General features: G+C 41.0%; 1 protein-coding gene across 1 annotated transcript; it reads left to right on the top strand.

The window, feature by feature from the left end:
• Positions 1–27,233: 27,233 nt before the first annotated feature.
• On the top strand, positions 27,234–125,437 carry TGFBR3 (transforming growth factor beta receptor 3; the record flags this gene model as incomplete). Its single annotated transcript, XM_080349246.1, has 16 exons — positions 27,234–27,294; positions 61,190–61,374; positions 79,806–79,943; positions 91,921–92,104; positions 97,674–97,842; positions 99,306–99,453; positions 104,177–104,366; positions 105,557–105,882; positions 106,559–106,708; positions 108,510–108,641; positions 108,902–109,069; positions 111,709–112,008; positions 112,814–112,934; positions 116,890–116,925; positions 118,970–119,077; positions 125,319–125,437. 16 exons carry the CDS (start codon positions 27,234–27,236, stop codon positions 125,435–125,437), a joined length of 2,535 nt encoding a protein of 844 aa, XP_080205372.1.
• Positions 125,438–144,179: the final 18,742 nt, after the last annotated feature.

The following is a 144,179-nucleotide window of genomic DNA, read 5'->3' as shown; positions in this document are numbered from 1 at the left end:
TGCAAAATTCCTTGAAGTTTTATGAAATGGCTGTGGCCAAGGACAAAACTCCCGCATTGCTGGTGAGGAGCAGGAGCTTCCATTCCTGCTGCCAGAAGGTCTGTGCCGCTCCAAATGGGGCCCGGTACCTCTTGCCATAACCTGCTTAGGGCTGGGGAAAGGGAGTATTGGGCCACCTTCTGCCACCCTCCACCATGGGGGTCTGTGGGACTCCAGGGCTGCCTTTTCTCTCCTATCGGCTCCCCTTCCAGCAGATCTTCATGGCAGACACAGTTGATGCTTCCAGGCACAGTCTTTTTGCTGGTAACAATGCTGATTGGAATCCTAATGAAAATGTAATTGATGCAATTAGATTGTCTCTTGTTGATCCCGAAGTACCTGTGGTGACAAACCTCCTTTCTGGTGACACACGCTGTAAACAATTTATTTTCATGCGTAAAGGAAACATGTCACCTCCAATGTGCCCTTTCTTTACATCAAAGATACACTGTTAAGAGTTTTATCTGATAATTAAGACCTAGCATGAAGGTCAAATGTTGTATTTAATTTATACAAATAATTGCTATTAAACAGCTTCTATGAATGAGACTATCTGAAATGGAAGCCTTGAAAGTGTTTTATAGTAAATAAAGCATTCAGCATCTTAGTATTTACTGCTGAAATATGATTAATTATATATTATGCTGTTTACTGTGAAAGCTGGTTGCACTTAAACATAAACTCTCCTAGATCTATATAAGCTGCCCAACTTGGATGCTTTTTCATTCTCTTTTTGGCAGTGAATTTCATATATTCTAAGTGAAAACTCCAATCTTTTCTCATTACTGCTGCATGTCTAAATGAAAATCTCTCTTGTAATGTTGGGTGTGGTTTTACTTGCTTTATCATTGGTGTTTCCAATAGTTTTGTGGTGTAACCTAAATACTGGAGACATCCCATCTCTAAAGTAATGGTAAGACCATAAGAAAAACTGAGTGTTATGCTACAAAATTAGGCCCCTTCTACCCCCTTCACCCCTCCCTGCCCCAAAGGCTGAAGTTGGCTGAGCCACAAATAGTTTAGTCGAGGAGGTTGTTTACACTCTTATGCAAAGGGCTTTTATTCTGCATATGTTACAAATAATAGCTTTGGACTAATAGGAAGATCCTAGAATGTTACTCTGACATCTGTAAGTCGTTATTGGAAGTTACATTCCAGGTCTAAGGACTGTTCTGACACCCCCTCCTCCCACATCTCTGCTGGAAAAAAAAAGCCAGCCCCTCTGTGTTTGAAAAAACTGGTTCTGCTATCTCTTATAGTAACTATGCAGATAATCCTTAGAGTCAAAGTCCAGTCTCTCTCCTGTGGATCAACAGTGGCTTAAATTCGTGACAGTGACTGCGATAATAGGAAAAAACCCCTAACTGTTGGGAGAACAAATTGTCTGGTGAACATATGTCTAAATGCTGAAGTTCACAGGCTCTTTAATCTGAAGTGGCCTGATTCAGCCACTCTTACTTGTGTCAAATCATGTTTGAATTTTCCCAATGAGCAGAGCTAATGGGACTGTAGCCTCAGCTGAGTAGTGCAGGATCCCACCAGGAACAAAATGCAGCATCCTACAAAATAGTATGTACTTTTTTGTTGGCTTATTTTGGCCTGAGTCTCATCTTTCTTTGAGTCTTGATCTTTGGCTGGTATTTGTTCACTAGTACCACTAGGAGATCTGAACTTGCGTAAACTGGAACAGTGAGGGATTCCAACTTGCTGTTCTCCAGGCAGATGACCTCGTTACAGCTCTAGTCAACACAACTTAAATGCCTAAGCAATTTCATTAACTCTGAGGGGGACAACTTATTAACTTATTTGTAAATACATCAGTAACTGGTTGAACTGGGGCTTGATGAAGGTGTGCATTACGGATAAAGCCCCCTAAAAGCTTCACTGGCAATGGTAGGTAAGATGATACCCTGAATCAGAGTGCCACAATAACCCAGGCACTGTTCTGGCATGCAGAACAAACAGAAGTTAATGCTAAAAGTAGTAAAGTAAAACCACTTTGTAAAAGTTGGGTGGGTTTTTTTATGTGTAATATACAGAAAGGGGAGAGAGCAATGTAATTGGAGATTGTCATGAAAATGTTTTGTGAAATTTCTCAAATTAGCCAACCATTATTTTAAGCTCTTTCGTGAGAATCTTTAATCTGATAAAACTGACTTTTGCCATTTTTTTAAATTGAAAGGAAAAATATTTAAGTTTAATCTGACTAGTTTTGACGTATGCGGAAAACATATGGTAGAGAAGTGTGAAAAACTTGCAGACAATTTGTATATGCAATTGACTGCTTCTCTTTTCCTACATGCTAACATAAAAATCAAAATGCTAGCACATTTCTACATTATATAGTTGGTAAAAATATAATTTGTAAAAATATAATTTAAAAAAATACAAATAATTTTGAAAGCTTTCATAATAATGCTTATTCTTTTAAACGTGTCACAAAGGCTGCAAGAAAGCAGAAAAAGTGGCCAACTAAAAAAAGATTGCTCACATTTACGTAGCTTAAATTAACAGTGGGCTTGTATAACGCTTTCCTTTCTAGAGTGTGATAAACCCCATGTGCAATATCTGTATTTGTTGGCAGATGGAAGATGGGAGCAGAGAGAGGTGTTTCTCATTTTAATGGATCTGCTTGCTTTCTTTTAATAATAACCAAGAAACAAGGTATCCTTTTACTGTGCTTGGCTATATGTACTTCATTGCCTAAAATTGCCCTGAGCATATTAATGGTATAGTACAACATTCAAATATCATTTGTGGTGGGTGTGGGAGTCAAGGCCTCATAGCTGGGCTTGGGAATATCTACCATGGGAAATGTCTTATGAAATAGCTGTTACTTCGTGCAGTGTGGTCCATTCCAAACGCTAACCATTTACTCCTCAGATATTTTTCATAAGCCTTGCAGATAAGATATCTCTGTGGGGACTGATTTAGCTGAGTTCAGAAAACTAAGCTCTCACCAGAGATGGGGAAATCACCCCACCTCTCTTTCAGTTTGGTGGTAGAATATTAATGAGGGGAGCAATAGTCTCTGGAGCTTCTCCCCACCCTTTAAGACATCATATTCATATTAGCAATATTTATTATCTAGAAGGGTGACCCAATGTCAGCTGGTTTCCATTTTTGCTTATAGCACCCTGGAGAAAAATGTATATCTAAGTAACAATTTACATTTTCATTTCTATATTTTATTGCAGCAGAGCTGGTTGCAATACCATAGTAACAGTTGCTTTGCAGATTAACTTTTCACAGCATTTAAGTCTTTGCCAGAGTGGAGGTGGTTAAAAGGCTTGTGGTAAGAACTGGTAAACCCACAATTCTGAGTAATTAAGTGCTATTGTTTTTTTGAAAGAACTTAAGTAGGAAACGCTTGTCTGTCTTTAAAGAAAAGCAAATATTTACAAAAATAAGTAAAAAGAATTTTTCAGTGTATTATTTTGCTGCAGGACTTGCTTCGTATTTAATGGGTATGCATATCATATTCAACAGCATGTGCAATGTGTAAAGACAATTTTACAACTTCTACAGCTGTTCACCACATGTGTGGCTGCATGGGGAAAACAAGTATGAGCTACAAATGCTCCCCAGCTTATGCGCCTATGAGAGATGTATATGGTTACAGTAAAAAAATGTACATATAGGCGTTGTTAATAAAATGCTGATAGTTACCAAGGACTAAGTTTTGAGTAGCACAGCAAACCCTCATTTCAAAAACTACATGGAGAAAAGAAAATTCAACAAAACTGCTGAATACGTTGGTTTGGACCTTTTTTACCCACAGAAATTCAACAAATACACAAAACCCAATCTGGGCTTTAGTTTTACTACTTAGTGTAGGAATTACTGTCAAACATTAACTGTATTTCTTGTAATAGAAAAGAGAGGAGCCCCTCATAGGTTTCATCTGTCTTTTGCTAACTTGACGTAACAGATACTAACTTGGCCTTTCTGCTGGATGGATGATTCCATTTGTTGCCATCACACTTGTTTAGAGAAAAGGTAAAGGAAGGTATGTTCCATCATAGAAACCATGCCTGGTTTTGGTTTGAAAAGAAAAAAGTGTTCTCATACCTATGCTCTAAGTCTGTTTTACCATTAATGTATGTGGGATTTAATTTGCTAACTTTTGTTTCAAACACCAAAACTTTGGACCCAAATAATTCAGCTGCCGTCTCTTCAGGATCTGAATTCCATCCCATGCAATTAAATAGGACTGTGGCTAAATACTTTGAAGAAGTAAAAACATTTAAGAAATAAAGGTAAGCACAAGACAGTATCTCCTCTGGTATGTGTGTGTCACACGTAGAGGTATGGATATGCAAGGTTAGAGGTGTAATGGAAGAGTCATGTGTGTTTTGTTTGAGAAGAGAAAGAGGTCCGGAGAGAAGGATTCTACGGTCCCTTTGTGGACCGTCAGTGAAGCTCTCTCTCCCTAGCAGAGGGCCAGCACCATGCCTGGACACCACATGGAGTCAAAATAGGAACAAAGAAGAGCAGAGCAGTACGTGAAAGCTGTTTGTCTGCCTTGGCATAGATTTCAACCTGAAAAGCAGAGATCTAAAAATGTTTTGTGGATGTGAATTCACTTTGAGTGTGAACATCTTAGAATAGTACCAGACGCATCCATTTGGCAGGCAGTAAGGGTTAGTGCTGTCAGTGCCCTGCAGTATCTTGTCTATAAGTTTTTCTGGCCGTTGTGGGTCCCTGCAGAGCAGTCGGACTACACTTGAGTCCTGTGAGGTATTTGAGATGCTGCAGCATTTCAGGTTGGATCAGGAGTGGGCTTTGGAATGAACCTCCTGGTCATTCCCACCTATGGGATGTTGGTTTGCAAGAATGTTTGCAGACTCAGAGTGTACAAATGGAATTCCTCCTGGGTGAAATTGAACTGTGACCCACTTCCTAAAATGCTGCAACAACTAATGGACGTGCAGCCCACACTGGAGTTGATTGGAAATAACTCCCCATAAACTGTGTGTTCTGTCAACATCAGACCCTCAACACATACAGCTTTATTCTATAGACCCCTTCCTATTGTACTGCACTAGCTGTTAATAGATACCCACAGTCCGATCATTAACACATCTTACTCTTTAAAAAAATGATTATGGGAGCCTGTTCTTTTGTCTCTTCTTACTTCTGGTATTAATTACTGTTCATTAACTAAGTGGTTGGTCTATTTCATGGAAGAAACAGGCTGAGATGGATGGACACCAGCCAGTGTTCCTTAGCATGAGGCCTTTCTCACTCTCATAGTTATAGTTTTGTGGCTGACACATTAGGAACAATTTCCAATGTAGTTAACTATTCTGCTTCTGTTGCATCTTGATGTCAAAATATCTTGGTGCCTAAATATCTCTATATTTAAGTAATGTGAAAAAATATGTTCTCTTTATGTGTGAGATAACAAATGGCTCTCTGGTTTATAGGTCTTCCTGTCTATCTGTGTGTACTGAGATGTATCACTATATTTTCTAGAGTAGGTAAATGCTACCTTTCATGTTTTAAAAAGTGTATGTTGTGTAGAAATGTGTTTTGGTTTTGTTTTGTTTTTTCTCCCGAAGAGCAATTAAATGAAACAAATGAACTGTCAAAAAGAAAATGCAAGCACATGGTGTTTCCTTCATGGTAATTTTGGTCTCTTGCACCCTATGCAAGTTGAATTTTTTAGGCATATTTTGGCTAGTTCAGAAAAGCATAAAATTTTCAGTGTGACCTTTAAAAACTCCTGCAGATTTCTATTGCTATGGCAGATGTCTGTAAATACCTCAGAAAAAAGATCTTGGTGCAGATGAAACTCCCAGTCCTTGAGATTAAATTAATACTTAAGGCAACAGTAAAATTGAAAGACCTGAATAGATTTACTGGACACATAAATTTATGATCTCTGCTAAAAGTATAACTCGCCTTTGATTGTTTCCTTTTGTCCATAGTTTTCAACAGCGCCGAGTGTGGAATTTTGTTTATCTGATAAACTTCAGATGGTTCAACAGATGCACAGCTCACACATGGTGAGTGTAAGCAACCTGTTTTGTACAAAAGGTTCTTGGCCCTGTGATATAGCAGGGCCTGGATTGTCCCTGCTTTTAAGCAATTTCCACATGATAACATTGAGGGCACTGGCTCTGACGTACTTAGTTTGCTGATGTCCTTCACCTCATTATCACCTTCATCTTTCACGTTGCCAGTTATGTGGAACAAATAATTCAGAAATACAAAGAATTCTTGTTAAATTGTGCAAGGCAGGGAATGTTGGTGGGTTATGAGAAGCAGCTGTGAGATTTACCAAGTCTCGTGTTTGAGCCCTTAGTGAGGAATATTAATGAAAACACAGCTAGCTGAATATACTCTGGACCGTGTGTGAGCTGGTATTTCACATTTTTTGTCTTTGAATCGGTGCTATGATTGGTGCTGTTGGTCAGTTTGTTTCAAGGTGCTTTCAGCTACTTATCTGCATGGACTTCTATGTTAAAGATTGTCTTCCTCTGCAAGCCCCATTCTCGCTAGGGTAATCGAGAGACCCAATAACTTTTCTCTCAGGGTTTGGTAAAGGAGTAGATAGGAGGTTGGTCTATCTACTTCTCTCTCTCTTGTGCTCAAGACTTCTCTTGATCTCTTATGTGTAAGCAAAGCAAAAAGAAACTTGCATTTGGCTTTTTAATTTGTGAATGGCAACAAAGAATGGATTTTGATAGCTATTCACAGACATCTACACTTAATAATTGATACTTTATGAATCAATTTATGACATGATAGTATTCCAGCAGCAAATTATGTGTCAAATTTAAGTGTAAACCCTTCAAATATTATATGTATGCACTTGTCTTATATCTCCACTCAGACTCAATGAAGGACAGTGAAGACTAATAGGTCACATTCCCTGGCACATGTGTTATTGCAATTCCAAGGACGATGAACTAACACATGGGAAAAACAAATAAATATCCAATATAAGGCATTAATCAGTAGCAGCTGAAAGCAAAATAAGGAATGTAATGTATTACAGACCACTTTGGAGGCATGGGATTGAGATCCAATGCTTGCAAAAAGACTAATTCTTAGATGTATACACAAAGACAAAATAATATGTCCTCTGAAATAGTTAACACTGCACAGTGTATGTGAAGGAAAAACTTTTGTGCTAATCTGTAATTCCAGACAGATCTGAACTGTAACTCATGTAGGAAAGTATAAAGTTAAGCAGTTTTACACGTTTATTTTGTAGTAATATTGGTATTATCCATTGCAAAAGAAAACAGTGAGCTCTGCAGCAGCAGTTCTACACCTGAGCACGGAGCAGCAGTGCAGAATTCCTTCCTCAGACTTCTGGAGTTCAAACAAGAAATAAATGGGAGCCTGGGGAATACATCACTCAGTGATTCCCAAGTCCAGAAGCTTTGCCACAGGTTGGTATTTCAGTTTGTATAGCTAGTAGGGCTAAATGAGTGACTTCCTTGTGGGGGAGCAATTTTGGAAACAAACTGTATACTAAAGAGAGACTCATTTTATGGTTCTGCTTTAAAATTGGGCTCCAGAAATATCAAACTGTATCACCTTATAAACATCTTGTGACCTCTCCATTCTCAAGCCCCTTTACAAACAGACTGATAACAAAACAGTAGCTTTATTTAGTAAAATAAGGACTTGTGACTTCTGGATTTTGTGCGTGTGTGTTGTTTCATTTTTTTTTAACACTTCACATGATTTTTTTTTCCTTATTTTACTGGGATGTATAGCTAGATTCTGAACATCTAGCCAATTTATTTATTTTGGGACAGAAATACAGCTTAAGCAGACTTATTTCAGGTATTTTTGATGTGCTGGATTAAGTTTACTTCATGAAAGATAACGACTTCATATCTGGATGCTTGACTTTTGACTCTGCTTCATGTGCGAGGCAGACTGTATTTGAATCTCCTTCCATTTCTGTGTCACGACCCAGGGAATTGTGTCCTTGCAATCAAATCAGATTGAGAAGGGAAGAAAAAAGCAGGGGCGGGAAGAACAGAAGATCAGAAGCGCTAGAAGAAAATATCCAAGCCACATAACTGATACAGTGTGTTAAACTTCAGTGGTCAATTACGTTGTCCTGCATTCCTTTCTTCCACTCACCTTTGCTAACTCAAGGTGTTACCTCCCTATGCAGCTTTGTCTTGATGTTTTTTACTAAAAGATTTGGATGCCTGTGGATATTATATAAATACAAATAAGAAAGTAATTAGGCCATTGTATACATGAGAATATTTTTGCCTGTGATATTTACATCTTGGCTGCAAAGAATTTCAACCCATAATATGGTCTTGAAACCACAAGCATGCAGTATAAAGTTCAAAACAGAATACAGCAGTTTGGGACCCAATCCTGCAAACCACAAGTGCAGTTTTAGGCAAATATATAATTCCTTATTTTAAGTATTAACAGGAGTGAAGATAAGTTATTTAATATGTGGGCTTGAACCTGAAACTCTGTGCATGTTATTTATTAATTGTTTTATATGACTAAGTTCTAGGTGTGTCACGATCAAATGTAAAGGGGATTATCCAGAACTGAAAAGTTTTAAGTCACCTATGGACTCCTGCCTATTTGATTAGATTTTGGATTGGGCTTTAAACAGAGAGCATGCAACATGAGGAATGGCATCCAGCCAGAAAGAAGTGATTGAGCAGGGAAGGTATGCTACTTTCCCATTTTTCTTGTTTGATCTTTTGTTGATTCCTCCCCCCTCCTTCTCTCGTGTAGTCTCTTTCCTCCCTCTTCTGGTCTGTTGTGTTTGCACTTGTTAGGTTGAGGGCCTATAAACATCTTATCAGAAAAATGTTGGAAGGAGGGTAAGGGGCATATCAGAGTCAGTAAAAGGGGGGTGCTGGGTACAGGGGAGCCTGGGAGGCACAAAGGGGATGGCTGGTCACACTGGAGGGGTTTGGTTTTTTGTTTTTGGTTTGTGGTTGGTTGTTTTTTGGGTTTTTTTTTTAAACCTGAAATCTTTAAGAATGTGCTGTTTGAATTGGATCTGTAGCATCAGTTTTGAGTTCAAAACCCATGGTACCGACAAGGATTGGGTTGTGTATAACTTGTCTGTGTTTGGAATCATTCCAGATTTGCTGCTGCCCTTGAAATTCAGCCCCTGCCTTAATCCTAAGTAACTTTCAAGTGTAGACAAGCCTAGCAGTTAAACTCTAACATGTCCTTACCTTTGGCAAAAGTTCTAGGTGTTCAAGGAATGCAGGATCATTCAGTAAGGAACGGAGAATTTTACCTCATTAGTTTGTATTAATGAATTATTTCCTAAGCAGCTTTTAATGGCGTAAATTTTATTAACAGAACCTTCATATTAAAGGTTGTGTGGGGAGAAGCGTATAACTGTAACAATGGAGTCACTGCAGCTTAACTAGTCCTTTTCTTCCGCTGCCTCCAGTTGCACAATGAAACTCTTCAGCTTAAATCGCAAAGTTAATTTTAAATAATGGCATTTTACCTCAGAGAGGGACAGACTGGGTGACCTGGGCAATAACTGCAATCGCCTGAACATACTTCTTGTGCTTGATCCCAATTCCAAATCAGTCTTATGTACAAGATATCCTTATAAGATGCCTATTCATCCACTCCTTTTTCTAAAGTCAGCAAAGTAGGATATTTACTTCTTTCTAGACTTTCAAAACTGCTTCTTTGGCATTTCAAGAGTATGGCTGCTGGCCTGTTTTCTGGATCCTGAGTTACAGACCCTTGTGTTGACTTAATGTAGAATGTGATCTGTAAAGCAGTCAAACTGTTCTTAGAACAGCGTGGTTTTCCCTATTGCTTATATATACATACACATATAATGCTATAGTGGCTCGGACAGTCTTTTAGCTTTGAAAATATTCTGGACACTGTATGAAGTAAGAGTTCTGTGAGAATTAGCCTTTACTAATGTCTGAGAATAATTTCTTTGATCTTAAAATATTTTGTGACAAGCAAATATTTTAATATTAAGTTGCTCATTTATGGAAGCCTCTGCTTTCAGGATCAGAATTTCCAAGTCAAATTGAGAATAAATATTTTGTAGAGCTATTATACCCTCTGTTTCTTTTGGTGGGTCAAGTACTTTTAAATACCACTATAAATAGGCAAGTGATCATCAGACGCCTACATCCTGCAGCAACTATTTAAAGCCTACTTCTACTTGTGGCAGTGGATTCATCATAAGAATATGTCCATTAGCAGGAAGTATATTCAATGTCGTACCAACTACCGCACATAGTCTCTAGCTCTGTGTTTAGTCCCAAAGCCCCAGTGTAGCATCATTATGTAAGGCAGAGAGGATTCTGTGTTTCTTAAAGCTGTGGAAATTACCCAGGCAATAATGGCTTTAGTATGGTAAGGTGTTGAGAAAAAATGAACTTTAATTCTATTGTTAAACTCCAGTGTATGAAATTTGATTGCTGTAAAGATATAAAATAGTTAATTAAATTAAATAAATTAATAAGCTCTGACCTGAGAGGGATTAGTTAGGTCAGGTCAGATTGCATTTTCATGGATTGATACTGCTTCTATCTTGGGTGGTGTGAACTCAGCTCACTCTTCAGCACATGTTAGAGCTTTATGAGCATAATGTGAAATTAGTAGTTGATGCTGGCCCTTAATTTTATGTGAGTAGTAATTGAGTAGTTGTTATCCATGGAAGTATCCTTACTGAACTTTATGGGCCTGTGTGAATAAAAGCATTGACTCAGAATTTATACTGTTTGAAAACAAACAAAACACCACCACACAACAAAAACAAAAAACCCCCAAACCCAAAAAACAACCAAAAAACTAGGGAAGGAAAAATTAAGACATTAAAACTGATGTTAATAGTAGTTTTAACTCTGTAGCGCTCTGAAAACCTCTAAACTTCTTGCAAAAGTCAACTGTCATTGCATTCGTACCGCTTAGTGAGGCTAACACATTACATTGCTGGATTAGGCCGATGCCTGCTAAGTGAAATAATCCTGCCCTGGACAAGAAGTTAATCACTAGATCAGCAAATACTTTAAAAGTATGTAAACATGTAATTTATATATAGAATTGTGTTCCACAGCTGTGAAAATTGAACGTTGCAGTTAAGATGGCAGTAATTTTCCTTGATTTTAATAGGAAATTAGGTGTTTTCTGCTTATTTTACCATGAAATGTAAAATATATATATATATATATATATATATAAAATTAAAAAAGAAATTATCCAAGCCAGCTGTATATCACAATGTTACTGGGTGAGCCAACTCGTCCACCTGATTGTGCTTCTGTGTGGCAATTTTTTACATCTTCAGTCCGTGAACTTTCTATACATCTGCTCTCATCTGAGTTACACATTATAACTAAAAATTAGTTCTGAGTATGGTTTGGAAATTCTTGAACTTTTTCAGACACCAGGGCAAGCATTGTGAAGTCTGAACTATGGCCGAGGCTGCTCAGTACCTGACAGAACTGGCTCCAGGGACAACGATCAGATCTTAACCCATGTCAGGGAAAATGGTGAAAATACTTTGGCTGGGGTCAGACCCGTGTACAAAGAATTTGATTTTGCCAAGGCTTGTGCTCACATTTGACTTCACACACTTGAACAGCTCTCATGGCTGCTCATTTGAGTGAACCTAATCTGTTTAAATTAATCTTTGTGGGATTGGGACCTAAATGAGTATTTACGACAAAAATAATTGGTTTGCTTAAGTTTCAATCCCATTTTTAATCAGCACTCTGGAATTTCAGCTAGCGGAAATGTAGTAGACACACAATATGTATTGAAATACATACGTTGCATTTACTGCTGTAGAATATTAATTTTGTGCTTTGTTGAAGGGACTTCCCCCACCTCCACATCTCTCTTGCAAAGATTTTTGCATCTTAGATATAGACTGAGAGTGATAAGAGGAGTATGTCATGCTCCAACATGCACAACTTTTCAAACACACTATTTCTTATTTATTTTTAGGAAGTGGGCTTTGGCTGCCGACAAGCAGCCTGAACTTGTATTTTTCTTGTTTCTGCAGGTTTTATAAGCCTGTTCACTGAAATATTTAATGTAGACTAGATGCTTTGAAATAGTTGCTAGAGGTCTCTCAGATATCAATAATGTAGAAGTTTTGAGGGGTAGTTTTTTGGAGTGGTCAGCACTTCCCAGGACCCAGCCGTTTACTGGTGTATGGTACGTGCAGAGGAACTGCAAACAGGTAGACATCAAAATTAATTACATGTGGCACTATATTATTTTAGGTTGCAAAATGGCCTTTCAATAGTGGCTAAATTGAGTCTGAACTCCTCTGGGGTAGATGTAGGAACTCAGTATTGGTGATTCAGGGACAAATGGGCCTGATTGTTAATGAAGTTAAACAGCACCATAAAAAAATAAATCTACTTTCCGCCCCCTTAAGAAAGCAGATTAAAATAGTAAAATTTTGTTGAAACATTCTGGAACTCCTCTGCATTTTTCTGCATCTCTGCATGGTCTTCATGCCTATACAGGAATATTTGCTTATATGGATAATAGGATTAGGGTTCGATTTTGTGATGGGAGCTGTGCTGTATTGATGTTTGCAAAGTACCCGCAGTGCTAAGAATTAGTATGACTCCTAGAGGACACCTAGGTGATGAGAGAGTAGAGCAGCACAAACCTGTGCTTGGGAGTCTAAAGAGACTGTGTCAGAAGCTAATTCTCTGCTCACCCTTGCTGGAGGAGCAGATTATTGTTGAGCTGGGCTATGGTGAGGGGATGCAGCTCCCTTAATGACAGCTCACCCCAACATTCAGTAGACCTAACATTGTTGGAGTATAGACAAACTTAGGACTGTCTTGCTCAGCGTGTACAGTGCCAGCTGTGCATCCTGGCCTGAAGCTGGCTGCGGGGGAGCTCCGGAGCTCCGTGGGTGGGTTCCCTGTGTGCCAGGGCAGCGTGCTGGGGCAGCCCCGGCCCCACTCCGCCCTGAGCGGCTGCAGCGGCCGGGGGACCGGGCTGAGGGTCCGCACCGCCCGGGCGGGGCGCTGCGCCTCAGCGCGACAGAAGTGCGGGGGTGACCGTTCACACTGCAAGTTGTGTCCAGCGTCCCGTGTTGGGTACGGGTCCAAACGACATTACTTGACGCGGTATGACAACTGCTTAGCGTGATGGTTAACGCGGATAGTTTAAAGCCGTTGCTAACGAAGGCGCGGGGAGCGGGTGCGGGCTCTGTCACTGCGGTGCCCTCGCCCGGCTCGCAGCTCTGCGGGTTCGAGCCCTTGGTGCGGCTGCTCCGCGCTCAGGTGCGGGCCGGGGGCGCGCGGGGCCGGGGCCGCGCGCTGGGCGGGGGCGGGCTGGGGGCCGTCACGAGGCTGGCCCGGCCCCGCCCCGCGCCCAATGGCGTCGCGGCCCCGCCCCTCCGTCCCGCCCGCCTTGTTTCCGCGCGGCCGCGCCATGGGGTTACTGGCGGGCTGGGGGCCGGGCGGCCGCGCCTCCTCCTCCTCCGCCGCCTCCGCGCCGCCTCCTCCGCGCCGCGGGCCGGCAGCAGTGGCCGGCGCTGGGCGGCCTCGGCCAGGGCTGCCCTCTCGCACCGTCCCGTCCCTCCCGGCCGGCGCCGCGCTGCCCATGGCGTAGCCGCGCTGCTGCGCGCCTGCCCCCGCGGGACGCGGCGTGGACTGACCTGCTGCCAGGTACGTGCGGCGGCCGCGACCCCCGCCCCAGCGGCGGGCGGGCGGCCCGGGCCGGGCGGAGGTGCCGGGCGCCCCACGGGGATGCGCGGCCGTTGGGGCGGGCGCGAGGTGTCCGCCCGGGGACGTGTCACCCTGCGCGGGGGCAGCGGCGGCGCTGGGCGCGGCGCGAGGGTCCCGGGGCGGCGGCCGCGGAGCTGCCGGGCTGGGAGTGCGGGACCGCGGGGCCGGGCGGGCAGTGTCCGCGCCTGGCCGGGTCAGCAGCGCTGGAGGCGGCTCCGCGGTGCGCACCGAGCAAGCGTGCGGGCTCCGCGGTGCGCACCGTGCAAGCGTGCGGGCTCCGCGGTGCGCACCGAGCAAGCGTGCGGGCTCCGCGTGAGGATGGAGAGGCAGGAGGTGGGCTTGTGGCGATGGAAGGCTGCAGGTGTCCCAACAGAAATCGTGTGTGTCGGGCTGGTCGGTACGTGCTGGGCGAGTTACTCGCTGGCACCGAGTGGAACCCTTCCTAGATGCTAACACCCCCGTGCCTGTCGTACCCTTAACGCGGCCAGGTGGGAGCTTCGCAGGGTGCTAGCGGAGTGGAAATTCAGTGTTTGTGAGAAAATACAAAGGCCAGTATCATGTAACTTCATTACAATTTCATTGATGAGTTGTTGACCTGTGGGATTTATCGTTGTGTAATTTGCAGGGGATGTGCTGGAGTTGATTCACTGCAACCCTCTGAGTACATATCTCTTAGCAATAACAGTAATATGTCATTAGATGTAAATTAAGTAACTTTTTCAACTTTTCCCACTTTTAGATGCTTTTGTAATTCTGAAGTTATTGCCATTGAAGTCAAACAGTATGTGAGATGATACTTTTGTCTTTTGCAAAACAAAAGATATCAGGTGTACCTGTGTGTGTAATTACGCCTTTTTCACTTGCTGTGGATATAACCAGGTGTAAATCTACTTATCTCAGTCCTATTTAAGCTGTAGCTGTTGTAATCTAATTGCCTTAATTTATTATTTTCTTCTCAAATATGTGATCATCAGCACAGTTCAATTTCAACAGAAACCTCTTGATAGGGTTTGTCACCTATTAGGGAGAGACTTGCTGTGATTTTGTTCAAATAAATAAATTTTTCTGGTTGGGACCATATTTATACCAAACTTAAGTTGTGGGTTGTTTTATTTTTGAATGAGGCCTAACTGGCTGATATTAGACCCCCTCTGGGGAGAAAACCTGAAGTGAGAGAGATGCCTGTTTTTTGATGGCTTGTAGGACCAGCTGGGTTTGATTCACAGTGACCTGGAGTGCCGTTGCTGTTGTGGTCTTACATGCAGAAGACTGTAAAACTATACGTGTAAATACAACTTCTTCCAAAGACAAAATCTATTTGTTTATCACTTTTTGCCGGTAATACTTTATTTCCCTTACAGTCCCAATTTCTTCCATGAATGCCAGGGCCTACATGAGTTGGTAGCTGGGTCTTAATCAGCACTGCACAGGTGTCCTGTCAAAGTGTTTCTAACAAGAGTGCTAGCAAAACGTTAATTGAAGATGCTTATTCATTTGAAGAGCTCCGGTTTAACCCATGAAAGGTTAAGGGCTTGAATTCCAGCTGAGGAGTGTTATTAGGATACAGACCTGGGCCGACACCAGTGGCTGCAGCTGGGGCTCGGTGTTCCCGCAGCCTGGGGGAGGAAGGGAGGGACGGGTTTTGGAGGGGGGGCAGGTTCTTGGCTTCCTTCAGTGAAGAGTCCTTTGCTCTGAAACTTGCTTCCCCCAATTGTTTGCTATAGTCCAACCTTGTTAAGTTTAAAGTGACTCTTCAAATTTTCGTCTTCTACCCTGTTTTCTCTCTCTGGGGAGGTCGTGTTCGGTCGTTGATGTTTTGTGTGCCCAGAGCCCCAGCTAGGCAGAGCATGTAAATTGTATCCACCATGGATGTGACTTCTTTTAGAAAGTAAGTTTCAGGTTTTGTTTCTCTGGTGTGCGAAACATCTTTTAATACCCCAGCATCTTGGTGCTGACCTCTAGGAACAGTGTTTTGAAGTTAATTGCTAAACCAGCAGGGGGAACACAGAACTTTCTCTCTATGAAGTCTCCCCTCTGGCTGCAGCTGCAATTTGTTGAAACTTTGGGCCTACACTTTGATAGTATTTCTTTAGAAGATAAATGTCATTTTACTTGAAAAAAAGCCCCACAACCATACATTGGAATAAACAAATAATTTTTGAATGCTTGTTTATTGGTTTGCTCTAGCAGGCATGTCTCCCACTCTTCTGAATGGAATTTTGGTCATTAGCCAGAAATGAACTTGAAAAAACACTAGAGGTTAAATGAAAATTCTCTTTGAAGATGTTTGAGATGAATTATATTAACCTGAGATACGATATTTTGAGTAATCCCATAAAATTTTAGATAATGAGCTAGACAAAATATTTTCACACTGAAACTATTACAGCATCACACTTATGATTGTATCTAGAAATCTTGAGAGCTGAAGTTGAGTTGTATTCTCACAAGAAACTATTCCTACTATTTAGGGCTTCCATAAGAGATAATACTTTTAGATATTCTCTTAGGTTTTAAGAAGTTATTACTAGATTATTTTTGTAAAGGTCAACTGACAGTTCCACCATGGATCAATAATGATTTGTCTTTTTGATTTGTATTGACGTAACAACTGATTACATTTTTGTGCCAGGAATACTGAATGTGAAGGTTGTTGCCAAAGAAGTTTATGTGGATTACTTGCATTGATTCATTTCTAGTCTGTGAAGTCTGATGCAGCCAAATGGCAAATACTGAAGGTATGGGTATACAGATTTCTGAATGCAAAGTGAAGATGGGAATTTGCAGCATGTCAGCTATTCCCCAGTAAGAGCCAGGGAATGGGCTCTTACCGTGCAGTAAACGTCAGGTATCTGGCTGCTTGTACTTTGGGGTTAAGCTGTCTTTCACTGGCGGTGGGGTAAAAGCACGCCTGAGAGCATTTGCCGTGGAGTAGCCGATTTGCTACTTGTGAACGATAACAATTATATATTCTCCTAGCCTTGGGTCTCGGAGCAAGTGGAGACAAAATACAGTTCAATTGAAATTAACAGTTCCAGGTCAGGTTTAAAGGGAGAGATATGAGCTCCTCGGGTTTTGGAATGACACGGAGTGCATACCGAGGTGCTAAATGAATATGGATATTCTCCCCGTTGTTTCAGTGACCAGGTATATACATATTCCACTGGCCACACGTTGTTCTCTGAGAGCATTATCTGATGTTGCCAGATACTGAAGGTGCAAAAAGATGCATGTTACATTCCATTGATGATCTCTATCTTCTGTCATTTTTGTGGAATCACGTAACTTTCTTCCCTATACAGTTCTCTGAGGTGCTGAAGTAAGTAGTTTGTAAAGGCGGAGTGAGATTTCTGATTTAATGTTATTTGAAAATAACACTAAAGCTTTGCCTAACTTGTGTTACAATTGTTTCATTTGATATCTTCAATAACATTCTGTTAATATTTAAGACATGAATTACCAAGTCTTGGGCAATTTATATAGATCTCAGAAAATAGTCTGTGGGATAGAGATTGAAAATATCTTTACAATCACATTACTTTTGATCTAGTTCCACAAAATATTTGTGTATTATAAATAGGCATTGCTTCTATAGCAGTAATATTTGTGGTGCTTAACAGTGGTTTGCTAGTTTCTAACCACTTCATGAATAGAAGCACGTTTTGCCATGCAAACATACTAGCAAAGAAGTAGTGCAGTTGGGATGGCTTTATCCATAACTGTGGATTCGCATTTTTATGTGCTGGCAGCCGTCCAATAGAGCAGCATTTCTTGTGCTGTTACAGCAACAATTAACTCTATGGTAGCCAAAATGAAACAGATTTACACATCTCTGGAAGTCAATGAAAGAAAGGCTTTAAAGCTGCTGTTTAGTATATATCCCATGTTTTGTATCTCCAGTCTGGCAAAATGGATTTCTTTAAAAGAACATCCTTTATGGCCTTGAGTATCTCAGTAGTCAAAATTGTCAAGTTCAGCAGAGAATATTTTATGTATCGTATTTTAAGTGTTATGTTGTTGAATTGTACTGCTTACAAATAGTTATGTCTGGCAAAATATGCTAGTTTGTGATGCATTTATAATGAAATGAATGAATTTATTCAGGAAAGTGTGAAAATCATTATTTCATATTCATTCTGTAAAAAGTACTTTGAAATGAGCTATATCTGTTTATTTTTAACAAAAGTAATTCCATTATAATTAGCACTTCTCTTTAATAGTGTGTCCAATTTCAATACAATAGTTTGCTAAGTTCAGATTTTATTTATTTATTTTATTTTATTTTTCCTCTGTTACAGCATTTTATGAGATTTTGGAAGTCAGCTGGAATGGGCCCCTCTGTTAAATAAGTTTAGTTGTGACCTTGCAAGAGACCTATTTAGATTGCAGGAGAATAGCTTATCTAGAGGTCGTGAGTCTGAAACAGGTTAATTATAGAGCGAACGTGTATGGCTGGTTTTTCTGCAGAGAAGGCAGTGGGGGTTTCATACGTAATGTTAATGGTTCTGAAGAAGAATGGCAATTCACTTCTACTCTGATTTCCTTGGTAAGCATAGGCATTTTCTGTTGGAAGTCAGTGTAGGTTCATTCTGAGACAGGGGCAATAAAAGAATCCCAAAGCATCCAGTGAGCTTACTGTGTAGTGCAGACCTGCTGAATACATGTGGTTTTTTGCCAAGAAGCTGGAGGTGGATTGAAGACCGATGGGTCCTCTTTTGCCTTAGATTTATAGAAGTCATTTATTAGACTGTAGCTGCATCTGAAACTACATGATTGAGAACTATGGTTGTATTTTCTCACCAATGTAATACTTTGTTTGAGTAAATCAAAATTCTGGTTTGACTTACAAAACAGCTATTGTGGTATTTGAAAAGACAGACCTTTTCTTCTATTAAGACTATTACATTAATGGACTGGGTCACTGCTCCAGAATGTACAGCTTGTGTTATGTGACGGATTAGTGTTTAAAATGACCGGTGTTTCTGAACACCTGTAGATCTGGTGGTTTGGTTCACTCTGGTTGTGAGATGCAGTGATTTCCTTCTGGCATACAGGGTGCACAAATTATTTATATGAATATAGGAACTGATTGTGGTCTTCCATCTCCCTAAACATGTGTTCAAGGCTTTGTGCAGTCTTCATGTATACATTTAATACAAAATATGATAATGAAAGGCAGGAAATTTTATATGGTAAAAATTATATGGGAGCGTATCTCCATTCTGAGTAGAAGATGCCAATGGTCTGTATCTTGATTGAAACAAATCCTCATTGCTGTGCTAAGAAATGGTAATTTTTATGGAAAAGTTTTGCCTTGATCTGAATGTGTTTCTCCACTCAACAAATTAAATTACACTGGTTATTTGGCAGACAAGCAGGGAGAGGGTAGATGACTCCTACACAAAGGGAAGCTTCTTTTGACTCATTCTTTTAACTGTGGCGCTTTCAGGTCTTCCCTATTTATGTGGGAGAAGTTTCCTATCTTACAGATGTGCATCTGAAAACTCAGTGGCTAACAGCTAACTTTTGATATGTTGTGTTCTTGTTTAGCAACCGGAAGAAATCTATTAATTACCTGATTTCCAGAGTATGTCTTATGCTAGAGAGCAAAATTCAATACACACTTCTGCCCCTCCCCCCCCAACAGGATTTTGATAGTGCATGTGGTTAACTTTACATAGTAGTTAATATTTTAAACTGTTAATTTATATCTTGTACTATCTATGGTAGTGGGAGAGCTGATTCCCATCACCTTGTCCCATTCCCCTGTAACAGGAAATGCTGGTTTTCAGTCCTGTTCAATTTGCTGACCACGTTTCCCTGCTGCCCCGCAAGAGGACTGCATCCTTATATAGCAGATTTATACTTAATGCCATAGTCTTGCTTTTCATTACTGCCCCTTCTGGATTTCTCACAATTAACCCAGATAATTTTGGGTATTTATAGGCCATGGTTTCAAAACCACTTTTCCTAAACGTATAGAGGTCATTTCAAGATTTTTAAGTCCAACAGAGATTGATTTAGATTCTAGCTAGAGTGTTTCTAGATACACTCCTAAGGTTTCGTAGTTTAGTCTTGAAAAAATAACAGCATCAAGCGTTGCTTGGCAGAAGAACCTGCTGAAATCTGTTACCCTGAGTGGAAGGAGCCTTGCTGAGCTGTAACTTTGAGTCTGTAACTTTGCATCCTGCTGTGGCTCCTTCTCCACATGGAGGTGCCTTCCCTGGGCTTATCTCTGCCTTGATAGGTGCATTACAGCTGTTATCTGTTTAGTTTAGGTGTGCAATTAGAAACTGAGCCAAGTAAAACTTAAGATAAATGACTTTTGTGTGAGGTTGTTGGCTGCTACTGTGTTTGTAAAGAGTAAGATAGTTCAGTGCCGGGAAACCTATTCTGTTTCCAATTAGAAACCATAAAAAATAAAGTAATTAGGCCAACGAAATTTAACTATGAGAAGGAAAGGTTGTAGAGGTTTGTTTCATGCAGTCTATGATCTTGTCCAGCCTGAAGATTCCTATGCACTGTGTTTTTTGTTTCCTACTAAACTTGTCAGAAGCAGCAAGTCCCGTTTAAAATCATGAGCCTGGTTCCTGTTAGCTGTGGTGGGATATACTGGTTGAGTTAATTGGGAACATGAGTTTTATTTAAATGTAGATTTGAGATTCTTAGATTTCTTGGGCTACCGTGAAAACTTCAACCTAGTCTTTATGTATGAACATTTCTAGAAGTCTCTACTGTTGCCCTCCTTCTGCTACCTGAACGCTCGTTGTACCACTGGTATTCCCTGATAAGAGTAGTGCAAATTTTTCATCCTTCTTCTATCTAGAAGATGGAAGCAGAACTGCCTGAAGTTGCCTTGCCAGGTGGGTGTCATGGGGGGGCTGCTGTGGCCAAGTTGAAGTCCTGTTTGGACTTTTAGGCTTGTGAAAGAATAGACTAACTGAGTTGCACAACAAATGTGTGTCTGAATCTAGTACTGGATTGCAGACTGGTTGAGCTATTATAGTATAAGATCTGTACAGCGTGCCAACATTTTCTTTTCTCCACTCCCTTCAGGCATACTGTGATGTAGGATGTCCCTGAGGACTCTGCGTTGGAGTAGAATAGTTCTGATTCAGTAGTCAACTAATGTATAAGGTGTTGGTCTTGTTAAACTCTGTCTTCAGTGCCCCGTGCACTCCCTGCTATAGAGGCTCTGTAACCTCTAGGAATTTGTGCTGTTGATGAGAAGGAATTTGTTCCAGTGTCCTTGTGGAAGAGTCATGTACTCCTTCCACTGAAAGACTCCCAAATGCACTTCCTTCCCTTCCACCTATTGAAACCTCCCACATCCTGATCCCATACCAGGCTATTCTCTTGTTTACGCTGGGTAAGCAAAACCTTGTCCCTCAGCCCCTGCAGCTTCAGCTGCACACACCTCCCTGTGTTTGGGGGAAGGGAAGCCCTGGGAACGTACAGCAGGATGGTTTTTAGCCTGTTTCTGTAAACTATCTCTAACTCGTGTGCTACATCGTGCAATGATTATTCATCTGAAACTTCCACAGTGTCTGGTGTCATGACTTTATTTTTCTGATCTACGCTAACAGCAATTCAAGTGATGAAAAAAAAGTGTTGGGAAGATGAAGGGAAAGTTGGTTATGAAATGATAGTGAGAATAGACACCCCCATCCAAACTGGAGCTTCTTGCTGGCTCAGCTGTGGGCAAAATATGTCCCAGGTAACAAAACCAACCTCAGTAAACAGTTACTAAAAAGGTGGAATGGTTTCACATCTTTTATGGACTCATTTGTGTAGATTTTGTGGTTTCCTGTAGTTTGGCAGGCTACATTGTAATATATTAATAAGAAAATAAATAAACAAAATGTTAAAACAAAAGTCACATGGAATAGAGGGGCACAATTGCTAAATGGCATAAAACATCTTCCCTTGGCACTTGTCCAGTTCCCATAGCCTTTAACTGGGACTTGTTGAAATGTCCCGTTAGAAGCACAGCAGCATGTGAACCACAGGACATCAGAGTTACTTTATCCCTGGGCTTTTGATATGTCAGGATTTTTAGTTTTATTGCTATTCATGCATTCCCTGAAAATGAAACCACTTTGTTGTTTCTAAAACAGAATCTGTCCCTTTAATAGCTCATGAATAAGTTACTGTTTTGAGTTCTGAATGGTGGAATTTCATGTATATGCCTTGGACATAGGCATTAAAAAACCCACATACAAATTTTCAGTTCCACATTAATATCTGCTAACCTTAATAGTCAGCTTTCCAACCTTTACATGTGCAAATCACGCAGAATTGACAGAGGATAAATGTAATCTAATTAAAAAAAAAAATCTGCTGAAATGTGTATTTAATAGTAGGGTTATAAATAAACTCTTTCAAAACCTGTTCTATTCCTAGGTTTATAGAACTGCTTGTGTAGTTAACCATTTGTGACTTTTTTTTGTTTAATTGAGGTTGGGTTTGCTTGATTACAAATTATTGCCTTTTTTACTAAGGCATGGAATGCATGTATTCAATGCATTTGCACAGGGAACCAACATGGACAAATGGGAGAAAAACTGGTTAAATAAGTTAAATGGTTGCCATGCGTAAAACAAACAAACAAAAAGTGAAAACGCTTTGGCTGTGAAGGCCTTCTGGGATGGCCCAGAAACTTGGGTTCACGTTGCCATGGCAAAACAACACAGAGGGACAGATCCTGCTGGCTTTGCTCAAGTGTCCCCATTCACTTCGGTGGGACTTGCGATGAGACTTAGAGGGGGAGGATTTTTGGCTCGCTTTGGTAGAGAAGTGTTTGTTAGCAGAGTTGCGGAGAGCTGTGCAAGCTCTGGCACCGTGCGTGGAAAGGGGAGGGAAGTACCAGATAAGGAGGAGAGGAAGTGGAAGTTATTCTTCAGGCAGTAAAGGAAAAGGTTAGACAACGAGGAGGATGGAGTTAAGGCAAGGGAAGAACTTGTATGGGAAAGGTATGTACTGATTAAAGAAACAGATGGTGACTATCGGGGAAAAGGCTTAAGGGAACAGAAATAAAAGGGGAGGATAAAGCAATAAGAAACCAATTCAGCAATAAATGTGACAAATGCCAATGCTATAGAAACCTTTAATAGAAAACAGAAACATCCCCAAATCTGTGGCTGTGGCCACCTGCAGGCATATATAATATATTGCTGGGGTGGACTGTGCAGACAAGCTTAGTTTGTAGGCAAAAATAAATTTATCAGGGGAAGAAAAGCGGGTAACAATTAAAGCTAAGGAGACCACTGGTTGCAAGAAGGGTAACATGTAGTAAGTATTTTGCTGGAAGTACAGAAACAGGCTGAGTAGAAAGGTGCTCAAATGTTCTGAAGACAGAGCTTAATCCTAGGGCTTACACTTGGGCATTTTCATTAGTTGTTCTTCAGTTTAGGGCAGAGTCCTGTCCCCTTTTTGGAGACTGGTAAGTAGGCGTGGGGAGGGATGGATGGATGGATGGATGGACACCCTTCTGCTGGTGGCAGAACAGCACAGTGTGTGATTTCTTAGTAGCAAGCCATCCATAGACCACAGATCCTTATGTCCTCGTGGCTCCTGTTGGTGAGGGCTGGGAAATCCTTAGTGGAAAAGTGGTTTTTTAAGAGAAAGCAGCATGCTTCCAACTTCTGAATTCTTTGATCATGTTGTAGTATTAAAAGTTACTTTTTGGTTCAAAGGATAGCTTCAAAATTCCACAAAAGACTGGAATTCTGAGGAAGACAAGTAGCAGATTTTTACCAAGAAGAAATATTTCATTTAATGAAAGGCAGAGAGGTAACAGTAGTGTACTGAAGTGATGTGTGTTTTGTGCTTACTTCTGCTGGCTCTAACAAAGTCAGATTCTTTTGAATACCACTGAGCGATTGTTGTCCTGTAGCTCAGAGCAGCAATGAGATCTGTCCTCCAGTGGCTGGCCATGCTCACAGGCCGGTCAGCCTGTCCTGGGGTCCTCCAAAAGCATCGTATTTTTCACTGGTTTCTGGCTAAGCTTTATGCATTGAATTTCTCATGGCCATTAGAGGCTCTTACTGTAAACCAAGTGATAATAAAACCTCATACTTCCTCCTGTTCTTGTCCTCACCTACTTCAAAATGTGTTTCCCTCTAAAGTGTGTTTTAAAATCTAGCAGTAGTAAGATTCTTCCTGGTGTGTCCAGTTGCACTCATTCCTGATTGCATCTGCAAAACCGTATTTCTCAATGAAATACACTCTTTTTTGCGTTCCAGGCTCTCGCTTTTATCAGACTAGTGGCCTTTACAACAGCAAACGTCAGCGAGAAGGACCCAGCAGGCTGTGCCTGTCAGTTGGGGCTGCAGCGGCTCTGGTTGCACGTGCCCTCTTCTCCCGGCCTCTCCTGCAGCTTGTGGTAGTAAAAAGCATTGGCACAAAAGCAGCATGTTTAGTAAATCCAAAGCTCTCATGTCATCTTCCCTTCCTCTTCCTTGTTGGGATTTTTTGGTTATACTCTTCATATGCCCTTTCTTGACCTCAGTTACAAAAATAGCTACCCAGATATACCCCAAAGGAAAAGAAGATTATTCTGTCGGAAATTTCTTTTGAATTTCAAATTGACTAGCAGTTGTGTTTACTTCTTGGATAAATAGTTTAGGTTCCAGATCTCTTTGCATGGCTTTCTTTTCTTATTTAAAAGGGAATATGTCCTCCTATTCTGTGGACTGCTTCAGATTTTCCTAGTTTGCAGGTTTCACATGTATCTCTAGTGACAGCAGGTTTCACACTAAAGCAAAATCTGGTATGTTTTGCACCACAGATGGATTTTTCTCAGGTATTTTCTTATTAATTTCTCTTTGGCACTCAACTGTCAGATGGTCAGATAATAGCAGCTTCATAGCTGACTTCCATCATAGATGAGCATGATCGCGTTGTCTGAAATACTGACAAATTGCCTGCTTAAGAGGTTTATTCTTAAGTGAGTTATCAGTAGCATTTTCATCTGTGCTTTTTGACTTGAATTGCTGCTGTGTAGCTGGTAATTGAGGTGTTGTCCATCCTAAATTGATGATGCTTGCTGTCAGTTGGTCACTTTTTCAAATTATCTTTCAAGGTTTGAAATTCCCCCTCCTTTTTAAGCTTATGAATGCAAATCTTCAAGCAAGTGAGCCCTTTCTCTAGAAAGCTCTTCCTAATTTTAATGTAAGTCTCTATTATTCACCCTTCAAGACCTGGCAGAGTTGGAGTAGAAGCCTGGGGTTTTTTGATCAGTTACTGCCTGCTCCAAGTTATACCTGATGTATGTTATTGATCTGTGCATGCACTGGAGTTGCTCTTTTTCTGGTTTTTCTTTTGTTCATTGTTGTCCAGATGAAATGGTTATACATCAGTAACTCAAGTTCCAGAATGCTCATTCATTGCCTATTTGCACATATGACATCTTGCAGGATGTTATGATGGTCCTAGAAACCTCATGATTTGCTGTGTTTGATCTTTTTTCTTTATGACAGCATTTAAATTTTGAGTTAGCAACCAAATACTCTCACTGAGTATTAGGTTTCTTTTAATCTAGATAAAGAGCAACAAATGATTCCAGCTTACATTTGACTTCCCAAATGATGGTCAATATCTGTCATAAATTCCTTATGGCTTGCTGTTTTGGCATTGAACCTGTTTGATTTGGATTTTAGTCTTAAAAAACTTCTATGTTAAAGGATTGTCCGACATTCTTGTCAACAATTTATTATTTCTGTTTAATAAAGGTTGGCCTTCATTTACCACAAAGTTCAGTAGCCTTGTGGGTTTGATGGTTTAGCTATATACCCTCAAACTCTAGGGGGAGATGACATATCTAGGAACTCATTGAATGCTGCCAGTAGGTTCAGGATGAGTAATTTTTATAAGCCTGGGATAAGCCTGGAATTGCCCAAGGAAGCCATCGTTTTCTGAGGTTTTCCTGTTTTGAGCTGTGTCTAGCATTGATTTTGTGTGTGTGTGTGTGTGTGTTCATCCTTCTCCAGAATTTTGAAATGTCACAGAAGAAATCTTTAGGTGAATCATTTTTGCTCAGGTTTTAGGTTGGACTATTGCTGCTTTATGAGGCTGTGTTGTCTTACTATTAATGACAGAAATGCAGTGCAGTGTCTTGTTGCCTCAGTCGTGTTGTGTGGTAGTGCCATAATTTCTCCTAATATTTCTGCACAGGAGTTTCTGATGTTTTCTTCATAGCTATTTGCTGGTCTCAGTGCGTGTATTTCCTTGTACAGACTTTTGATCGTGCACAGCACGACACACGCGGTGTAACAGACCCAGCCTTTTGTCTGACTATGTACTTCATTCCAGTTTGATGTCAGCAAGAACCATTTAAATGGTATTCGTGTTGTTGTGGCGCAGATTTTGGTCCTGACTCAACGTTTTGCCATCACTGAGCCACGTGATGGTGGTTTGTAGTTGCTCACATTGCTTTGTGGTGGGTGTTCATGGTTGCTGAGGTGCCCTCTGTTATCTGCTGCTCCTGAAGGCTCATAGTGAAGTAAAGGAGATAAGATTATTATTATTTTTTTAAATTGAATCTGATAGAAGCGTTCTGGTTCCTTACCTACTTGGTCTGTAATATCATTCTAGACATCTAGATGACTGAGAATAGATTGGGAAAAAAAAAAAGGGTGGATGGCATGAGGATATTGTGCATCTAGTAAGCATTTCACCTCTAAAATCTGCAACGTGCATTCTAGGGTCAGAATTTTCAGTGTTTTAATGCTAGCAGGCGTCAGCTGTATCATCATTTATTTGTCTACCACATTTAAGATGTTTTACTGACCTAGTATAATGTGTCTTGAAATCTCTTAAAATAAAGATTCTGAACAGCTTTATATTTATATTTAGTGTCAAGTGGCCTTGAAAAGTTTTCAGAATTCGTGATACTGAGAAATGATGAGTTAAATTTATCACGTTACCCGTAAACCAGCTAGAACAAGTGAAACATTTCTCCGTTGTATAATAAAGGTAGCAGCAGATAAATAAACAAAACAAATGTTTATTTTAAGGATTCAGACTTTCTCTGGGACATATAAACATGTCTGAGGCCACAAGTACCATTGGCACTCTTCAGCAGGACTTCACAATGAGTTATCAAAAAGGACTCTGGGATTTTACTTTAAGTAGATCACAACTTGCACAATGTATAATGTGAAAGAGCAACAGCTGCAGAGAAGTGCTGAAATACAGGGGGGAAGAGTGCTAAGGTATCAGTACCTAGGGCATCTGGCAATATCAAATGCAATACTCCAGTAGTCCTTTAGGAAAAAATTCTGTTTCTTTTGTTATAAGAGAGATAATTTTAAATATATAGTAACATTTCTGTAAGTTACGTTTGTCTTAAAATGTATTTTTACTTATTTCTGTAGGCAATTAAAAGTCTGGAAGATTTGATTTCAAAACATACCGCAAATTTCAAAGGAAGTAAATCTACATGAAGAGCTACAAAGGGAGTTGATTTGAGAAGATACAACATTTGCAAAGATGTCTTCAAGCTGTGTGACTTCAGTGTTTGCTTTGATGATTTTGTGCTTTGCAGCTGCAGGTAGGTGGCATTATGTAAATCATGTATTCAGTGTATCTTATTGTATATATTCAGAATTATTGATCAAAAATACTGTTTCATGCTGGAAGAATGTAGGTCAGCTAAAGCTTATATTTACATCTAGATTTTATATAAAGCTATTGTGGTCGTAACTGCTGGTATGGTGATAGGAGAAACAATGCTAATCCTGTAAGTGTTCTCTTGCACCTATGTTCCCTCTTAAAACCATTGAAGGACTGCAGGAGTAATGTAAATTGGTTTTGTAATTTATTTATTTATTGTAAAAAGGGAATTGCATGGTACAAATCCATGATAAAGGGGAAGGTTGCTATGGAAGCTCTTGGGAGTGGGAGCAGAGTAGCTCTGCCAGCGTGGTGCTGAGGTTGAGCTATGAGCTCTGTGCGGAGCCTGGATTTATTACCTGGGCGCAGGGCTGTGCCGGTGAAGCTGGGCTGGGGTCTCTCCACAGAGCTGGGCTGAAGGGGTGTACCAGCTCGGCTCAGTGTTGCCTTCAAGGTCTGTAATCTGGAATTAAGTCCCAATTACTTTAGTTCAATAAAACTTAATTTCTGACAAAATCTCAGGAAGGTTTGTAAAAGGTCAGAGTCCTTCCAGTCTTCCTTCTCTATTGGGATAAACCCCACCTCGGTCATTCCTTACAATTGTCTAATCTGTTCTAAAGTTAACTGTCAATTACGATGGCAAAGACCTTTTAATAAGCGTTGTCAGAGTTCCTGCAGGTCTCATAGGTTAGGAGGATGCAGTGCCTTTTATGGGGATTGTTCCTATCCCATGTGTTGTCCTAGACAGAGATTTTTGAAACTGTGTTGCAACATCTTGTGACAGAGAAAGGAAAGAGCTGTAGAGTTCAAGTACCTAGCTTTGTACTGTAGTTTCCTCAAGTGCTGAAGTGATTCTTCTCAGTGTGTTTGTTTGTCGAAGTTCTTCCTGCGGTTGCAAGGGGGAAAAGCTTCTTCTCATGTGTCCAGCTTGCACACAGTGTGGGTCGTTGGAGAAGAGGCCAAGGGGATATACAGTCAGTGAAAATGAGGTAGTGGGAAAAGTGGACAGTGGACAGATGGCTTGCTTAATGAGATGTCCTCACTGTGGAAAAGATGAGGGGCTTTGGAAGAGACAGGGCTGAGCAATTAATGTGTTACAACTTGGCTTCCTTTCATCGTCGGCATGGAAAATTATGTTGTTTCAAGCCCTCAAGCCTTATGGGACTTTCTCTGGGGTTGACCTCCTGAAGGAATCCATCCAGCATTAGTAACTTTGATTATTTAATACTGTGTGATGCTAAGATTTTGCAATAGCCTCATTACAGATGAACTTTCAGGAGTACAGGGCGTGTCTGCATGTGTCTGCGGCTTGAGCTGAGGATATAATGCTGGTCTTGGCTGAGAAGAGCGTTTACTTGGAGCAAATCTGAATCGTTATAGATGCATGAAAATCTACTTTAAAAGAAGGTGCCACTGTAGAAAATACAAACTGTTTTAATTGATCACCACCACAATTCCATTTTGCTGCAGAGGAGATTGCTTGCCTCACCTCTTACCGCCAGCTTTAATTAAAACTCACTAATTTAGAAGTGTTATTCCAATGTTGTGCTACTATTAGAAAGTTATTCAGTGTTCAGAAACCTTAGCCCAACCTCTGTCCTAAAGTTTGCTGTGTTGTTTTTGGTTTTACTCCTCAATTCTGTTTTTTCTTCTGGCAGCTATTCTTGAAACAAACTCTTATAAAGCCCTATGGCCTTGGATTTGACCAGATGCTTATTCATAAGTAGAGTCACAGAATGATTTTGGCTGAAAGGGACCTCTGGAAGTCTAGTCCAGCCCCCAGCTCAGAGCAGGCCTGGCTTCAAAGTTACTTCTTTCTTGGAGACTGATTCTTCCCACTATCTGCAAGGGAAGAAGATAGCTGAGGGGAGTAGAAAGGGTCGCAGTTTGTTGGGGGAGGTAAGGAAGCACTAATCATTCTTGTTTCTAGCTGCGCCTGTCCTGTGGGGTTTGAATTTCTTCCTTTTTATTTTTGCAATATATTCGTAATGAGAACAACTAATTAATGTCCTTTACAGAGTATCATGAGCAATAAAGAACTGATGGACTCTGGAAGGAGGAGAGAGATCTTGGGCAGCTGTAGTTACAGCTGAGGAAGGGCAGCTCTCTAAAGGCTCTTTACATAGAACTTTTGCCACGTTTTTCTGTTAGTAGTCACCAAGGCCTGCTAACCCAAACAATTATGCTTTAAATGCAGGGGGTTTGCGGCTGTAGGTGAAATATGGGTGGGAGCAAGCATCGTGTTCTAGTCATGTGTGGAAAAAGCTGTGGCAGATGCCCATGAGCAGCTGTCAGCATGATGGCCCAAGTACCACAGGCTTGGCTCTTAACTGCACATATACAGAACCTGCGCTGCTTCAGGTTTGAACCATTAACATACTAGTACAAATAAAACTCAGAAGTAAAAATAAAATCCCTGCGTGCCTGTGGTGAAGCCTGGGGGGAGGCAGGGGGCAGCATGCCACCTCCCTAGGGTGATGAATTTTATATATTGAGTGTTTTTCCAGCTTACTCTTTGTTTCTGAAATAGCGGGGCTGCTGCAGGGGAGCACACGTTTCTTTTGTTTGCCAGTCCTACACTGACACTGCTAGAATTGGTCTAAGTTTTGCTGCTGACTTTTCAATATCTTCATCATTGTTGTCTTTTCAGATACAGGTGGTCTTCTAGACAGAATCTGCTTTGTTTGTTTTTCTTTCCGTTCTTGCTTTTTATGGTATTAATGTGTTAAATATATCTCAAACCTCCCTGAGTTAGATGACATACAGAGATGCGTATTCAAACCTGAGCCACGTGTTTTTCATGCCAATAGCTTAAAGAATACACCTCACTAACATTGCATTGAAAATGGTTTGTATAAATATTCAAAGAATATTTGTCTATTTCTGTACAATTGTACAGAAAAAAGACTGCAAAGCAAACCTTGATTACTGTGAGATTTTTCTTCCCTGTGGAAAGTCCAAAGCAGGACGGAGAGAATTGCTGGCAAACCACCTGCTTGTCTGGAGGAATTATGTTTTTGAAGTGGGCTTAAACCAAGGTCTGGCAACCTGCAGTAGGAACTCCACACAAACACTCAGAACTGCACACGCTACAGCCTTGGATAACCTCATAAGCAAGTCTGGCTTTGTACTCTCAGGAGCAAAAATATTCTGTCCTAATGTGGCTTAAATCAAAGGCTGAAACTTATTTATTTTACTTGCTGGCAAATGTGTGCAGTTGGGTGCATGATGTATGTCTTGATAAAATGTTTTAGAGGACAGCTGAAATGCGTGCCTCAGGGCCAAACCTTCAAGATATGTCCTTCCATGAAGGAATGGGAAAGATTTTTAAAAATTAAACTATTTTTTTTCCTTTTTCTTTCCTGCCTTACTGTTTGTCTGGAAAGAAGATAGAAGGGTGATACAGCCTGTGGATCTGCAGGAGCCAAGGGTCTCATTCCAGCCTCCTGGGGTAGATCCTCTGGTGCTACAGATCATTCCAGCTGTCAACAAAGCAGCACAGCTGTAGCATCCGATACCAGCCAGATTTGCCCATGCAGCCATGTCCTCTTCCCCGCAACCCTCCTCACATCTGGTGTTGCCTGTGCTTGCCTTGTAGACACCTCTATCCTTGTGACAGAGATTCATGGTTGTGGTCAGGCTGATAGAAGGACTGTAAGAATTGGATATGTTGAAGAATTCACCCATTTTATGTAATGCTGAGCTTACTGGTTCGTCTGCTCATATACGGTCTGTCTCTGGTTTTCTTTCAACAGATCTTTATTTCTGGGTTCTCTACTGCATTGTTATCCTAGCTTCCTCTCCTCTCCCCTCTCCTCCTTATAAGTAATCTGATGTTGTTCATAGCATGTGTGCTTCATTTTCAATAAGGCTGCTGGCTTGTAAGCTCTGTCTTTTGGATCTGTGCCCCACAGAAATGGTGGTGATGGGTGCCACGTTAATAAGCGCAACAACAGGAAAAAACAGGCCTTGTAATGACTTTTTTTTTTAAAGAGGAACTTCCCCTGACCTTGAACACCGTGTTTTCAAAAGCAATAGAGGATCCTTCAAAGTATAATAGAAAGTCCTTCCACTGAAAGGTGAAGGATGTGATCTGGGGAAAAAAATAAAAAAGGCAGGAGGCACACAAATTTCCTTCCATTTCAAACAGTGTTTGCTGAGTATTTCCCAGATGTAATTAAGTTGTGAGTTTTATTTTTCCTCAAAATATTTGTTGCCAGAAGTGTGGGGGGGGTTGTTTGTTTAAATTGTGGTTAGAGGATGAGAACCAGGGGACAGAGGTTGGCTCTTGAATTATTAGGACTGAAGTAAAGCACAGACTGGTTGCAACTTCTGAATGGATAGAGATTTCACTCTCCACCTCCCTTTTCCTTCAGTTCTTTCTCATCATCAGCCAACTTCTACCTTCCCTGAAAAACCACCCAGCCCTGTCCCCTTGTGGTCTGGATAGTCAGTCTTTGGAGGATGAGATTAACCAGTACTCAGCACATTTAAGGACTTGCAGGCTCAGGGAAGAGTAAGACGAGCAGAGGGCAGGTCCGAGTGCCGCGTCCTGCTTGTCCCGTGTCTGTGCCGCTGCCAGACGTGGGGTGGTAACGGCTGGGAGCCATGGAATCAGTGTCCTGAGTTGGGAGGAACCCACCAGGATCATCAAGTCCAACTCATGTCCCTGCACAGGACAACCCCACAGTTCACACCATGTGTCTGAGGGTCTTTTCTTGAACACTGTCAGGCTTGGGGCTGTGACCTGTTCCAGTGCTCCAGCACCCTCTGGGGGAAGAACCTTTTCCTCATGTCCAACTTGAACCTTCCCTGGCACATCTTCCTGACATTCCCTTGGGTTCTGTTGTTGGTCGCCAGAGAGAAGAGGCACTGAGGGGGACCGCTGTGCTCCTCCTGTGAGAGCCCATCGTGCTCCCCGTTCTCAGAAACACTGATTGGGAACCACTGACCAGCCTTTAAAGGTGGAAGATGTTGCAGTTTTTTTATCATTTCAACATCCTGATTGTGACTTGAAGCATCTTGAAGTCAGTTATTCATCTGATAGGGAAGCAAATGATGAATTCTGAACTTCATGTCAGTGAGCTTAGTGAGATTACTTTGAGAAGCCAAAATATGCATTAAAAATTATGTTAATCTTAATTTCACACAAAAAGAACTGATACCTTTCAAGCAGTAAACGATGTTTTAAAGTGAGCAATTTAAATACAAAGACCGATCAAACTGGGAAGCTAGACTAAATCTGTAGGTCCTCTGAATTAATGGCTCTTCAGTACTGCTGTTTGGTGGTCTATTCCTGTGTAGAGTAGGTATTTAGTCTGGTCTTCTGTCTCTCAACCAGCTCAATTGAGTCAGATACTGTGCCATTTCTGTGTGGTTTATGGATTAAACTGTATTTTTATCTTCCAAAACCACACACAAAAATCTGAAGAGCTTTGAGTGTCAGGATACAGAGAAAGGTTATGTATTTTAGAAGAGGTAATTGTATTACAGACTTGGAATAGCTTGAACTCAGCAGACTGGATTTTTCCTGTATCAGCAAGGCTCTGAAGCTGAAAACAGTTGAAATTCGGCAGAATTCTGCACCCACGTGGAGCAGTAGGATGTGGGGTTGTGGGTCCTGATTCAGCAAAACAACGGAGTGTATATCTAAGTGCTTTGCTGAACCAGAACATTTATCAGTAAACATGAAAGTCTGGTTCTTTGATTAAAACTGACTCTGGACGATGCCAAAGGAATTCTCCGAAATATCAAGCACATGATGCAGTACTTGAATTATATAGATGCAGGCAAATGGTGGCATTGCTGAGTGTCTCTGGGGGGAAGTACTTGAGTGATGAGAAGTCATTTTGTGGAAAATTTTATGGCATGGAATGGTGAATGGCATTAATCCTTGTCTTTCTAAGGAAATTTGTTGAAGTTTTTTTTTTAAAGAGGACCTTGTCTATAACAAGTCCTAAGCATCACATAATTATTTTATAAATACTGTGCTAAAAATAGTTCTTTTGTTTTCTGAAGGGAATTGGGATTTGGGATTTTGCTTGTGGATCTTTTAATATCCTCTCTGTAATGTAGGCCCTTATTAACTCTTTTTTAGCTTCTGTGTTTGTCATCTATCTTAAAAACAACACAAACTCTTGATGTCTCTAATAAAAAAGTGAGAAGGCCTTATTTAGTTAACTAAAGACGGCATTTTTATCTTGTCTAATGTCAAAGAGAAGTACAGAAGCTTTCAGATCTTGAGGGTCTCCAGAGGAAAGTGGTGGGTACTCTGGGACACACCGACAAAAATTGTCTCCTAACTAATACGTATTTACCCTTCTTTTTCTGTTTTAAAATTGTTCTCCCACCAAACTGACCTCAGCTGTTGATATGTTGATCCTGCTTACCTTGCCCCTACAGAATAATGACTTTATTTTGTGCTTGCTTGTTTCTTTTGCTGCAAAATAAAATCTGTCACTTCAACTAAGCAGGGGATGTGCAAGCACCAAACAGCACAGTTTTATCTGTTGTTGCAGGAAGAATTAAGCTCCAAGGGCTGTAGCACTCCAAACCCAGCATTCCCAAATGTGATCCTGGGGTGTCTCAACAAGAAATGGAGCATCTGCTATTAGAAAAACTGTTGTTACTTTCATGAGAAAAATGTATAGAGTTTCTGCAAGTCTTTTATAAGCTTTTTCTACTGAAATAGATTTGCGTGAATCAACATTGTTTTACTACTGGTTATGTTATAGAGAGAATATAGAAACCAGATATATTCCTTTCCAAAGAAGAGCAATAATTTCATCCTCTATAGCTAATGACAGTAAGAGGAACTGACGTCCCTCAGGCTGTAAGTCACAGGCGAGATGAATTTGGAGTGAAAAAAATATATATTTAGCAGAAAGACCCTGTGCCGTGTTTCATGACCTGAAGGGATTCCTCTTTGGTGTAAACTTGTTTTAAGTCAACGGAATTTCACCTAGGATAAGTTTTGACCCCAAGTGACAAAAGCAAAGATTTTTAATAATTCCATGAAGTGCAGCTGCTTGAAGCACAGTGTGCTTTTCTCCCTGTTTTTAAGCGTACTTTCGAAAAGATGGAGCTATTGTTCCCGTATTTGGCAGCTGCTGCACTGTGAGACTCACTAATAGGCAGTTAATAAAAATGGGATTTTACCTGTCAGGAATGTAAAGAGCTAAACTGAAAATGTCATTACCGCCATTATTGGAAGCAGCGTATAGAAGAAATAACAAACAAAGGAATCCGGTGTTAAACAATGCAAACATTTTTAAGATTTGTTGCTCTTTCACCTTTTCAGCAAAAAGTTTACTTTCCTCTGGAACAGGTTTGGTGTTTCGGTTTTTGTTGTTTTGTTTTACAATTTTTAATGCATTTACTTAATAAGTGGAGGCAAGGGTGGGTGAAGGTATTTTTTTTGTTGTTATCTTCACTTCTTGTCCTCTTTTCTTTCTCTTCACTTCCTAGATCACCAAATTTGCCTTGTGTCTAGAAAGGATGATCGATACCATTTATTTTGGAATAAATGAAATGTTCTTTTACTAATTTCCATTTAAATGGAGCAGTAAAACGTATGCCCTACTAAAGATTCTCCTCAAGATCTTTTGATTGAAGCTACTAAGCTGACATTTTTTCCTTCACAAGATGGTGCGTCTTTTGTTAATGTGTAAAACTCGGTGAGGGTAAATGGCCACTTAGCATCACAGTGTTGTGGCGGTTCCTTAGGCCTCAGCAAGGGGGTGGAAGTGAGGAAAGCAAAAAGGTTATTTGAAAATGTAGCTATTGCTGAAGTAGCTTAACATAGTTCAGCGTGCACATTTGGGATTGCTGTAGGAGTTGAGAAACTTACATAATGTGCTGTAAATATTGAGGTGTGTCGGTTTAGTCCAAGTGGACAATTCCTGGTTACTCTTGGGAAACGTCTGCTCTGAAGCATAAAACCTGCACATGGCTCAGGGCACAGCTGGGCAGATGTGCTGCCTGCTGCACCATGGCTGAGCGCCCCGCTGGGTCTCCCGCCTGCTGACTGATGCGGCCCCATCATGCAGCCAACACGCAGCCGTCCTGTGGGACTCAGTGTGTGTGACATGGTCCTGCGCGATGACGAAATGTGAATGCCTGACCCTGAAGGACCCTTGGGAGAGGGTGGAGCGAGTTACAGGCGGTCAGAGTGATCGTGCTTGGCTGTGGCCTGTCCTCAGCCATGAGCAGGGACTGCTGCAGAAGAGCACAGCGATGGCTGTGCCAGTTCTTCTGGGGAGTCCCTGTGGCATGATGGCCGCAGGTGTATTAAATGCATAGGGCTCACCTGTGAGCCTCGGCTTTGGACTGAAAGATGAAAGGCTGGTTTCTGTATTAGTGACTTGCTGTGTGATCTTACCACGAGTTATTTCATCTCTCAGTCTTGGTCCCTTGATATGTAAAACAGATGCGTTCTGCCCCACCATCTTCCACGCAGGACTGTTTGAAGGGCTTGCTTAATAGCTTTAAAATACTTGGATCACATCGGTGTGAACTGCTGTTATCTCGTTAATTCTTGAAAGCCTCCCCTCCCCTTTATGGAGGGATGAAAATGGCGAAGGTTTATTTAAAGATCTGTCAAACCTTTTGCCTGCCTTGCCTGTGTTTAGACTAATGGCTGCTGAATTGCAGAAGTTCTTTGTGATCTCAGACAAGGAACAAGCTGGTTGAAGTTTTGATAAGTCGTGAATTAGTTATGATGTCCTGAGGAGTGTCTTAGCTGATGGAGCTGCTTCTCTTTTCTCTTTCTTCTCCTGCCACGCCAAGCCTTATTAATAAATAAATAAATAAAACCACTGTTTTTACAGGAAGTAGAAACAGTCATACTCAATGCAACAGGGTGGGAAATGTGAGATCACTCTTACTTTGCTGTAGGCAAAAGGATTTTCAGGTGAAATGTGACTCTTTTTTCTTCCATCATTAGAAGAAAACTTTCATCAGCCAGTAGGACTACGTTACATCCCCTGCGTGGCCTGAGCAACCTGTTAGAAGTTTAATGTATCTTTGGAGATGTGTTAAACCATGTTATTTGCAGAAGTTTTCTGCTTCAAAATGTTACATCAGTCTGGCAAAATTTCCTTTTATAGCACTAATGAATTCGAAGCAGTGATTAATTGTTCTATGGGATATTTTTACCTTCAAGCTGAAAAAGTAATCAGTATTTGAGAAAATTGGCAAGAAAACGGTTCGGAGATTACCTTGGTTATTACCTGTCTCAATTGCTTCATGGAACTAGGCCAGTAGCCGTTGTTTTTCTTACTGATATAGTATTTGTGGCCTTGTTGTTCGCTATATTCACATTCATTCTCGCAGTGCTAATGTTTGATCTCTGTGATAACATGTATCATGGCAGATGGAAGAGAGCTAAAATATGCATCATAGGAAGGATACTTTGAGATTTTTTTAAAAGATTACAGTTGTCTAAACTGTAACATCTAGGCAATGCTTCTCCAGTGTCTCTTATTAAAAGGCCAGTTAAATGATTTTAATAATAGCTTCTATAGCAAGGAAAAAAAGTAACTCAAGTGCTCAGAATAAAGCCAATAGCAGAAAAATAAAAGCAATCATGTAAAAGACCCAGATCTGTTGCTTATGAATTTGCTTGAAACCTCTAGTCTCTTTTATCTTTTGAAATTAGCAAAGCTAGTTTTTTAAGCCATTTCATGCCCAAAGTAAAACAATGTTTAAGACTGTAATGATTGATTTTTGAATAAAAGGATGTTAAACACACAAGTTACTTAATTCTAGGTCTCTGGTACATTTGCTGAATCTCAAAAGTACATTTGCAGCGAGAAGCCTGTAAGTCAGCTCTTATGAATACCAGACCGAACTTCAACTTTATTGATATGATTCAGGAGAAAAGAATTCTAATGAAACAGTTCTGAGTATTGAGCTGCTTAATGGTGTTGTTAAAATCTTCCTGTATGGGGTGAAAGCTGAACCAGCTAATTCTTCTGTTTGTTTCAGCAACACACAAGCAGTATGCTAAGGTATTCCGCAAAAAAATTGTCTGGGGCACTTCAAGTAGAGGTTGCTAACAAAGAACTCCTTTTTATTTCCTGCCTACAGGAGCCCTAGAATGTAGCTTCATTTTTTTTCTCTAGAGAAATAATAATGCACTTCAAGGTGGTTTTAGAGGTCAAGCATTCATGTATCTTTTGACAGGGTTGCTCAAAGGAAAAGTAGAGTGAAATCAGGATTTATTAGGGAGGATTTCTGAGCAATGAATCAATGCCTTTTTGGCCTCATGGACTTAATTAATTTAATGAGAGCAATAAACATTTTTTGTTCTAGTTGACTAAACTGGTTAATTCAGTTCTGACACCCATGTTGTCTCCTTGTTCCAGTTGCTTTCATTGAATCTCTGAAAGGATCAATACTCTGTTGCAGTAGAAGGGACATGGTTTTTCCCTCGTGCTCCTCAGTGCCAGCCTGTGTGCTGGTGTCCCAGTGCTCCCGGGAGGGGGCCTGTGCTGAAATTCTTGTCTGGGGATTCAGTTTGCTGCTTCATGGGCTACAAGTTCCTGCAGCTGGAAAAGGTTCTTCTTTAGACCGCGACTTTCTGCACCAAGTCATTGCATCTTCTGCCCTTTAATCCCATTCTAAACCAGTCAGTAGGTGTCCAGTCCTGATATGGTTGTATAACATTAAGCTTCTATGACAATTTTATGACAGAAATTTTAGAGCAGTGTGGCACAGCTCCTTCCTTAATGGAATTAATCCCAGGGTTTGTGTCTTGTGGTAGTAATACAGGGGTCCTGGTCTCAAGTCTCTTGATGTTCCTCCTCCATCTATGATACGTGAGTTTGTTTGCTTTTGCTTCCTATACACTTCTTTTTGGGTCCTCTGTGCTATTTTGTTAAAAGGCCATGACTGGTACAGTTAGACATTTAATGGGCATGTGCTGTGCAAGGGCTGCGGTGCCATTGATATGGGCCCCTGCAATGACTGGCGCTCTCTGCGCCCCTCTTTCCTTGGGGTACATTCTTCCTCCTATATAATACCTCACTGTAACTGCCTATATCCAAGATGTGGATTAGTATGTTTTCTTAGGGTGATCTGATCACTAATGATTATCTGATGCTTTTGTAATGCTCCTAATATACACACAGAGCAGCCGGCACAGACTTTTTAAACAACCATCCTTGTAATCTCCTGGATAATCTCAAAGAACATTTAAATACAACACTGCAGTTACATTGGAAGTTTTTAATATAAACATTTTTTTTTTTTTTTTTTTAATTACAATGGCTTAACAGTGTGTTGTGGGTTATATATGGGGTCTCTCTTTGCATTTATGGTGAATGAAAACTGCAGGTGACTGTCCTAGGTGGTTGACTAACCAGTTAATCATTATTATATTAAAGGCAGCTAAGGAATTGGTGAATTGCGAGTACGCATCCATGCTTTATTTCTGAATCCATTTGATTTGTCGCCGTAGCCTTGTTACCCAGAGAAAAGGGCGTTTGTTCTCAACAAGCCTTTTGTCCTTTTCCAGGCAAGCCCGTGGCCCTGGTGGGAGGGCTGCGAGCAGCGGGGCTGCTGGGCTGCGCTGCCGCGTTTCTCTCTTTCTATGAGTCAGGGCTGTGTTGACCTTCAGGGGGAGCGTCTGTTTATTCAGTGGTGTGTATCCCATTAGAAAATGTTGGTACCACTCTTCACTTGATCAGTAGAGGGTGGCTTTTCAGAAACAGGGATACAGTCAGGCTTATGCGTAACCAAGTAGCTTCCCTTGCAGAGTAATGTTAAGACTGCCTCTGCGTTGTGCGGCCGGTAAATTATCACTGATCTTTTGAGATAATAGTAAAATAATGGGTCTTACTTTCATTGAGGGGAATGGAAGCTTAACCACTGATCTGCTGATAGGAAGAACCAGTTTCAGCCTGGCTCCCTTGTGCTTACATGAGAGCTTTTGAAGTCCCAGAAGAGCAGTTGGTTTTCCCTGCACCTTCTTGGTTGCTAGAGCAAACACAGGGACCCTTGAAGGTGGGTGGCAGGGTGGCGGAGCCTCCATTTTTGCAGTAGCTCATGTTTGTACTAGATAAAAACTGAACTTCCTCTTACAGAAGTAGTGTGTTGAAGTATCGTTCAAGTACTTTGAGTAACTTGATCTGTGATTCACCTGGTGGCACAGTTGGACATCAACCATCAAGGAAAACGTGTCCTGTCAGAACTGGAGCATGCGGCAGCAAAAGGATTTGATTTACTGGCATAGCTACATCTCCTTGCCCAAAGTACATGAAAAGCTGAGAGAGACACTTTTTTGTTCATGCAGCTGATGTAACTGTACCCATAAGAAGGGTTTACCAGCTTAGTAGAGTTTCAAACAGTGATATACAATACATTATGGCAAGGAAATGCACTATTGTACAGTGCAACATTGAAACTTGCATGCTTTTCCTACTAAAATAGTTAAGCAAACGAGAGGCAACAGTCCTTGTCAGGACTCTGAGCTGGACCCTTCACACTCTGTGCATTGTGCTACAGTGCTTGCAAGTGAAAGCCTGAAACATCTGAGCTTATTTAAACTCTACCAACCAATATGAAAAAAACCCAAACCAAAATCAATTTACAGTCATTTAACCAGGTACTGTATTAGGTTCTTTGTCTGCTTGGTTTTTGTTTGTATTAAAATGCCATTTATTTAATATTCATCTTTAGTCAGCCTGGAAAGACAGTCCCTAGCTCTTGTTTTTCTCCCAAAATCAAAACCTGATGTTACCCATTAATTATGGATATATAGAAATGGGTCGTTTGAATGTTATTTTCTTCTATAATAATAATAATAATAATAGGTATGTGAGGTGCATATCAGTGGCCAGCTTCAGATTGTTATAAATTCCAACAAAACAGATTTTACTGTGCAAACTGCCACCACCAAGTGCTGACTCGATAGCTTTTACATGTACCTCTAATGTTTAGCAGGAAGAGATATTACTCATTTTATTTAATGCCCTTTCTGGGGGACTGTTTCAATGCTTGCAAAGCATGTATGAGGCCCCACAGACTGCTGACTCCACTGCAAAGTTATTTTACATGTAGTAAGTTCCAGGATATTGTGACTGTTTTCTAAATAACACTATCCCCTTTAGTGATTGTACTTGAAAACAAAGTTGTGCTGTTCCAAGTGCTGCCTAGTCATTTTGAAAGTCTCACTGTGAGGTTTGTCTCCGCTCGCTCCATCCGTAGGGCTGGGCCATTGGTTTGTCTTTTTGTTGGACGGGGGAGCCACCCTGTTCCCTGAGGTACCCGCTTCCAGCTAAGTTGTGTGGCGAGGAATCTGCCGTCATCTGACCGCATCAGGCTTTTACATGTAGTTAATATTTTGTGGTTAGTTTTTACAGAATCTACCTGCATTTTTTTTCCGTGAAGTCTTGTTTGTTTGATTGCTCGAGAAGGAGTATCTAGAGTTTTTGTGTACTGGGAAGGACAATGAATTTTGCGCCATTGCCAGGAGTCAGGTTCCCTGTGTGAGTCCCTGTGTCTGTGGTTTCAAGGGGGCTCTTGCTGTCTTCAGACAAGCCCCTAAACAGGAGTTGAACCCTGGCCATACAGGGAGATGGATTTGACACCTGTGGGGTCTCTGTAAGGGAAGTACTTTAGGTGTGCATGAGAGTATTTTATGTTTTTGTGAAACCTGAATCAGCTTTGAGGTTCCCAGAGATTTTTTTCTGGGTAGCAGTGATACTAAGATACGTACCTTATAAAGGCTACATTAGCATTGGGCACAAATGACTTATTTCCCGAGTTAAAACTCTTTTCTCCAACTTCCCTTTAAAAAATAAAACAAAAAGTCAATAAAAGATTATTAGAGCAGAAGAGCCATTGTGATTTCATGTGGAGGCCATCTCAGTTCTCCTTTTATATCTGATTCTCGCCTGGGAGTATACGCTGTACTCGTGTCCTGGGCTTGAATTGTTTCCAGCTTATTAATAGTTTTGAAAATGCGTTTAGCAGCTCACTGCCAATGTGCATGCTCCTTTTGGTTGCAGCTAACAAGCAGCTGGTCAGCACATTAACAAAACGTGGACTCGGTTAACTCTTGTAGAACCACATCTCTGCATTTCTTCAAATGCCTTTGTCAGAACTACATGGGGAGAAATGGGTAGGACAGAGCAAAGGGCACGTGCCTAATACAGGAGGAAGCAAGCGGGAGGCAGGCAAGGAGGAGAAAATCTTGTGTTTTGGAAGGGAAGGAGGAGTGTAATGAGGAGGGCATGAGTTGTTTCCTAGGTGGAAGATGAATGAGTGGCAGCATGTAGTAAGAAACTCCTTAAACAAAACTTTACCTCAAGGAAAATGGGAAGACAGACATTACTTAGTAATTCACTTACAAGCTCTGGCTGATATTGCAGATAGAATTTTCAGAGATATTTCTTAAGTCAGCAGTTTTACTTATTAGCTGAGAATTATTTTGTTTTGGTGTGGGGTTTGTTTAATTTCTGGTGGAGGGTAGAGAAGAACCTCAAGGGTACTAGTTAGTGTTTTATTTTACAATTGAATTTATATTGTTTTATGGTTACTTTAGCAGTTTTGAAAGTCTCATTACTGGACTCATTCTGTCAAAATTTATAGTTTAGATATTGGAAATCATGCCTGTTTAGTTATGAGCCTTTCTCTTTTCAATGAAGAAGAGGCGCAAGTATAGGATATATACGGCCAAATCTTTTTACATGTGGCTGCCATCTGCGTGAGCTAAATTACTCCCTATGAATCAGGCGTACAATATGCGTGCTCTCTGTTCTGTATAAAGATCTTCTCCCAAGTTGTTTAGAATCATCCTTTCTCACTCTCCATTTAGTCCTTTCTCTGGCAAATCTCTCATGGACCTCATCTGGATTCTTGCCTGATTAAGGACTAAGAGCTTGACCCTGTGAGATAATAAAAACCCAGCATCCCCACAAGAATCTGCAGCTTTCAATGGGAGTTGAAGGCGGTATGTGCTGCTAAAGTGTTCAGCATGTATGCTGGGTTTAAGGTAATGATTTCAGGACTTGGCTGTGTTACAGAATACATACTTGCTGGCCCTAACTTGATTAAGCTGCAAGTATATTACCATGATTTGAATCCTCTATGGAAAGGAAAACACATGGACTCTCAGTGGATTTTGTGGCTTATTTAGAATGAATTCTCATTTTCTGAGTGTGTATTTTGAGTTGTTCCTCACCAGAAAATTCCAGTTTATTGGTACTCGTATTCTTTTGGAGCTGTTTTCCTAAAAGCAGAGATCAAAGAGAGCAGATTCCTTTGGGAAGTGGAGGCCACGAAATTGTAAGATCTAGGAAGGGTTGTTACTTTGACTCTTACTGCACACAGCCTTCCAAAATGATTCACAGTTTCCTTACAAGATTCTGGTATCTCCAAGTTTTTATTAAAAAAAAAAAAAAAGAAACACAAAGCTGATTATCACATCATGGAAGAAAACACGTTACAGAATTAGGCCATATAATGAGATAATGAGCGCAGTTGGGTGGTGACCTTCAGCTGTTTGTGCTTTAACAGAGCAGGCTACCCAAACCCATGGCTTCTAATCTGAAAAAGAAAACCACAACTCCCACAGAATCTCACAGTTTAGAAGGGGGAAGAAGTATTGACATTCTTACACAATCCCCAAATTAGCTTTTAATTAAAAAACAGGTAACTATATAGTGCAGTTTAACTTGCAAATAATTTCTGACATAAGAAAAAGTTCTTTGATGTTGTAATACTACTTTAGGTTTCTCTCTGAGTGCTACTGTGCTTAGGCATAAGGAGGCACCTGAAACTCAATTTTAGGTTGAAGGGATAATCCTTAAAAGACAGAAGTTTCTTGATTTGAAGGCTATAGCATCGCTACAGGATTCTTACCAAGAAAATCACTTTGTATTGAAAAGCAAACCACAAACACAGGTAGTATTTAATTAAAGCAACATTTGTTGAAAACATAAATATGTGTCGCCTGAAGAACTAGGTAGCGTTTTGGTGGAAAAGCTCTTTCAGTCTTTCAAGACTGGCATTTCTGTTTTTATAAAAAAGTTTTGTGGTGCCTATAATTTTTTTTTCTCTCCTATAATTGTCTTTATACAAGGTTGATGGGGCTGGTTTACACTGTGATGGGACACGTAGTATCTGGTCAAACAAGATAACACTTGTGTGTTTAAAACACGTCATGCTTGTTGTCTTCCTGCAACATGGACTTCTGCTGTGATGACCCAAGGACACACAGTGTTTATGCAGATAGAAATAGCTGAGCCTGGATGCTTGGGAGCCAAGCAGGATGGATATCCTTTTGCTGCGGCCCAAGTGATGCTGACTTATAAGAGATTATAATGGAAGAAGGTATGAAACGAAGACTGCCAAAGGTGTTCTTGAACAGGCAGCAGGGTGTACGAGATGAGGATAATGACCGTCTAAGTTTTGTTGTAGAGACTTAAGAAAGAAAATATGGGGTTTGGCTGAGAAGTGAGAAGCTGTGAAGAGTGCAAGGCAAAGACTGTGAAGGACAGAATTGGAGGAAATAAAGCTTAATTTCTGTTATCAAATCTGTATTGTTCAGTTCATGGATATCACTGATACATGAGAGCAGCAAGGAGGAGGCATAAGGTCTTCCCCGTTACCTGTAAATGCGTTTGGCCGGTGTCAGCCAGGGAAGTCCTCTGTGTCCCCCAGCCTGTTTGGGAAGGAGGTGGTCAGATGTGGTGCCTGGAAGAGGAGGGAGCATGCACCTTCATGCCCTGCTTCTCCTGGCAACTGATGCAAAATAATCTTCCCAGTCACAATTTCCCTTAAATTATCATAGAATCATAGAATAGTTTGGGTTGGAAGGGACCTTCAAGGCTAATCCAGTCCAACCCCCTGCAATGAGCAGGGACATCTTCACCCAGATCAGGTTGCTCAGAGCCCCGTCCAGCCTGGCCTGGGATGTCTCCAGGGATGGGGCATCCACCACCTCTCTGGGCAGCCTGGGCCAGGGTTTCACCACACTCACTGTAGAAAATTTCTTCCTCAAGTAATTCTGAGATTTTAATTTCAGTGGAGTTTGTGAATATCTGTCATTTCCCATTGTGGCTGGTATCGTGTTTTGTGGCTGGACTGGTATGTTCAGGGGAGTGGAAGATCAGGCAGGGCATGTGACGTACACGAGACAGTGCGCTCTGGCCAGGTGGTGTATGATTGCGTATTCCCACCATCATTTTCTCTTCCATTAAGTGTGTTTAACAATATGCCTTTTTAAAAAAAAAATCTCAAAGGAAGATGTAAATAACAATTAAGTGGTGGTTTTTTTGTGTAAAGCATTCAAAGAGAGCCTGCTGTGTAAGGTAAATAGGGTTATTTTGAAGTCATATTGAAAAGCCATCAAGTTACTTGCCTAAGGACAAGCTCACTTTTCAGCTGCTAAATTTCTTTTGCCCTGTAAATTAGTGGTAGTAATGCTAAGAGGTTATAAAAGGGGAAAATACGGCCATGAGGTTACATTAGTTAAAACCATTTATCTTAAGTACTGAGCTGCCTTTTAAATGATAGTTATGTATTTAGGAAACCTACATCAGTTTTGCTGAGTCCAAGCATTTCAAAAGTCTCAGATCCTGAACCCTTTGAAAATACTCTGAAAAATATTTGTCTAAGCTTATAAGTGGACCTGGCATTTCTGCTTTAGGTCATCTTGCTTAGAGAGAACTTCACTGTGATGATGGCAACACTGCGCAGGGCTGGAATGGCCGCTGGACTAGTGGAGGGTGGATTGGTTGTTTTTCACACTTAAGTGTTAGCTTACCAGCTGAGTTTAGTATGTAATGTCACACTTTAAACAGAGCCTGTTTTCAGAGTGTGGTGTAAGCACTGAGCTTGTTAATGTTCAGGTATCGTTTCTCTTGCTTCTGGTCAGCCCTGTAGTGTGGAGGTTCAAAACAGGGATTTCTTAGGCTGTTCGACCTCTGCACTTGTATTCCACTCATCCTGTTGAGTCAGCTGTGTTAAGAGAACAAAGTTCAATTTCTTCCAGTTTTGGGAGGAAAAAACAAAGAGTTTCTGCTTTACATAGCTACAATCCAAAAGCAGTTGGCTTGAAGAGCAGATCTATTTGTTTGTCTGAATATTGACAGTTTTATAGATGCAGCAGCAGAAGAGGAGAAAAAACATGCACTTGATCTGGACAGATATTGTGTCCATCAAACCAACCTCTGGATGTTGTTGCCAAGAATGTGTTTTTGGTTTTGCTTTTTTAGAGCCTTTTAATGGTTACACACCACTCATACAGCTGTTTATGATTAGATGGCTTCAGAGGTGCTTTTCTTCCTACAGAAAGTTTCTCTTCCTTTGAGGCAACAAACTGTGTATCAAGTCATCCTGCACAATAAAAAATAATAATGGAAAGGGATTTGAATTTTGTCATTCAAATTCTGTGTTGATGATTCAGACTTTCTGGTTGTGTCTCTGTTTGTGGTGGGTATGGCCAATCATCTGTCTGTGCTGGAGAGGCTGGTGGCTTTAGTACAGGTACCTGGCAGCAGGTGGTCATGTTGGCATGACCCCAACAGCCAGCTGGGCAGAATGGATGAAGAGATTGAAATACGTGCAATTCCCAGAAACAACGTGGTTTTTTATACTACTTGGAGCTACCTTTGACCACTTGGGCCTTTATTAGTGTTTAAGGTGTGATGTCTTTAACTGGTCTCTTGATTTAGACGCTGCCCAGCTGCAGCAGCCTGCCCAAGACTGTCAGAAAGGAGTCCACTCAGCCCTTTCCCACCATGTTGTCACCTGCTGCCCAGAAGCTTCTGCAGAGAATAACAGGAGTGTGGCTGTTTGTTCAGGACTTTCTGGGATCTAGGAGCTTGGTTAAAGCTGCTGTTACTGATCTGGAATTGCTTCCAGATGTTTGGAAGTCCTGGACAAATGGCCGCAGTGTGTGGACATGCTGGATGCAGGTGCTGCATTGCTGTGTAGCCACCCAGGGTCTCCCCATGGGAATCCTGAATTGAAATGCAAATCCTTCTGCTTATGAAGGAAAAGATTGGACATTGCAGATCATCATTTTCAGGTGTGGCATGTGCTGGGTTTGGTTTTCTTCTGTTTTGTTTTTTCCCCTTTTTTCCCTCATTACTAGCTGACAGTCACTCTTCTTGATAGTGGAAAAAGTTCAGTGAGTGCAGGGTGAGACAGCATTTCATACTGATCCAAAAAGAGTTTATCCCAAGCTTGGCTGCTGTGGGGCATTTGGGTAGGAGCAACCTCTTGTACCATGGCCAGAAGACTTTAACTTTTAATATTGACCCTTTCTATATCCTTGTAAATTTCTGCCTGAACATACGGTGGTATTTTAGCAGATCACCCAGTTTAATTAGTTATGTAGGTGAAGCTGTGTGTGGTGTGGTAGTTATTTTAGGCCTTCAGATAGTACGGGGGCCTTGCAAGGTGAATGTGCAAAGAAGCTGTCTGCAAAATAGGAGATGTGCAATGTTTTTTCAGATCTCTAGCATCTTGCAAACATACATTTTGCATTTTGTCCCATAAAAAGATGCTATAACAGTAACCTGGGATAATTACAAGAATCTACAAGATTTACTTAGGATCTATTTAATTAGAACAGTGAGTAAACTTCCTGATCCTTATTTTCAGCCTTTTTTTTTTTAATAACATTTCCCTCACTTCCTGTCCCCTGAAAGCTGGAGGTAGGTCTGGCTTGGGCTGAGAGCTGATGGGGTGAAAGTATTTGGCAGCTCCTTCAATCTCCTTGAAAAATGGTTCTGTCTGGATAAAAAAGCATTAGGTTAATTCAACAAGAGTAAGTAACCTTATGGTATCTGAAGGACTGGGCCATGGGGTCCCAAATACGTAAATGAATCAAGACCACAGTGTATCCATTTAATAAATTTATAAAGACATTCAAGCTTCATATCACATCAGTGTAGCTGTAAATGCAGTTTCCAGGAGTTTAATGTGGAAAGTGAAGATGAGGAGAGGGGAGTGCTGAAATGTGATTTGGTCACTACTTAAACAGGAGGTAGCCCCAGTCCCGCTTTCCATCTGGGGTATTAATAGTGTCTTACGGGAATGCTGATTAGAGAAGCAATTTTAAGAGACCTTGTGTCATGACTGCAATGTCCTGTCATTGTGAGTGGTGGCTTTAGTAATGCTGAGGAAAGTAAACGAAATCACTTCAGGAAAAGCTTTTATGTTGAAAACAACAGTCTCCTGCGTGCTGTTCAGAAGTGGAACAAATGTGACTTAAGTGTGATTGATTGTTCTCATTTCCACTGAATTTTTTGTTGAGATATGGGTGAAATAGCTTTGGAGAATGTGTGTGTATATATATTTACCCATACAGATATGTACATGAAACTTAGTGAGGCATTGCACAAAGCCTTTTTGGTAATCAGAGCAGTTGCTAAGCTGTGATTATTATTGCTCTCCACCGTGGAAAGGTTTAGTCAAAGTGAAAATGCTTGAGGGGCTTCTGAAAGTGATAGTTTGTGTCACCGTTACGCTGATCACGGACTAGAAGGAAAATGCACTTGCACAGTCAGCACATTTTCTGAAATCAGCAGTATCTCTTTCTAGGAATGTGGTTTTGCATTCAGCCTGTGGTTTCATGAGCAAAATCAAGCCTGATGGTTCCCTGCTGCCCACAGTGGGACAGGTTCCCCCACTGCCCTGCGTGGGAACCACGCTGATGCTCCTCAGGCCTTCCTCCCTGCCATTCGGTGCACCGAACACCAGTGGAAACCTGCTTAGTCTCTGTTGCTGCGTTAGTTTCCTGTCATGTTAGTGAGTTGAATCAGCTCCTGGGGAAGGCAGGTTTGGTAAATAGGCATAAGGTAGCTGGGAAGTGTTGGTGGGAAGGAGAAGAGCAGTGGAGGGAATGAGACACCCTGGTTTTGGCTGTGGTGAGATGTTGCGTGATTCATCCTGTCTCGTAAACCTGCAGCGTGAGGTTTCAGTGGGTTTTTTTGCTTCCTGTGCCTGTAGAATTAGCTGTGTATGTATAGGTTTGTCAGGCCTGCCGTCCCATGAGAGACTGGGTCATTTGAGTCCATGCCGTGGTCTCAAGTACCAATTTGAGAGCAGATGTAAAGGAGGGAGATTGTAATTGTACAGCACATGCAAAACCTGATTTCCCTGATTTTCACTACTCACATTGTGTGAGGGGCCTCTTTTGAGAAGTTTTCTTATATATGGAGTTTTTTCATGCTTTTGAATACACTGAGCCAAGTCCCTGCTGGTTGCTGGCTTTAGGAATATTCATGGTTTGGTTGAACTTCATGAGCCATCAGGGCTACAGTCAGACTGTGCTCAGATTGCTTAAAAATGATGACTATGGAGATTAACTCGAAATGGTAAACTGCATGGGAAAGGCCTGTTACCATGAAAACTGACAGGCAGTTTCTATCTCTACTGTAATGATGCTTCTGTCTCAAACAGAAAATGCAGCTGCAAGTTTCGGTAGGTCTTGCTTTTTTATTTTTGCAACTATTTGTCTGTCTTGAGGGTTTAAGTTATTTTGTAGCTGACCTTGTCACACAGCAGGGAATTGAATATTCGCTAATCAGTATTTTAAGTAACGTTTTAAAGATCCTAGCGTATGGACTTCAGAAAACTCTCTTTTGTCTTGTTCTGCAAGATGTCATTTGACACTGTTTATAAAACATAGACAGATGCCTGTGGATCTGTATTAACAAATTACATAAGCTTATTATTTAGCTTAAAATAATCAGGTCTATGTAGGATTTATAGTGTAATGTATATCTTTGTGAAGGAGATTGAAAGCTAACATGATAAAGGGGTTTTTTATTCTTTTAAACAAAAATGTCACCATCGGAGAGATTTTTGAGGAATAATTGGCAGGTGTGGAAGCAGTGAAGATAAAGGCTTCTAAAAGCCTACGTTCAGTCGGCTGCTCATGTTACTCTAGAATGTACCTGCATGTATGTTCTTTGCTCCTCAAGTTTTTCCTGTTTTTTATTTTTGGTGTACTATAATTTTAAATGAAATCAAGGGGAAATTTTGAGTCAGAATGAAGAGTGACTTTGGGTGATCATTTTGTGTTTAAATAAAAACCAGGGGGATAGGTACTCAAGTAAAAGTCTTTCAAGACTGGACTGAAACTTTAAGTGTTTTGAGGAGGGAAGATTTATTTTGCTTCAGCACTTGACAGGGATCAGTTTTCAAGGTTTGTACAGTGGGATGTTTAGTGATAGTGAACTCATCCTTAAAGGGTCATTTACAGGAATTCAACCTTCAACTGAACTTGTAATCTTGTTATTTTTAATTAGGAAAGGGGTGGTACTCTTTCAGCTATGGAGACATCTTCTCTTTCGGCCTGTTTCCTACCTGCTGGCTTTTGCTGCTTCTGAAGTCCACTGTGTTTGATGGGACTGGGGCGAGCAGATCCCAACTGCCGCAGCTCGAGGCCTGAGTTACAGAGCAACATTTCTTCATTTTATGAAGGGCCCCATCCACTGATGAGCATTTTCAATCCATTTGCACCTGTGGAGGTAGGAAAGGCGGCCCAAGCACATCCCAGTCCGGCTGGCAGCTTGTGAATCGTGTGTTTCAAAGCTGCTGCTCTCATTCCAACTTTGCGGCCGGCGGCGTGTTTATCAGATCTTCCTGACATTCAGCACTGAGCAGATGTTCCCTTTTTTAGTATGAAGTGGTGTTCCTGATGCGCTAGCTGAGATTAGGGAGGGGAAGGCTCATAACATTTCATGCTCGAGTGAAGCACCTATACGTCAGCACAGAAGGGCTTCTGGCAGGCAAAACCAAGGGGGGGAAAACCTAAACCCAACCTCAGAAGCCCCGTCCATCTGCTTTTCACAGAATGCCTGATGTTGCAAACAGGGTCCGCATGCTCCGGCCCTGGCCATGGACTAGAGGCACTGACTGCTGGCCTGTTCTTCAGCTGGGCTGGATGCAGATGGCAGGTCTCCCATGTGTCCCTGGGGCTGGTGATGAAGTTAAAGCAGAAGATGACATGCAAGTTGCTGTTGAGCTGAAAGCTGCTCTGTCTGGCGCTCCACGTCTCTGTGGCTGTCAAAAAGAAGGTATCTTTGAAAGGAAATCTCCTTTTCCTCTTCAGATGTGCGTGTATCCATATGCACCAACATCCAGAATTCACTGTTTCTTCTTTGAAGACCAAAGGATGACCTGCCAGTAATCCAACTGACAGATAAAAGCAAGACATTTTACTGAAAGAAGAGCAGATGTAGTGAATGACAAGTGCTGGTGAAGCTGAGTGGACTCTATAGGAACTATTTGATGGAATAATAAGGGTTGGATAGAAAAGAAATGACAGGGCAGTTTAGGAGAGTTGTGGAAAGGAATGCATAGAGGAGAAAAGGCACAGGTAGAGTCCCTGTAAGTTTAGTGTGTCTGTGTATGTGGAGAAAAGGAAGCAATTTGGGCCCAAATAAAAGACATGAAATAAAAAGGAAAACTTTGCCTACACGTTCACTTTGGAACATGGATAACCTACCAAAAATGATGCTAATGTTATGAATTAAAGGAAAATCTGCTAATGCTTTGTAGAAGGCTGTAATAGTTTAGAAATCTTTTTTTTTGAGTTTAGTTTCAGTAACAGCTACCATAAAATTTTCTAAATTGGAAGAGTAGCTATCCAATTTGTGGTTGGTGTGTACATCTCTCCTGATCTTGAGGTTGCTCTCATTAGCAGTCAGATAAGCCTTTAGATATCACCTCTCTTTTCTGCATGGTGGTGCCCCTTGGGCACTCAATATAGCACCATGGATTATTGGGCAAAAAATGGCTGCGTGTGTAGCTCCAAATGGAAGTCAGTGGGAATTAAGCACGTGACAGCTGCTCGTGTCTCTGAAAACTGCCATAGGATTTTTTTTTTTTAAATTTTTAAATCATTCTGAATTTAACTTTAGGAAGGAAAAAGAAAACAGAACAAACAAACAAAACCCCAAAAACCAAGACAGACCAAAAAAGTGAACAACCACCAAGTCAACCTAAACCAAAAATCCTGCCCCTGCTCCCAGTGTAGTGAATATGTGCTATAATCTTCCTATTAGTGTGCATTTTGGTACCTTTATGTGCTGCCTGAGGTGGGATACCAACAGTTCTGCATTGGTTTGGAAACCATTAGAACTTGTGCCCTACCATTAGAACTAGCAGCCCTTTCGGGAGCACCCACGAGCGTACAAAGGACTGGAGTGCACATTCGCCATTGAAAGAGGTAGCATTTTGCTGAGAGAGAGACTCGGAAGACTTGTTTTCTTAGATAAGCACAGGCTGCTGAAGTCTGCTCTGTGTTTACACGCGTGTTTTTGTGCCTGCTTTTTGATGATGCGTGAATTCCTGTGCAGCTGAGCGTGAGCATAAGTACGGCTCTCTCTCTTTGCCTCCTGAAACTGATTTTTATGAAGTCTGGAATTTCCTTGCCTGTCATCTTTAATTTACTCATTTTCAGGAATACAGTAACAGCAGTACTGTGGGTAGGGCGATTTGTGGAATTCCAATACTGATTTATTAAAAATACAATGGTTTTGAAACCTGTTTTTGTTATTTTTGCTCTAAGCAGGCATTTAATTTTTATAGGCTTTTTTTTTTTCCGTTTGGCCCCAGTGCGGAGCTCTCATGTAAACCAAGCAGAATGCTTCCTGTCGTTGTCTGATAAAAAGTGCACTTCCATTCATTGTTTCCATGCAACTTCCTATCCTTTCTACCGTAAAGAGGGATAAATCTGAGACAATTTATGGACTATCTCTGGGGAAAAGAGACTTTCACAACAAAAAGTTTGAATGTTGTTTGGCATAATGAGCAAGGAATGTTAGAAATAGTTTGTTCATTTCTTCTTCTTTGTACGTTCTTGGTGCTGAAGACAATTTCATCCATTAACACTGATGAAGACTGAATAGTTAGATTTAGTTCCTCCATTAAGGCTGTTAAGGCATAGAGTTTACTTGCATTTCAGGCCCTGCTTGTTATCTGAAATAATTCTGTATCTTCTACAGTGTTGATACAAGTTTGTGATGGAATTCGGGTATTTCTGAAATACAGCCATGTCTGGAGGAGGAAGCCCTCAATCTGAATAATGCTGGCCACTGTTTAAAAAAGGACAAGTGCTCCATGGGATCTGAGATTTGTGCAAGAGGATCCCCTACATTTGTATTTTAGACCAGTTGCTGGAGACTTGTCTGTTTTCTACTACTTGAGGGTAACAATGGGAAAAACTCAGCAGCGCTTTCTAAAACATTGGTGGACTTCTTTGTTTTCAGTTCTTTGGCATGGAAAATAGAAGTTGTGCTCTCTGGCTTTATTTAAATGAAGGTCAACACGTTGATGCCGTTCTGTTTATACAGATTAAAAAGATGCTCTTATGTTAGCAGAGTGTTTTCCAAATACTCACTTGAGAGACGGGATGCGGGGAGAGAGAGAGACAGTATGTATGGATGAGCGTGGGCGTTTAGACAGGGAAAAATACTAGAGAAGAGTTCCTGTGCGCGGTGTTTTGCTGCAAACCTCAAGAGAAGGTCGGGCTCTGGCAGTGCTGGTCAGAGAGAAGTGCAGCAGAGGTTACATGAAACACGGCTCTGTGGTGCGGTACATCTGCTTTGAAAGACGTCTTTGTTTTCCAGGTACAGATGTTTGTTTTCTGAGATTATGCCTCATGCGTAGCAATGTCTTAAAATTGTGCTCAGTGGATGTTAAAGCAAACAGGTTTTTCATTCATTGCCTGTTCTGTTTAATTAGCTTAGTAGGTGCCTAAACAAGACAGCTGGAGCTTCTTTTGTTAAACAAGATACTGACTGATTGACGTTGCTTCTAAGCAGCAGTACATTGCTATAGAAGTTGAGTTTTATTTGATGAGTAACTTTTCCAGTTGACCTTGCATCGATTTTACATCCTGGTAAGGACAAAACATCAGTAGAAGCTTATTTTTAAGAAAGTAGAAGAAAGCATTTCTATTTTCAAAATATAATTTGAATTTTTTCCCTCATGGAAAAAATTGAGAGATCTGCAAAGGCAACACTTGAGCTTTGATCATCTCTGCTAACCAGATGAAATAAACCTGGTGCTTTTACTAGTAGCCAGGAGCAGTGGGAATGGATATCTTGTGCAACACATCTGAATAGAAACATAATTTTGCTTGGAAGGAGAGCCAGCATCAGGAATTGGTACCAAATATCACAGCAACCCAAAAAAGGTGTGGGGCATGTCATCTGTGGGTCTGAATGGTTCCTGGTGGGCAGGCAGGAGATGCTAGACGGACTTTACTACACCTAACAGAAATGTCTAGAAAGACTGCAGTAAATAGAGGACCAAAATACATTGCAGATTAAGTGTTATCTCATATATTGAAACATCTATATTGTTTGGCTGATACGCGAAATAGGTCTGGACAGAGTTGATGGTGATGATAGGGAACTGAAATTAATTGGGGCTTGATAGCTGGGGATTGAGAGCACATAGCAAGGTCTGACTGCATGGAGCATTAACAGCAGAGACCAGCGTAAAAGTGAAGGATGTGGGTTAATGTGAAGTTCCAGAGGATAGGGTTTTTTTCCTTGGAGAAAGGGGAAAGGGGCAGGGTTGGTGTCATGAGGTGGAGCTGCTGAAGATTAGTGGGCTTTGAGCACTGGAATGGGGAACCTCTGCTGTGTTTTTTGCATAAGCTCATTTTTAGTTAATACAGCTTGTATGTTTTAACTCCTCCTACAAGCTAATCTTGCCATCTATACTGAATATTCCTGGAAGATGCATTTTCTTTTTCTCAGTTTAAGTTTTATAACTCACTCATTGAAAATACATATATGTGGGGTCTGAGATTTTTAATTTTTTTTTTTTTCCAAAATAGCCAAAATCAGCCCATGTCCATGAATCTTTCCCCCTGTAATTCTAAACCTCTCCCCTTGGCCTCCTATGGTATTTCACTCAAAAGCAGTTCCACCATGAAAAATACTCTTTTCTTGCTGACAGGAAGCCTGTGCTAGATGTAGCAGTAAAGGAACTCCCTGAAAATTAAGGATATGAAGAGAAAATTACGCAGCCCTGTGTGCAACAGCTATGCTGTGTTTTTGTTTTCAGTACGTCTCTCTTTTTTTCATATACCACTCACTTGATTTTATATGCGTATCATTTTCCCATGGCCTTTTTTGCTCCTTCTATCCATTTCTGCCAGAGCCCTAGAATCCATTCAAAGGCTTTCATGAACATTTACTCAATTTCAGTCCCACTTTGGTTGCAGTTCACAAGGGATCTGCTGTTTCTTCTGCTGAAGTACAATCTGCTCTAAATTCATTGATATCGGCCAGTGGTTATGGTTGCACAAACCCTCATCAGAGTTATCCAACAAATGTGGAAAATGTGAGCTTTTAAGAGGTTTTAAAATACTTTTCCTGGGGAATTCCTAGTTTATGTTAAATAACTCTTATTGAAGGGAGATATCTGCTACATTTCAGCACAGTTCATAGTTGCATGAGAAAAAGCTTGTAAGACCTAATATGTAATAGCAATAGTAAAATAACTGCCTATGTAAGTGTTGGGATATATTATAAAAATACTAAACATTTTTTTTGCTGGTATTGGGTAAACACATAAAAATGACAAAAAGGCGAGAATACCTGAATTAGAAAAAAGAAAGATTTAGTACTGCAAGCTTATTTCTTTTTCCTCTCAATCCCCAGCCCTCTAACATATCAAAGCTTTTATTGCAATGTTAAGCATATCCTATATTAACTGCTAGTCTTTTGAAACTTAAATTACTAGGTGCACAGTGTAAATAAAAACTAACTGAAAAAAAAAACCTACACTTGAAAATGTATTTCCTAAATATTAAATTATCCGGGTACTGCCTTTTTTTTTTTGTTTTTGTCAGAACAAATCTGCGATTGTTGTTGTTCCCATGCATTTCTGACTATGTACTAAGGCAGAAAAGTGATATTGAAACATACTGACATTTTATTTGCTGTTGAATATTTTTTCCTCTTCCTTACCGAAGTCATGGCAGATTAGCAGCAGCATCTTTCTGTGTTACATCTGCTGTGTTTCATCAGAGTTGGAACTGCTGCCATGAGCTGTATAGAACAAGAAGACCATAAAGCTCTCCTCCCCTCCCCAGCCAAATAGTCTAGAAGACACTAAAATGAATCAGCAGTAGATTTATACCAATATAAAATGCTTTGGACAGTAATCTCCTATTTTCATCTTCCTGTTGGCCAGTATGAAGGTCCAATGTACAAATCTTCCTTTCAATATCTTGCTTCTCTCCCTGCATCTCTTACGGTGATCACGCTTATTCAGAGAGGAAAATCGTGGAATTCGGGAAGAGTGTTGGACAGTCCAGCTCCTATTTCTTCATGGTCATCTGTAGTAAAAGCTCCTCTTTGTATTAATGGTGGAGGTTGTCCATTGTCCTCTACATCATTTAAATCACCAGGAATTTGACTTGCCAGGTGCTCTTCTGTGGAGGAGTTTGCAGGAATTAATTTAGTAGTTGTTGTTACAGAGCTACCCATACCAATAAGTAGTCATGACTTATCTTCTCTTTGACAGGGATTGCTTCTCTCTGTAGATTATTTGCCTCAATCCTTGAGTATAATTTTTTGGTATAAATGCTTCCCTCAGTAAGAAAGCCTTTGTGAGAAGAAGGTTGTGTAGGTGGTAACAATTACTCCATGTGGAACAGTGGCCCTTCCATGCACTTTTATCTTTAGAAATGAGTGGTGACGGTTATAGGAAGAAGTTATTACTAAGTCTGCTCAAGCGTTCTGCAGTGAATCTTAAACTTCTCAGTTCAAGAGAAAATGGCTTCCTCTCCTCTTGTTCTTACAGAACCATGTTGTCATTCAAAAGTAGGTTTTGAGGATCCTGTCTGTTTTCTTCTGTCTTGTTCCAGTTGTCATTGTCACTAGCTGATGTAATAAAATGCCCTTAAATTAACCTTTTCCAAAAGAACTTCTGTGAAAGTCTGTCATTTGGGCATACTGAAACCTCTGCTTGGATAGTTAGCCTCCTCTAAGACTTGCTTTTCAGCAAATGAAGTGATGAATTCCATCAGGATCTACACTAATTTGTATTACTTTGTACCTGACAGCACAGAGATCTCTGGTGTTCCTCAGGTCTGGATTTTGAAATTTTTGTCTTCGTGTATAATGACTAGATTTGTGTCATTCCCTCATTCAAAAATCAATCAGAATAAATCAGTCCTTCTTCTGAGGAGTGTTATATCCCATTGGTGGGGCTTGTATCCTCTCGTGTGGCGTACAGGAACCATGCTGGTGTGCTGTGGAGCCCCCAGCACAGATTCATGCAATTTGCAGGAGCTGGTCACACTTTTCAGCTGACAACACTGTAGAAATCTCCATGGAAATACAACAGAAAGTATATTAGCCTTTACTATTTGAATAAAATTCATCACAGTTACGGGTTGATCTCGGGTTGTTGTATTATCCCCTTTAGTGTCTTACTCCCATTTCTGCTACTTTCTTACAGCAGAACACATGTTACTCATTAGTAGCATGGATGATACGGGAAACAAGAATGTTGAAATTGTGTTGAATATGTTCCAGATGTTAGTATCCAACAAGGTTGGGTGTACATTAAGATTTCTTTTACAATATTCTTATTAATTGGAAGTGGAAAGTAATTCAATACCGAACGATTCTCTAGAATTCTAAGTTCACTAAACATTTGCCATCATAAAACATATGTAATAAGTCGTTCTTATAAAACTGCCTAACCTGTTTTCCATCTTCAAAAGGCATTAAGCAACTAACATTTGATTGTGGTGAGAGGCAGGATTTGCTAATGAGGTTAAACGGATACGTGGTCTGAAGTTAAAGAAAGGCCCAGGGATGGCTGTGTGTGCTCACTCGCCTTCTCGGCAGCGATGGGACCGAAGGCTTGTAACGGCACTATATCAACTGGAAAATACTTTTGACTCTTTAAGTGCCAGTTTGATGGGGATGAGATGCGAGAGAGTACCTGGATGTGTTTGGAGCTGATGAGGCGATCTCAATGCGGTAATTGGATGAACTGGCCCTTAAGCGGTCATGTCAGTGTATTTTGGCAGGATGCGGGTGTTGCTGATGAGGGCGGCAGGAGTGGGAAGGTGGCAGAGCCCATCCTGGCGTGTGCGCCTGGCAGAGCAGCAAAGCCCAGGCAGGATGAGGCTGCCGTTTCATGTTGACTTTCAATTGCAAGTAGGTGGTGTGGAGGTGATAAACAATCTGATGAGTAGAGCAAGGACTTTCTGTTTGTTTTTTTCAGAGTGGTAATTATGCATTTTGTAGGATTTAAACTACCTAGGGGAGATAACTAGCTTTCCAATCAGAAGAAGGTGGCAGGAGGGAAGGAAGATAAGCAGGAGGAATCTGTGAGAGAGCCAAGAAGAGTGGGAGCAGCTAATTTGAAAAAAGGAGAGCTCTTGCCACTCTCACTGGAGTGGCAGTGCCTTGGAGTGACACCGACCTGTCTTCAACTGGGACAGATCTACAGGTGCAGCAGGTACTGCTGGAAAGAAATATTGTTAATGAATGCTTAGTAAATACCTCAGGCAGTGCTGGGGGTTCATGCAGTGTAAGAATAGACTAAAATACAGCATAAATGGAGAGAAGGTAGCAGAAGGAACTGTCTTATGCCATGTACAGGCTGAGCATCAGTGGGCTTTCTGACCTAGAAATGTTTTCCTTTTGCTTGGCACTAGCTCCAGGCATGCAAACATACACTGGGCATGCCACTACACCCACTTTAGTCATTGGGCAAATACATGAATTTCAGTGCACAAAGTTTGCTGTTTGGTATCACCAGCACATTTAAGAGAAATAGTTTTAATGAGAGCCTTGAGTTGCTAGGAAAGATAGTATGGGCCCAGGACATAGCTACACAGGCACCTGTGTGAAACTGGGTGAAAATGTAACCCCTCTGTTATTTACCCACCATCATCCTCATAAGTGGGCAGCCTGACAGCGTCTGTGGTCTGAGGGCAGTGGAGCCAGCCTCCGATAGGTACTCTGAAGTTCTATTCAAATTTCAAGGGCTGTATCTCAGTCACTTATGAGGCTGGTCTGAAAGCAACTCTACCAAATGCAGTAACTCCCCCAAAACGTTGGTTTCTTATCCTGAGCAGCTCTGAGCAACTCTACACATCCACTCCTTCAAACCATTGCTGGCAGAAGTGGTGTGCCTCAGGCTGCTGGGGCGCGGGCCAGTGCGTGTCTGGATGCCCTGCAGCTGCACTGGTGTAAGAGCAGGCCTACGTCATAAGCCCTGCTTAAGAAGTCCTGCTTAAGACTGGTACAGGCGCTTGGGCTCGCTGCCAGCAGTGTGGCGGGGTTTCTGCAGGAGATCTGGCCCGAGTCCAGCTGGACGAGCGCAGGCAGAGCGGGCATGCCTCCGTCTGCCCTTTGCTGTGCAGATAAGCTCCACTGCACAGGGTTATTCAGGATGTGAACTGCTCCCACCAGGAGTGTTTCCATCTTGCATATCAAGCAGAACAGAAGGCCTTGAAAGAAGGCGCATTTCTGTTGTGAGCACATGGGGTGCTGGTGAGGGAGGCAGTTACAGACAGCCTGAACGTACCAGCCACCAACCATCTTCACGTGGATGAGTCCTTGTAGGAAGTGAGGGGCAAATACAGATGTCTTCTCCTCTAATGTGGCAAATTGTACAGAATGAAGACCAGGCGAAGGCTGGAGGTGAGGACTGGTAAATGTACTGCATGGAATAGGCATTTACAAGGGAATCTATCCACTGAGTGGACGGAATTAGCTCTTTCTCCTGAACCCTTGCTAAGGAAAGTACATGATTTTGTCAGCAACTCCATTTCTGTCTTGTTCTGAGTCTTGCACCTTGTTATTCATGTGTGTGTTATGATAGAAGCATCTTAACAAATGTCAGCTCCGTTCTGACCAGCAAGACGCAACTAAATGAACAAGCCTTCCTTGGCTCTCAGTTTGTTCCCCAGCCCAAGAAATGCTTGTGGAGTTTAGAAATGCTTTTTGTGGAGGTTGCATAACACAGTCTGCTGCAGGACTTACACATCGGTGCCTGGGCTAATTGATTAGTAGGTTCTCTGATCTGCACTTGTACATCAGGAAAATTATGTCTCTCTGCTGGTTGTGTTATTGTTACAAATTCTAAATATTTCCTCAACCGTTAAGAAAGGCATCTCTTTCATAGGGACTTATTTTTTTAACTGAGTGTCATTGATTTGACTGGTCCATTTTGTATATGTATTCTTAAAAAGGAATTTAAAAAACCCGGATAAACCTCAAATCCTCCAATCCGGTGGTCAGTGCTAATACCAAGCTCCTCATATAGCAGCAGAAAGTTTGTTTATGCTCTGTACCCCAAGCACAGGCATGCGTAATTTATGCCTTGAGCATTGCATTTAACAAATATCCCGGTTCTGTGGGAGCTGGCAGGACATGCACTATGCACCGGTGGGTTTCTGGAACAGCCCGTTTGGCAGGACAGGGCTCGTGTGCCCTGAGGTGCTGCAGAAATCTCCCTGTGCTCAGGGGCTTTGCTTTTTCCAGGTCAGCTCTGTTTTAAGTTGGACTCTCCTGACTACTAAATGGCCAGCGGCTCATTGTACCTTGAGTGAACTGTCTTTTGAACCAGCAAAGTGTAGGTCAGTGCTGATACAATTAACTATGTGTGTAAACTGAAGTCAAATGATCTCTAGTTCTACAATGGCTGAATGTAGACTTCACAAAACCTGACAGCTCTGCCGTTCAGTCGGTTGAGGATTTTCTTTCATTTTGAACCTTTTTTGAAAGAAGTCTTTTACTTCAATTGCAGATGTACACTATCTGGGAAAAAAATCATGCTTCTGTCTTAGATTTCACTTTCATGCCTTGCAGCCTCTGAACTGACTGGCTCATTTGACTCTAAATCTCATCTGAGTGACTTTGGTGCAAATTAGGGGTTAAGTGAATTAACGTTCTCCTGTGACCTTCTGAATCAAAAACATGCTGTATCTGTTACTGTCAGGGGTGGGCTTGAGCCATTTTGGAAACGCAGCATTGCTTTTCATAAATATTTGTCTTGCTTTAGTTTCCTGAGATATAGTTTAAATGTAAACTCCTCTGTATGCTTCAGCTTTTACGCTATCTTGCTATGTCACATCACAGTGTCTCACGTACTATATAAGAGTATGGCACTACATCATGCTGTGGTGATTATTTGAAAGGGCGTACACTCTATTTTGGACTAGATATCTGTTATCAGTGTAGATAATTGCTGTCAGACACAAAATAGACTCAGTAAACAAACATTTCATTTTATCATGTGACAGATCCCCGCTGTTTTGAACCACGTATTTGAACTACGTTCACTATAAATCAGCACTGCTTCAAAAGCAACAAATCCAACTCGCCCAAATCCTTCCTGATGTAATTACTTTATCCTAGAGATTAACTTTTTATTGTTAGATGTACATGATTGCATTTTTCAATGTTTGGACATAACAATGTTTGACATAAACAAATAAGTCATATAAGATGAACCAATTCCTCCTCCCACTATTGCTGCTTTGTTTGTTCTCCTTTGGGGTTTTTTTTGGCTTTTTTTTCCTCTTTTGCCCTTGGTTTCCTCCCTGGTAAATACAAGAGTACTTTCAATTTTGGAATTCATATTTTCAATTTGGACTTTCAGAGGGAAATGAACAAATGAGTTAACATATTCAAGGGAACTTAAAAGGGCAATGAAAATAAATGTCTTCATTTTGTGGATGATGAACATGAAGCCTCTGCTTGTGTTACCGTGGGTTTTGTGACCAAAAGGATTATTGTTATTAGTATTTGTCAGGTATAATCTATGTATTGCGGTTTTCTCCAAATGAAGTGCATATGTGTCTTCCTCTGCAGGTCCTGTGCCCAGGAGTGAATGTGTTTTATCGCCTGTTAACAATTCGCATCCTGTCCATGCCTTACTGGAGAGTTTTACAGTGTTATCCGGCTGTGCCAGCCGAGGCACGACCGGCCTGCCGCAGGAGGTGCACGTCCTCAACCTCAGAAATCCCGAGGAGGGTCTTGGCAATCACGAAAGAGAGGTAAAGGGGAAATTGCCTTTCATCCAAATCCCTGGCTACAAGTGCGTCTGCAAATGGGAACGTTCTACGTTAATTTGCCGAATAAAGTTATTTCTGAATTGTGACCAGAATGAGTACAAAGAAGGATGTGCAGTTTGCATGGATGCTGTCCACCTATGCTTTGTGTGTCATATGAGTAAACCGCTTCCATACCCAGCCACTCTCTCCATCACCTTTCACAACCACGAAGTACACTTAAAAAGGGTGGTGGGGTGGGCGAAGGAAATAAGAAACAGATTTAGATCTACCAGAGGCCTTATAGAATTGGCTGCCTTCAAAAGCAGATCGTTTACCTAAATGTGTTGTAAATTAATGTGAATACTTTTGGATCCCTGCCATGACCACTATAAACAAATATTTAAATTCAGATTCTTTTACCCCTGTAATACATCCTTAATGCTTCTTTGGAGGGTGGAGGGCTTGGGGGGAGGCACATGGGACTGCCGTACAGAAAGCAAATGTTGCTGACTGTGGTAGTACTTAAATACAGTTCCAATTACTTATTTATGTATGTTGTACTCAGAGGGACTGGCAAGAACTTTAGCTTCTCTGAAAGCAACAGCACAAGAGGAAAATTTTTGATGTTAAGTCGTGCAGTACTGTTGTTTACTCTCAAAACACATCAAAACAGAACGCCAAAGTGAAAAGAAAACATTGCATACCATGACAGTTGAGCTTTTTAGTTCATGTTCTTACAGTATTACACACACAAATCCTTCGCACTGCATCCTGTGAGAGCAGTGTGCATGTACACAACGAGCAGAATTTGTAATGAAAGAACAAAGATGATGATCTAGCAGGCGGAAGCTGAGAAAAAGAGGGTCTAAATCTGTGCTGAAAGAGATTTTAAGTGGAGTCTTTTATAGTGATTTAAATAAAGGCGGGTACTCTTGGCCGTAATCAAAGTCTTTCTGCTGACTTCAATAGTAGCCTTGTTGGGTTTGTAGTGTGTGCAGCTCAATGTGTATTGTATGTATCCATGAAACTTCAACTGTTGTGTTCATTTTCTGTATTTACACTGAAATGTCTAGTGTATGACAAAAAAGTTATTTACTATTTTTTTCAGTAGGCATCTTGTTGGCTGCCCTTAATCAAAAATGTCAGGTCTTCCTCAGTTCAATTTTAATGAAATGAATAGCAAAATTACACTATTTGTTTTGTGGGGCTGGGAATGAAGAACAGATTTTTATGTGTGTTTTTTTGGTGGTGGTTTTGTTTGTTTGTTTTAAAGCCATTCTTAGTTGGCCAGCCACTAGGTTATCAGCCTGATGAGTGCACTGTGAATGCCTGAAAAATGTGTAGGTACAATCAGTACTGGGCATGAAAACCAAACCAAAGTTGGAATTCCTGTTTTTTTTTTAATTATTATTATTTTTTTTTAACATAGTTATTTATGAAAACTAAACAACTCTGTGTGATTATGTTTGTCAGTGCCTCTCTCATCACCCAGGAACCTTGAAATCCATTGGCAAGCCATAGAAAAATTTTATACGGCGGGTAGATCTCACAAGGTAACAACAAATCTTGTTGAAGACAGGCAGAAGAGTGCCTTCCTTGTGGGGACATGGTACAGTGGGAACTTGTAACTTCTTTGTTACTAAAGGGCGCCAGGGGATGGGGTGAAGCAGCTACAGCTGGGGCTGGTACCTCCCGTGGGACCGGCGTGAACGAGCTGCAGAGCGCACATTTGCGTGAACCCCCATTTCCCTCTGGCTCGCTGCTCCCAGCACTGCTGGGGTGACAGCGTGAGCTGGAGTCACACATGCACAGGGCTGCAGGCTGCACCACTGCTGTCTAATCACCTCAACAGAACGACAGAAGATGTAAATATTTGGCTTTGAATAAAAATAGTTGGTGTCTAGCAGGAGGAGGCTGCTTGTGCCTCATGCAACGTGCTTATGGTAAGAAGGCAGTTTGCCCAAAACCGTTTTTGCTGTGTCCTTCTGCGATGTACCAAAGTGCATGGCACAGAATGCGTTTCACAGTCTGTAGCCCTCAGCTTCCTTCTCCCACCTCCCACCGGTTTCCAGACACAGCCCTCGGAGATGGCTGCTCACACTGCGCAGGAAGCTGGAGCAAGGCTTGCTGGCGACAGCATCGAGCAAAAGAGTGTAAACAACTTGGAAAGATGGGATTCTACTTACAGGATCAGACTTGGAAAACAAAGCAGAGCAAATGTTATCTTTTCCATTACTGTAAAAACCAACTCCAAGTAGCCTTTTGTCTTAAAAGTACCCATCACCTTAAGTTACACTAGTTTGATTTACCAGCTGAGTTATTTCCTGTTGCCTGCAAATGCTGATAGCAAAGGTAGAGATTTGTTTGTCATACAGTATTTCCAGTATACTCTAGAATAAAGGCAGGAGTTTTGTTTGACAGCACGTTAGTTAGATTCAGCAGCATTGAAAGCATATTTAAAATAAATCACACATTCGTTCAGAGGTTGGCTGAAGTTCTGATAACGTGGAATGCAAGATCTGAAAACGTTGAAGTGAAGGCTTGCTTTGGGGGAGGAGGTCAGGTTTTGTTTTGTTTTTAACCTGCCCTGTGCTAGATGCTGCTAAATTACACATTCCTTACTTGCTGGGAGGAGTGTAAACTTCCCCTAGCAAATTCCTTGGAGGGCTCATGCATTAAACATACTTGTGCAGTTATCCTGGTTCTCATAAATATGCAACATAACATGTATGCATTAATTTAACTCCCTTTGACACTTGTGTATAATATACATACGACAAACGTTTGCAAATTTAAACATAGGAGGGGTGGCTGATGCGGGGGGAGGGCATGGCAGCGGCACGTGTTCCTCCTGTAACACATGCAGGCTTTTCTGTAAAGATTAGTGAGGTTTGAGTGCTTTTTCTTCCCTGTAAACTGGAAAAATTAAGTGGACTGGAAGTGTATGGGATTCTGAAGAAACTTTGGAAAAGTAATTTAGTAGTTTAACACTTTCATTCTAAGGCTGAAATCTGGTAAACAGAAGGTCACATCGTGAAATGCTGTAATAATATCTGTGATCTTCAGGGAATTCATGTGTATTTTACTTTGCTAACCTCTGTTGAGGTGACATCTCACTTGTTGAGACACTTTCTTCAAGTAAGAACCCCAAAAGTTCCAATCTTGTTCAAATATTTCTTAGAAAAGTCTTTTATCACAATTCATATTGGCCATGCTTTATCATAGGAAGTAGAATGCGGGTGCATGTAATAGCCACAAGTGTTTATATTGAACTTGGCATGAAAAATGCAAGCCTTTTTTTGTTTGTTTTATTTGATCAAATATTCCTGGGGAAGTGAGCGCATGTGTGCATTTCTGTACTGATGTGGGGCTCAGCTGAAAGCCAGGAACTACTGAACTCTCGCAATAACTTTCTCTTCAGCTTTGGGTATCTGCACCGCTTCAGTTTCCCCATTTTTAGGAAGGAGATAGCTGCGTTCTCAGGGAGCTGCTTGTTCTCTTAGGAGAAAGAATTGTTTGTGGAGGCACTTGGAAGCTCTAGAGATTTGCACCAGAAAAATGTGTATAGAAAACCATTTTTTTGAGATGAAAGTCTCTCCTTAGGTAGGTATATTCTGAAGTCCTAAATTAATGGAGGATTCTTTTGTCGTACCTGTCAGTTGAGTTTCGCTGAGCTGCTCCAGGCACACAGCCACAATTGAAATAGCTAAAGGGGGAGCAGGGGCATATAAAATTAATCTCATGTGGATACTTAGGATTGAATACATATGAATACATGGAATCGGAGTTCCTGGCAATGGATTCACTATTGTTTTCATCGACATCCTCATCCTCAATAGCTTTAAGATGTTATGCCTGATACAGATGTTTAACACGTGTTATGTGAAATGAAGGCAGGAAAATCAAGGGCTCATCTTTATTTTTATAATTTTGAGTAACACCACTGAGGCTGTAATAATTCAACAGACTTTTCCCCCACTGTTTAATCAGTGTTACTTGGCAACAATTTCATAATAAAAAGATTTTCCTTTGAGAGCAAACCTGATATTAAAATGCCTGTTAGTTCTTATGAAGCAGGCTAATTATCACAGACAGGTACTTACTAGTGACGAGTCTCAGGTTCCTGAGCCGATCCACTTAGAAGTCATAAAATAATGTCCAAAATTATGTAAGTCCAATATCTAAGTACTTTCAGAGGAGATCCTCTAAGCTGTAAAAATGGGACAGGAAGAGGCTCTGAAACAGTCACCTGATAATTTATTTCTACATCCTGATCTCTGCAGTGCATCCTGAATTCAGGATAATTCGTCTGTGTCATGATGTTTTTGTGTTTTAGGGACTGTGAAGATCTGGACAATGTGGGTAATGAAAACCTGGCTCATTTTGGCTATTTTTCTGTATATTTGCTGTATTCCCAGTATGTTCATTTAAACTGTTTTCGGAAGTTTAACACCACAACAACCTTACCCAAGGCTGTGTTACGGGAAAAATGTTTTCTTTGAATTTCAGGCATGCAGAGATCTGGGGACAGCCTTGAGATTTAGCTGTGATAAAGGGGCCACTTTCTGAGTGCCATTTAGATGTGCTGACCTGCTGTACCAGAGCCATGGTCAGAGGGGCTCTGGAGGCCTCCTGCCCACAACAGGCAGGAAGGGAATTCAAGGTTTATTATGTTATGGCTGGAGTTAGTGAGGTTTTTGTTACCTAGCTGTTTGCTTGCTTCCATTTTGTTTATTTTTTCCTCTAAAAGTGCATTTGTTAAAACAAGTTTCCATTTAGTACCAATTAAATGTACTTAGGCTGTTTTCTGACACTTCAGGTTCTCACATATAATAAAAATAAGGTCAGTTTCTTTTTCTACTGTGGCTTTTTAGTGCTGAGCTCTTGGTGTCCGCTTGACCAGCTGCTCTAAACCTGGCAAGACAGCCTTGATTTGATTTTTTTGAAGCACCCTGCAGTTTGGGCTTTATAATCCAAATTAAAATAATTGGATTATTATCCTATGCAGTCCTAAAATCATACTAAAATAAGAGGCTCAAGAATAAAGAGTTTGTTGCTTATGTGAGATTAAACTCTTGAAATGACCACAGACTTTACTAACATTAATGATGGGTCTGTGCGCTGCCGGGTCACTTGGCTCTACAAATTTAATGTTTCTGGTGAGCTGACCAGAATATGTGGTGCAGAATTAGGCTGAGAAATAAAGGACACGTTGCTTGGTTTGCTGGGCTGCATTGCATCTGCCCTCTGTGGTACGACGGGAAGCCCACGCTGCTGCGTGTGGGTATGGTCACTACTTCTGGTAGGCCAAAAGCCTTTGTTTTGGAGAAAAGTAGTTGCTGCTTTATAAGAAGCCTTCAAAGATAAAACAAAGCACCATGCCTGTGCCTCTGCCAAGGTACAGAGCGGATCTGAACGTTGCAAGGGTATTTTACTGTTCTTGCCTCTCCACTCTCTGAGCACCTTTGCTTGGCAGCAGTAGTGGATATCTAACTACAGCAGCAGATTCACAAATGGCAGTGCAAGCACACACAGGAGTTTTGACGCAGGGGTGTCACGAACTACCTATAGTGAGGTGGCCTGAGGAGTGGTGCAGGTGGATGTGTCACTGGCCAGTCTGTCTGGAGATGAAGGAGAGAAGATGGAAGTAGTGGAGACGCTTAGTCTTTCTGGGAATGCAGAAGTCTGAGGTGAGACTTAAGATGAGAGGACTGGTAACTTGGAGGCAAAGGGTAATACAGAAAGTAAGCCCTAAAAAGAAGCCTACAGTGTGGGAGGGGTTTGGTGAAAGTCTGGGCAATGCTTATCCAGCTTCATGAGTCGACCATCAAGAGAGTATCTTTCAAGGAAAGATTGTCACATGGAGTCTGACGCCCTAAGTCGTGACACCAGCTAGTTCAGTACTGGGAGCTGACAGACTCCAGACTAGTGTGGGAACTGACTTTTGCCATTTGAGAAGTTATTACCTCATGCTGGACCTTATAAAGCCTTAAAGATACCGAGACCATGCCCCATCAAAATGGTAATCGTTCATTGTCTTTCTCAGATGACACCACATCTACTGAAAGCTGCAGCTCCCATGCAGCTGAAACACTAAAATGACACTGATGTCTTAGTTGCCTTGATTGATGGACACCGCATTGCCATGTCTTTAAAAAACAAATCAACCAACAACCACCCCAGCCTCTGTTTCTTCAAGACCTCTCGCAAACCTCTTCCCCCCTGCTTCTCTTCGTTAGCACTTTGAACCATCTGCGCTTGCGTAGAATCCAGACTTTTTTAATGTGGCTTTTTCATCTTGTTTGCTCTGGACTGCAGTCTTGGTGGGTTGTTTTGAGCCAGCTCAGGATTTGCTGGTCACTGAATTTGGCAATCTTTTCAAGTTCTGCCCACCAGAACTGCCAGAGGAAGTCATGTGTCGGCCAGAAGAGCCTGTTTGTGCAGAGCCTGCTGTCCTGCAGGAGCATGACTTGATTTGATGTGTCTACCCTTCAAGAGGCAGCAGTGACTTCTCATGACTTGGAAAGTGCTGTGCAAACCCTCACTATTTGCTGTTTTTAGAAACAGGACTGTTTGCTGTGCGCAGAAAGCGAGACCTGCTCTCGGTTTCAGCGTGCGGAGTGGCGGGTGTCTGAAGCCATGCCAAGGCCCGCCACAGAAGGCTAAAGGGTTCTAAAGGAAACATGTCAGAATGACATTTCTGATTGCTCACATTTTTCAGTTTTGCTGACTACCGTTTAAAATGACCTGTAGGAAGCTGAAAATTGGCCTCTTGTTTTCCTCTCCTGTGAGCGCCCTCAGGCACTGATGTGCAGTTGCAGGGCTGTAGAGAGAACGGGGCTGCGTGGACTCTTGTTCCTCCCTCCGTCACTCACGTGTGTGTAAACACACTGTGCACATGTGCTCACACGTTCTTACAGGCACATGCACGTGGTTTGATTTTGATCATAAACTGTGATTCACATTCTTGGTCTCCAGTTCTCTCCTTAAGGCTTCTATCTGACATGCCTTGGAGTATTTATAAATTACTGTTTGTCTATAGTTACTTTCCCCAAGAAAAGATAATGAAGGAAGTGATGACATTTCCAGGAGTCTGTTTGTATCACAAACTCGATGGGCAGGTTCCAGTCCAGCTTTGGGCTTGTACGTGTGTGTGTGTGTGAGAGAGAGATGCTGAAGCAACGCTTGTCATGAGTGATCATATTTGTGTTGTTCTCTGGAGTGTCTGTTTGAACTAAAAGCTGGAATTAATGAAGCTGTTCTCCTCCAACCTCCCAGCATTGGGGAGAATTTCCAACATAAATTGTGTGGAGCTTGCTGTGCCTGACAGCCACGCTCCTGTAGCAGCTGAGAGAGTGAGATCTTGCAGTGGCAAGATACAAGAAGAGGAGTAAACGTGTGGTGATTTTTTTTGTTGTTGTTATGTAGATCTTGCTTTTGATAACACTTAGCATATACTCAAGTTTGTGTTTCTCTAGAAGAGACTCTTATTTTCCCTGTGAAACATAAACAGAGTACTTCTACAGTACTAAAGCTTGTTATTTAAAGGAGAGGATGTGAAAATAGCACCACCATGAGGTACAAACATCTGAAACTTAAATTGCTTGAAAAAGCTTGAAGGAATTGTAGGTAATGTATAGCTGATGGTGTCTCTTTAACAACTGCCACAGCAATTTGTAGTACAGAAATATTTTTATTATGATTGGAGCGCATGCCTTGTGTGATAAACATGGGAGGTAATATTTGGTGATGACCCAAATCTCATCAGTGAGGGAAAAGTCTTAAAATCTGTTGCCTTTCTGGTATTCTCTAACCCCAAAGACTGGTTGAAGTCTGGATGACTCTGCTGTCATCATCCAAGGACACAGGTTATTCATGTTGTCCGCACAGGTGCGATGTGCTAGTGCAGGTGAATAACGTGAGGCTTTGAGGCCTGTTGGGGAATGTGACTGTGTGACATCAGTTTTGCAGAGAAGCACGGTGGCGCTTGCTTTGTAGATATCTTTTCAGAACAGACCATTGGAAAATGCCTTCTTTCATCCACTAATTTGTTTTCAGGTGGTACTTGCAGTGAGGTAAATTGGATGCTGAAAATGTACCCGAAGCTATGTGGAAAAATATTGCACACAAGGAGCAGCAGCCTGTTCTTACACTGTTAGCTGGAAGGCAAGCCAGTATTTTCTTCATAAATCTGTTTTCAAGCAAGGGTCAGCAAGACAGCGTAGATAAGAGGTGCATGGAATGGCATAATCGTGCAAGAAAATACTTGCATGACAGCCTCAGTAATGTCTTCTGGAGGATTTTGTCAGTTTTCATAGCTTTGATTCTGCAAGCATATACAGATGTGAGTAGTCTTACTTATATGGATAGGCCTCATTAAATACAAAAATTGGCTCCTTAGGGGTTTGGTGGTGGTGGTGTTTTTTCTTTTTTCTATGTAGTCAGTATAGTAAATTTATTCTTTGACATATTCATAAAACACTGCTTTGTTTCTACAGAGAGTAAAAGTTCTGATTATTTTTTTTGAAGTTTGAAAATAGAAAAAAATGGGAAGAATGATGATCTGCCCCAGGGAAGCAGAGGGACAATGTGATTGTTACAGTTACTTTTGATCTTCTGAAAGCAGTTTCCTTTGTATTTAATTTCTAATACCATTTTTGAGTGTATATATTAGACACACACTTGCACCAGCTCTTGCTCAGGCTGGTGGGTTACTGACAATAAAGTAAACAAAGTTGTTTCCTAAATCTGTTGCTGCTGCTTAGGTTTTCAGTTTTATATGACTCAGGCACACACGCTGTTCTTTATCCTGGCTTGGAAAACAAGAATTTAGTTTTACATGTCCAATAAAAATGTGAACTCCACGGTTTATACTTCCCTATGTGACTCTCTAAAAGACACCTGTAAAATGTTTCTTTTTTCTAGTCATCTGGATCTATGTGAGGTCTGGCTACAAAAAACCTTTGAGGAGCAATTTTTTTTTTATATGTGAGGGCTTTCAGATTACATAATGCTTTGTCCAGTATTTTTTCCATCATCTGTTTCATGTTTGTTTGTAATCTTTTCTTGCTTTGTAAAGCCTCATTGTCTCAGCCTCTTCCCCTTCCCCACCTGCAACTTTTGAAACAGTGGAATGTAGGGTCCTCATCTCTTCTGGATTTACCTTGAGCTTTGGAAATTCGGTACTCAGATTCCAGTTTTGCCATGATGTTCTAATGACACCATGTGCTATGTTATATCTATTTGGGTTTTGCATTTGAGATGAACTGTGAACTTGCTGGATCTGCCATCGGAGCCTGGTAGAGATGAGACAGTGCTAACGCTGGACTCTGAACCCATGGTCAGTATTGTACTGAGCTATGACTGAGACCTGTTGAGAGGCTAAATGTATCAGTACTGTAGTGATACCTGAATGCAGCTATGTAACATCAGGCAGCAAAATGTGTGTTTACTTGGAAAAGGCTGTGTAGATTTGCTCAGAATGCCCCAGATGCATTGAAGAAAAATGGTCCTGGCAGGTTTTTTTTATAAGTCTCTTACCTGTCAGTTTAAGAGGCATTTTATTTGTGACAGGAGCTGCTTTTTTAGTATTTGCTCGTACATCCTCCAACATAGTAGTTACTCTCCCCCCACTATTGTTTTTTCAGGGCACTGGGCACTCTTACACAACTCTCTGGTGATAGTTTAGGGATGGGACAAGGGAGGGAGTATAAAATTAAACTTAATTTGCAGCTCAGCTGATTCACCAAAGAAAAACTTAAATCTGCAATATATGTACAAGAAAGTGCAGAATAGAATATTGTCTGGCAAAATGTTTTCTTTTCATGTGAGTCTTAGTCTGTGATATCCTTTTGTGAATAAACCACTTAACAACAGTAGGGGAGATGCTGTACTTGTGGCTTGCAAGAATGGATCCTGTGCCCTTAAACAGATCTACGGCCAACAAGAAATTTTCCCACAAAATGTATAAAAAGAGGACTTTCCCCTTAGGATTCATTATATGGCATGTGAACAGTATTGACATCTACTGATTTATGCAAAGCTGAGCGAAACATCGTGTTTTTAGCTCTCAAGTGCTGGGAAGCCTGGCTGCTTTGTGGAAGGGCAGATGGCACAAATGGTTTCACTTAATCCTTGGGAGCCTGAGCATCTAGTTCGGGTCACGGGAGGAATGGGTGAAGTGGTCCCAGCCTTGCGCTGCTGGGCACGGGCTTTCCCTTGCACAAACCATAGGGCTGGTCGCTGTGGGCAGCCCTTGCTCTGCCGCTGCCCAGAGCAGGGCTAGCACGTGAAGATGAGGTTGGGCTGGCAGAGCTGAGCAGAGATGCTTGTGCAGAGATTGTCTGCTTTCTTCGCTGCAGCCACAACTTTTGGAAAAATCTTATTTTTCACAAGAACGCTGGTTCTCCAAACTGTATAATTCATGAGATAACACTGAAGACATAATATACATGCACGGGGAAAGCTGGATCCTGTGTTATTCAGCTTAACAAAGCTAAAGTAGGCAGTTTACACACATGTATGATCTCTACATAAAATTTATCAGTAAACTCTTTGGGTTGTACTTGTAGATCATTGTCGCAGAAGTAGCTCTATCAGTGTAAGTATAACTTATTGTAATGCAATTATTACCTTTTGTGTTCTGAAATAGCCCTCTTTTTATAAAGCCAGAAGTTTTCTCACTTTTATTATTCTTGCACTGTGAAAGTGCAAGACTAATTTGCACTGTCTAGTGCAAATTGGACTTCAATAACTGTCCTACCGCTTTGTCCAGTTATTTGTGTAAAGAATAACTTTGATCCTAACTTTTTGATTACCTGGCTATTTGCAAAATGATTAGCATCTAACATAACCTGATTGCATTTGGCAGCTTCACCTTAAAATAATGTCTTTGTTGAAGACGGTGTGTCCCTTTGAGTACCTTGCTTTGCTGTGAGTGTAACAGGTTGACACCTGCAGATGTGCTGCTTTGCTTAGTTCTTCCCTTGAACACACACATTGAGGCTGCCATTTCTCCTCTGAATTATTAATAATGCATCTTCATGTTTAAGTGGCCTTCTGGGAACATCATGCATACTTCAAAATAGTTTGTTAGTGAATGCTAGCATGCACATGTGGTGTAGGACTTGAATGTCTTGATTTGTAAGCTCTTTGGGGAGGGAACTATCTGTGTCTGGTACAGTGCACCCTGACCTTTAGCCCCTCTTGCAGGACAAATAGGAGAGGGAAAAAAAAAAAGGGAGAGATTTCAAATGCCTTTTGGTCAAAGGTTTTTGACAGTACTTCCTAATGAAGAGCGTGCAATGGGCTGTCGATCATAGTTGGGTAGTCCTTATAACCTTTCTGTTCTCTGGCCTTCTTTTTCGTGCAGCCCAGTTTTCCAATCTGGGTGGTAGATCGTAAGGGTCAGCAGATTGTGCAATAGTATTCTTTTTTTTATAAGATAATGTATGAGATCGCATCAGCCTCTGGCTTAATTCCAGTAGCTTCAGTAGAGTTATGCCAGGGGTGAATCTTTCTCATGATTTTCACAATTGAGCTATAACTGGTGTTTAGTCAGTGTGATTCTGTTGAGTGTGGGTGAGAAGGTTCAGGCAATGCTAATCCATCTGCAACCATACATTTAGGTTAAAAGAACCCTTGGAAATAAACTTCAGTCCTCCACACGCCTGGTAGATGCTACCACAGCTGCCAGGCACTCAGACGTGTTCCTGGGGGAGCGAGTGAAAGAAAGAGAAGGGCCTTTGCTCCCTACATGTTCCTCCTGCATCCCTTGCCCAGCAGCATCCCTGGCTGAGAGGAGGAGGCTGGTGCATCTGACAGAGGCTGTAAGGGTGGCACAACTTCGAGTTTTGCAGGAGAATAAGTAACTGCGTGTGGGTATGAGTGCCTGTTTTTAATGGCATTGCAGTTTTCCTGGAGATATATATTTCTCTGTTTCTGTTCTGAAGATCTTCTGTCTCATTGCTGGAGGGAGTTTTAAAGGAAAAATAGTATGAATAAAAGGGTCTGCACTGAAGAACCTTCCCAGAAGGCAAGCAGCAGGGTCTCACATGCTTATAGGAACTTTCTTATACAGTGGTTTGATTTAAGAGTGCAAATATGTAACCCTTTGAGCAAAACTACCTTCAAGAAGTAACACAATGTGAACATATTTTGCATTTCTTGGAAAAATCAGCAAAGTTTCTCTCGGAAACTGTTGGCTCCAAAAAGCTGGACATTGCAATCTACTATAGCTGGCTTGGTATCAAATCTGTAACACAGTATTCAGAGAGCATAGCAAAAATACGAAGAAAAAAAAAAGAGCATTCCATTCTGAATTCATAAAGAATGCCTAAAGAATATACCTTTTCTTCACTTCCATCTTAAAAAGAAAAAATGTTATCCTGGAGATCCATCCCAAAGCAATTGATAAACACTTTTGAAAAGTGTTGCTGTACTAGATCCTACCACTTGAGATGGATTCATGGTTTAAGCCTTGACTGAATTACTTTGTTTTACAGCCAGTGTATCAGCATCTATTTTTCAAGTGAATTTCAGTAGAAATTCTAAACCTCTTATATTGGACAATATACACCAATGAACTGTAAATATAATTTTCTTTGTATTTTCTTTGTTGCAATATAAGAATAATGTATGTCATATAAATATATATTAACAAAAAGAGTGAAAACAGAGCAGTGATAAGTATAAATTTTCAAATTTCTATTCTAAATTTTGCCTGCTTTGTGTTAATGAACTTCATCTTTGCAGCTGAGTAATGAGTTAAGATGTCATAAATCCGTCCTTAGTGCATTATTTGTAAGTCAGAAAATGTGTTTATATGATCTGAGGGTTGAAATTGTTTTTTTCTCTTCTCTGGTTTAGAGAACAGCTGGGCAGTGTAATTTAATACAGCACAGCATATTTTGTCCTGGTTTATTAGCACAAATTCGTAATGGCTGTTTTGGAAAATGTGCTATGAATTTATCTTAAGGCCTTCACTCTGGAATAGTTAATTCCACCTTACAGGTCCTTGGCACTTGACTTTCATCTTTTTAGAACAAAACACAGAGTCTGCAATTTGATGCCTTGAAGTGAGCAAAACAAACCGGTACTTTAACAGCAGTGTTTACTTTGATCTGTTTTCAGCATTTGTGCCCTTGCCTTTCACGTCGTACAAATTGCTTTACCAGAGCAGTGGGGCAGGAGCCCGCAGACTGTTTTTGTAGTTGGTTTCTGTGGTGATACTCAGCCTTCCGTGAAACTCAGGTCTCTGGGGACAGAGGAGCCTCCGCAGCCGCCGTCACCTGGTTGCTGCAGCGAGAGACCTCAGAGGAACTCTGCACGCTGTGCCTGCGGTCGGGACCCGCGCAAATGCTGCAAGTACAGCTGGCAAAGTCATGCCAGTGTAAGTTTGGTAGGCATTCCGCCTATGAAATATCTAGACTTTAAAGTCTTTTTTTTTTTTTTTTTTTTACAGTTTTGATAACGCCTATTGAAATACGCATTCTAGCAAAAATGACAGAATTTCTCTGTGGTTCATGTTCTAGTTGCAGTTATATGAGGCTTTGTTGTTGGTGTGCTTTTTAAAAATCGATTTGGAGGTTTTGTTGTAAGGTTTTTCTGAAGAATAGCTTTAATTTTCATCTATGACCAAGTTGTCTTATTCCTGACAAGTTAGTCATGTGTTATGTGGAGGAGCGTGTGCCAAAGGAGGCCGCGAAGGGCAGACGTGAGCCTGGAAGGGGAGCTTGCTCTGACAAACAGCTGCTGAAGCTGAGCCTTGCGGAGAGGACCATTGCTGAGACACAAGTCCAGCAGGTCTGGCCAAACTATTGATTGCACAAGCAAAATGCTGGCAGTGCAACAGCTCAGAGGTCAAATGGGCCTTTCGCTGGGAGCGAGGGATGTGTTGGACCACATTGACTTACTTCCCTGTGCTGTTGTTACACTGCTGTCTGCTTGGGTTTTATGCTGCCCTTAATATGTTTTGAAAATAACATGGTCAGAGCAATAGCACCTGCTTGTTGCTGAACTAGGTGAGCAAAGAGTGCTTGTAGTCCGATTAATGATTCTGGTTTAATTTTCTTCTGGTGTTGTTTGATCAAACCGCTTATAGAGCTCTCTGAGGTGCAGAAGACTTTGACTGAGGGAATATGTTGCTGAGAAGTACAAAATTGTGTGTATTTGATAAGGTGGTTTGAACATCTAAGAATAGATGGATAATACATCTTTTTGGATTCCTCATTAAAAAAAAAAAAATATATATATATATATATATGTATATGGGAGTTTTGGAAAAATCTATTTTACCACAGGGTTCAATGAGTTAGAATTTCACATCATGTCTTCATATCTAGCTGTACAGCACTGAACACATGTAGGACTGGTTTCAGGTGGAGTTTTTGGGCCATGCTTCATGTAAATATTGAATAATATGGATTCTGCCAGTAAAAATACAAAAAGGAGGAGAAAATTTCTAGTTAGCTCTTCTGCTTTTAATTAGAAACATTTTGTTTGGTGATTTGAAGTGATCCAGTACCTTTCTATTAATTTGTGGAGCGTTTAGAAGGTGCTGTGAACTGTCTAGACATTTGAGAAAGGATGTGCCTTGAGCTAAGACAAGACAGAACAGTGGCCGAGGAAGAGAAGCTCCAGTTGGGGTTCAGCTAACATACGGTTTAACTAGAGCCACAGAGGGGACGCTTGGGCAGAAATGATGTTTCGGTGTGAGAGCGGAGTTTGCTTGAAAATCTTTCCAAGGACCAGGAAACAGTCTCCCATAATAGATCCCACCGCTGTGTATCATCAAGCTCAGACAGTGATGAGGGCAATCATAGATATTAGGGTGGGATGTAGTTATATCACAAGGAGTCTGTTAATTTTGTATGGCTTCTCAATGGGAGTGGTCAGTGGGTATGGTCCAGGCTACTCGGCTGCTCCTCATCAGCGCTAACTCTGAAGTAAAAGTTCATTTTAAAAAATACAATGGCCACGAGGGCCCTGAGCACTTTATGAGCAGCTCCATGTTTTTTTTTTTTTCAGAAGTATGCCAAGAAGTAGAGTGACAGGGAATATATACGCCAAGGAATATAGTGACAGAGGCTGCTGCAGAAGCATGCTCACGTTAGCTGTATTCTTTCTCAAGTTTATGCTAGGAATATGAATTCCACATTATGTGTTTTGTTGCTGTCCTACTCATGAGCAAACTGAGAAATTCAGTAATGCAAAATTGCATTTACTCTAAAAATTTTCACAGGAACACTTAATTTACTTATGAAAAATGAAATGATTTTGTGTTAAAGTCCTGTAGCTTTTCTTAAGGATCGGTCTGCACTTTTCAGGCAGAAATGTAGGAAAATTCCATTATGTGATATAACTTATCCTACAGTTCCAGCCAAAGGCGTGGATAGATATATCACCACTTCTGAATAGGGCTCGAACTTTGTTGATTATTTCCATGCATGTATGGAAATAATCATATGTATGTATTATATGCATATTTAATCTCCAAAGCGTAAAGGAACAGCAACTATGAAATCTGATCATAGATCCAGTTGCAAAGAGTCTCTGATTTTCTCACTAAGGTAGTGTGATTGCTCTGTGCGCTCTCTCATGTGATCAAACCAAGACGCAAGAATCTTCATGAAGTCTAAAACATCTGTCTTGTCTGATAGATGTTGGCTTTGAATAAACCTGTCTGAGATCAGCTGAAACAGAGATACTTCTCCATTTCCTTCGTACCCAAAGGACTTGGCCTTTCTGTTTCTGAGATGAAGTTTTCAGAGTGTGTTATATTTCTTCTATAATTTCTGCTTTTAATAAATACCAGAGGCTTTAAATAGCAAAAACATTTAAAATTTCCAATAGGCCCTTCTTTGCATTGACTTGACATTCTAATAAAAAACCAGCGTGCAAACCCAAGCTGAGTGCCCCCCATTAGCCAGTGTGAGTGAATTCTTACTGGTTTTCTATTCTTGGTTATTTAAGTACATAAACTTATATTATAGCTCATTACTTCAACATTTACATTAGTCTTTACTTCCTTTAGTATCAGAACAGACCAGTTATCATTGGGTGTGAAAATGTGGCTATAGATACATGTGATGAGAGTGGATGTGTTTAATATTTACTCCATTTAGTGTAGTAGATTTTCTCTTTGACACTTTGAAGTTCAGAGAGTTTAAAACTGAATGTGCTTTATGCCATTTGAAGCTGAAAAAAATTTCAGAGTAAAATTTGAACTCGTATTTGCCAGATCAGGACTGCAAAGGGTATAACTGCTACTTTGGTAAACTTAGGTTACAGTGTTTTTATTGCTTTGTAACAAAATATAACTCCAGGACAAGGTTATTGTATTTAAGAGTTTAAACAGCTTATTACTAATTAGTGGTGATTACAGCTGAAAAACCACAAGAATTAATGAAAGCTTTTTAATAGCCATGAATTTAGTGGCGGTTCTAAACATCTTTTTCTTTCCAATTTTACCCTCTCAATTTCTAGACAGAACAACAAAGTGGGAGCCTCGTAAAACAAATAATTTTATCTTCTTTCTTATTTGCAGCTAACAGAATTGTTTTGGCTCTGTAGCCTGACACTGTAAAGTAGTTTTTGTAGCTAAGATCATGGCTGTTTGGCATTTGAAGTCTGTCATCCTGTTAGCATTCAGAGCACTAACAACCTGCAGTTTCCTAAAATGAGGTATTTTCTTCTTTTGGGGCAGAGAATGGAGAGAAATGGGGTCTTTGAAAGACGTGGTAATCTGTAGTAATTTGGGTTTTTTTGGGAGTGGATAAATACAATGAGGCTTCCTGCCTGGAGGAGCCAAGCAGTGGGGAATGGGGAAGGTGGAAGGTGTCGGTGCCCAACCTTCCTCAATTGTGGTTGATCCAGCTCAAGTTCCACTGTGGCAACTTGAGACATTCATTCAGTGGCCTTGAAGTTTCTAGTACATTCTGCATTTGAGCATCTGCTTACTGATTGGCATGGTAACGCAGCCAGTTGTTTGTTGGCTTTTTCGCAAGTTCTTAAGTAGCAGAAAAAGCTATTTTCTGCTCTCCTCCAGATGCCTGTCAGACCTGAGACCCGGGTTTGACTTGCACTTAGCAGTGATGGTGAGCTTTTTGCTTTGAGACGGGGGCAGGAGGGGATAAATAATAAAATAAAGCAACCTAACTACCTTTTTCTTTTGGAAAGATTTTTAACAGCAATGGGTACCTAATATTCAGTTTGGTCTCTAGCTTTAGTTTGCCAGATGAATCCGCCATTTACTTTAATGGTAAGCTAACTGATGCTTAACTACTATGTAAGAATAATGCAATAAACTACACGTAGGGGCTTCCATGTCTCAGGTTTCCTTTCAAATTCTCTAGCAGGAGACCAGATTGATTCTCAGTCACCTGCATGCTCATTTCTGTGTGCCACCACTCAAGTTGGTGGTTGTGTTCATGTTTGCTCCCTCTGTCCTTTTCTAGAAGGAGCTGTGACTCTGTCAGGGAACCCACCTGCTGTGCACAGTTGCGAGACGTCAGCTTGCCTGCTTAGCCTATGTGATATATCATCCTGCCATTGCACTCTAAAGCTTTTTTCCAGTAAAGCAGGATGCTAGCTGCTAAAAAGCTTATTAGGTACTGCAAAACCACTGTGATTTCAATTACAAGTTTTGTGCTAAAAACTGACAGGCTGTTCTCTGTCATGTGTTTGGTTGGGATTTTGCCCTACATTGGCCCATTTCTAGAAGGGCAGCACTGGGATATGAGGAGCTCGGCAGGAGGGGCTTCCAGCAACCACAGACTGGTTGCTTATAAATCACCTCTAACAGGTTGCCTCACTTTTGTGATGTCCATGTTCCTGAGATCATTTTCCCATATATGCCTTTAGTTCCTGAAGATGAGCATTTTCTTGCCCTAATGTCTGTTAGAATTTCTGTTGGAATTCCTTCCATGAACTAGTGTAATGCTTGCTTGTGTTTCTGGATTTGTTCCTTCTGGTTTTTGTTTGCTTAGTTTTATTTGTTTTGCAGGTTAGATTTATGCCCTAATAGCATCAGCAAATGAGGTTTGTAGTCTTAAGCCAGCCTAGCTTACCCTCTAGAAACCAGAAATCAGTTTGCTTTGCAATTCTCTTTATCTCCTTGTTCTCCAACTCACAGCTTAGTGGTTTGACCTTTTGCGTAAGCTATTTTTCATCAGCATTTGCCAAGGTTTTCTTAAACACTTTAGCAGTGCTTTGCAAGTGTAGAGCACAAATGTTAACTCTTTCTTTCTATGTATTATCTGTGCTTTGTTGACTGATTTTTTTGTAAGTAGAGTAGTCTATAATCTTGAGTCAAGATGTCCGAATGCTGAAAGCCATAATGTATGTAAAAATGACCTTTGATTCATTGTTCCAAATTCCAATTTGATTTTGCAACTTATAAGGAAGTATTAATGTATTTCTCTATTTCTCTGTAGGTCACGTTACATTTGAATCCAATTTCATCAGTACATATTCACCAGAAGCCCCTGGTGTTCCTTCTCAGTTCTCCTTTGCCGCTGGTCTGGAAGGTAAAAACAGAAAGACTGGCACCTGGAATCCGAAGAGTTTTCTTTGTAAGTATACACAGTCCCCTGGCCTGCTCTATATCATAGCTACCTGTCACACAAGTCATAGAGCTAACAGCATTCGTTTGGAAAGTTTTCAAACATACATTGAAAAAAAACCAAGTTAACAGGAGGTCAAGTTTCAGTGTAGGGCTCTGGGGGACAGTTAGGTGGTAGGGCAAAGCAGTTTGGGAAAAGTACCCAATTACTTGTTATGTGAATTCAAGGAAAAGAAAGCAAAACTGCTTTTTCAGAATCTGCATATCGTGTAGCTGTTAACACTAGCAGTCATTTCAGTTCTAAAAGCTGCAAGGTTATAACAGATTGCCAGTCCTGATTAGAAATTTAATTTTACCAAAATGCAAAGAGCCTCAAACCAATGGGAAGTATTGTGGGTGGACACTATTTGTGTGGTCTGTGACCAAAACAAAAATCTGTATGTATTGAGCTCAATATGTACAATTACGGTTTATATCTCTGCTGAAGCCTGGTCTATTAAAATGACCGAGCTAAGCCCAGAATGAAGTCATTTTTATTTCTCAGAAAGACTGGAGCACTGCTTATAATGTAGGATCCAAATATTACCTAGTATTTGTAAATCATGTCCTTACAGTTTGCCAGGACATTGAAGTTTGCTATTTGTAGTGAAACAGACAAGTTGTTTGGATTAAATTTTTAATGCGTGACATCATGTCTAATCACGAGTTGTCTTTATTAAAGTTGCAGCTTTTACTATGCTCAACTCTAATTGCAGAACTAAAGTTGATTATTCTTAGCTATATCCTTATAGGGTTTTTCTTGTCCAGCACAGTTGACAGTGGTAGGCAAGACTGGTTCTGCAATGCCCGATGGGAAATTAATGGTGTCCCTGTGCATCAGCGGGAGGGGAGGATGGACAGTGCTGCAGCATTGGCACACTGGGAAGGGACACTGCTCTCTCCGTGGTGACACGGTTAAGTGTTCCAAGAGTCCTATCACTTGCTGGACACCAAAAGCTTTCTGGGATTGTTTTTCTTCTTGTCATCAGGATACAAGAGTAGGAGTACCCTTGATGTTATGGACTTCGAAGGACTCCATCAATCAGTGTGGTGCAGATTGGCACAAAGGGCATGGGCTTGTTTGTATTCTAAAGTATTCACAATCTTAGGTTTTCTCATTACCGTGTTAGAGACGCTTGACCGTTATCTTCTTGTTGACCGTTCCTGGTATGTGTCCTTAATGCAACCAGTACAGTTGAGGTCTGCTCAGAAAAAGACTGAGGAACAAGATGATGAACAACAGTATGATAAGAGTCCTCACTCCTCTCCTGGACAAAAGAAACAGCACCTTTCATCAGTTAATCAAGTCTTGGACCTACTTTCAGTTTAGTTTTGATCTCCTCCTACAGTTGCTACATCATCACTCCCATTTCATATCAGCTAGTTGGTGGGCAGCTATCTCTTCCCTTCTCTTCCTCCTCCTTGAGGATTTTCCTTCTTCCCCCATCTTGCCTCTGGGAACGAAGAGGTTCCCTGCTCAGAGCCACCCTTTTTCTGCGCTCTGATTGTGCTGGCGTGGCTTGGCTGGGCTCCACACAGCCTTGTTGGGCTGCGTTAAGGCATAGGAACAATAAGAATGTGCCTAAGGCCGTGACTGCCAAAACTGTACCATTAGCTAAGCGTTTGCCTCAGAAGACTGTTTCAAGCTCTCCTGGTTACAAAAACAGGCTTGAAAATGTGAGCAGCAGCACTCATGATTTGGCTGAACAACTTAAGCTGTGGTGACTGGCCATTGCTTTTCCACAGTTCCACTCCGCTCACAAGGACAAATGCATTGTTTTCCCAATAGCTTTCTGAAAAAAGAGCACAGAATCAAGCAGCACAGAAAACATGGGAAATGCTGCAGAAGTGCAATTTGCCAAAAAGAAATGGAGGGGCTCTAGTTGTGCAGCGGAGCTGTTTGCGTTGGGCTGTGCCGCTTCGCAGTCCCTGGGACTGCCTCTGGCCTGGAGGAGCGCGGCCCTCTGCAGAACCAGGGCTTCCTTTGCCAGGTGAACTGTGGGGCAGATGGACGCACTGCTGCTGCCCCCTGCCACAGCCCTCTGGTGCCGAGAGCTGAGCTGGGAGTGTAAATAGCAGCTCTGAGGGCTGCGGTGTGCAGAGCTCGCTTCCTTGGCCCTTGTTTGAAAATACTTGGCTTACCCGTGTACTTCTGCAGCTCTGTCGTGTTCATTCTCCTTAAATGTACAGCCAAGCCAGAAAATGGAGTATTTTGAAGATTTTAGATTTAAAAAACTTTTTTGGATGTCCATGAATTCAAAGCTCGAAACAGAAATCTGTGTCATGCATACCGTAGGAGTGTCATAACTATTGTGTCTGTCTCTATGGAAGCCTCGGGCAGGACAGTCATTGACCTTCCGGCTTCTTCTTCAGACTTCTCATACAATAACATTCATTCACAATTTTATTTACATACTGTATGTAAAGTATGAATTGCACTGGTTCATTGATTGATCCCTGGTTAGGGTAGGTAGCATAAAGAAGCTTAAATGGCAAATTCTGGGACTTGCTGCTGATAAAGACAACACCCCTAGAGCCAGGTCAAAGTTCGTAGCAAACAGAACACGTAACCAATAAGCCCTAGCTTTCTTTTTATTACTAGTTATTATTTTTTCCCCGTAAAGCATCATAATTTCTTAAACTGTTACAGGGAGGTGTATTTTGAATAAAGAAATAAAAATTACCTATTAATGGTATTAGATGATCCAAGATGTTCTCCAGAATATGAACAGGTAATGAGTCAGAACACGCTGTAAAGTACTGTAATTACCATTGTACAGGTGGAGAAATGAAGGTACACTGAGCTTAAATGATGGTTATATTGGAGCAGAGGGTAATTAAGGGCTGTATGTTCTCAGTGTCCTCATTAGGAACACGGGCTACTACTGTCACTCAGTAAATTGAGTTTCCACTAAAGCTAAGACACTGCAGATTGCTTTATGGAAAGGATGAAAAGATTTAAAGCTTGTGTCTGCATGTGTCAAAAAAACCCAGGAAAATACGGTACTGCTGAGTTGGGCTGGAGCTTAACTTCTTATCATGTCGCTCGAGCTTGGATTTTTGCCTTGGGCCTGGTCATCTATTAGGCAGAAGTTAAAATGAATGGGGGAGAAAATCCAGCCTTTGGGTTATAGAGGGAATCACAAACTACTTTCTTGGTAAACATTTTTCAGTATAAAAATGTAAATTGGGTATATACTTGTGGGTTTACACTTGTTTTTATCATGTGATGCTGTCGAGGTTAAGATTGCGGGGTGACAATAAAGCCCTGGCAGATGTACTGTTAACCTCCTCACCCCCCTTTCCCCCTTCAGCCCCTCCCTCTCCCCCCTTCCCACTCAGCACAGGCGATCAGTAGGAAAGAAGGACAGAGAGAAGAGAGTTGGAAAAATTAAAAATGTTTTACTAATGCTACTAATAAGAATAGAGAAAATAATACAAAATATACAAAACCAATCTTGAAAGTCCCAGCAACTGCAGAGCCGGCACCCGAAGTCCTGGATTAGACTCTGCAGCCAACCAGAGCTGGATCCAGTCTGTCACTAGGCCTAAGTTCGCAAGGACGACTAGCAAGGTCCTCTCCTAATGTCGGCCATAAGGAAAAGGGAGGAAAAAAGGGCCGAGATACTCTTGATATCCCACTTCTATGTGAAGTATTCATGTGAATGGGATGTTATACTCTGTTGGTCAGTTTCTTGGTCACCTGTTTCTCATGGCCCCTCTCACAAGAGGTGCATCCATGCTTATCAGTAAAGTTGCATCCATTGCTATGTTTACCAAAACATGTATCTGGTTTTCTAGGAAAATGCAGCTAATATGAAAGCTTTAGCTGACAGGCAAATTAGCTAAAAGAGAAACTTGTTTTTAACAAAACCAGGACAGATGCACATCGCTTCCCTCAGCACAGTGACTTGTCGCGCTTTTGTCTTCATGGAGGCAGCTCGCAGGTTCATTTTCACAAAACGTCCACTGGTGGCTAAACTTCGCAGTGGAATAAATAACATGCCTCAACCAAACCAACCAAACCAAAGGGTGTGTTCTGGTAGCATCAGGATTTTTTTAATGTCATATTTTGAAGGCTTTTTTTCCAAACTCCTGGCACGGAATGGAAGGCGTCTGAGGGCATGGGTGCTAAAGGGAGTTGTTCTTTACTGGTCTCTTACCTTATTGTATTGTAATTTTGCTTCTCAGGGCATCTTTCCCCATCTGTAAACTAGAAGAAACACTAGTGAATAGTTTTTTTTAAAAAAATCGGCATATTGGTAAAAACCTGACATAAATTTCTGTATGCGTTAGAGAAAAGTGAATATATAGTAACTGCATGGTGTGGTAGTAACAGTACATTTAGCATAGACAGGGTTATTTTCAGATTCTCTGTGCATTATATATATATATCTTGATGGATTAAGTAGGTGGTGCTGGGAAAATTATTGTGATTTTAGTCAAGTCTTGAGTTTATTCTCAACATGTTAAAAATAAATATAGCTAAGTATTGTGGCATTTCAATCCAAAAATACCTGAAATGGGTGAGTGCGTGAACTCTGCCTGACCTAAGCAAGTGAAAATCCTGACTTTGATTACTGGTGTATCTAGTTGTATTAGCCTGATTGGATATTTTTACGTGTCACAAAAATATAACTGTTTGGGAATGGTCATCTTCTGTTCAGGTGTCCCTGGGCTGGACCATCAGCCGCTCTCATCACTCAGAAGAGCAGTGCATGGCTGGGAAGTTCTGCTTCATTCAGCAAGGGGAATACTTAGCATCTGTGCTATATTTTTTTTCCCTAGTAGGAAATAAGTGCCAAAATTATATCGTAAAGGAGGAATAGGAGAGGAACGTGAAGGACATTTTCTCTGGTGGTTAGGCTGGTTAGATTATGACAGTTTGCAATTTTATGTAAGCTAGGCAACACCTGTAGAAAATGCTTATACCTGTGATCTTGTTGCAGGTCAATCTTGCAGAAAAAACTTACCATACCTCTTCCACCAACTTACTTTTAAGTTGTCGTATAACAAATAATTTCCTCCTTTTACATCAAGTCATTATTTCTCTCCTTCTCTGAAAGCAGTTTATTGCTAACGTGCCTTGGCAGAAAACCAGAAGTTTTATGAAACTGCCCATAAGGAGGGTTTTATAGGTGCTACTCAGCAAATTATTTTTTCATTTAGATTTGATAACTTTCTCAATTGCTTTTATAGCCTAGGAATGCCTTTACTGGGCAAGTGAAAGTAGTGAGAATTAAATCAATGAAAGAAGAGACCCAATCCTTTGTGATTTCCTGGCAGAAATCACTGTTAGAATAGATCCAAACCCCCCTTAAATATCTACGTATGAAATGTTATATAATATTTGATTTAAGATGTGATGTTTCAGCTCTTTCTCAGAGTTAATTATTCAGGCAATTGAATGAGTGAGAGCTATGGGTGAGGAAGCACTTATGCAAGCAAATAACCTTACTCACAAGAACCCCTTTAATAGGACTGAATGTGTGTGTTAAGTTGGTAAAATGGAGGAAGCAACAGCAGTAATGATAAATAGAAAACCAGATCACATGCTCTTGGCTTAAGATTTGAAAAAAGAAGAGAAAAGCTTTAAAGAAGAATAAGTGATGGAATTACGAGTTTAATTATTAGTCATTTCTGTATTTCTAAGAAGAAAAAAAGCAATGTTCTCATTACTTCAGCCAATAGCTGGTTTATTCCTTTCACTTCATGAAAATATGGTTCACATATTTTGGGTCTCTGCCACCAAACCACAGGCTGTTCTATGGTTTGCACTAGATTTTGGATGACTGACAAAACTCACTGAAAAACAAGTGCTATTTGTTTTCCTGTGCCTAGTATTTAACGGGAAATCAGGAGGCTAAATTTCCAATCATTGGTTAAACAGACCCAGATGTGAACAGAGTGCTCTGCGAGGAGAAGAGTGAGGAAGGATAGGAAATGCATGACTAGTGATAGATTTGGTCTAAATAGTGACCTTTCACTATTCAGAGTAAAAGCAGTAGATTTTCAGTGTTGTGTAACAGTGTGAAGAGGTATTTAAAAGGACGTTTACATTTCCATAGAATCCTAGGTTTGTTTTTTTTGTAAATCTTCATGGTTCTTCTGCTCAGGAGCTGGAAACAATCCTGTAGTTGCCCTTTTCCACTTGGCAGAGTTCATATTCCCCCTCCTGCTCCCCACACCATTTCCTCGCCTTTTGAAAAATGTGATAAGTGTGTAATTAAAAGCAGTGTTTAGTAAACAGTAACCCTTATTATGCTTTTCACAATAGTAAATTTGCCTGGAGACTTTGTCTCATGGCCCCATTCAGCCCCCTGCAAAATCCTGCATTTCTGAAGTCTATATAACTGGTTTACTCCCATAAATATCAGGGAGGCCTGAGGCTATGTATGGTGCTTGTTCTTATGTTCTTGGCAATAGAGTGGAAGGGTTTTGTCGGAAGTACAGATGGCAGAAAATGGCAGGGTGGTAAATACATGTTTGAAAGTGATGCATTGTCTGCATTCAGTAAAAGGATTTAAAGAGTACAATAACCGTAGCAAGGCAGCTTTAAATATCTAGGTGGCTTTTTGATTCAAAGGTTGCTTCATGAAAGTGTTACAGAAGGGAAGGGATATTTCTGGCTTAGAAAGCAAGACATAGTACATGAAACAAATATGCAGCATATAGTAAAAAAAAAAAGGTCTATATGTGGTAGTGTGATGTCCCAAAATAGGGAAATTTTATGATATGTAGGTGTCCTCTTCTTCTACTGTTAGAACTTTCATTTGGGCAGAAATATTTCAAAAATACCAACTTACCAGTAAATTTCAGAGGAAGGACAGTAGGTCCCTGTGCCTTAGTGTCTCCTTTCACGGCATGTTCGAGTCTCACGTTTTTTTGGAGCCTGGTTTACTAAGCGTATCACATAGGTCATAGTAGATGTCCTGTCCCAGGTGATGTAGGCCATCTTTCAGCTTCAAGAGCGGGCTGCCTTCATGGGTCTCTGCTCCAACCAAAACTTTGTGTTGAAATTGTGGATGGGCCAGGTCTGGGTGCTGCTGCCCAGGCCCGTCACTTTCAGAGCAAAGGAGGCTGATAGTTAGGAAGACTTGGGCTTTAAGTTAAACCAGGCTGCGAGACTAAGGAAAGAAACAACATTCTGGTGTTTAGTGGCCAAGGTATGTTCCCAGTCCCATCTTGCAGGAGGCTGAAGGGCCTGGAACAGGCATCTGTGATGGTCTTTAACCTTCTGTATGGTCACGGCTCCTTCCCTCTGCTTGCTTCAGTGAACAGGGGGTTTAGCTAGTGGAAGTTTACAGAAGCAGGCTTTTCATTTTGGCAGACTGTTGGTGTTAGAGATGTGGAGATAACACATCACAACAGGTTGTGTTACTGAGTCATTTATTCCAGTGGAAACTATGGCTGCAGTCGCATAGATATGGTTTAATTCTTCTCTTCTTCCACCAAACTGAACCTAACTTGAAACAGAATCCCTGGAAAAGCTTCTGCTACCTTATTTTGTTCAGATCAAACGAGTGTTACCTGGAGTCTATTAACATGTTGTTAGAGATAATGTGAGATGTGTGGACAATTACCTGTGTGCAATTAATAAACCTCTGCTGAGTCCTAAACTTTGGGAACAGATTTCCCCTTTACACAGGTGTTTTTGTTTCCTTTTTATCAATCTAGTAATTATTCCATGAGGGTTTTGAAAGTTACACTTGCTTTGACACAGTTTCAGCGTAGATGGAAAATCCCAGGATCTTCTTTCTAGATACATAAAGACATGCAAGAGTCTGATCCTACAAGGTTCTGCTTTCATCCCAAGAAAGTGTTGAGCAGCCATAATTCCTATCAAGATCTTTGGTTGTTAGCGATCTGAGCATCTCCCAGGAAGAAGAATTAAAATCTAAGATCTTGTTAAGATAGTGCTGCTTTTTTACCTGTTTGTTTTAAAAATGTGAGAACTGGCAGTGGAATTTTGTGATGACTGTAAATGGTCTTGAGAACACTAAACTGAAAAAGAGAAGCTTTACTACTGCCTGAAAGCATCACACTTCTGTGGCTGGTAGGGACAAAGCTGACAGATGATTCACAAACGTTGCTTGTCATTTCAAAAGGAGCATGTTACTTACTCACCGAAGAGTATTGTTCTCTTGGTGATTACTGTATGTCGTATGGGGATTTATGAACAACAAAAGATACGTTTTTGAGTTTCTGAATACCTGATACTTTTCCATACATGACTTTACTTTTCCTCTGTAAGGGGCCAAAGCACTTCAAAGTACATTGTCAAAAACCACCAGCTGAGTCTAAACCCCATGTAAGCTGCTCTGAAAGCTGGTTCAAATTTTTGAATTATCTTCTGAGCAGATTTACTCCTCTTCTACACGTTCCACCACAGGTTTGATACTGTATAGCTCAGATAAAAATACGAAGGATGCTGCTTTTCTTCTGCTAGTATATTTGCCTCAGTCTTGGCTTTATGGGTGGTTTTGTTGGTCACTTGTGCTGGAGGGGCCTTGGTGGGTAGTGGTGTAGCTGTTGCTGGGAGGGGAGGGATCATTTCATGCTGTGGACAAATCACTTGTATTCTGAGTCATCTCCTAAAGGTGCCTACCTCTCTCTCAAAGCTAAATTATGAACTTGCTTCCTACTTGGGAGTTCTCAATTATAACTGTGTTAAATACTTAAAATGTCATAAAGCCAACAAAGTAAATATACCACTTGGATCAGGTTCAAAGGAAGAAAAAAAAGCAATAAACATTTAAAAGGAGAGAAGGAAATAGGTAAAATAAGAAACAGAAGACTGTATTTTGAGTGTGTGCGGTGTTCACGCTCAGCAGTGTGTACATTTGAGACAATCCAGGCTTGGTTCTGAGAGTTGTTCCGTCTGGGGAACAGTAACTTTATGCCATTTGGCACTTCAGGTAGCTGATGTCCTGGACTACCATGGCAGCCTTGGGAGGGCAGTTTTTGTGAGACTGGAAAGTTTCCTTAAGGGGCATATAAAGGTGGTTGTCTTTTTTTTTTCTCCCCAACATGAGGGGCATATGCTTCCTCGTTTCTGTACAGTGCGAAGAAACTTACAGTCCCTGTTTTCCCCAGCAGTCAGCAAGGTAGTAGTGTGTGTAATCAAAATATGTTCCCAAACATGTTTTGTTTGATAGGATACTCAGGTTTTGGTAGCAAATTTTTAAGATACTGTACTTGATCTTTGATTCTTCTGACTGCAGAAGAGCCCTTTGAACTGCGGTCCTTGCTGTGGTTAGTGGCCATGGCCAGTATGTTTTGGTCTTGCAAACTGATTTTCCACATCAGACTTGGAAGTTTCCTCATTTAGCCTCAGAACTGTGACAGGGCACACAGGCGACTTCAGCGGCAGAGGATATTTCTGGTGCAGTCACTTTTAATGTCCCCACAACAACAGAAAGAAGTAGAGCTGGGGCACTTTATCCACTCTGCAGCCTCTGAAAGCAACCACCGAAGGAGATGAACGGAGGAGATAAAAGCGTACACGGCAGAGGTTTCTTAATCACCCCGTCGGCTGTGTAATGAGCGCTCAGATAAAAACAGTTGATATATTCCCAAATATTTAAAACATCCTTTGATTTTAATGCTCCGGTTTATCCTAAGTATGTTAGAGAGAGCTGCTTTTGGTTTGTTCTGAAGTGTAAGTAGTTAATGTTCAAGGCAGGTGTTGAAACAGTGACGGTTGCCTTTTTTGGAAGAGTCTATTGAATTCTTTCCAGAAAAAATAACGTGCTTGGCTCACTTAACCTTGCCTTAGGCCCGTGTAGTAAAAATCCCAACATTGGCAGGCACAGCAGAATCCTGCTCTCCTTTCTAAAACCTGGTGGTGGAACCAGCATTTCAAATAGACTTTACTATGTGATTAAAAAAATAAATTATTATAAGCTTCATGTTTATTTAAAGATGTTTACTGTATGATCATCTAGTGAGGATGCTTTTGCCAGACTTTTTGGTTGCTCTGCTTTCTGTCTGTTGGTTCCTCCCTACCAGGACTCAGTACCTTTGTGGTTTATTGATAGGATCTGTCTTGCAGGAAGACATTTGTCCTGCTGCAGGATGAAGCAGAAGGTTTTCAAGTTTTAATTAGTAAGAAATGGAAACCCAAGTGTATTCTGAGGAAGAAAGCTGTTGTGCCAGCAGACATTTAAATATCTTAAATCTTAAACAAAAAAGACAGTGAAACTGCATTATTGCAAGGTAATACATTTCTTTGGCCAATATTTAAAAGGAATGTTTTCTCTCACACTTACCTCAGGTGTCTTAAAGGGTAACACAGATACTTCTTACACTGATACTGACTATAAAAAGAACTGGAAACATTGTGAAATAGTGTAAATGGAAGACAACTACTCTACTTATTGGATAAACTGTAGTATTTTTGAGGTATTTAAGCAGGTTTGTTCCTGAGAGTGGAATGCCAGCATCTACTCAATATTCCTGCAAAATAATAACAGGTTAAGTCTTTAAAACCTGCAATTTTTATGCATGGGAGATTTTTCTAATTAGGCTGGAGCTCTGTGAAGATGTCCCAGATGTCTTGGATATAAAGACATGGTTGCTAAGAGGTGTTCTGGATGCGATCCATGCGGGGCTGGGCCTGTGCTGTGTCAGTGTCATCCCACCAGCCTGTGTGCACTGTAAAATTTAATATGTTAGGAGCATTGTAGAGAGGACCCATAAAATCAGTCTATGGTGTAGCTGCTTCTGAGTGGTGAAAGTACAAAGTGAATGCTATTTGCTAAATACATTTTAAAGATAACTGTGTTACTCTCTTTTCGTAGTATTGTAGGTTTGGGGGCATTTACTCTAATGGCAGAGTTTGCTTTCTTATTTCAGAACTCTGAGAGTATTGAGAGAATATGCTGTATTCTGTGTTATACTGAATAAAGACGTTTTCCATTTAAAGGAAGTGTTTTATGGTAGTCATATGAAAAACAACAAATAAGGCAGATCATTGAGAATTGAAACAGATGTTAGTTTAAACTTTGAAAACTGTTCTGGCAGAAGAACTCCTAAGCTGTTTTTTCTGACAGGTCTGGTCAAACTGAACACTGAATTACATGGGCCTTCTCTTAGAGGAGAGTATGTGATATGTGTGTAATAAATGCTAATGTAATAGCTGGAAGCACAAGGAAGAACTTCCATGTGCCAGAGGGTGTAATTTATGTGTCTACTTGGACAAATATTTGTAGGTGCTAAACAAACTGACACGTAACATCCTGAAATAGTGCTGGGAGCTATACTTCCAGGGTGACTGCTGGTAGTTAATTTCTGTAATTGGAACCTGATTTCAGATAACCTCTGTTAAATACTTGCTATTGATGTGTGTTGCTTAAAAGGTGGGAGAGATACTTACGACCATTATCCTGCTATAACATGCAAATAATGCAATAAAGGATTTCTTCTCTTCCTGGATGTAAAGCAACAGTAAATACCTTGTCTTTCTCTTTCCTTACTCTGTGTTTCTGTTGCCTTTTATCTGTCACTGAGCTTTGGACTCTTGCTTTTTCTGATTTTGGGGTTACTTCAGTAGTTCCCAGTTTTATTGAGCTTCACATCCTTCTCTGCCTTCAGTTCCTCAAACCATCTTCTTCTTACTCTCTCCTGTCCTCCTAGATGCAACTTGTCTTCAGCTCCCTGAGCTCAGCTCAGCTCCCGGGCAGCCCTGCACCGCGCCTGCAGCAGCCCCATTTCGGAGCCCTCCCTTTGCCCTCCCCGGGCTGATGGGTGCTTCCTTTTAAAAACCATCTTTGGAAAAGGAATCGTTACGTAGATGTTAAAAACCATGAAGTTTAGGCATGGTTGGAAACAAGCCATAATCACCTTCAGTGAATGTGTTTCGGTGTGACATACTACATGGCTTAAATATGCAGCCTGTCTGTGCAGATAAATGTACCACACTAAAAATATGTTTTTGTTCCCATCAGGTGTCTTTAGGTTCCGTTGTTCAGTTTGAGAAGGGAAACTTCTCCTTGTCAGCAGAAACGGAAGAAAAGGTTTTTCCTGAGAAAAATGAACATCTGCTACAGTGGGCCCAGAAGGAATATGGAGCAGTAACATCTTTCACTGAACTCAAAATATCCAGAAACATCTATATTAAAGTAGGAGAAGGTAAAACAAAACAAAACCAAAAGAACTGGTAGGCGCTTCTAGATGTTGAGAATAAGTCTTGCCATAGTATTATTTCATATCTTTTATTTTAATCTTTAAACATACCTGTCATTTTGCAAGAGATGTGATATGAAAGGGGAAGGCAGACAAATAAGAGCAAGTGTAAAGACCAGACCTTGGAAATAGGCAACTTTTAATGGATTCTGATGCCGTAATTTTGTGCTCATTAATGTGGATATAGTTGGCCAGAATCTTACAGAGTCAAAGCTTCACCTTTTAAAAAGAATAAACTACTCATGGTGATTGTTTGAGTGCCTTAATCTAAAGGACAGAAGTAGAGAACCTGAGGTAGGGGGTAATTTCTGGAAAGACCTGAGCTGCATTTTTTTCAGTGTTTACATGTATGAGGATCCATACTACTTTAGGCAAAGAATTATTGCTTTCTTCACCGAGATGAGTTGCCTCAGTCTGATGTCCTTGTGTATTTTTATCCCATGGAGAAATATTTCCTGTCCCTGTGAGCCGCATGCCAAATTCATCAGGTGGCCCGGGGCAGGTGGGAGAGCACTCCAGCTCTTCAGGGGTTTCACAGGCTCATATTAAGGTGGGGTTTGGGCTGTAGCTCTGTAGCTGAGTGGTGTTGGAACAGCTTAGCAACTTGAGCCTCTGCAGCACCTTCTGGCTCATGCTTTCCCTGAGCTGGCTGCCGGTCACGTCGCATGTCTTCTGCAGGGGAGTTCCACCTGAGCTGGTCATAAATGAGAGCCACGGCTCTTCTCTTCACTACATTCTTGGAGCAAGGCAGTCAGTTCAGCACGGTTTATGCCCTATTTATCTCTATCAGGTTCATTTTCTGGAAAATATATTGTTATTAAAAGGAGCTTTGCAGGGAGAGCAGACTTTCCTCTATTGTGCAGGATCATGATTGGTGGTGAAATTTTCTTTATCACAGGTATGGAATGTTTTAAGATGTCAGTGTTCTTTACCTAACGGCCTGCAGTTCACTGGTTTTTTTTCATTCCCTGAAGAAGTCATCCAAGTTCAGGCTAAAACAAACATCCAGCTTTAGGCTAAACTAAAAGCAGCAATGATAAAGGCTGGCAAAAGTGAACTGGAACTCATTTGTATTGGAGCTTGTGGTCCAGATATTTTGAAACTAATTGTTGTCTCTCGAGAAGTCCAGTGATGAGAAAAGTAGAAATCAATAAAACATTCATGAACATCCAATGAGTACTGGTGGGCTGAGCATTTACTAGCAGAAGCAGCCTAATTTAGTAGTACTTCAGCAATACTTCTAGAGAAACTCCTGCATAGCTGAAAAAATCCCAAAAACCTGTGGAGAAAAGATTCTTTCCTAACCACCTGTATCTGATCATTTGATTTCCTGAAGCGTGAGGCTTGCCCCCCAAAATCAGAACACGCCTCTATTGGATTTATCCAAATCCTGCCAAATTTGTACAGGATTCCCCTGTGTGATTTTTGTTCTACTTGGCACCAGTCTTGGATTTTAATGCCAGAAAATCATTCAGAAATATATTTATTAACTTATTATAGTGCTCTTGGAACGTATACGTGGGAGTAGTGGTCTCTGTGTTGCAGAAATGAACATTTAATTAGATATGTCAAAAAACAGATACAATTTTGTTTGTTGATTTGCACATCTCCAGATGAACTAGGAAGCTAAATAGGAGAGCTTTGCATCATCTTTAGAATGTGTTAAAACATAATTTAATTAGGAGCAAGTACACAAAATGGAACTTGGGAGGCAACCAGAATATATGGTTTCTGAGAAGCCTCCTACAAACTAGCTCAGTTGTAACCATTTTTTATTTAAATTCCTGGCAGAAGAATGATGGTGGCTGTATGTGTGGGAGTAATGCATGTGTTCAGGGCTGGGGAGAGGGTCGGTTCTTGAACTGCAGCTGTCGAGCAAGGAGTTCTATGGAAACCATGTGGGACGTGGAGCTGGTCTGCTGCTCTGCAGAGTGAATGATGGAATCACTGGATTCCACAAACCACAGCGTATGCTAATGGACGTTTCAGGGTTTTTCGTACAAAACTCACACTCCTCAAGTGCTTTAGGCACCCTCAGCTGCCAGTCTGTGAATCACAGCTAGTGATACTCATTGTCTATAGGTGGTCATACGAAGTAGTTTCTTGCTGTGTGACCAATACAGAATTTAATGGCAGTATTCATGTAGTTGTGTACATTTCAGCTTCACTCAAGTGAGAGAAGTCTGAAACTGGAAGATACAACTTTTTAGAAGTGGAGGCTGTAGCTGAACACAGCAAACAGAAACTGCCAGCCGGAGGACAAAAAAATCCAAAGAAGGGTGATCTTTCATAGAATAAACTGCTTCTGATGCAATGGGTCTTTGAAATCGCTTCTGAAGCTGCAAATGAAAGGCCGCTGAGCAAACCAGCAACCTGGGTCAGGGCCAAGTACATCTGAATCCTGTCAATTTAGAGAGAGTTGCTGATCAAATAGTGCAGGGATTCTGAGCACAGTGAGAATTTGAAGGGGCCAGAATGAGGGTTTGGAGGAAGGGGGCACAAGAAGTGGTGTTCTTGTTCTTGCTTTGATTTGTGCAATGAAGGAGGTGGCAAAGTGATTGCCATGATAATTGCTATCAGATTCTAGAAAGTGGGACTGCTCATGGTGAAAGTTATGTCAGCAGAAATCAGTTGGATTCCTCATGCTTCAATGAGATATGATTGTACAAGTCAGGAAGACATATCAGTTAGCTAAGTGTTACTTAACACATCCAGTACTGCCAGTGTAAATCCAGGGCAGATGTGCTAGCCTGGAGGGAGCCTAATTTCAATACGTTTCTTAGTTAAATAAGAATAAAGAAATAGTCAACTCTAACAATAACTAAACTGGAAAATGTACTGTCTGTTTACAGACAGTAAGACTGTGCTCCTGTCCTGGCAAAAGATGAAGCTTCAGTCCTGACTCTGAATTTTTGCCTGTACACACTAGTGACGTATCCTGCACAGCGGACTTGCTTGGTTTAATCCTTGCAGGTGATTGCATTGTGTCAGGCTTTAGCTGTGTGTGTCCTGCCAAGAGCTTCTCCTCTCCCTGAAGAGACCTCTGCAGCCCCTTCTCTGCTCCCGTTCATACCCTGCCGATAAATGTCAGTCAAGATTCTGATCTCTGTTGTGCTAAGGGCTAGTAAACTGCAAAATACACCCGAAAAAGCCCTGCCATCAGAGTGGCTGAGGAAAGTCACAAACACTTTGCTTATCCTGAGCTCAGCTTTGAAAGGCGAGCTTTGCTTTGATGGGATTTTCAGTGCTACACCAAACTGCTGCTGCCCAGGGCATCTGTCTTGAAGAGTGACACCTGATTAAAACAGCACTCATTTTCACAAAACTCTCATGATTTTAAGCTGGGATACTCAACTTTTACCCAATTTAGCCAAGAATCTGCAGATTACACCTAATTTGTGCAGGATAGAGCGGGCTGTGTCTCTCCTCATCCGTAAAACAGAGGTGCTGCCCACAGGCACGACAGGTCCTGGTGTGCGATCTGCAGTCCCCGTCCCTGCAGCCCCGCTTGAGCCCAACGGGGAGGCGGCCACTGGACTGTGCAGATTAGAGAGGCGCAGGGACTGTAAATTGACTGTTTGCTGGCTGGTGTAGTAAGGTTTTTAATTGATTGCAGAGACCTACACTTCCTTTCCAAAGTAAGGAGATAGCCCTGAAACTAAAAAAGCATGATAAGCAAAGGAAGATGACATGGATGCGCTTTTCTGTTCCACCCCAGACCTTAGTAACAGGTACAGACGAGAGTAAATACATTTTGGTGAAGGGGAGAAGTAGATATGTACATGAAATAGCCAGTGACAGAGTTAAAATTTGCCGCAGAGGAAAGCGTGCTGCGGAGCGGAGGCCCAGGCTGGGGAGCCTGCGTGCTGGTGGCAGCAAGAGCAGCGGTTCTAGGCAGCTCCAGAGGCTTTTAATGGACATGCCAGGAGCAGGAACCAAGTTCTTTGCAATGGCAAACAATAGCACGTGTGGTAATTATCCACAAACCACTCAGAGGCTGTTATTTTATGGCTTGAATTGTGTTCTGTGGCAGCTGAGAAGCAAATACCTAGTATCTCTGCATGTGTATATACAAATTCAAGCTCAGACCGTTTGGGATCATTTTCCATTCTGTGCTGTTGTGGGAGGAGCTGGCAAAGCTGCAGCTGCATTCAAGGCTGATCTGGCAGGGCACGTACCAGATGTTAGAGGAGCACTTTGCTTGCAGAGTATGAATAGTTATGGTCTCATACAGCTTTCATAGATTCTGTAGGGGAGGCAGCAAGGTTACTATTCAAAGACTACTTTGTGTAAGATCGGAAGAAGAAACTCCCCTAATTGTTTCTGCAGCGGCCGGGGTCACAGGCGTCCCTGCAAAGCTGTGTACCACACAGAAATGCGCTTCAGGGGTTACATTTCAGCTCTCATTTCGGGAGCAAACACTAACAGTGGTCTCAACTCAGCTTTTAAGAGTTTGTCCATATGCATTATTTTTTTTTTTTTTTTTAATTTCTTTTTTCTGTCTTGCTACTGACCTTGGTAGGAAAGCCTTCTTTGTAAAGCAAAGGTCGAAGAGCCAACCATTTGGAGTTATATTCTTACAGGACTTTGTGTCTTTAAACAAGATACTTACTCCTTTTGTGTATTATGTACATATAATTCATATGTAAAGCTATGTCAGAGAAAGAAAGTATATTTTTTCAATGGAAATACTGCTTCTTGGGGTACAGTAATGTAGGCTGTGCATGAGAACTTCATACCAAGTGACTATTTTTTATGTGTTGCATTGTACACTAGCTAATCCTTGTGATCAGCTAGGCAGTTAAAACCAAACGAGAGAATGAATATCTACTGTAGAATTTCTTCATTTCAGTTATGGATATTATGGTCAGGTTTCCTTAATATCAACAACTGATTTCATCCTTTTCTTGCTGTATTCAATTCTCCATGCACAAGAGAACTGCAGTATTTCTAGTCAGCACTTACTCTGACTGCACAATGTATAGGAAATTATATTGGGTAAGGAAATGGAAAATACTTTCTGTGATCTTCTAAATATGTGAATTTTATAATAACAAGAATAAAAGATGTTCTAAAGGGAGCTGGTATAGATCGCAAAAGTGTTCTATGAGTTAATTTCAAAATAAAGAATTTTTGTAAAGGTGCAAGGAACAAACCAAATGTGTTTTATTTATTTCGAAAAATGCTCACATATTTTGCTTCAGTATTGTTTTCAGATTTCTCTTTGTAGGGATTTTCTCCCAGTAAATACTTAAATCTGTAAATAGAAACTGTTCAGTTTAAAAGTATTAATAGATATTTTACATCAGAGATATGCTGTGTTGTTGCAACAGTGATCTCCCTTTCAATATTATGTTGATTTGTCGTAAGTGCTTATGATAGGTAATAGATACACCTTTTAGTCCAAAGAGCTATATAGTAAAAGATAGTGCTGTGTTGAAGTAGTTGTAGTACGTAGATCCTTGTAAGCTCATATCTGTGTGTAAAGGTGCTTTCTTTTTCTTTCTCTTTCCAGATCAAGTTTTTCCTCCTTCATGCAACATAGAAAAGAATTTTCTCTCTTTAAATTACCTTGCGGGATACCTACAACCAAAAACAGCAGAGGGGTGCCTTTTGTCTAACTTAATCCAAGAAAGAGAAGTTCATATCATTGAACTTATCACCCCGAATTCCAATCCATACAGGTAAAGTAATGTCTAAATAGATTAAATCTTTGAAATCGCAGCTAAAGATTTCACCTCTCTGTTGAAAATCACTGGAAGGAGCCTTGAGGAAATCATGGAGATAGAGGTGGGAGGACGGGTCTTTGCAATAAGGGTAGTTATCTCATTGCAAGGTGGCGAACCCAGAGCCTGAGAATATTCTGGCCTCGCAACGTTGGGAGAGTAAAAAGGTGCTGAGGGGTGTGATGGGAGTGGAGCAGGTGAGCCCAAATGTTCTGCCCCTGTGTGACACGAGTTTCAGCCCCATCCTGAACAGAGCTGTTCTTCAGCATCAGCATCGTTCTGCGTCCCTTGCGATGTTATGCAATAACGGCCCTGTCTCCAAGCCCTCTGGGCTTTTGGCTTTGGCTGATGGTACAGTAGGAATTTGTTTTTCAGATGGTAACGCTGCAAAATGTTTAAAAGTTTTGGTTTTTAAAAGTAAAAAAGTAATAATTTTAATAAGTTAAATTCCTCTTGCTTTGTTCTTAGTTTTATGTATTGTCCACAGCTCTCTGTACAAGGTTTATGTCCACAAAGAAGCACACAGAGCTGGGCACGTGTAAAACTGCAGAAGGTGAAATGAAGGTCCCAAGCTACACCAGGTCTCAGTGCAGAATATTAGTTGACACCTGTTACTTGGGGATGAGCATGTTCTTGTGACATATGTCCCCATGAGATGATCTGGAAGTAAAGATTTTTTGTCAAATTAGTATTTTGGACGATTAGATCTTATTGATGCGTACAAACCCATTTGCTCTACTTATTTTACTGAGGTCTTGAAAATCTGGATAGTGTTCATCTATTTTCCAGCAAGCAGTAGGCTGGACATCTGTTTTCTTTTCTTTTTAAACTAAGTGTATATCCAGAAGTATTGGAAACTGAATACATGGCTTAATTCCTCAACACACACAAGATCCTAAGCAAAGTAATTTCCACAACTTAACTGCCTAGGCAGACACACTCCCCAATATAGTATTTGTTCTTTTTTTTTTTCCCCTTGGTATTAACCTGCTTAATTTGTCTTTTTGCTTTTTTTTAAGGTATTATTTTGAGCTTTAATGCAGTTAAAGCCAAAGGGAACTGAAACAGCTATATTTAGCCTCTGTAGTAGTGAAATAAGAAAACAGTATTTATTTTATAAAGCAAACTGCTAGTCACATAACTAACCTGCTCTAAGTAATAGCTGAAATGAGTAGCACACTTCTAGTAAATAAGAGGCAAAAGTATTATTTGTCTTAAAAGTATCTGTTGCTATTGTTATGCAAAATGATTTAAGCGTATGTGGAATAACAATCTGTTTTACACATGTTGTGTTGCCTGGGATAATCTCCAGCATTTTAATCAGCTGGCCAGACAGTGGAAACATGATGGATTGGAAGAAGGTTGATAGCTGAAAATTTCTGGCATTCTGGTCTAACTTTCTCTCTGTTTTCCACATACAGTGCTTTCCAGGTGGATATAATCGTTGACATTAAACCATCTCAACCAGGCGCCAAACTTGTCAGAGATGTCGTACTTATCCTCAAGTGTAAAAAGTCTGTCAATTGGGTTATCAAGTCGCATGATGTCCAGGGAAAGCTGGAAGTGATTGTAAGTTGAGGCACCTTTATTTTTTGAGAAAGATCATACTGCAACAGTATAGAGTCCATTTAAATGTGATATAGTGCTAGACTATGTTGATTCCTGGATCCAACCATATTGATTTCCGAATAAACCTTTTTCTCTCTTAGCTACTTTTTAAATTATTACAGTATTTTAAGGATTAAATAGAGAAACTATGTATTTTTTTCTCATTAACTTTTAATACGTGGGCTGTTAAACTGACCAGCGCATCACAGAAGCCAGGTGGTTAGCGCAAAAATTTAGGGTCTGTGTCTTTTCGATTTCTGTTGAAGTACCATAAACACAGAGCTGGATGTTCATCTCCCTTTTTGCTGTTACTTTGGCGAGTGGATCTACAGGTTCATCTCAGAAGTTGGAAAGATGCCTGTGAGTGCAGAATGGGTAATCCCAGATACACACCGCACACCCACGGCCCTTTAGAAGTGGAAACTTTTTTACTCCTTCCACTCGTGTTTGTAGTAGTCTCTAGCCCTCTTCCCTGCCATTGCTTCTTCCCACACCACGTGTTTGGTCAAATTGACCTCACCTCTCCTCAAACTGCAGATAAGAAGTTTAAAAAAAGAACTAAACCCAGGATCTATAAAGATAAACTTCGGAAACTACAGGGTGTTTCAAAAAGACCAGTTTCAAAGATACAGTGATTTCAAATTGGGCCCATCTTTTTGAAACGCCCTGTATACTTACACATAATTGGAGTTTCTGATTCAGGATGATTTTAGTGGCTCAGCACCATTTCTACTAAGAAAATGTGTTTTCTCTTGCTCTGAAATAAAAAAATAAATAAAATTGGACTAAACTTGCAGCCTATAAATGTGTGGCCTATTTCTGTCTTAAGTGATCATTTAGGAGCACATTGTTGATTTGAGATGAATGTTTGCTCAGTACCACCAAGTGGCCTCCTGATTAAAAGTTTTACAGTAACTCAGATACATTTACAAACTCCAGCTATCTGTATTTATAAGAATTTTACTTTGCTTAGTAGCTTTCTCCTTTTAATGTGTGCCAGGGCAATTCTGACAGGATCTAAAAGCTGCCTGATCTAAATCTTCTAAGAGGACAGATTGGTAGGCAGGATTTCGTGCTAGATTTTGAGAATCAAGGAAATGAAAATAAATACATTGTGGTGTTGCTCAGAAAATTGAATGGAAAAATAATCTAGGCTGGAGGATGAGATTCCCTTTTGATCCCTGACACGTCTTTATCTTACGGACAGGAAAGGACGTTCTGATCATCCTGTAGGTTCTAAATAATCAGCCCTTAAAAGAGAAGGGTCAAGGTTAGTTGCCTAGGAAGAAGGGCAAAAAGCAATGCTTGACTTGGAAGTTTTGTTCTGGATTATTACATGAAATTCACCACTGTATATTTGGGCCTGTGTGGATCTACTTTCACAGGATAGAGGATTGTGCATTACTTCACTTCATGCTTGGAGATAGCCAAAGTACCATATTTAATATCCATGAAGCTGCCTCTTCATGGATGGTGAATTTTCAGGGAGAGGAATTCTAGAGGATTTAAAAATGTCTAAAGTGCTGCACTTGAGTACAGAACAGCAAGGCTGCTATTCTTTTTAAATTTCCTTGTTAATTATTGAAAGTATAAGTAAAAAGTATAAGTGAAAATTCTTTCTGTAAAGAGTGGCAAAAGGTAACATTTTATTTAGATTAACAAAAAGAGAAAGTATTGCTATATATGGAAATGTCAGTATATAAAAGACTTTGCATATTTATGTTAGGATTTGTGAGTGACTGTTTGCTAAACTGCTTTATTTATATAGATGCTTCATTTTCTGAATGTGTGTTTGCTCTCCTTTATTTAGAGGGGGGTGTGGGAGGGAACTACACACCCCCGTGTCACTAAAAAGCCTGTACATCCAGCCTTTAGGATCTGTTCATATCTCTATTAAGCTGAAGGCCTCTCCAAGCCCAAATTTAGACAATGCATAAAAAACATTACTAAACAATTAGGTAATGTTTCACAATGTTCTTTTATTAGTTGAAGCAGTTCCATGCACTTCAATTTTCCTAACTTCTTGCCCTCAGTACGAATCAGAATTGTCTTGAGGGGATTGGCAAACCGAGAGGCAAAGGTTAGTTCTAAGCTGCCTCAAACCCCAGCCTGGGAGTTATTAAGGTCTAAGTTCATAGGCAAAAAATGAAAAAAGACTTTTTAGGTCATCTAGCTCATCTCCCAGTTTGCTGTGTTCTTGGAACTCTGAAAGAGAGTGGGCACAAAACTAAGTAAAATGGAAACAGTTCAGGTAAAGTAATTGCACTTAGTATACATGCAATGCTTTGCTCCCAGGCTGAGTTTAACTCCAGTCTGCAGTCTGTCCTTGCATCAACCCCAGTGCTGTGCTGGGTGTCTCTGTACTCGTGGTCTGTGTGCTGTTCATGTTGCTTCCTTTGGGTTCCGTGTCCTTTTGCAAAGCACGGTGGACAAAGAAGGGAAATCTCAGCAAGAAAGTAAGTGTTTCAAGGAATACAGAGTGACAGAGGTGAAAGGCACAGAACAAACCTGTGAGAGTTTCTAAAGCTTGGAGGGGCTATCCTGTACACAAGAACAGCTGCCCACCAGGTTCTGAAGAGGTCTCTGTTCCGAGCAGGTTAATAGGTGACTCTCCCTGCCTGGTGCTGGCAGGGCAGGCAAGTGAAGGAAGGCACGTCTGTGCCTGCAAGGCTTTGTGCTCGGTTTTGTTGTGTTGAGGTGACGCAGGACTGGACATTTACAGGCTCAGCGTGGAGTGGAGAGCTAGAAACAAGCCCTGGAAATGGTCAGGTGCCAGCTAGGACAGGTAAAATCCTGAGGTAATATTTGCTCTGCTGTCTCCTTGTTCCAAAAAAAGGAAAGCAAAGAGGGAGATTCGGCAAAGTTGGGGTAGCATAATAATTCCAGCCAGTCAAAACTGTGCGGCAGTATGAAAATGTGTGATAATTCATGGCCAAATTTGTATCTGTTGAAGAATAAAAGATTATTTGATCCAAAACATTAGTAAGGCACCAAAATTAGGATACTGATTCCTTCCTTTTTTGTTTCTTGTCTTCAGTAGCCTTTGCTGGTCATTGGTAAATGTACCGCTAACAGTATCCTCAAACCAGGCACTCTGCACCTAAAATTCCTTCAGCTTCCGTTGTGAGGCTGTGAGTGTTTATAGAATGCAGAACTGGGTCATTGGGAAGAAATGAGGGAGGGAGTTAAAGGTAAAAACTCTGCTGTTCGATCAGGATGCTTAATGAGCTTTATTCACATCTTTGTTCAAAAGCTCCGTTTCTCAGGTCAGGTAGAGAATTGCACCTGAGCTCTGTGATGCTGGGTAGCGGGTCCATATGGCCACTGTCTAAAAGCGATCTGAGCAAAAGGGGTCAGTGCAGTCAATCTTTGATGTTCTAGAGTGAGAAAGAATTAGGATTTGTTCACATTGAGGGAAACTAATGGAGAGTAAAAAAAAAAATGCAGCCTATATCATGGAGGTGTGGAAATGAGTTTGTCTTTTGTAGAGCATTCAATGCTATCATCTGCATGTAGAAAGTGCAATTCAGTCACATCGCAGAAATAACTGAGAAGTGGGTTGTTGTGCCTCTCCTGCTGTATGTTCAGCTTGTTCCGTAGTTGTGGATGTGATTGTTATAGTGATAATAGTAATGTTGTGAATGCAAAAATAAATACATATGTATTTACCTTTGTGTGAACACGTTTAAGATGCCCAGCACTTAGAAGCAAGTTAAAGCGTAATACCAGTGAATGTTTTCCAACTGCCCTTCTACCAGCTAGAGGTGCTTGTTATATTCCTTTAACTTGCACGTTTGGACAAGAAAACTTGATGTTTTGCAAAACATTTACAGTAAAACAAAAACTAACTGACTGTGTGACACGTCTGTGTTCGGTGGCCAACCTTGACAAGCTGTTTCTAATAAGAAAACTAAGAAGTCAGCAAGTACGTTTCAGTTTGCTGTATCGATGTATATGTGTAAAACTTAGACTGTTAATTAATTTTTACATTTTATGTGCAGAAAGTATATGTTGTCTTTTAAGTAGTTTGGCCTTGCATAAATGTGCCTGCTCACACTTACTGCTCTATTAAGCATTTAATTCAGTCCTGTTTAACGTGCTCAGCGTTTTGCAGGAGGCACACAGCATTTCTAGTATGAAGCTCACTCAGAGGCACAGACTCTCCTCAGTCAGCTGACTCTAAAGCGTTAGCTGGTATCTGCTCTGCTTCACGAGCATGCTGTGTTTTGCCTTTTTCAGTAATGCACATTTGAACAAAGGTTTTCCCATGTGTAGCTTAAGTAATGCTCTAATCAAAGAAATGAAGGGGGCATTTGAAAAATCAGTTGTCATCTTGAGTTTACCTCACCTTAGAAGTCATTTCAACTCAGCTTTGAAGAAAATACGACATTATACAAATGCTGTAAATACATCTTTGTCTCATTTAGGGATTAACAGTTTCTGACTACCTTGATTTATTGTACTCCAGGCAGAGCCTGGAAGGAAGGGGGGGGTTGGTTTCTCCATGTCTACAGCAGTTCTGTGCCTGAGGTGGCAGAGCCTGGTTTATGTCCCAGGTGTTTTCAGTTTACTCTTATTTAATAGAGTAAAATCGAGTAAAAAAACCATGTTCAGTTAGTGTCACCATTCCATTTGAAGTATCCTTAAATGGTAAATAATGACCAAAGTTTTTCTTCGTTTGCAGACATCAAATAGCGTTGGTTTTGGAAAGGAAACGGAACGATCCATGACTATGAGTAAATCAGTAAGACCTGATATTCCCTCATCATATGAGAGTTTGATCAAGTGGGCTTATGAGCATAACTATAGACCTGTTACTTCCTACACAAAAGCCCCTGTTGCAAACAGATTTCATCTGCAACTTGAAGATACAGGTGAGCTTGAAGATGGGCTTTTAACATATAGAAATAATCTATCTTGTATTTCTGGAAATGTGATGATTTGGAAGGTGCTTTCTCAGTTTTGAAGCTTTGTTGTTGGGGGTTGCCCTGCTTCCACTGCTCATCATCAAGAATGCTGGTAATATCTAGGAATGCTGGTTAAAAAAAATAATATGTGGCTTTTTAATGAGAAAAGTCCAGGCAAATTGTCTTCTTTCCTGAAATGTTAGTGGAATTAGTGGTTATAGTTTATCCAGCTCACAAGCTGTTAGAGTTGACCATGCTCAGCATTCACTGGAATGGGCTTCAGCAACTGCATTGTTTTAGTGAATAAATCCAGCTTTGGGTGGTTGGGTTTTTTTGTTTTGGTTTGCATTTCTGTTTGTTTGTTTTGTTTTCAAAGTATTTACTTTAGGCAATTAAGCAATTTTTAAAATTTTTTACAGACAAAACTGGTTTACCAAAGAAGTCTGGGCAAATAGTATAAATACAACCATTAAAAAAAAAAAATCGTTATTTGACCAAGTAATTGTCGATGCAAAGATATCCACATCCATTAAAGCTAGTGGAGTTGCATCTGCTTTTTCACTAATTCTGAATTTCAACCACTAATAATATTGTTTAGCTGTTATGATAAAGCTTACATTCACATTAATTTTATCAATTGTACTCTCATAGGTCACAGATAATGTGGCTTGGGCCACGTTTGAGATTTCTGTCCTTAGCAGTTGTGTGTATAGGCCAGGAGATGGTGTTCTCATTTACTCCATATAAAGTTATCTTTCACTGAACTTCACTCTGGTTATATAAGTAGTTCCACCACAGTGGAATGACTGAATTTGTCATGGGGCAGGTAATGGAAGAAGTTTATTTCCTGAATGTGATGTTTCTTTTACCTTTTTCATTGCATTTTAAATATAATAGGCCCACTCCTCAAAGTTTGTTTTCAGCTTAGTGAGACAGATTTCTAGCAGGGACTAAATATACCACTATTACATGCCCCAGTAACAGCTAAACCCTTAGTGGAGGAATTGTGGCTAGGCATCTGAAAAATACAAAAATGCTGCTTTGGATGTCCTTCAGGAGCTTCCTTTCTGGATAATATTGTTTTTGTATGAAAATTATGAGTTCTGGATATTTTTGGGAAAAAATATCTAATAACTTTATGTTCCTTTTTCTTCCAGAAGAGATGAATGATGAAGAAGACCATTCCCTTCCTCCGGAGCTGACAGAACTGCTGGGTGTTAACCCACTGCCTGCCCCAAAGAATCCTGCGTTAAGTGATGGCCTGGCTTTTCCTTTTCACATTAACAGAGGAAGGCATGACACAGTGGGAGAAGGAATCTTCCCATCCAGGGATTCCGTGGATACGTTAATAAATCATGACTTCGGGCATTCCCTCTCAAAACATAAAGAACCTGAAGAGGTTCAGGGCAGTGCCGATGTGGCCCTGTCAATAAAGTGCGATGACAAAGTCATGACAGTAGCTGTAGAAAAAGACTCTCTGCAGGTTGGTGTGATCTCTTATTCTCAAATTTGGGCAGGCTTTTTTGGGCAGACCATTTAATTTGTATTTCGATCGAAAAAGCAAACATTCTAAGATCTACAGCCATCACCACCCAACCCCCCCAATATAGTCTGATGAGGAAACTATACAGTAGATATTCTTTGCCATAACTCAGGGCCGTGTTTCCTCTTCCCAACAATCTGGTAATTTGTAGAGGGATTTCTGAGTAAAGCTTTGCAGAATTGGTTCTGTCAAAAAACTACTGTACTCAACCATCAGTCAGAGTTTTTAATCTCCAAAGCACAAAGAAGCTGCTTTTGATAGCTGTGTGAGCTGAATAATCTGTCTCTGCCATCTACCAACTGACAGGTTGCTTGTGTCTGTTTGCATTGTGGAAAACAGCCGATACAGACAGCATTTTTAGCTCATTTCAGACCAGACAGAGTCAGCATTATTAATCAGCAGCTTAATAATGAACCTGTTGTTTTCTTTGTTCCACGTTACATTTATTCCATGTCTGTCATGTATAGCAGCATTTTGAGAGTCACCTTCCCTGGATGTCAGTACAATGAGCTCCACTTGCTCCTGTCAGCAGCCATGAGCAGTATTCTGAGCTGCACTTTAAGCAAGACCCCAACACAGTTGTGTTTCAGCCACTTACAAAGTGCCTTTGTTTCAGGCCAGCGGCTACACAAGGACAGAACTCTCGCTGCTGGATCACTCTTGCAAAGCCAAGATGAATGGTACCCATTTCATTTTGGAGTCTTTGCTGAACAAGTGTGGGACTCGGACAGCATACGTCTTGAACAAGATTGTTTATTTTAACTCTGTGAGTATATTACAAAGAGGATCCACCTTCTGCACTGAGCGCCATATTGGTACAAGGAAGCTATTATGGTTTGCTTTAGTCTTAGCAAAAAGGAGTCATCCTGATCTTTTCCTGTCCAGCTCAAACCTAGTTGCAGCTACAGTCCCTGTATTCAAGGAAGTACAAAGGCCGTACATTCAGTGTGCTCCTGTGGTCAGATAGTATCCCAAAGGAAAAGGAGGAGTTGGAGTTAAATACTTTCTCAAAACTGCATGGCTGCACTCTGGGGGTGATCTGTACCAGCCTCAGAGAAACTGCACCAGCTTTCCATATGCAGCTTTGATGTACCCTTACATAAGCAGTACTACAGAGCTGTAAGGAGGAACAGGAATGAAGTTTTGTGGTTGCACAAAGCAATACCATTTAATTCACATGCCAAATTATTTTAAGTGAAATTTTTTCTTTCAACATTGTGTGTGAAAAAGGCTTTGAAAATACGAGAAAAAGACATCTGTGCCTACATCATTGCTCTTATAATTTGGATTCGTATTTGCTATCAGTTGATGTAGGTGATGAAGGGACCCTTGAATACTTGTATATGAATGATGATGCTAAAGAGCCCAGTTAAGTTCCAAGCAACTGCTGCCAGACTGGCTCATCTTATGAGCTTGAGTACAGTGCAGCTAATCAGGGTTGGGAAGTAATGACACGTTTCTCTGGCTGAGCTTTCCAGTACGTAGAAGTAACCTTGGCAAATGATGGAAAGCCTGTGGTCCAACCCAAACACAGCTGAGGCAATCTGATCTGACCTTGCCTGGTTAAAACTGTTCTATACTGGCAAGTCTGTAGCACCTAACTTTAGAAATGGTCCCAAACCAAGTCTGTGGATAGAAACATCTTCAAACTACAGAACAGCATGTGTCTGGAGCTAAATACTGTAATTGTTGTTATATTCTATTGTGGCCCAAACTAACATGGATATTTGCCTCCCCTTCTTTCTCCATCGTGTCTTTTAATAGTCTTGGCTACTCATTTAAATACCAAATCATGTATGGTATCTTTCAGAATTTGGGACCATTTTTCCTAAAAAATAATCACCATGCAGTGGAGTCTCAAAGAATGTAGATGTCACTCCTTAGCAGTTGTTCTGTGTCCAAAAAAATAAAGATGAAGTGCTGGAAGGGAGGGGACTAGCTGAGAAGCTGCAGGGCATACAGGAGCAGAGTGCAGATGATTGGAAAACAAAAGCAGGAATTTTCAGGTGAAGAAATGGAGAAGTGTGTAAAGGAGGAAAAAGAAAGGGGAGAGGAAATTCACTAGAAACTCAGAGGAAAAACAAGTGGAAGAGGAAGAAAGGGACACTGTGGTTTTGGGTGTGCAACTCTGAAAAATATACACAAGTGACAGAAGAGGAAATCCTTTAATGACCCTAAAACTTTCAGTAATTTTCCGTGAGTGCATTACAAAAAACTGCAAGTCGCAAAAAATCACTTTCAAAAGCCATTTCTTTTTTCATTGCTGTTTATAGAAATACCAGAAATAGAATGGAAATGCCAGGCTGCTCATTCAGACACCAGCACTCAGGCTGGTGTCTTTTCTGGCTCTGAGTTCTGGAAAAAAATTAAGGAGCATTCTCTAAACATAATCTGCACATCTTACATGCTCAGCACAAGGCTGTTTAAGATGTACTTTCACCATCTGCTTAGCTGGTGCACTTCTTTTGGCCTGTGCGTTGTTCTGAAGGGAGAAGAAAATTATAAGCATGAAGTGGGAGTGCTCAGTTATCACCTAATTTTATGCGTTTGCAATACCTTTTGTGCAGATTGTCATTCAGCTGTCATCACCAGCTGAAAGCAGCGGCTTTGATGATGACGACATGGAATCGGGTGATAATGGATTTCCAGGGGACGCTGATGAGGGAGATGTTACTTTCTCAAGCTGGCCTGAAATAGCGGTATGTTACTCTTGGGTTTTCACCTGGCAATACAGAAATGCCTATTGTAATAGGTACTTCACATAAATTACATTAATTGTATAGCAATTAATTTGTATTTTAACACATTTCTTCGCACTTCTATTTCTTGTGACTCACTTGAAGATTTGCCCTAAGTATATGGAACATGGGTGGGCCTGTATTGTACACTTCAAATTTGTCCTTGTCCAGCTGCCACTCCTGCATCAGGATGTTATTGTTTTGTTTTGTTTTCATTTCAGTTTAATTGCACACTACACCAGCCAGAGGATGACAGAGGCATATCCTGGCCTCCTGAACCACACATCACCAATGTGACCTTCAACATGGAGCTGTACAAAACAGATCTGTTCCTTGCTCCCTCCCAAGGACTCTTCTCTGTTGCTGAGAACGGGCCAATATATGTAGAGGTAACAAACTGAAAAAGGTTTTCAAACTAATGGAAACATTTTGCAAGGCCATGTACCTGGGCCAGGTCTGTTATTGTCGGCTGAAAGGTCTTGTCATGCAGTTGTTTTAGGCAGACAGGTGGATACTTTGGCTGCAGAGAGCAGAAGCTGTGGGGTACGAAGGAGGGCAATGTTTGGGGTCAAAACCAAAGAATTCCTACAAAATGAATAAACTACAAGGTGAATTGGTCATTCTTGCCAAATCTGCTTTTCTGTGCAGAACTTGAAGGTGGTCTCTGAGCTCTTGCTCTGAACTGGCGTTTCCTGATGAAGACTTCAGGGTTCGTTTTATTGGGTAGTATGGCTGAACCTCACCTGAAAGATATAGACATGCAAAAAATGACTACAAGTGTCTTTCTTCCAGACGCTAGTGTTCTTGAGTTACAAAGTTAATACAGGTTTTGATCTCTCTCCAATCCGCTTACAAACACCAACTACAATCCTTTTGAATGCTGTCACACAAGAGATCTAACAGCTCTAGATAAACAAGGCCAGCAAAGTCAACACCCAGGTACCTTTGACTTTAGGTGCGTTTTGGACCTGGTAATTTTTCCATGTATTTCAAACCAATACAGTCAGTGTTTCTAAAGATGGTCATGTGAACAGAATTTTGAATTTTTCAACTAGCAGTAGGCATTAATAAGTGCAATATTAGCAAGGAAGTAGTAACACTAGTTTATAGATTAGCAACTCATGAGTGGTGAGCTATGGGTTTATAAAACCAGGAAAAGGAGCAGATTGACAGATGCGCCATGTTTCTCTTGCCCAAGTTAGTTCCTCTGTGAGCCCACACTGCACATGATAAACACAGCGGCCCATTTGACATTGACGCAGTTTTCTGCATTTTGTTCAATGTTTTGGGTCTCTTCCTCATTTTCTACTCGGTGATAAGTATTTAAGACAGTTGAAGCAAAAAGAAGGTATGTCACACTCAGTTAAGAATATGTTTATAAAAGACACGTTATTTTTTTCATTTGGATAAAAGCGGCTGCTTCCTTCAGCAATCTGGGTTGAATCCCCCTGGCTTCAAGCCCTCTGGATTTGTCTGGTTCTGGAGCTGTTTATTCAGACAGATGTTCTGATTTCTTCATCACCTGTCCTGGCAGAAGCCTCTTTTTTTTCCCCGTTTCTTCTTGCACAGTGGAAAATCTGTATCAGTTTTGAACTTCTGTGTCTCCATTTTAGCTGTTACATTTTTGTTTCTGTTTTGCTTTTGTTGTTAAAAAAATAATTTGGAGGGTTTTTTGTCTATAAATTGCTTAGGTCAGAAACTGTGAGAGCTCTATATTTCCCTTTTCCTTCTCTGCTAAAAATTTTGGGGATTTTGTATTTGAGTCTCTTGGCTTTTTTTTCCTTTGTTCTCTAGTGTCATTTTCTTACCATATTTTTGTCTCACCTCCCTCCTGTTGTTCTCTTCTTTCCTTGAGATATCATCCATCATTTTACTTAGCCAATGGTGTTTCATGATACCGTAGTATGCCAATCCTCCTTGCCATAATGTATTTTTTAACTAGGTTGCACCATCTGCTTTTTTACCTGTCAGTATCTGTAGCCTGACTTTCATTCATCACTATTTATTTCTGTTCTTTTTAGATTATGTTCTTTCTTGCTTAGATGCTTCAACACATCCCTTCATCTCTAATTTGCTTGCTGCTCATATGAAGGAGAGGGAAAAAAAACATAGAAATGCCTTTATTCACTGCACAATTCATAGCATCCAAAAATTTCTGAATAAATTGCAAGAAAATTTGGCATGCCCTTCTTTAAATTGGCATGCGGCACATATGAATTAAGTACACATTTAAGGCACATTTTTTCATAGAGGGAAATTATTTCTTGTGGAACTGTTTTCGTCAGGCAGTGTTAATGGTTAGGCACAACACCTCTGTTTATTAAGAGCGACATGTTTCATTTGTTACAAATTCCATTTAAATTCTTTTCCTAATTATTCTGTAGCACTTGCTATGCGCATTTCAGTCCAACTGAACAACATCAGTTCCCTGGAAATTTGCAGTCTGAGTTATTCTTCATAAAAGAATATGAATGTCAGTGTTACAATAAACTGAAAGGATCATTTCACAAGAAATCATGGCCTTTTAGAGGCTCCCCCGCTCCCCCAGTCCAGGAATGCCACCCACACGTCAGACCGTGACCTCCCCTCTGCCTCTGCATTCCTCTCCTGGCTGGGGGTGGGTTTGCTGTTGTCTGTTGCTTTTGCTTTTTGTTCTTTTACACTGAAGTTTCAAACAGATACAAGGACGTGGAGTTAGTAATTGAGTTCCCTGCAGCTGCGTTCGAGTCTGTGTGTCTGAGGGATACACGGCCACCTCAGGTGGCAGCCACGGCCATTAACGCTGTGTCTGATCTGCACCGAGTGTTTCATCTGCTGTACTTGTGCGGGGTTATGCTGTTGAACAGCTGCTGGTTTTGAAACCACAGATTTTCTGTCTCTGACTGTCCACCCTTAACATTTAGCCTTTGAGTAGTTCAGATTGGAAGTGGCACTGGAAAACTGCTTAAAAAATTGTTGAAAATGTTAATGAAATGTGAACTAAAAATGTCATTTCTGAGATCTTCCTGTCTCTTTCTTTTTGATGCAGGTGTCTGTGACTAAGGCTGACAGATCCTTGGGCTTCGCCATTCAAACATGCTTTGTTTCCCCGTTTTCAAATCCAGATAGAATGTCTGACTACACCATTATAGAAAACATTTGTCCTAAAGATGAATCTGTTAAATTCTACAGCATTGAGAAGGTGAACTTTCCAATACCACATGCACAGAAAGACAAAAAAAGGTTTAGCTTTGTATTTAAACCGATGTTCAACATCTCACTGCTCTTTCTTCACTGTGAATTGACTCTATGTACAAATAAAGACAAAGATACTCAAGGACTGCCAAAGGTCAGTAATTTATTAAAGTCCAACTATTTGATTTAGGTGAAAATAAGATATATTTTTGTCTGAACTTTGAAGTGAATCAATGGCTTTCTGTGGAGTTGATGTAATGAACATGGTATCTCTAGGATCAAGATTTTAATAGATAAGAGTTATGATGCTATGCATTTTCACTGCATGATTTACAGTTTCTGTTTAAATTGAATTAGGTGTTTATGTGGAATAAATAGAAATTCCTTTTTATTACACAAGTGGTTCAGATTTATCTTTGGTATCCGTATCCAAAGCACAAACAATGTTAGCTTTAATTTCCAAAGACATGCATAATATCAGATAATATTGTGATCTGATTGTTACAAAAGAGAGTTGCCACATTTTGCTTAAAACTAATGGAAATGGCTGTAAACTAGTTGTTAAAGAACATGTTCTAAGAATTTTGGGGTTTATACACGTTCTCCTTAAAGTGTCTTTTTTTAAAATGATGATTTGTCATTGTTGATCAACACGTATGTTGGTGGCTACAGTTTTGGCTACGAGATTTAAAAAAAAAAATAAAAAATGAAATAATTATTACTGTTTAAGTTCGGTAGTAACACTCTCATAAAGGTTAGAGGATCCTTGATGAAGGCAAAGGTTGCATCCTGAAACACAGCTAAGCACTATCTTTTTCAGTATGTTACACAGGCGTTGTTTGGAGGGTTTTTTTGTAAATAATATAGGATAAAAGTGATAATGAGGCAACTGTGCAGCTGGCACAGCTGTCCTGGCAGAGGTGGAGATCTGAGCTCACACGCTGTTTTTCTGCCCACAGTGCATTCCTCCTGATGAAGCTTGCACCTCTCTCAATGTGGACATGATCTTGGCCATGATGCACAACAAGAAAACCTTCACCAAGCCCCTTGTTGTAATAACACATGAAGGAAAACTGGAAGGTATGAAAATGAGCTTGAACTGTTCGAAAAAGCTGTATATATATCTATATATATTACGTTGTGTAGCATACAGTCACTTGAAATGTGGGAGTATTCCAAGTGTGTGGCATTGTATAATCAAGTGGTGATACTGTGTTTGTAAAGTGTTATTTGTTTAGATGTTTCCCTGGCAGCAATCATCATGGCAGTTCACTGACATTTTTTAACTGTTCTTATTGATCTCTGGACATGTGGTTTTGCCAGGCGTTCAGAAAGGAATACTGCACTACACAGCAACATGGGTTTTAGAAGTAGGAATATAGCAGTAGCACTTCAAGCAACTTCTTGTTGCGCAAGAAGGCAGCGCTTGCTCCCTCCGGTATAATTTCTTTATTGTGCTTGCAAATATCTATTTAGGAATAACAACAATGAAATTACAAATTACTGAGGGTGCTAAAGCCTGGCAAGTCTGTAAAGCAAAGGGGTGGCTACCAGAGAGAGACTCATTAGATTGTTAAACTATTAAGAGCAAAAGATGAGATACACAAAGGTGTCTTGCGGCTTGTTTGATTATGTAATCTTCATGGAAAAAAATGGTTGAAGGAGTTGGAAAGGCTGAAGAGCATTATGAGATACTGGTGAAAGGCATGATGAGACTGTACTCTCACTTAATAATATGCCCTGTGATGGGAAATAAGAACTGTTTTCACTGTTTCATCTAATTCTAAAGTTTTTTCTTAGTGGATGCCTCTGACAACCCCATCAGTCATGTTTTGATGCATTTGTAGAAGAAAATGTATTTGCATTTTGTCTTTTTTATTAGCATGGGAGCTTAATTAGTGGCTTCACGTGCACATCGGAATCTTCCAATTGCGTCCAAAGGCTGTTTGAACTTTGGAATGGTTTTTGGGGAGCGTCAAAAGGATGGGGATCAGAAGTCCTTTAATCTCCATTGTACAGTGTGTGCTTTTTAGTCTTTGAATAATTATAAGTACCATACGGCATTGTAAAGGGGCATAAGCAACAACTGTTTCTATTTAACTCTGCAAATCAGCTAATGTTTAGTTTGGGGTTTTTTTACAAATTTATTAATACAGATCAAATCCACTATGAACTAAAGGCAAGTATTCGATCTGCCAGTGGGGTGCAATTAAAACTGTGCTTTGGGCCTGATTCTGCACTTTCTTTTTGCAAAGCTCTTTTTTTTTTCCAGTGATTATTCCATTGAAAATGAGTAAATCCTGCAACTGAAGTTGAGCTTTCAATAAACAGACTTGTACTCTGAGCTCTTTTGCCCTTCCTATGTGTGGAGCATTGTGCGCAGCTCCCGTCTCGGGCTGCGCTCAGAATGTTGTCTTTGTCAGAGGCACAAGGTCTCAGTGTGCAAAGATGAGCTAAATTTATAAAGATTAGTTACAAGACGACAGTGTGATATTTTGTTGCATTGTGGGTGATTTAGTCTAATTGTGGGATGTGTGGTGGAAATCTCCCCAGCATGGCCCAGCTTTCAGCCGTAACACAAAGTGGCACATTAACAACGAAGCTTTGCTGGTATGCCCTTGTTCTGCAGTGAATCAGATAACCCCTTTCGTAAAGCCAAATGCCACTGGTGGCCAATATGTAAACCTAAGATTAGGAGAAGAAATTATATCGCATTACTGAACAGGAGAATTTACATCTCGGAGGTGGTGTTCTTCACGTACTTTCATGTGAACAGACCAGCTCTCATTGTAAAGCATATTATTTAGGTTACTGCCGGTGGATCTGCTCCCTCACCTAAATGAAGAAGTAATGCACTTGACGTTTGAAAAGTCAGAGCAAACTGGTCATTGTGAAGTTGTCATGTTTTTATTCAGACATAAGCTTATGGCTGTCATTGACTAATAGAAGTCACAACTCTATATCTAAATGAGAATAACTGTTCCTCCCCTCCTAATTTTGTTAGTTATTTGCAAGCTCAGTTGCTTATATTTTTGCAGTAGATCCCAATGGAAGTGTCTAAAATCTAACCCCATGCCATGTTCTTTCCCTTTACATTCCTGCATTGCACACACGCGCTCTCCCCCACTTGAATAAAAGGCATATTGATGTCCATTTAAATGCTAGGAAATACGTGTTCTTCTCTTGAAATAATCTATGGATGTCATTGTTCAGATTTTTGCTAAGTGTGGAAACTAGTTTATTATTTCTACAGAAAGAGGAGGCAGGCCATAGAACAGAGGTCAAGTGAGCAGGTAACAAGTGCCCCTATCCCACAAGTGTACAGAAAATAATGATAATTTCTAAAGGCTGGCTGCTGATATTTTTAAACTACATGCTTTTCCTGAACCTCAAGGATTTCCACTGCTTCTGTGTTGCTTGGAGCAAACCACATTAAAATACATGTAAGAACCGGTTGAGTGGAAAGAATTGATAATGGGCTACCCAACCTATCATTAATTAGCAGACTTTGTTATCTGTAAAGAGGATAATGACAGGATGAGCGTGGAAAATTCATTCTCCCCTCAGCTCAGAAGGCATTTTCTTGGCACTTGGGCTGTGCTAGTGGAGTGTTTGGACAGTCTCTTAGTGCCGTTACCCATGTTTGTACTGTTCAATGCCCCTTGGTTGCAGCCCAGCCCTCCTCGCAAATCTTACATTCAGTTGTGCTTTGGCTGTTTTGTGCTTTTGGTGACTTCCCAGCTCATTTGTGCATACACACACCTAAACCCCCACACCCACACAACCCTCCACGTGCTCACCTGTTTCCTAACTGCTGTTCCACCTGTTTCCGGCCGAGAGTGACCTGGGAGAAATAGTTGTGTGTTAGAACAAGTGATAATAATGCAGTTTAAGACTAAAATGTGAGTTTGGATATTGTAGGCACATGTGTCTAAGGATCTTATAGGATATTGCTGGCAGTTCAGTGCTGCCATTTGGGTTTTAGAAGTTAGAAGCATAGTCTTAGTTTAAGAATATTTTAAATAGCAATTAAACTTTTAAGTACTAATTAAACTTTTTTTTCAGTTGCTAAAGATACAAAAACAAGTATTGGGACAATGCCTTATCAGATCCTTTTACAGCTGTTGCACCGAACACACTCAGATATGCCAGAATTAAAATGAGATCCCTGGGTTACTGGGCAGTCCAGAAGCAAACTGCAGCTAAGCAAATAGATCCTCGGATCCGAAGCCAGAATCTCTGGCTCTTCTGCTTGAGGTGGCATTCTTGGAGAAAGATAAGAGAAGTCAGTTAAGCAAAAGAAGGGAAAATTCTTCATTTCTTAACACATGTTTACTTGTCTCTTTCTGTTACATGCTGATAATGATGATGATATTTGATATTCTTGCCAACAATAATAGCTTTGATACAATAGCTATGATCTTTTATTTCCTATATATAACTAAACGAAACAAAAAAAGCACCCAGCTTCCAAAACAGAATACCAAGTGGGACTCAGGAAAATGTGTGTATCAACATATATTGGATAAAGCAGTGTGTATTGTGCCATAATAGTGACTTTAGAGGTGATAGCCAGTGTTTGCTTTTAATTTTTGTGTGTATGTGTGTGATTTAGCACGCTGGTACCTCCTGTTTGTGATTAGTGAGTAGTTAGATGAATGTAATCACCTTAAACCAGCCTTTGCAATCTATGCTCTTTAAGAGCTCCACATTCAGCAAGCCAGAGTTACTGCAGGTCAGACCTCATGACATGTGGATGGGAAAGGTTGCAGCGTACTTGCCAGCAAAATATATGATGCATGAACTGTATTGTAGATACGTTCCCCCAAGGAATGATCAATGTAGGAATAGAATTTTTCTGAGCTGAGCAAGATTATTGAATTCTGGATGGTTTTCCTGAAGTTCCTGGTTTCTAAAAATTACAATAATGTCTTTCTGTCAGATCGGATCCTGAAGGCTGCTTGCGTGGTTTGTACGCTGTATGTGGAACACTGTCTGATTAATGTTTTCTGGTGTTTGTTTGTTTTTAAATCAGATTCATCTCTTCCAAAGCCAAATGTGAGACAGCCACGTAAGTAACTCTTAAATCAATCTCTTTTAAGCCTGACACTTTTGTCTAGAAAGTATTAGATCAATGAAGAAAATTATCTTCAAGCTTTCTGAGTGTGTGTGTGTGTGTGTGTGTGTGTGTGTGTTAAACTCTGGGACAGAACAGAATACTGACTGTATTGCTGATTGAGAGATTCCCATCAGCATTTAGAGAGAAGGTCTGTGACCTTTTGTGTATGTGAAATTTGGGAAAGCACTGTGGAGAGTCTCATCCTCAGCAAGTTCATTTGCCGCTGTGAGTGTGTGTGTGTGATTTCCCTTTCTCCGCTGAGCTCCGGCCCGGGTTCCAGCCGCGGTGCCGCAGGGCGCCTGTGTCCAACTGCAGCCTCGCTCTCCCCTGCGCCGCAGCTGCCACCGCCCTGTTAGTCTGGAACCAGCACTTATGGGTCGTGCTGTAGATGAGATCACTGACTTGATATGGTTTCATTTCTTTGGGTTTTTTATGTTGCCATGGCGTAGTGAATTAGCTGGGATCAATTACTGACCCAGGAAGGGAAGAAAAGGAGAGAAGCAGCACTAGATGACAATAATAAACAGAAAAGCAAAGATGATTTGCAGCCAGAAACAAGAATGAATGGAGAAAAGGGAAGATTAGAAGAGGAAGAGCAAAGAAGGTTTTTTTCCTCTGCTCCTGTCCCTATGTCTTTGGGACCAAATTTGCTCAAAATAGCGAAAGGAATGGGAAATGATTCTTCTGCCACTTCAGCCTCCATGTGACTTTCTCCTCTTCACTAAGTTTCCTCCTTAAGAGGACACTAGCTGATGCCTTGTGGAAAACAATAGTTGACTTTAGGATAGTCTTTTCTGCTTGAATTTAAAATCACTCAATGTGGCAAAAGGAATCAGAAATACCCTCATAGAAATGAGAGAAAAAACTGCTAAGCCGTTATCTGTCAGATGTTGCCTATGCAGACTTGGTCACAGGCACTCAGGAATGGGTCCTGAAGGCTCTTGCCAACAGGACCTGCTGGAGAAGACATTTGTCAGAAGAGGAGAAGGGGAAAGGCTCTCAGGAGCTGATGGGTGTCTGTAGGGACATCTGCTGGATGCAGGAACCTGTAAAGTGAGGCTGGTTGTGTTTTGAGAACTGGAATTCCACTGAAGGACACTACTGAGGAGATCCAGTCAGCTCATTTCCTGGCCAGCTTAGTCAGTAAAATGTTTTTAACTGTTGTGCACTGGGAGACATTAAAAATACTGAAACTAGAAATCAATTTTGTAAGAAGAAATTTCCCCAAAAGAATGATTACTATTTTTTGAAGTGTTTCTACTCACCAAAAAGAAAAACACAAGAGCCTAAAGTTTCTCTATTTGGATAGTTAACATTGGGGGACAATACATCCAGGAACCAGATGCTGTTACCCTTGAAATGGCACTGCAAAAGGGCCTCTCCCCTAGAAAGTGATTTCCGCATGTGTGTGTGTGTGTATGGTTCTATTTTTGTGTTCTGGAATTAATTTCAGTTATTGAAAGCATTGCCAAATGTGAAAAACAATTGTTTCTATTTATGCTTTTGCTGACTTTTTGCTGGCATCTCTTCCCTCTTAACAGCAGTTCCGTTCTCCACCTAGATTTCAGGCGGAACTTGCAGGAGATATAGGGGAAAGTTTGTTTGAATGTTGGGACATTTAAATGAAAAGCATCTTTTGCCAAAAATCTGAACCTTTTTAGAACACATTTTTAAGATAAATGGATATTTAATTGAAAGCAAGTTATTAACAACCAACTGAAAAAAGCTTCATTTTTGCGACATTTTCCAGATTTGGGTGTGCTGAGCTGGGGTTTTGCTTTGTGATGTGGAACAGTTGGTTGGACTGAAGCCAGTCTCTGAAAGCATCATTTCTGTTTCCTTGATGCAAATCTGCTAGTCTGTTCCTTAAAATGGTACTTAATTACCTATGAATTTTTAAAAAAACTTTTCCATGGAAGTGTAAGCGTGAATTTTTGTAAAATGGCATTTGTCACTGGAAATACAAAGTCCTTACTATACGTGTTTACCTTTATAGCTGTGTTCTACGGTCTGGACACGCTGACTGTCGTGGGCATCGCCTTTGCAGCATTTGTGATCGGAGCCCTGCTGACGGGAGCGCTCTGGTTTATCTACTCGCACACAGGTGAGTACGTGGGCTCCCGCAGGGTGGGAGGGAAGAAGGGAGAGGGGTCAGCCATGGACTTTTCTTCTTGATCTCTGTTCTTAGTGGGGTGTTTTCCAGCAACTCCTCCCATGAGCCTGTTGGTGTATATCGGCAGATTGGTACCCGCCCTTCCCTGAAGGGAGGTGGTTACGCTTACGAACGTGGTTTAAAATTTGCTAAAATGATTTTAAACATGAATCTTGAAAACTCACCTGGGATATGAGTAAAACTGAGTATTCCTGGCTTGTGTGTTATCATTAGTACCATCTCTGTATCTCAAATGTGGTTAACAGTTCAGTTAATGGATACCTCTTGGTGCCCATATTCCTTTTTAAAAAAAATTTTGCCGTTAATAAATTAGGCTGATGTGACTGGGAGTGTGATCAGTACAAGGAGTGGGCCAAATGACTAAGAGAATGCTTTATTTGCATAGACATATTCTGAGTATATCTAGACTTAAAAGTGTTTCTTGGACCTTCATTACACACACTTTTTGCCCCAATTATTTACTCCTCCGTTCTTCAGCTGTTACATTAAATTGGTAGAAGTCGTGCCTAATCTCATTTAATTGCGTCCAGCCACATAACCAGGAATGTGCCTGGACTGGTGCAGCCTTTATGCATGGATCATTTTTCAGTATCTCCTCAGAATTTTTTTCCATACTAAACTAAGTTAGCAGCAATACAATAGTGCACTGGAAGAGGAGGTAGTTTTGAGAGCTTTTTCTGTAAATCTGCAAGGTGGTACAGACAAAGACTGTGCACTGATGGGGCCTTGATTTGCAGCATCTGAGTTTGACTGCTTGTGGATTACGGGTTATCTCAGGATCCCTGCAGCACGCTGGACTCTCAGCTACTTCACTTTTGACCTTACAAGACCCTGCCAAGTTCTCTGGGAGGTGGGGAGGATGTGAGGTCAATTACTCCAGACCTGTGCAGCTCTGGAGCACTGGAATTCTCCCCTAGCCCACTGCAGGGGTTTTTCAGCATCTAAAACATCATGGAAGCTGTTTAGGAGTGAGAATCCAACCCTGTCAGGTCAGAGCTTCTGTAGATATTATGACCAGGAACTTATGTTAATTTGGAAAAAAACCCAAAACCTGTGGGTTTTTTTCCAGTTGGCAGTACAACAACGTTGTATAAGCAGTTTAATACTTCTGAATGTATCAGCTGTGTATGAAGCTTGTTTGGAATTGAGACAAATGTGGAAAATTTGAAGGTTGTGATAATATGTATAAATAGTATAATTCTGCTTCATATACTACTGAAACATTGTGGAATGAAAGGAAGTGCAATTGCAATGAGTAAATTAAGCTAAGAAGGTAACTTCCAAATAGGTAACCTTTAGTAACAAAAAATTAAAAGAATTGTTAAATGAATATTGTTGGTCCTGCATTTGTGAAGTTCAATCTCCGTTCATATACAGAGCCATCTATAGACACATGTTGTGCGTCAGAAGTCAAGGAACACTGCGAAGCCAACATCATAAATCCTTCAGCAACAACAGGACTTGGACCAATCCCATTAAAAGAATTACATTAACAAAGTACATCAGTCGTAGTGACCACATACAAGTAGTGGAGAGGGCGGCTGCTCTGGCTTTGTGTTTGAGAGATGAAAGTAAATGGAGAAAAAGGCCAGAAAAAAAGTAACAAATGAAAAGAAAGGGGACGTTTTAACTCATCAGGTCAGAGAATCACAGAAATGATAAAAAATGTCTAGGAAGTTATCTGGTTCCAATTTTCAAAGGATTTCGAAAGTGAACCTATGTTGCTGTGTACAGAACTTTTCTCTGAATAATATCTTGTATCTGAAAAGCACGACTTGCAGCAGAGTGCAGTGAAAGCTCTGGCAGGGACCGTCCCTTAGAGGACGACTGCTGTGGCAGACAGGATAATCCAGCTGCACTGGAAACATTTTAGAGCTGGCTGCAGACTTTTAATAAAATGAAGAGGGGAGAATTCATGCATTGCTGAATTGTGTTCTGAGATCTCATCTCTTGTTGCAAGTAGCACTGGATTTCTAAACACATGATTTAGACCAAAGGTTGGAAAATATTAGTTCAGTCTAAAACTGTATTTTGGTGATACTCAGAGCATGGGCACAAGCTACTGCTGGTGGAGAATGGCAGCTTGGGCTGTGTGAAGTAAGGTTGTTTTTGTTGTTGTAGTGCTATATGCAGTACAGCAAAAGGCCACCTTTTTGCTGGTGGTGAGAAGGTTTGATGATGCACTTTTGTTGGAATGTCTTCACTGGCGAACTCATTTTAGCATGGAGAAAGCTTTATATGAATGAGCTCTTTCATTCATCTTGAAAGGCCATTAACGTTAAAACCTCAAACAATTGATAGCAGAAAAGAACTACAAAATAAGTAGAATTTCATCTCCAAGTATTGAATGAGGGTTGTTGTTGAGTTTCGTTCATGTCGGGCTTTTGCTGATTTCGGTCATGAAAAAATTCTTACGAAGTGTAAAAATTGTGGTTTAGAATACTCTAGATTCTCTGAAACAATTCAGCATGGAGTATAGATCTCCTAAAATACACAGGTAGCAGGAGAAGAGAGGGGGGAAGCTGGATTATAGCAACAGAGGAGGAGTTTTAGCTGACACTTTTGCAAAAGGACTCCATACTATTGATCCTTTCTCCAGTCAATTAAAGGATGAGAGGTGGCTGAAAACTTTTCACAGCAGTGTTGGTCCTGCCTAGAGAGGACCCAAGAACAAAGCAGCAGAGATTTGCCACAATTAACCAGATTTACCTGGTGAAGAAGAGAAAATCTTGCAGTGTGCATGGATGCAGAAACCTTTCAAAGTCTAATCATATAAATATCTGTCAATTTAATATCTATCTTGATAGGGATAATTGGCTATATTTATGAAGGGACATGCACAAGTCTGATTAGTTAATGAGACTGCTAAACCAAGTAAACTGTGTTAGAGAGAACTCAGTCGCTTCATTCTCTTAGAAAGCATGCTTTCCTTCTCCAGGCAGTGTTGCAAGTTAAGAGGATAAAATGTTCCAAAATCTGAGAAGTTAAAAGTGTCCTTCCTCCCCCACGTCTCCCTTTTTTTTATGGGATCTGATTTAAAATAAACCAACATAGCAACCAATTATATTTGGCAAATGGAGATAGAAAAGCAAACATTCAGACTTCCTGGACAGGGAGTACAGCTGGCAGCTTTCCTAAGTGTGAATAATAAAGTGCATGTTGTCGCATTCAGATGGGTAAAAAGCTTGTTTACTGTCAATAGATGAGACATGTCCATTTTGAGCAGTTCTGATTCAGTAACATGAGATACATGAAGCTGTTTACACAAAAAAGACAGATGGGGAATGCCTTTTCAGTGGTAGTTTATACATTTCTTTACATCCTTTTTGTGAATATTCTTTAAAAAAACTTTGCTACAGATTAGCTAGGTGTTGAGGAAATAAAACGCAGGAAGAATCAGCTGGTCCAGATGTATTTGCTAGACTGTGTTCATAACGTCACCAGGATTTGGGTTCTTTTTTTGTCCTTGAAGACACTGAGAGTTTGTTATTGTTCAGCAAGTGACCGTGGTGTATCAGAGCTGCTGATCGTGCTCTAGAAATGGGATTCTGCAGAGGTAATTGAGTTACAGCAGAGGGGAGGAGGCTCCCATCCCAAACTGAAGGGAGGGAGGCGAAGGTGCTTCCACAGATGCTTTCCAGAGGACCCGGGAGGAGCAGAGCGACCGCTTCGCACTGCGGCTCTGGCGCTGCGCTTGTCACTTTGCCATGAAATAAAAACAACATGTGTTTAGCTTATAAATGAATTTATGGTTAAACGCATACAGATTGCATTGACATGCCGAGGCTGACGCAAAGCTGTGTGCAATCATGTGGTTTGTGAACTGGGTGACAGCGGAGCTGCGGGGAGGGGACTGGGGGCCGCGCTGGGGGAGCCCCGCGGCCACCCTGGCTTCTCCTCCTGCTGCTGGGGCTTGGGCTCCTGGCTCGCTGGTTTCTGATGTTTGTGTTAGCCTGTGTTGTTTTGGTGAAAGGGAGTTTGCTTACCACTGCCTTTGTAAATATATCCTGTAGCACAAAAGGAAGGAAGACTTGTACACAAACAACTGGAGGAGAAGGGAGCAAGTCGGGAGGGGAAGGCATCCAAACAAGGCTTATGAGAGCTTTTACAGCGTGATGACACAGATGCTGATTTTATGCATCTTATTCTTATGGCTTGCAAAGCTGTTTCAAATGCAAGTTAGAGATGAAACTCGATTTATTTGCAGGTTACTGGGGGTAGATTCTGACCTGCTGCACATGAGCAGAAATCTGCTGCTCATGGACAAGCTATGTAGTTATTTCTTACACTGGGAAAAACAGAAACAAAATCTGCTCACAAGAGTAAATAACTGAACTGAGTGCTGAATTCAAGAGCGAGATCCTCACCCTCTTTTTAAACATTTCATTGGCCTCTTGGGCACTGTGGTTTAGTGGTTTAGTTTGTTGTTTTTCTGCCCTGTCCCGTCCCTTCTTTCCTGCTCATTCCTAAACCCGAGGGGTGTAAGGCAGGAGCTGTGCATGGCGGGGCCCTACGTGCACTCTCAGCTGTGGCCGCGGTGTGAGCTAGCAGCAAACCTGCTGGTTTCCATTACAAAGAGCACTTGCAACCTCTGCTGTGAGAAATCCCCAGACCTCCCTTGTTTGTAGCAGCCCTCTGAGTACTGAGCAGCCTGCAGAAGGACACGTTCTGGCCCGAGACACAAAGCGTTAAAGGCCGCATTCCCGAGGAGCTGGGGGCTCTGGCAGCTGGGCAGCAGCGCGGGGGGCACGGGGTGTGCCAGAGCAGCTCCTGCGGGAGGAAGCGGCCTCATCCCGGCCCTGTAACCCTCCGGATGCCGGCAGTGCCTCCGGCCTTCAGCCCGTCACTGGAGCAATCACTGGGGAACGGGAGCCTTACCAAATCTGGAGCAGGGAAGAAAAATTGGACTCTGCAGACCTGGCCCGTGGTGTCAGGTTTTGGATATAACCTAGGGCAATGTGAAGCAGGAGATCTGCGTCACTGTAAAGGAGATGTACCGGCCTTTGATTTTTCTCAGTCGTTCCAGCCCACCATCCGGAAAAACATTTCTGCCTTCTCCTTTGCCGGGAAGGCAGCTGTGCCGGTGCTGGTGGCCGCGGCTGCTCTGCAGCTCCAGCAGCAGCGGTCTGTCCCTGTCACTGCACTGAGGTCACAGGTTCACGTTCTCCGAGATGAGCTCAAGGGATGAGGCAGCTACAGTGCAGGTTATATAAACTTAGTCTTGCCCATCTGTTTTGCAGAGACTATTTTGTAAGGTTGCAGATTTGAGCGCTGTAACTTGAAAAATGCCACAGTTATGGTTTCCTACACGGCCTTATTATGATCTTTTGGGCATTCACATAATGGCAAAATTTTTGCTTCCATGCTAGTTGAGAGCTAGATTTTTTCTGTAGGATCCCAGCCACAGGTGCAGAAGGAGTGTGAGAAGAGCAGACAAAATATCTAGGTTTTGTCAGGAGGCATAAATCCGGCTTTAACTCCTAGTGCTTGATTTGGTAATCCAAATAACAAAGAGCTTTTAATTTATCATCAGTAAACAACAAGAAACAGTGAGGCTTGTTTGCACTACAGGCTGTAAGTGCTACACATACTGCGGTAGCTATAGGGGAACTTCCTGCAAGTTATATTCGGACTAAATCAAGTCAAGTTTTCAGGGTAGCCTGTTGTTTTTCCACACAAAGAAAACTGGCCATGTCTCAGGATGTGTGGTATCCAGCTGATTGAGGAACATTGTCTTCAGCTCTACTTTTAGTAAATATACTGCTCTATGAAGTGGCATTAAAACTAAGCCCTGCATTTCATTGGCCTTTTTCCATGAAATAGCAAAGCTATAAAGTGGTCTGAGTCATGTAACAGGACCCATTTGAGTGACAGCTGGAAACAGAAGATGGACAGTTGTCTGTCTTGAGAGTTTCCATCAGCTCCTTTTAAAATGCTTAAGAAAACAAGAGTATTATTTTTCCCACGTGCATAGCAATGCTAAGGTGCCAAAGTCTAGTGACATTTTCAACAGTACTCTGCTTGAAGTCTGTCACCCAGCATATTCACTGCATGGAAATGCAAACCACCAGAAGAGGCAGACTGGGAAGGAATGGGTTAATGTTTTCTATATCAACTACCATTTCCAATTTCCCTTCTCCCAACCTCACTTTTTCTGTCCCTTTTCCCGCAGGGGAAGCAGCGGGAAGGCAGCAGGTCCCCACGTCCCCGCCAGCCTCTGAGAACAGCAGCGCAGCGCACAGCATCGGCAGCACCCAGAGCACCCCTTGCTCCAGCAGCAGTGCCACCTAACCGCAGGGCAGCGCCGCGGGGAGCAGCGCAGCATGGCACAGCTTCGGGGGACTGGCTGTGGACATCAGCTTTTTGAAGTTCAAAGGATTGGTTTGGTTGCTTTTGGAAAGAAAAAAAAAAGACTGATTTTCTTTTGGGGAAGCCACTGTGTGTGAGTGTGTAGATGTGCACACATTGCATGGGTAAACGCAGCCTGATGGATCTTCTATAGCATGTTATGCTACATGTGACAAAGCTACTAATTTTACAGTACTGCAACCTGTTTTAGGGGTCTGTGCGCCCTCAATGTGAAATCTATGCCAGTTTGGAAAAATGCTGCTTTGTCTATATGACTTTTTTTTTTTTCTTTCCCTAAACCTTCCCATTGGCACAAGGTATTCATTAAGGGAATTCAACAAGATAAGCAGAACAAAGATGTTCTTAGGTCAAAGGATTTCTATTTGTCGAAGCAAGAAAGCCTCAAGGTCAGATTTCTTCGGTTAATAAGATTTTATTACTTCAGCTATGTGTAGCCCTTTTGAGTAACCTTTGTTTTGTTAAGCTTACAGCTACAGCATCTCATTTGCTTTCTGGTTGTATTTGCAGCTTCAGGTTTGTTCCAGGTATTTTTGTTTTAATATGCATTGATTTGCTAATTGGAGAAGAGCACACTCTAACATTCCCTTTCTTGTTCTCTGGGCCAAAGCTCTTTAATAAGAGATTTTTTTAATCTACTATACCAAATACAGGCACACACAAATGTTAAGACAAATAATGTTCTTGTGCACTAACAGAGGTGTGTGTGTACCTTTAATGGCAATGTCTTTATGCAGATAGATGTATACATAAGTATACAGAGCCTAACCTACCACTTTAACAATTGGAAAATTAGCTCAGCGTTCCTTCCATACATAAAATATATAATGCATATATATATATAAAAAGAAAAAACCAACTGTCTCTTTAGTTTATAATAGGTAGACAGAGGATTTTAAAAAGGTGATTTGGTTCTAATCCTCTATCTAGCCCAAATTCCCTTTGAAATAAGAGATAGTTTTGAGGGCACAAAGAATGCACAGCAGAGATGCGTGTGCAGAATACTGCCCATCAAAATGAAACTCTTAAGGTAGTTGTGCAGTGATTTGTGTAAAACTGTTGTATGAATATCACAATTGGATAGTCCCAAACTAGTGTCAGAATATGGAAATGTCAGAAAGGTACTAAATGTCACAGCGTTTTTTAGTGCCATTGCCATATCTTGACCTTCAAATTGATGCCAAATGAAAAGAAAACAAGACACTTTTAATATGTAATTGTTTGACTGTTATGTTGCCACTTTGTAATTGTAATGTGTTCTACTGATCCTTCTCCTTTGAGGAAAAATGAGCATTGTTTTCCTCTAAAAATGAGATGAGTAACTTTCATTAATTTTAGTGAAGGTTATATGTTTTCTACAGGAGGAGAGAGGAATTCATTACACTAGAGTGATAGTCTGCTCTGAAGTCTGAGCTGCAGATTTCTTTTGCTGATTGTACACTTGTGCCTTGCTGATGCCAGGATGGTCTAAGTGCAAGATATGCAATCGATGAAGTGCCCAGGATCAGGTGGAATATTACTCACTTTAAAACAAATCTGTTACTAATCCTGCAAACATTTATGCATATGAGTAACTACACACCTCACCCTTGCTAGTAGAAGCAGATGCTCAACTCTACGCATTATGACTATTCTCAGAGTCTGTGGAGGTAGTCAGTGAATGGAGTTACACACCTGAAAAGTGCTCGGTGTTACCAGGCCAATGAGTAGTCCTGGTGACACAGACAGGACTGTCATGGAAGTGTAGTTATCCCATGCATAAGGGTGTGCAGGATTGACTCTGTTATGAGGTGTTGGGAGGATGAATGTGCTACCTGTGTGGTTGATGAGAAAGCGCTTTGCCTAACCTTCAGCAGAATGTATTGTATAAGCATATTCTATGTGTAAAGTCTTTAAAGATGTCTTCAAAGAAGACTAGAGTCTTTAAGTTCAATCATAGCTATATTTTACTACATTAAATTTCTGTATAAAGATATATTTAAATGTTTTAGATAAATGTAAGTTACTCTATATGAAATGTTTAATTTCAATTACTGTGAAATTTACATATTTTGTAAATGCTTTTCCCTGTTTTAACCCTTTCCTTCCTCAGATATTTTATTAAGTAGTTTCTCATAGGAAGTATTAGATTTGGTTGTTGGGATGGACAGGTTGAAAACTTTTATGTAAAATAGATAATTGTATATTTTTGAGAGATACATGCTGCATTATCAATGTTTTTTATCAAAAAGTTACTCTAATTTTAAAATAATTTACAGATTTATATTTACTGTTGGATACACCAAAAATTTATAAAGATCAAAGATTCGATTTGTTGACTTGTATTTGAAATAAGGTTCGAATTAACTGAACCTGTTGTACTCAGCTATTTAATTCAGAAAGGTTAATCAATCTGAATTAATTGTCTATCAGAGGTTACCAAAAACTGCATGTAATTACTTAGCAGATGGAACAGCCATTTCTGCTTCAAGAAAGAGAGAACCAAACCCGGGCGTTCCCAGTCACAAATGTAGTGCCGGGCAGCAGCCATTAAGCCGCCCGCAGGCCAGATGCTGACACACCGGTGGGTTCCGCTGTTACCACGGTCATTCGTGTCTGCTCCGAGTTCTGTGAGCGGTGCGGTGAGCTCCTCAACGCGGAACTGCCAAGCCAGCGGTTCCCTCCCTGCCAGCCCTGGGCTCGCGGTGCTGGGCTGGCCAGGGGGACGCTCCTGTGCCGGCTGAGGCCTTCAAAGGGACAGGCTGGGTGGTAAATTCCAGAGTGATGGAATTGACATGACAATGGGAGGATTGGGCTTAAAAGGGACACCTTCTGTCTGTAAAAGCTATTAGTAACGTACTTAAACTCCAAAGTAGACTGCTTGTTGTGTCACGCGTCGTCTAATCACTAACCTTTTACGGCATTTGGTTTTGGACATTACTATGTTTATGTTTCAAGAAGTCAGATCTTTGTGTGTTAGGCTGGTTTTGTAGCATTTTCCACGTGGAAATGGATCTTGCAAAATGTCTGTAGATGCTGATGATTGTAACCTTCCCCCGGTCCTTTTCTAACCATTTCTGTCCTGTATGTACCGTTCTTTCTGTTATGTATATCTACCTCATGCTTCACAAGAAGACTGTACTGTTGGTTGTGCTGACAGCCCTTCATGTGAGGTGACTGTTCTGCCCTGTTATTGTTTGTCATTTGTGGGGTTGTTCGTACCATTATCAGATCTTTGCTGCCATGTTCCTACCAGTTCCAAATGCAATATTCTCACCTTTGAATAAATAAGTATATTTCTTTGAGATCCAAATGCCAGATTTTTTTAAAATCAAAGAATGGGAGAAATTTACTTGTTAATACCTGTGGCCAGTCTGAACACCCCATTTGTATTTCATATTACATTCAGTATTTTGGAGACTTGTGGAAATGCATAGTTGTACAGTTTTGATAACCACAGTGTCATGTCATCTTAGTCTCTTGTGCATAATAAAGTATATATCAATTTATTAATAACTGATGCTGTGATTCATTTATTTGAACTTGTAGAGAGCCAACAGCAGTAGGTCAAGTTCTGTCTCACTGCTGTGTCCTCGTGTCCCATAAGCTTCAGAGGGAATTGCGTATTGGTTTTGAGTGACCACTTCCACTTTCTCCTTTCTGTGTTCTTTTATCCATTGACTTCGGTCGGCTTATCAGTATCATGACATCTTGCAGAAACCAATGGATAAATACAGTTAAATGCTGCTATTCTTCACTCTAATTTCAAGTCCAAAGCTCTGATCCTGCAGACATTCAGTTGTTGCATGTCAAGGCACAGCCTCAGTCCCATCCTGCACAAAGCCTGGCTTGAGCAGAGTCAAGCCTAAGAGTGTGCTGTTGTTCCTTTGGCTGCAGGTACACGGGAGACATGTCAGCGGAGCTGAGGTGTGTTTTCATCACTGAAGGGTCTTCCCATGCTAGTGCAGATAGTTTGGCCATGCATCAGCAGGGCAAGGATTGGGGTGTTTACTGTGCTGCTTATTGCTTTATTTCCTGTATTTCATGTGCAAAATATTCTTTAGAGGCACTCTGGGGGAACCAGCCTCAGCTGGTTATTTCCCTGGGTTATTCAAAGGTTGTGGTTATTAACTCACAAAAGAGAGTTCCCTCAGAAAGGTATCTAAGTATCTAATGATAAAGATTCCTTCAGTAGAGAAAAGGCTGTTAATTAGAAGCAGTTGTAAGTTACATGTTGCCTATGACTTAAAACTCACAGAGGTACAACAGATTTATTGCTTCATAACAATCACAATTCAGTTTTTTGCATTAAGACAATATTTCTCCATTGGAAATGAGCTCCGTAGAGCTGACTCTCATCGTGAAGATACTGGAGCTGTTCTTCACCTTAAAGATTTGTATCTTGACTGAAACATGGTGTGAAAGCAGGATCAGTGTCTCATATGAGGAACTAATTTTAAAATGCAATTATTAGCCAACAAATTTTGATATATTTGCATGAGTGTTTTTAGACATTAAGAAGTTAGAGCCTTAACCATATTATAGTGTAAGCATCAGTGTTATGTGTGTGTGTGTGTTAAGCATTTGTGAGTGAAGCAAACACTTTGGAGATTCAAAAAAAATACCAAGTGCCAGTTGCAGAAAAAACATTGTCCAGAGCTCTTCCAATTTAAACAATTACATTTATCATAGTGTTCTTTCCAAGACAATATAAAATGAAAATGAGCCAGTATTATGATAAATTTTCACAGCTGTCACTTTGTAATTGTGAAGCAGATACGAGGCTGGAAGTCTGTTTGCACCTCGGTTTTTGTGCTGCATTCCAGCTCTAGACTGCAAACCCGTGTTCATTTGCACTGTTAGAATTCTTCGCGTAAGAAAGATCAAGTTGCATCACTTCACCTACCCTAAGAACATTGCGACTTAAATTACATTTTTATAGTCTCTCATTCGCTAGAAGTCGTCAGGGAGTCAGTGCAGAACGTCCAGGAGATGATGTGCACTGAGGCGGCTCCAGCCCTGCTGTGCAGCCGCTCTCGCCTGCCTGGCCTTTAGTTCTGTGCTGCAGTTTTACCGTGCTCAGGAAAAGTATATAGAGGAGCTGGTTTACAGATAGCTGAGGAAGAAAAGCAGCACAAAAGTGTTACTCTTGCACTTTTTAAAAATGACATATTTTTTTCCCCATTCCTTTATTTTGGCATGTATATCTGTAGAATTGGTTAAAAAAATATTTGGGTGGAGTCTCACTCTGCTATTACTTACCACTGCTCGTAAGCTGCCAGCTCTAGTAAAGAACACGCTGTACTGACAAAAAATTAAAACCATATTTTAAATATCACAATATTGAGTGTGAAGTAGAGAAAGCTGATAGCACTTAAAGTCGCTTTAAGTGGCTCAGCAAACTCACCCTCTGCTTTGTCAGCCTTGTAAATTTTTTGTGGTGTGCCTGCTGAAGTCCAAGTGCCATCCCTGTGAGTAACTGTGGTGTTCCCAGGTCTCTAAGCGTTTGACTTCCAGATTTGCTTTGTGGATCGGGTGAAAGGATCAAAAAGTTCCCAGTCTGTCCTTTAGCACAAGCAGGCTTATCCCATGGGGTTGTAAGAGACTGGGATGTAGGGAAAGTCTGTGCTCTACGCGGTATTTTTATTAGTCCGCGATCCTAAAAGTGATTAGTAACATTAGCTGTTAAGAATTAAAAATAAGCAGGAAGATTTAAGAGGATCATGCACGCGGGGCATTTGCACCAGGAATATTTAGGTTTTCATAAAATTTTTGAGTGCCAAAACATGTCATAGAAAAATTAAATCACTGAAAGGAAACTATAAAGTAACATGAAGGAAGCAGTTTGAAAGTGTCTGGAAATGGGAGGCTGAAGACTCGTGCCACACGTGGGGCTGACAGGGGCTGGAGCTGGCGGGGTTCCAGGGCCTCACTGGCTGCCCTGGCACGGGGGTCGGGGTGGGACAGGATCCAGGGCTTGGGGCGTTGTCCATCCTTGAGATATGCCCTATATTAACAGGCTTTTTCAGACAAATAAGGTTTATGTGTAAGCTAAGCAGCTCTCTCTGGCTTTTGCTTCAGGAAGAAGGGCCATGAGATGTGAAAGGCTCTGGTCAGGGGTCAATGAACAAACAACAAGTCGCGGAGCTGACGCCTGGGACGGTCAGGGGGCACGTGTGCACCCTGTGAGGAGGAGAACCGGTAGAGCGCTTGTCCTGCCTTCTGCAGAACTCCATTGCTAAAACCCATGCTCTGCAGTCCAGAATAAAAATCTCCGTTGTGAATGGGAACAAGCTGCTGCCCTTCCCTGCCCAGCTCCCGCAGGAGTGGGGGGCAGGCGGGCGGAGGGGCAGCCCCCGCGGTGAGTCCTGTGCCTCCTCAGACAGGCTCCGAATGGCAGCCTGGGGCTGCGCACCGTCCCAAGGGGGTTTTGCAGTGGAACTCGGACAAAGCGGGAGGGGAGGCGGCTGTGAGCGCGGGGATTCCGGGGGGATGGCTGAGCAGTGCATGGCGGCATTCATCAACAGCTCCTCAGGGGGAGGGGGTGTTCAGGGGTAGATTTGGAAGAGGACAGCCATGACAGTCTGTGTATGCCCAGCGGGAGCTGTGAGATGGAAGGCGGAGCTGTTGTGAATCTTTTTTGACACAATTAAATATTGCTGGTGCTGAAAGATGCACGTGGGTTTTGATGAAGAGGGAAGGTGTGTTACATTTTTAGGCTGGTAGTGAAACTGGCGTCTTATGGAACCGCCATATGAGGACCCATGAGGGCCCCTGCACCCTGCCCACAACAGACGTGCGGGGGGCACCTCCGCAGTCTGGGCCTCTGGTCACAAAACAGACCTCTCCTCACTCTTTTGTTTTAAGTGGAAAGAGACCCGAAGGTGGGGTTTGGATTCCAGGCCTCTGATGAAATGTTTCAAACCCTCTCTTAGACCCAGAAAACGTGCTTCTCAGGCAGCTCGGGTGCACAGGGCAGCACAGAAAAAGCCAACTACTGCAAGCGCAAGATGGCGAAGGGCACTGAAGATGTGGAAGATGGTCAGTAGAGAGAGACAGAAACAGGTATAGCAAGACAAACACGTACATAAAGAAGGTGAGGCTGTATTTTTATTTTACATAGACCAAGCTGGTAGTGCCCTCAGTCTGGTGATGTGGGGAGCTGAGGTTGGTAATAAAGGATGAAAAAAGGAAGGAATCCATGGTGAGGTTATTGTAAGTTGTTTGACAAAGAAAGTTGGATCAATGTTGTGATTGTAAGTATTATAGCATGAGAAGCAGAGTGCGCTAGTTTTGTCCGGGAAGGGCTGAGGGATGATGACACTGGAAAGTGTGTACCCCACTGACATGCTTTGTACCATTACAAAGCAAAGTACACCCATGTTTTTACTGGCAGCACTTAGTTAATTTTTTTGTGACTTCCCTCATGTGTGTCCCTGAAGTGAGTCATATTTTACTAAACGTTAAACAAGGGTCTGTCATAAACCAAGAGGCTTTTGCTGGGCCAGCTGCCTGGCCCTTCTCCTGTCCCTGTGGGCCGTGGAACACACAGGATGATCTGTTCTGCGGACAAGGCGTGATTTCTCCTGCTCAGGTTGTACCCATCACCTACATCATGAGATAACCCACCGAGGAGACCGTAGTTGTATAATGAACTTCTGAAATGTGGCTCTGGCAAGGTGGTGTATATGGTTAATTTTGGTTTTGGTAGGAATAGGGTTATGCCAATTCCAGAAGATTTCTCCATTGTTTGTTTTCGTAAACTTTCATTTACAGCATTGCTCTTTCATTCAAAGGTAAAAAACAAAAACAAAAACAAAACCTTAAATAAATATTTACATCATAGGATAAGAATACCAGATGCTGAAAGTCAGACCTCATACTTCTGTAGTGCATACTTCTTAGTCAATATCTGGTTAAACAGCTGTCAACCAAGAACAAATTAGCTATTTTTTCTTTTAGAAGCTGTAAGAAATCTTAATTACTGTGTTTATTTGAGTAATGACAAATAGTATGTTTACATGGACCTCAGCTACATTTTTATACCTTTCCTGTGCTTTGAGCAAAGACAAAACTGTGACACTAAAAAGCTGGGTAGTCATGCATTTATGTTTTTAAATATAAATGCACATGTATATACAAACACATGTCATTCCATCTAGTAGTAAAAGAACTCAAGAAGGGAAAGTGCCATTGTATGTGTTAGAGGACAAATGCACGTGGCCATGAATAGTGCAGAAAGCATCTGGTGTATGCAAGCCAGAGCTGCGGTGAACAAGCGTTTTACATCTGGAAGATATGACTCATTTGTGCTCTTTTAAAAAAATCTTAAAGGTCTGGAATCTCTTTGCTTCGTTCAGGCAGTTAGGGGAGCCATCAGCTTTGCTTCCATATGGTGGCTGCACGCCGGCAGCCCCTGGGGTAGCTCAGCACACCTTGCCTGTCTCCTGTAAGGGCACTGGGGAGGTTCTGGAGCTGCTCTGTTCCTAACTGAGCAGCTGCAGTTGGCCAGGATGAACCTGGATGTCCATCTTCTCTACACAGCATTGCTCAGTGTGGGGTGCAGTTCCTACAAAAATCATGGAGTCGAATGGGAATTAACTCATAAATTCTCAGAACTTATCTGTGCTGGTGGTGCCAGTGTAGGAATACGATGTCAATTTATTTTAACACAATCAATGAAGGTACGAGTTACATGGAAGCAGGCTAGAGGAGACTAGGGTCACTGCCATGCAGGTGTGAAGCTTCTCTCTCTAGGTGGGATAACTGAAGTGTTGCCTTCTACTTATAAACCTTTAAGAAGATTTTTCACAGTATTGAAAGAAACCAGTGTGTGTAAAACTGGAGGCATTTGCCAGCATCCAGGCTCAGTGCCACAGCTGAAGAAAAAAAAAGTGTGTGTTGTTATTCAGAGTCCATATTTCATTTTTAGAGCAAACTAAGGGCTAGATTCTCAACTGGTATAAACCTGCTCCTTTGACTTAAGTCAAATTCTGTCTGTTTACAACAGCAGAGCATCTCTCAAGTGTATAAACTGTTCTTTAGCACTGATTAACAGAAATATAATCTGGCAAGCAGCCATTTTGAACAGCTGCCAGTGTACTCCAGATCCAAAGATGATTCCTTGAACCCCAGCTCTTCCCTCCTTCTTTAGACTTTTATTGGAAACAGGACCTATTCCCTAATCTCTCAAGTCATATTTCTTGCAACTTTAGTTCAGCACACTACCCACTTTATCCAAACATGTGAATTCTGCTCTGCAGCTGTAAAGCCTTTTTCCTCAACTCTGATCAGCATTAAAAGCTCTTATTTCCAACTGAAGTTCTCACAACTGTGGTGCTGGACCTCCTGCTTGCATTTAAGTCAAGAAAGCTCACATTTCAGATCAGCCAATGCAAAATGCTGTACTCATTTTTGGAAAATGTGTGTGTTCTGAGAAGCGTGTGCAAGGTAGCAATACACTAGAGCTATTCTGGCTTCAATTAATTGTGTAGGTTTTACTACAAAACCCCCCCAAAGAAGGCTGAAGCACGTGTTTTGGGCAAGGCACACACGAACATATGAATAATGTGTTTGCTAGTCACAGAGATACTCTACAGCAACACCCACAGGCTCTGTATGACATGGCAACACTCTTGGTGGTTCAGTACCTGATCACAGCACACACAGGACGACACTTGAGATCTCCTCACTCACAGAGGGGCTGTGGGATTGCCCAGACAAGTACACCATTATATATTTGACATGTTGTCTTTCTGGGGCAATGTCACTCTGGTCAATGGAGAGAAATGCTGCCGATGTGCAGAGTGCTGGGCTGTGATTCCCAGGTGCTGTCACTTCTGAATTTGTGAAGCCAAACGGCTTCCAGGTTGCTGATGGGCTCGCTCCTGACACGGGTGACAGCTGCTCGTGTCGCTTGTCTAAGCAACGCCTGGTTAGAGTTCCAAGGAAAACGCTGGCTTTAGTCGCATGTGAATCAGCTGTAACTATCACACCCATTATAAACCCTATTTACAGTGCCTCATTCCAGATGTTTGTAACTGGCAACTACTTTAAAGTGTGTCCATGCTCTGGCCAACATGGGGCTAGTTAGCCCTGCATGTGATGAAGTCCACTTACCAAAGAGGCTTGGAAGCTGTTTTAGTGACCCAGGTTTTCAGGAGGATTTCTTTCTCTTTCTCTCTTGAGCTCATTGCCATTCCTGTATCGAGTGTTGTCTGTTCACACTTCTGAGCACCTTTTTTGGACAAAACAAGCACATCTGCAGCTTGACTCTTTTGTCTTTGTCTTTTGGAAGTGAGTTTTTAAGTTAGGTGACCTCACTGGAGACAAAGAAGTAGCGTGTGGCATTTGAGCTCTTCAGTATTAAATATTTCCAGAAAACAGTCTGCAAACAACATATAGGCTGCAACTTGCATTTGAGGCTCACCAGATGCCTTGGAATAGCAACTAAAATAGTAAAATCACACACTGATCTTAGACAGGTATTAGGTAGGGGAAAAGAAAAAGATTTAAAAAAAAAAAAGAGAAGCTATGTGGGCTAAGGATGTCAGTTGTATTGAACTCTTTGGGGAAGATTTTAAGTTTGTGGAAAAAAAATTACAGTCCAGTTCTGTAAATACAGACATATGAAGTTGTTGCACAGTGCTAAAATATTTTTTCAAGGAATCAGAGAAGTTCTTTTATCAGTCATCAAATTAAAGGAAACATCTCTCCATGTATCACAGGCTATGTTTTCAGCATACTCTGATTCATTGTCCAGGACTAAGATATTGTAGGGATGTTCTGTGAACTACTCATCTTTCCTTACACACTGTATGACCCCTGAGAAAAGGCTTACACAACGCGTGATTCAAACTGAGTCTTTAATAGGAAATCTTGCATTTTCCCTGAAGCCTGGTTTTATTTTCCTGAAGACTTCTAGTGCTAAAATTAAGCCTATTTTAAACTGCTTTACTGAATTACGTCACGCAACTTTATGCCTCTGACTGTGAATTCAGATACGTACTAGCAACCTGGTGAAGAAATTTCACACCTTTATTTTACTCTTCTAAAGTACTTGATAACTACATGTGGATGTCATTGGGATAGTAAAACCATGCTCATGGAAGGGTTGGTCATTTCTTTTTGATCAAAGCTGCATATAAATCTTGCAAAAAATCAGGTTTTGCTCTCCATAACATGGTAATAAGAAACTTTCACTGCTGATGTTAATTAAGAAAAACATTTCTCCATGGCAGTGTTTTTTCTTTGGTGTTTCTATCAGGCCAAGGCAAACAGGCAAATGCCAGAGAGCTGAAACTGTGTTGCCTATGAGTATGTCAGTAGTATCTAATACTGCAGGTCTGTTTTCCAATCAAGGCACATGGGGTTTTGTATATAAATTGTTGGAGCCCTAGTGGGAATTTCTCATGTAAATATCACTCCTGCAGATGGGTTGAACAATTGGCTCTTTATTGTTGATCTCTGTTTATCTATCTTCCACCTCTCACAGTTTGAGTTCATTTTGCAAGAAAAGCAACTTGTGCTTTATTCCTTTCTTTTTAAATCCTGATAGTGGCAAACAGGTCTTAGCAGCCTATTTCTTGTTAGTTTTTGTTATTTCCTCATACTCCAGGTACTGCAATACAGTGGAATTACATTTAGAATAGAAGGTTCACACGTTGTAAATTTGACACAGAAAATATCTATTTAGACCACTTTGCCTGCATGTCTGAGACATCTGGAAGTTTGATACAGATTTTAGAACAGAGAATTAGTGCTGATTTCTGTGACACAACTCCTGATTATTACCTGAGTGAGTCAGGTTCTCGTACCCAGACACAGGAAAAACTCAGAGCAGATCTTGATAGGTCTAAATCCAGGGGATCAGGGACATATTATTATATTGTTGGAGATTTATACAATCTACTTTAAGCCCTTTTGGGGCAGTTTATATCTGCTCTGTTTCATTTAGGCATCAGTTCTGAAGAATGATGTTTCCTGGCCAAAATGCCATTCAAGAAAGACAACCTTGTACTTCAAGTGGAGCAATGTAAACCGCTCTGCGGGGCACAGCACAGTGGCGAACCCAGATCTGTCAGTAACCCTGCCAAGGCATTTAACTTTTCTCTGCCTCACTTTTCTTTCACATGAGGCTTTCACATCCACTTCAGCATATTAAAGATGATGCATGTCTGAGATCTGACATTCTGGGGAGGAGGTCTCTGTTCTACATTAACTCCTTCAGCAATCTGCAGTAAAATGTGAAAGGTTAAAACACTTTGCTGTAAGTGTTTTCTAATTTTTCTTGCTGAAAGGCTCATTTTGCCAGGTGCAAAAAAAAATGTAGTCCTTCGCTGTATTTTAAAGCATTAAATCAAGAAAATTTCCCTAAAATTTCGAAGTATGGATTTAATGTTCCTATTGTTGATTTGTTTGCCCTGTGCTATCTTCAAAGGCAAAACAGTGAAATACTCAGTACTGTTTCCTACTGCAAATAACATCATGAATTTAAAAAAAAAAATGAGGCAGTTTTATTACTAACGAGAGATATATCTGTGAAGAAGTGGAACTTGGGAGCTGTTATTTTATAGGCACAATCCCTTTATTGATAAAACTGACTGAAAAAGCACTGTGCATTTGTAAATACATAAGCTGTCTTAAAGGATAGTACATAAGATATAAGAGGCTGTTCTGCCACTTTTTTGCTCCCAGTTGTTATCCAGTGTGTTTACAGCATGGTGCATCTTTCACAGTGTGCAGAATTTGTCCAAGAGTGAATCTGCATGTCTGTTACATGTCAGGCTGTAAACTAAACACTCCCAGGAATGGGAGGCACCATGAAGGGATTCATGAGGAAACATCATTGGCCAGGGTAAACTTGAAACAACTGTGTTTTGTTGACTATATTTCAAAACTAATTGCATGTTCTGAGATCACTTTGGCTTTGAGCGATGAATGCCATGCCCTATATTATTTAGTAAGCTGTTCATTCTTGTATGGAACAATGTTCTGTATGTGATGTAGAAAATATCTCTGCTTAATGCAGTTGATTTGTAGGTCAAGGGAATTAGTCTGATAATCATCATAGATGATTAAAGGATGTTGATACACTGGATCCTGCACTTCCACCAAGGCTAGTTTATTTTAAAATTCGTCATGCTGAGAGGATGAATGTTGTATCACAGCTGGGTGAATCACACCATCCAATGAGACATTCAGTACCACATACCCTCCTATTTAGAGACCTGGGTGACCACAGCTGGCGCCTCTAGAGTGGCCGAGGGTCAGAACTGCTCTGTCCAGCTCCCAGGCTGAGGCTGAGCACCAGGTCAGGAGCTGGGATACCTTGGTCTGATCTTAACCTCTGTCTGCTCTGTAATTTGGATAAACAGGTTTCCTTTTTTGTACCACTGTTTTCTTTGCCCAGCTTTCATCTGCCAGAAATCTGAACATTTGACAGCAAAATGTACCTTTCCCTTTGTGGGGCTTTGCACTGTGGTGCTCTCGTTTTACTCAGAACAGGGAGTATCCTAACCCCTTGGGATTTTTTGGCCTCCTGCCCACCAGCCCCTGCTGCTGTAACAGGTTGGAGTGTCCTGCAGCAACTGTATTGCTCCTACTCTAGGACATCTTCCTTCACCTCTAGCCAGACATGTCCAACCCACAGAAAAGGCTCCTTCCATAGACTGTCTTCTCCATTTTTCTTTCCTACTGTGCACTCCACTCAGACTGGAGGGCAAGCACATTCAAATAAACATTCAAATAAACACGAGTAATTACTAGTGAAAAAGCCATGTGCAGTAGTTTTATGGGGGTGGGGAGGGTGTTCTTTACCCATTATGACTTCTCTGAAATTAGGATGAGAAATTGGAAGAAGTGTCAAAGAGCAGCTCAAACTCTTTTAGAGATTTACTGGGAGCACAGATTGCTATTTGAGGTATTTATTTTGTGTGATCTGATTCGTGTATGCTGGGTGCATTGTGGAGGTGACTCGTTGCTGGGCTGGAGGGGGGTGAAAGAAAACAAGATAAGGTGGCTGCATCCTTGCAGAAAGCTTTGGGTTTTCTTTAATAAACTCTCTGAGGGATTGCTGTCTCAACTTTTCAGAGAAATCCCCTCGTCATATTCTCAGACTAATGATTTTACACGCAGAGGAAGACATTTTCCCATCTGTGCAGCCAGCTTGGAATAAGGGCTACAAGGGAGATGAGTAAATAGTAAAGGAAGGAGAGGTAGAGGGCAAAAGAAAGATAAATTGAGAATGTCCAATATGTTGCAATTTATGATTGTTTGAGGCTGTATGAATGCTTTCCTACAATGTAGTCATCCAGATATTTTCCTAACAGAAATCCATTTAGTCACTTACATCAACAGGCACAAGAGTATGAAGTTCATTAATCTACTCCAGTTATGTCTCCCATACTGAGTATGCACTTACATTCGTGTTTCTACCAGAGTATGTGTTTACACAGAATACTATGTTCGTAAATCTTACTTTAATTTTTTGACCATGACAGTAAGAACCTACTGCCCACAAAAATCTGCCAGGAACAGCAATCTGTACATAGAGACAGTACTCTCTCCAGAGGAAGAGACCACACTACTTCATTTCAGCAGTGCCTTTGGTGGAATAGGATTACATGGAATCATTCTAATGCTTCTCCTTCCTCATCAGGCTGGCTCATTGAATTGACTAGGTTTTGGTGCCAAAAGTAGTGTTCTGTTTTTAAGTTACTTCAATTGGATTTCTCCTATGTGCCCTCTGTTGCCATTACAGCTACACAACTGAGCACAGCTCATTTCCCTAACTCAGTGGGTGGGTTTGCTAAATGAACATCAGTGGGTCAAGTGCCCACACCTGGACTGGGCTCCTGGGTGTGGGAGCTCTGTGTCTCAGGTGGGGCTGCTCTCGGGGGCTGTTTCCTGGTATGGGATGCAGGGGCAAGGAACTGACCACCTCTGGTGTTAGAGCCTGTTCTGAGCTTGGCAGACAAAGGTAAGGAAGCTTAAAAAATTAATGTGTTGCATCTTTTCTTTTGAAAGAAGGCCTTTAAACCTAAGATTGCAAGGGTGGAGTGATTTTGCATGTGAGAGTAAAGCTGTGTCCAATAGGGGGAAAAAAAAGAGCCCTTGAACTGTCTTTGTTTGACTTTTGTCAGAAATAATGTATTAAGGCTAATTTGAAAAGCTATGTGGACAGATCTTGCAGATGCTGAAATGGAGGGACTGCTTTAGCTAACATATGGAAAATATTTACAGACCTTACATAGTGGTGATATGTAAGAGTAAACAGAAAGTCAGATAAGCACTGAATTCCTTTATTTTCACTTAAGACTCTGTAAAAAATATATGTCTTTTTGCTAGCAGGGAGAGAGGACTGGCTCAGTGTTCGAGGGCAAACTGATATGGCCAAAAATGTGCATGCTAAGCATAGTGAAATATCAGCTTTAAGATCCTTAATAATTTGACATGTCAGGGTATCTGCTCTGAAGTCTGTGCAAAAAATTATTTTTATGGAGTAGGAGCTTGGGTTATGGCTCAATTTTCTGTCCACTTTCATTTTACTTGCAATTAAAAATGAAAGCGTCTCAATGACTTTCATCCTGCTCACGGTGGCAGGGGTTGTGTGTCTGTGCAGGCTGGCAGGGGGCAAGCCAGCCCCTGGGCCGAGTTAAGGCGACTCTTCCTTTCCTCGGCCATCAAGGTGGTGCAGAAGGATTTCTCATGGAAGCACAAGCCTAGGAGATCAAAAGCAGTGGGGTCTCAGCATGTGGCAGCTCTGATGGAGGGAGCAGACCGCAATATGGGGCACTGAACAGGAACTCCAGCTGTGAGCTGAAGGCAAGACTTTGATACCAAGTTTGTCTTCCCAGAGCTGAAACCAGCTGCTTGGCCTTAGGTGTGGTTCCATTTTCCTGTGATTTTATACTATTTCAGTATTTGTATTACTGCATAAATCTGCATTTTCCTGCACCCAAAGCTCCCAGGAATTTCCCAGGAACATCACGGAGGAACAGTGCTGTGCCCCAGTGCCTGAGCAGTGACTGGGAACTGAGCCTCAGGGTCATTGCTCTGGAGGAGAAAGGCAGGAGCATGCTGACAGCCTGCGCAGGACGCAGCACAGCTGGTGCTGACCATGCTCTGCCTTCCAGCAGCCACAGCCATTCCAACAGGCACACAAATGCAGCCACGAGTTTCCAGAGTTTTGCTGTGAATTTATTAGAATGGAGCAGGGTCCTATGCAAATGGTTTCTCATCCACCTTGACTGGTAGAAAGGTGATGCTTTTTTTTTTTTTTTAAATATATTTTTAAGACATAAAAGATAACTGGCTTTCTAACAAAGGCAATCTTGCTAATATATAGGAAATTCAATACATTGCTAACTTGGTGAGGAAAAAATGCAACTTTGAACAAGTGTGTTACCAAAGCTGAGATCTAAGAAATACTGGCTTGTGTAAAATATTGGTGGTTTGAAACAATGACATTTTAAAATGTTGCTGACGTAAGGATTCTCTTTGACTTTTACTGTGTTTCTTTTGGATATGCTGAGTTGTTTATCTAAGCAGCGCTGGTCATTGAATGAGGTTTCAAGAGAAAAGGTAAATAGAGGAAAGAAATTAATACAGGCAAATACAAATACCTTTTGCTATAACAACTACACTTATTTCATTTTGGAACTCTGAAACTGTATTAGAAACTATTTACTCAGTAAACTTGTCTTTGTTTCTAAAAAGAGCAGGATTGAGAATGCTGATCCATACCCAAATGCTTAGGAAGTGCCTAAGATTTGTTAGTTTTGGCACAGGCCTGCAAAGGCAATTTAATGTCATCATGTTTGAAAATGAGGCATATGGCAAAGGGTGATTCAAGTGCAGCATAAGCTTGGTTAATTTACAACATGATATTTGTTTTAATAAAAACCAGGGGAATTGGTACATAGTGCTGGCAAAAATCTGAGGCAAAATTGGATTTGGCTGTAGATACCAATCAGGAAGCACAGCCAATGACTGCCATTGCTACATTTGTTTATTGCTGCTTTAGCTTTTTAAGATGACAAAATCTGCATGTCGGGTTTTTTGTTTTGCTTCTTTTGTGTCTGAGTTACTTTTTGTATGACTGTGGTATCCTGGTCTGTTCTAAGTTCCACTGACGAACATGCACCAGATCAGTTGCTGCTCGGTGCTCACTCACGTCAGTGCTGGGTCCAAAAAGAACCAGCTGTGGCTGCAGCTGAGCTGTCTCTGATACAGCTCCAAGTCTGGAAAAACTAATTCCTTTCTCTCTCTGCAGACAGTGTTGTGCAACTGCCTGAGCTCACTAAATACTTCTGTTGTACAACGGAAAGTAACCTGGGTACAGGATCTGCTTTAATGGCAAATGGCTTGTTGAGGCAACAGAGGTTTTCGGGGCTATTTTTTGCAACCTATGCTCTGTCTCTGCCAACTAATTCTTTTATATTGATGTAGTTACATGAGACTGGTACAACCATGCCATCTTGGCCACTGTTTCCATACTGTTTTGCCTGCTAAGCAGACCTGAGAGACATTGCTTTATAGCAGACCTCCAGGAACATGGTTAATTCTGTCAATACCGTACACACAAAATCAGTGTTACGGAGTTTATCTGCTACAAACTGCTTTGAGGAAACATTTTGTAAGACAGATTTCCTAAAGATGTTAAATGGTACCATGAACTAAGATGGCTAATTATTAAACCATATGGAAAAATCAAATTATAAGGCAAGAAAAACAAACCGTGCACCTTGGTATGTGGTATTGTAGTGTTTCCTGAAAGTGGTGAGCTTGGCTAGCAGGATTTCTATCATCATCCCTTTCCTGTTCTATCCTCTATATTCCTTGGCTCTATATATTGCAGGTGTTGTGTGTTGCAAAATGCATCTAACCCCCAAGGAATCTTGATGACTACTTCTCAACATACAATGTGCTATTTGTTCCAACTGATCTCTGCTTCTGCTTTGGGAGTTATAATGGAAATTTGCCATAGTTTTTTTTTCAAGAGGCTTTTGCCAGCTGCCTTAGTTTTTTTAGTGTTTACAGGTCTGCAGTTGTTGACAGCATTAACAGTGTTGTTTGTTCCCTTTCCTTCTGCAAGTGATCTGATGTTTCACAGAAACATCATCTCACCCAGTTTCCTATTTCAGGACTCCAGCAAACAGTGCAGCGTTCTTGGGCTGTTTATTCTCTGCAGTCCTACTCCAGCATCAAAGACAAGGGTCCAAAATGAGGGCCAATGGATAAAAGCTGTTAATGTGTTCAAGTAGTACAGCATTAATAGTTGTGCTTTAACTTCATTAAATGCTAATGCTAAGACAAGAAAATGGCAACCAAGATATTTCTCATCTCCTGTCCATGTACTCAAGATGGGGAAATATATATATATTCAGGAACAGGATAATCAGGTCAGCAAGAACTCTGTGTTCATAGATGGGGACAAGCTTGGGTTCGACAAGACTAATTATTGAAGTGAAAAAGACCAGTAAGAATCAGGTCTTGAAAAAGCTACAGTGATCTTAGGGGATGTGGCTAAGACCAAGCCCAGAGTTACAGTTAGGGTAAGAAATGGAGAAAGCCAAGGGCTGCAGGTGGCGTAGAGGCAAAAAGTGGCTACCAAAGGAAGGGATGGGCTGCACAAGGACTGTCCTTGACAATTTAGGAAATGACTCGTAGGTGCAGGAAAAAGGTT

This window comes from Nesoenas mayeri, assembly GCF_963082525.1.
Source record: "Nesoenas mayeri genome assembly, chromosome: 8".
Taxonomy (NCBI): Eukaryota; Metazoa; Chordata; class Aves; order Columbiformes; family Columbidae; genus Nesoenas; species Nesoenas mayeri.
Note: the sequence above shows the minus strand (reverse complement) of the source record. Positions and strands in the feature narration are given on the sequence as shown.